The following is a 128,760-nucleotide window of genomic DNA, read 5'->3' as shown; positions in this document are numbered from 1 at the left end:
ACATCACTCATCTCCTGGTTCTCTGGAACCTTCCAGTACCGTGTGGCACAGTGTGCAGACACTGCCTGGCACCGAGTGGGACCGGGGTGAACGTCCGTGCCAGAGACCAGGCTGACCAGCCAAGGGAGCCCACTTCCTCCTGGCGCCCCTTCCGGTGAGGCTGGCCGCGCCCTAGGCTTCTAGCCAACGCAGGGGCTGTTCGCCTCCAGCCCTGGACACAACCCTCCACAGGGACTTGCCCATTTTCTTCCCATCTGCCCGACGGGGTGGGTGTCTGTGCCCGGGGGACACTGCAGAGGAGAGCGCTTCGCCGGTCAGGCCCTGAATGGCTGGTTATGTGAGAAATAAACGGCTCCTGTGGGCGCCAGACCTCGGGGGTCTGTTTGAGGGTCCGCCTGTCTTAATGAACGCGGTACCGGCTGGCAGCCTTGCAGACGGAAGACTGCTTACCCTAGGCATGCTGCTGTTTTCTGTACCACACACAGCCTCCCCGGGGGCAGGAAGCTGGAGAAATTGTTTCCCCCAGCCTTTGTCCCTCCGGACTCGGGTGGGCCTGTGCCTTGCCCTCACGTTAGGGATCCAGATTGCAGTCAAGACGGCTACTCTTTCCATAAGCAGGAAGCACAGGTGTGAGCTGGGACTTTGTCCGGTCTCAGTCAGAGTCGTCAGGGCTTGGGACATGTCACAGCGATCGAGCAGTGGACCCTCTGAGGACTGAACCCAGGGCTGTTAAATCCTGTGCTATGGCCAGTCCCAGGATGCAAACCGACCACCACTGTGGCGTCTACAAAAGAGACCCACACAGCTATCTCCTGCCAGTACTAGGGCAGAACTGTGTTAAAGCGAACCTCACTGTACAGAACCTGTATTCTTGACAACACACACAGTTCTCAAGACCATGAATCAGGTCACACTTAGTCATACCAAGGGGAGAAGTTTAAGGCAACCCTAATATGAACTATGGGAGTCGACAAAGGAGGGCTGTTGACATGGTGAACAGTCCTTTTTATCATAATTCTCCCAGAGCAGGTTTTGCTCTACCAGGGAGGTATGCAAGAACCATGGCTCTAAAGCCCGCGGGGCTGCAGGGAATGGAAAGTGATGGGCCAGTTTGGGAAGGTCTGTTACCCAGTCCAAACTCCACTGCTCACTGCTGGACAGACAATAAATCGAGAGCCGAACTGTTGGCACAGGAATAACGCTGTTATTGGGAGGGCCAGCAGACTGAGAAGGCGGTGGTCTCCCCTCCCAAAGAACCGTCTTCCCCAAGTTAGCATTCAGGCTTGTTTTACACTAAAAGGGGAGGGGGTGTGGCTAGTTGTTGCAAACTTCCTGGTGTCGGAGTCCTTTGTTTTTGCAGCTGTTATGCTCTGTTCTGCAACTTTTTATCCCTATTTGAATGTAAAGTGTTACACCTTTAAAGGTCAGAGCCTTGAGAAGAGGCTACCTTGTCTATTTCAGGCTGCAGGCAACATTCTTAACTGGTAGCAAAAGCAAAGGAATACAAAGGTTACAGTAAAAGAAGCGGCTCCAAGGTGGAGTCCCGTCTTCCCTAGCGCAAGTTTCAGATAACAGGGAGTGTCGGAGACTCCAGTGGGCTGCTGAAGCCTCGCCGCCCCAAATGCGGCAGCTGCGATTCAGGGACAGATATTCCTCGATAGGACGGTGAGGCCGAATGCACTGAGATTCCCGAGTGAGATCTGTGATCTAGACTTCTGTGCAAAATGGGCTCACTTAGAAATGCTGGTGCCCTGTCCTGACCGCGTCCCACTCGCAAGCCAGCAAGTTCGCCTGCTGCTGTTCCAAGGATCCTGGCAGAAGACGCGACACTCCTGGGATGGTGGTCAGCACTGTATTCCTCACAGCCACGGCAGCAGCCAGAGGGGTCAGTTTCCCAAGTCCCGGCTCCCACAGGGAGACACAGAGAGGGCCAGAGGACCGCTGTGGGTGCAGCGGGCTTTCTTGCAGGGTAGCAGCCCTGAGCTTAGGGAGCTGAATCCTGTAGACCGATGGGAAGCATCCCTCCCTCTGCTCTAGAGGGAGATACTGTCTCCATTTCCAAGGCACTTAGCTATACACACACGCCTGGAAAGACAGTGTGGACCAAAGGCAGTCAGAGCCTCTGGTCATAAGATGTGCACACGTATGAGGGGCCCGGGGAGAGTTGTCTCGCGATGAAATCTACCCCTAGTTCTACACCATCGTGGCACCTGGTGAAGTTTACCAATAGAGCACTTGGATTAATCTGATTGAAAGATCTGCACCCAAATTTGTTCAACTTGCCTCGTACAGCATTTAGCTCCAGGTACTGTCAACAGGACTCCAATCAGCTATTAGGCCGCCCTGCAGGGCTGACCCTAGCCACGCCCTGCCCCCCCGGACGCTTGCACCCCGCCGGCGGAGCCAGTCCCATCCACCGCCAGGCCTGTCCTCCAAAGCCTGCCCTCTCCAGCTGGTCCTGTTAGTGGCGGCTCGGGCTCCACACTGACCTCAAGGGGAAAGGCCAGGGCGATGTTATCCTCATTCCTAAGGGCCCTGACCGCTGAGCTGAGGCTGAGTGCAATGCCTGCAGGACCTGGGTGGTGTCTCTGACGTCGCCTAAGACCGGGGAAAATTTCATAGCACCATTCTCATCGCAGGGGTAACAGCCTGCCGTAGATGCATCAAGAATCCGTCAGTTACCCTTCCTGAGTAGCCAAGGATGGCCTCACTCTGGAGGGATCCCGGTCCTCACGCCCAGGCCTCCTCGTCAACTCCTGGTGGTGCACTGAGCACTTGAAGATCTGGGATTTCTTCCTTATTCCTCCCTGCCCGGCAAGCTGGTGGGCGTTAGGGCTCCTGGTTTAGCTGGAATAAATGAGTCTGGTCTCTTCTGATGGAGGCCCTGCCTGAGTGCCGCTGGCCCTGCGTGCGCGCCCTACAGACCCACACCAGCAGCCGAGGACAGCCATTTGGCCCCGGAAGAGTGCAGGCAGCAGCTACAGGAGTGCGTGGGGAAGACAGCCGGTTGTGCAGCAGCTGCAGAGCTGGAGCTGCACCCTGCTGTGCCGATAGAATCAGCCAGGTTAAGGGCAACGGGTAATTAATTAAATCACGTTCAGAGTTGTCTGGCAGGAAATGGCAGCCCCAGAAATCAATACAGTTCAATGCATTTAAAACAGTTTCGGTAGCCACCCTGGGGCCCTTTCCTTTGTGAGAAAGGCTCCAGGGTAGACGACGGATGATAAAGGCCATGAATACCCTTCGCTCTGCCGTTGTCTCCTGGGGTCGAGGTGCTCCCTCCCCAGGGGCCACCGACCACCATGGCTGCTCCTTGACCTCCGTGAATCTGTGGTCCTAGTTCAGCAGCTGTAACTTCAGCCTTTTCCCAATTCTCCCCTAATTCTGCCCAGACCACTCATCTGGAATAATCAGGTACAGGAAACACAAGGGTATTTTTATAAAACCTAGAGACATGGGTTCTGTTCCCGGCTCGTGCCCGGGTGAGCCACTGTATGGGGACTTGACAGGACGAAGCTCAATCAAGAGCCCTCATCCCTATGATCTGGAGCCTGGTCGCTCCCGCAAGGGAACCCAGGCGGTTGAACCAGAATTAAGTCTGAATTTTCTAGGTCTTCTTGCGTGTGGGCTGCCAACCCAGAGGCTGTGTAGCTGTGCTGGCCTGCTTTCTGCTGGGAGGCAGAGAGAAGCATCTTGTGCAGAAAAGCTCAGAGCAAAATCCAAAATTTCCAGATTAGGTCTATTTTTCCCATTATCCTTTTTTATTGGAGTGTAGTTGATTTACAGTGCTGTGTTAGTTTCAAGTGTACAAAGTGATTCAGTTACACGTACATACATATATATATACACATTCTTTTTCAGACTCTTTTCCCTTATATTATTATTACAAAATATTGAGTAGAGTTCCCTGTGCTATACAGTAGGTCCCTGTTGGTTATCTATTTCTATATATAGTAGCGTGTATATGTTAATTCCAAACTCCTAAGTTTGGTAAGTTTGTTTTCTACGTCTGTGGGTCGGTTTCTGTTTTGTAAGTAAGTTCATTTGTATCTTTTTTTAGATTCCGCATATAAGTAATATCATATGATATTTGTCTTTGTCTGGCTTACTTCACTTAGTATGGTAACCTCTAGGTCCATCCATGTTGTCTCAAATGGCATTCTTTTTTATGGCTGAGTAATATTCCATTGTATATGCCTACCACATCTTCTTTATCCATTCATCTATTGATGGACATTTAGGTTGCTTCCGTGTCTTGACTATTGTGAATAGTGCTGCAGTGAACACTGGGGTGCAGGTATCTTTTCGAATTCTGGTTCTCTCCAGATATATGCTGAGGAGTGGGATTGCTGGATCATATGGTAGCTCTACTGTTAGTTATCTTTTTCATCCTTATCATTTTCATTACCCAGGAAGCAGCTGAGGGGAGATGATTCCTTTCTTGAGACAACTGCACTTAGTAATCATGCTTCCTTATCAAAGTGTGTACACCAGGAGGAGGTGATGGGGGTAGAGCCAAAAGGAATTTTAGTCAATTTCTGAGAAGGCTGTTCTCGTGGTCAGCAGTCCCAGGCGCTGGTGGGTGGTAGGAAACAAGGAAGGCCAGCTCAAGAACTTAACTATCAGCACATAGCTGAGTGGATTTTGCAATAAAAATACACCACTGTTAGACTGTAAATGTTCCCAAAACCTGAAAACAATATTCAGTTTACTTTCAAGGGCTATAATCATGTGACATCAGTGAGCTGATCTGCCTGGAACTTAAGCACTGTGACCTGAAAAGTGTCAACACGGGTGGTGCAGCCCGGTGGCCTCACGCGGGGTCGGAAGTGTGACGTGTCTGTCTGCAGGACTGGGGGAGGGGGGATGCCCCAAGCCATTCGGCCACTCTCGCCAGGAGACAAGTGGGGCCACTTTCGGCGGGAATCGCAAGCCTGGCGGCAGGGGTAACCCCCGACTCCGAACCATGGTGGCGCCTGGCCTGCGATGGCAGCTGTGTTACGTTTGGCACAATGACAGTCCAGGCGGTGACGGCGGGAGTGTGAGTGCAGTCTCATTCAGCCCCGGGAGTCCAGGCGGCGTCCTCGGAGAACAGGCCCTTGTCAGAGGCACTTACACGAGCGGTGCAAATAGCATCAGCAACTGCGATGTGCTTCCACCGGCAAGACCCCAAATACGGGAGCCTTTAGTCTGCTGGTATGTGGTTTTTGAAGGAGCTAGAATATTAGCAGCAACCCAAGGATAAGTGAAAACACAGCGAGACCCTGGGTTTCAGCTCAGCCGAACCATCAGTGAACCAGGCCCAGACGTGTTGGAAACCTCTGTGAACCGAGGGCTAGGCTGAACCAGTAGCTTTGCTGTTAAGTGGCCGAGGGCGTGTAAAGCTGCCCCCAAGGTGACAGCTGCCACTGTTTCCTGTAAAGCGGAGAGGCCGAGGGGCCAGGCTAGTTGTGTTCCTGAACAAGCCATTTCCACTTACCAGGTGAGGCTGTGGGCCCTTCCCACCCTGCCACTCGCTGAGACTGAGCCAAGCTGCCCCCAGTGGAAGCAGAGGCTGGCGAGCCCCACGCCCTCCGGGTCAGGCGTTCGGCTTCAACAGAAGCGTCGCCGCAGCAGAGCAGTAAGGCTGGGCAGTAGGGCTGCAGGTCGCTGTCGGGGGTGACAGGTCTAACCCTCAAGGGGGACTCTCGCGGCGAGGGCTGACTCTCTCTGTCTGGGCTCCAATCACCGGAGTCATCAGCCCAGAGACCTGCCGCCGAGGGCCTGCGCCGCTGGGAGTCGAGGTGTGCACGTCAGTCAGGAGGAGCCCCTCGGGCGCTGGGGCACAAGGAAGCAGGTGCGCGGACAGGTTACCTCCGGATGGACGTTCGGACAGGCGCGTAACCACAGCACAGTGAATGAGCCTAAAAGGCCCCCCACGGGGCGCATTGGCGTCCCCTTTCCACTGTGATTCTTGCCTAAACCCCATTAGTGTCATTCACATGCGCGTCCCACCAGGGAACCAGCTAGGAGGGCGACTTGCAAACAGCACAGTCGTAAAACCTCAATTCCCTTCCCCACCCCCCAATATTCAGACCCGTGACTCCACACACACACACACACACCAGGGGCAGGGAGACCTGGGCCTCACCCCTAACTGGCTCTCTGCTGAAAGAGAGAGGCGCAAGTAGGAAGGGCCAGGGAATGCAGAGGGAGAGGGCGGCCCCAACCCACTAAGCAAGGAGCCTTCACTTGTAATTTGGAGCCAGCTCGGGGCTCCACAAAGAGAACCTCCGAAGTCTTGGGTCCAGCACCCTGGAGCACGAGGCCAGGTCCTCGCGACTGACACCGTCTACCTCGGCCTGGGGACCCTGCGCTCAGCAGCCCAGCAACGCTGAATCCAGCCGGGGCCGTGGGGCTCGCTCATTCCAGCTGATGAGGGGCTGACTCGCATAGCAGTGACTTCTTTTTAAGGAGACCATTTTAATCTGGGGCACGAGTTGCCCTATTACTAAGAAAATATCCTTAAATTCTTGCCCAGCTGATGTGCAAGGTCTAGGGCGTCTTCCAGGGCTGTGGGTCTGACTTCAGTCATTTGTCTGTGTCGGTCTGTCTAGTCACTTGGGTCAGCATCGTAAATCCAATTCAGGGCATGAAAGGTCCAGATACTGCCTACCTGACTTTGCTAGGGTTGCCAGAACAAAGCATCCAGGTGCTGCAACTGCAGAAATTTACTCCCAACCCAGGAGACTAGAAGTCCAAGATCAAGGTGTCAGCAGGGTTGGTTCCTTCTCAGTGCTGTGAGAAATACCTGTCCTGGGCCTCTCACCTAACTTCTGGTTGATTCTGGCAATAATTCATATTCTTGGACCTGTGGAAACCTCACCTCGATCTCTGCCTTCATCTTCACGTGGGTTCTCCCTGGGTGACTCTGCTTCCAAATTTCCCCTTTTTCTAAGGACACCAGTCATATTGGATTAGCGGTCTAGTCTATCTGCTCTGCGTGACCTCATCTCAACTGATTACACCTGCTATGACCTTATTCCCAAATAGGGACTGGGGACAAGACTTCCTCATATGGATTTTGGGGGGGCACGGTTCAACCCACAGCAGTGCCTTATCTGTGGTTTCCACGGGAGTTTGTGTGTCTGAGGGAAATCCCCCCCCCCCCCCCCAAAGAACCAAGCTCCCTTACAGCAGCCAGGACTACGGAAAAAGTCCAAGACCTCTGACTGTCACCTCTGCAAAGATCTAAGGTTGGCGTGAAAGTCTGCAGGAAGAGCTAGGCCTCAGACTCCCAGGAGTTGCCATCCTTTCCCAACAAGCACGACGCATCCACAGGTGAACTGGCCAGAGTTTCAGTGCTTCACCTGGTTTCTGCTCACAGGGCATGTGGACCGTCTTCCTGTTCACTGAGTGTAAATGTCCCTCTCCGTTACTGTTGTCTGAAGAGGGCTGGAACCTTGCTCCAGTCCAGGACTGTTCTTTGTACTGGTTATGACGGTGACGTACATCTGAGGCTGGGAACCTGACGGGGGAGAAAGGTGCTCATCCAGCAGGGTGTCAGCAACCACGCAGCCACTGCTGAGACAGCTGCATTTGAACCTCCTGCCTGGTACATGACATGAAACTCCACCCCCAATCCTTCCTCACTAGCAGACAATAAAACAGACGACCACCTATTACCCTGTGGAACACGGAACTTGGTCACCATCTTTGCTACCAAACCCCATGGACTCTTCCTTCAAATCCTGTTGATCAGCCCACAGGAGCCTCGTCTGTCCTCTTCTAGGAAGCCGTGTCTCCGTCAGCATCCCATCCTCGCTGCCAAACTGTCAAGAACTAGAAGAGTGACATTTTACCCTACTTGTGAGGTAACAGGTTAAACTGCCATAGTGTCATGAATTCTGGCAGAAGACACGAGATCCCTGGGTCAGAGGCAGAAGACTTCACCACTCAAAGCGATGTCAAGAGACACAGAGAACCAGCCTCGCCTTGCACTGGCTTCCTGGGCCCTCACTTCCACAGGACAACGTGATCTCTGCATACACAGTGGGCTGCATTATAGGACAGAAGCCCTGAGCTTAGGAATGCAAATCTTAACAGGCAGGAAATATGGCTGCGCTTTTGCTCTGCGGGAGGGCATTATCTCTGTTTGCTAAGGCTGCCTGCTGTACAGACATTCTTGAAAAGATCTTGTAAAGCAAAGGCAGCCAGTCCTCCTGTTTCTCTACAAAATGCAAGGGAGTGATGGAAAAACGTCTCCTAGCAACCTGCGGCCAAATAAATGGACCCCAGAGCTCACGCTACTCGCCGTTACACTTGGATAAGCTGAGTACAGTTTTATTCTTAAATTTAGGTTTTCAAAAAATTTATGGTTTTGGTTTTATTTGTGATTTGAAAAACTCGAATATGAGTTTTGTTGGAAGTAGGAGTTTTACAGACCTAAAGAAATGTATTCTGGTTATACCGGGACTGTATTTAACAGTAACTTTTTCAAAAGGGATTTTGGATACACTGACCTACACACAGCAAAGGCCTGAATTAAGAGCTTTTGGTCCTTTTTCTCCCCACTGTTGTGTTGGAGGTTTCCTCCATCTGAAACGGCAAGACCCACAACAGAACAAATGTATTAAATATTGTTTTTACTTGATTTGATGGTTCATTTTCTTTTTAAACAGAACTCATTTTAAATTTTAAGAAGACTTTTATTTAACACTTTTATCACAATATTTATATGGCAACAATATCTAACAAGCTTCTGAGACACAGGATAAATTTTTGATAGACTTTCCGACTCTGCCAGAAGCAGAACTCAAAATAAACAGTGTAATTTAAAGCAACTGTGAAAGTCATCATAAAAGAAGTGTTGTTAGTATCAAGAAGGTTTCCAACACGAGGTTCAATAGCTATCCTGTTTCACGTAGAGGAAAAATGAAAAGAAGTACTTAAACTAGAAGAAACAGTGGGATACCAAGAGCAGTGCACATTTACCAAAAACTCGAGAAAATGCATTGAGAGATACGTTAAACATTTGCTAAAAAGAAAACTTTAGTTGCTCATGTGTGAAGCCCCATGAATCAATCATTCCACAGAATCAGGAGCAAAAGAACTTACGCCCTTTGCTCCTCAAAAATCAAGTGGTCACATCTATGCCAAAGCTCACAGACTTCGTCTAGTTCTTCATTCTCTTCTCATTTCAAATAGGATTTGCTGTTTTTTCCCTTCTAGATAATAAGTTATTAGCCTGAGGGTCTCTGCTACCTCACTGCGGTGGCCTAGGAGTACATTCCAGGGAATCCCCAAACCTCTGGAAATACACATCAGTCTTGGGGTGTAAGGGCATATGCACATTTTTAGAAGGGTGATGGCCGATATCTTTTATCTTTTATCCAGTTCTCAAAGTGATTTGTGACTCAGTGAACGTGGAGACCCACTGGCCTGTTGTAACAGTTTCTAGAGTAAAATATAAAGAAGATTCACTGGGGTAAGTGAAGAAAATACTAGAATTTCTATTTATATTCATGCTTGCTTAAAATAAGCTTATTACTATATTATATCAGACTGAGAGCAGCGTATTATATATTTATTAATCATAAATATTAATAATACTTACATGATAAAATTTATTCTTATATATTTATAATAGATTGTCAGTGTTCTAAAGATTTTATTAATGGCGTGCAGAATCCAAGAGTCTGGAGAACATTGCTCTAGACTACTAACTATCCAGCTGTGTCGTAAGATCTTGCAGGGCGTCTTTAACTTACATGTGGGAGGACGTGAAGGAACAGTACATTCCCGAAGACTAAAACGTTTTTATCCACTTCAATTTTCCGACATGTATCTGGGGAAGAAAGCAGCTCACCGTGATTGAACAGCCCTGGATGCCGCCTCCTGGGCCATCATCGTTTCCAAAGGCACAGAATTCTGTGAGCCTTGTCACTGTATCTTTCCCAAAGGCTTCAGCTTTACCTTTTTATTCCGGGCGTGTAATACGACGGACTGTCCAACTTCTGTAAGAGCATTTTGTTTTGCTTTAATTTTCCCTGAGATGACCCCATAGCTCTTCCCTCAGTACAGATGGGTTTGGCAACCTCTCAGACTAAACAAACATCTTAGCTGATACTTTATAAGATTTGGGCATGATGCAAAGTCATTTTCTGCCAAGTGATCTTCTTCCCGATCTGTAAGGTTTAGTTGCAATTTAATATTTTTTTTGTTATATACATTTGTTTGCTTTAGATTTTAGATTCCGGGGTATCCGTGATAGCACACAGAATTGGTCTTTCTCTGCCTGACTTATTTCACTAAGCCTGATACCCTCCAGATCCATCCACATTGTTGCAAATGGCAGAATGTTTTAACGTTAAATACTTAAAAAAATTGAAAGGCAGCACAACCTTATCGAAAATCTTCTACCAAAATATCTGAGCTTAAGTCGTAGATCTGCAAATTAAATTTTGTCCTGATTTCGATGCCTGTGTTTAAATCTTAGATATTAACATTTTCCTGAAACTAAGTTTATTACGATGAAAAAGAATTTGCACTGACAGTAAAAGAAGCCTAGCGTTTAGAATATCACATTTTTTCCCCTTTAGCTTAGTTTTAAAAATTTGAAAGCTATGCGTTTATGAAACCTATGCTAGTTTGGTTTTGCAGGCACTGAATACAGGAAGAACAGTTTTAGAGGTAAAAGTGTGTGGATTGTGGGAGTTGGTCGAAACAGATGCAGGTGTGACAGGTCAAGGGCAAGGCTGCTTCAGGAGAAATATAGGTGGCAATAAAGTGTAAAATGTTGCAGGTGGCTTAAAGTACGAACACCAAGTGAGTACACGTCACCAACACCATAAAAGAAGCATTTAAAGGGAGCCACACTTCTGCAGTCTGGAAGCAAACAGGCAAAGAGCAAAAGGAAACTGAAGGCAACCAGGACTGCAAAGGGCTAATCCCTTCCAGAAGTTCTCGCCTCTCACGGTGGGAGGGATTCTTCCCCTTCTCCCAAGAGAACACAGATTTCCCAGGATCTGAGGAAGAATTCCAGCAGAGAATGTAGGTCGCAACACTGTAAACTCTGGTTTACATTTACCTCAGGTGTTCTCTGCTGAGTAAAGCAAGCTTTTAGCCTCTGTTTGGACAAGGGGATCGCACTTTCCTATCGTCTCTGCAGCAACCTGAGGTTTGGTTTTGCAGGACGTGTTACGTCCTCCTTTACAGGCTTTGCAACCCCTCTGGCCCAAGCCCCTCCGGACCGCCCTCCCCCCCCCCCCCCCGCCCGTGTGTCACGTGGGTCGCACCGCATCCTTCACCCTGCAAACCGGCCTTCGCTTAACTTGTTCCCACGCGCCCGGTTCCGGGGGGAAACGCACCCAAGGCCACCAGCAGGCACGACAGCTCTGGACGTTCTGTGGTTCGGGGAAGGGCCGTGTCCTGTAGAGTCCCTTCCACTGAGGAATGACGACGTATCCGGGTAAAGCCCACCATTCACAGCCACGAGGACCCACCGGCCCATTCGCACTGGGACGTTAGGGGGGGACGTGGGCTTCCCAGCCTCAGGCAGCCTTACGGTCGCTGGGGCTTCGCAGGTAGCTCGCGGGTGAGGGCGGGTCTGCCCCCAGCCCCTCCCGCTTCACCCCTCCTTCCCTCGCTGCCCCCCCCCCCACCCCCCCCCGGCCCCGGCCAAGCAGCCTGCTCTGCGCCTCACCGTAGCCGCCCCGGAGGGACCGCAACGCCAGGGAGGAGGGATTTGGAGGACAGGCCAGTGAAACGCTGGACAACCTTCCCACCCAAGAAGGCATGGACACAGCAGCACCTGAAGAGCGGCTCCTGGCGTCCTTAGGAGGAACACGTGTCTTGAGACCCACATTATATGTATTTTAGGACAGTTCACTCGGCAGTAAGATTCAGAACCCTTGGCTCCTGCCGGAGACCCTGTGTCCATCCTTTTCTGCATCCTCAACTCCACGCCAGCCTCAAGCCCCCGTCCGGGTCCCTCGCTTTCCTTGTGAACATACCCTCGGGCTCCGTCCCTGCCTACCCTCAGCGGTCTGGCCATGAACACGTCTCCCTCACCTCCACCCTCCAAAGTGGATCAGACAGAGATGGAAAAGGGATTCCTTAAAGTTTTTAGCGCCCAAGTTGCAGATTTTGAGCGCATTCCATCATGGAAATGTTGTATGTCCATCTTGCTTAAGGGCTCTGAGGTATCCCATAGTTAACGAGCCTTTGCAGGCTGGCCTGGGGAATCTATCACAGATGGCTTAATGTTTTCGAGAAAATACATTTTGGGTAACTTTTTATTTGGATAAAATATCAAACTTATGGAAAGGTTGCAGGAATAGTACAAGGAATTCCCATGGAGCTTTTACTCAGATTGTTCACATTTTCCTCCATTGGTTCTATGTCTGTGTGTGTGTGTATGTTTACACACACACACACACACACACACACAGAAAATATTTTTTGAATTCTAATTAATTTACAACTTTTGGAACATAAATTATTAGCAAATTTGGGTCTGCTTAAATAGGTGATAAATAAGACACATTATTTTATGCTTTTTAATTTCCCTTAATTCCTAATATCTTCCCTGTGATAAGGGCTCATTTCCAGAAAGAAAAATGTATTTAAGTCTTTACTTTCCTTTTAAATATTCTTATTAACTTCATATAATTGTGAGACTATAACTATATTTTCCCAAGGCCTGTGATACTCTCCAATAATAGGATTGGTATTTAATGAGCCCTATTCAGTACCTCGAGACACTGCAGCATCACTGAGTAAATAATAATTATTGTGATATGTATAGTAATACGCCAGGGATGCTAGAGGCCAGCCAGTAATGGCCTTTGTTCCTGAGGTCACCATGGCCTGGCCTGGGGACTAGTGGAGATAACTGTTAAAAATTCCAGCTGACTTACTCCTCAGATCCCCAAATAAGAGTTCAGTGTATCTATAGCTCTGCTAATACTGATTTAAACACTGTAATGTTCATCTTTCTCTTGCTTTGAAGTTGCGTTCTTTTTAAAATCAGATCCTTATCTCCAACCAAACTCTGCATGTTACTTAGTTCACCAGAGATCTTAGACTAACATTATTAAAAGTTCACGTTCCAGAAAAATGTTTTGAAATTTCTACAGTGAAATCACAGCATAATTTTCTTCATCAATATTCACACCCTCTTTAAAAATATCATTGAATTAATTTCGCTAGAACAAAAAATTCACAGATGTGTACTTAAGACAAAGAGTCCTGATGGTTCCAAGGACATATATACACACCAAAGTGTTCAACACAAATACTTAAAACATAAGCTGTCAGCAAAAAGAACAAGTCTTATTTCCCACTCCTGAACTTAGATTTTCCTAATGGAACTTTACATGGCTCAGCCTGGCAATGGAGGGTGTCTGCTGAAACAGGTCCAAATTACTGCTGTGTGTGTAAATGTTTTACTTCTGTACGTTATGATTCATTCCCTGAATGCTGCCTTTACTCCATGTTGCTTCTGGGTAAAGTAAATTAGAATAATATTATTGCATTTTAATGTAGGCTGTAACCCTCTTTTATCCTGAAGATTATGACACAAAAATGAATTAATAGAAATGAAATTGCTCTTATGAATTAAAATAGCCTTTCCCATATATAGACTTTTTAAAATGTCAAAAAAGGAAATATTTATTGTTAGGACACATTATGTTGTGGAGAATATTTTTATAAAATCATCTTTGATATTTACAGAAGAACTACTTTAGATTCATATTGCATCTAACCCATAATGGCTTATTTTCTCTAAAAAAAGAAAAAGAAAAAAGCGCAACAGAAGAAAGCCTCAATCTATTTTGTTATGTATGCTAACAGTTAAGTGAGGAAATGTAACAAAATGCAGACTTGAAAGGTTCAAAGAGCTTAGGGTATCCAAGACTATGGTTTCTATTCAAAAAGCGTTTTTAAGGCAACCAACACTATGAGAAGGGCTTTGATAACCAGGGTGTTTGGCCAGGGCAGAAGGCAGGCGACTCCAGCAGGTTGAACAGGTCACTACAATCACCCGATATATGAACAAGGCGCTGAGTTCTGAGTACAGGTTATAAGCTATTCTTACATATCAGAAATATTCCCCCAAAGTCACTTTTTGAGGCGTCTTTCTTTCCTTCTTTCTTTCTTTCTCCTCTCTCTCTTTCTTTCTCTCTTTCTTTTTCACTGAAGAGTTGAATATTGAGGTGAATACATTTCTGTCATGTTAAGTGGAAGGAAAAGCAGATGGTGACTTAGCTCCCGAAATGTTACTACTGCTCCGCAGCTTGCTGCCATCCCAGGGTGCTCTCAGGAGGTCCACACACGCTCCAAGGACTCAGACCCAAAGACGAACAACTGGGTGTGTATTTGGCTAATCTATTCCCGATGCTTTGCCTAAAAAATTGGCATTGGCTTCCTCAACATCTTTCTTCTGGAACCATGGCTTTGAAGTTGTTCCTTGTTGATAAGCTTCCAGAAAATGACAGATTCCAGGAATGTCACTAGGAAAGTTTGGTGGGAGTTCCTCCCTTGATCGAGGTGTAAACACAAAACCAGGACAGTCTTTGAGTAATCTGGAAATATTGAAACGCAAATATTAATCATAAAACTGAAGACTGACGTAACTGTCTAGTCAAGAAAAGGCGGCATAACTAAAGGAACCTTCCTGAGAATATTAATAAACCAGCCATCTTCAGTGTCACTGACAGGAAAAATCCTAATGATGTTTATAAGCATCTTCACAGAAGAACGGCAAGGAATCAATGCACGATAACAGAAAGCCCTACCAAATAATGTAGTTCACTCATATTAGGAAAAATAACTATAAAATAGTCTTGTACAGGTATCATCTATAATCTGTAGAACAGTGCAATTCACAGCAGTGGGGAAAAAAACCCAAAACAATGCAAAAGTCTAATAATAGCAAAAAATACATGAAAATAATGTTACAGAACTGGAAGAGTTGAAAGAGATAAGACATTGTCAATTCATTCATTTTCTAAATATTACTGAGAAGTAAGCTTGGGCAAGAACTTGTGAAAGAAAATTCTATATAAGATACATATCTATATATAAAATGTGAGAGTAACTTTGGGATCTCTCAATAGAATTTTTATGAATTCTAGGTTAGTAGGACTAAAGTGAGATTTAGTTGTATATATCGACACTCTACTTACTGTCTGATATTTGCAATATATTTTCTTCTTAAATTCTTAAGAATTAAATTTCATCTTAAATTCAGATGTTCTACAGGCTTTTATTATTTGCTGCATTTGTCCATGATGATAAACTCATTGGAAACTAATTGTGATTAAGTTACTGGCTCCTCTTCCCACTTGCTTCCCTAGCTTTCTGTCAAATGCAAACTTAATAAGCAGCTCTCTGATCTGTTATTCAGGCCGTGGATGGAAACAGGCTCTAAACCAGCTTCTGCAGAAAATCTCTCACTGTATCTTCCCTTCCACGCCCCAGTCTGCAATGAAAAGAGTGACAACGCTGCACGAGACTTCAGGACCCTGACGCCCCACCGTGTGCTGAGGAAACCGCTGGACACAGATGCAGGTCTCGAGGATCACATCCCTCAAGTAGAATACGTGGGAGTGTTCAATCAACTAATTTTTATCAGTGCACCAATAAATATGTAGCCTGCAAAATCATAAGACTAATGAAATGATGTTTTACTCATGGATTTGTAAATATTTTGAGTACCTTTTACTTTTAAGGCATAGTATTTGGTAATATATAATGAAAAATTACAGAATTCCACACAATTGAAAGTATAAGCTTCAAAGTCTGGTAGATGTAGGTTTGAATAACAGCAAAGATGTCAGATTTCTAGCCTTTCAAATGGGGATTAAAATAAAACATGTCTCTTAAGACAGTTGTGAAGATTAAATAAACTGAACAAGATTAATTAAGCATCAATTAGATATCACATAACAACCGTCATATTGGTAACAATCAGTCTGATAATATCAGTCACTGGGAAATAGAAACCTTCAGACACCGTGGATTCTATTGGTATATATTACCAATATGTACCAACAGATTGGTGAAACCAATCTGGACAGCTAACTGATGCTTAGTAAAGCCGAAACTGGGTATAGCCCACGATCTGGGAATACCATTCGTAGGTATATTATCTAGACACGTATGTGTAAGAATATTTATCAAATCACGTTGTGTAATAATGAAAAACTGGCAATCCTCTAATTACCCATGGATAGAAGACAGACTGGCTTATTTATACTCTAGAATACATATTATGTCACATGCACATATGGGGACATGCTAGATTTATCTCGTACCAGCTTGTGAGAAACAGCTGTTAAACACTCTGGAATTCTGCAAGCCAGTTAAACCATCGGTAGCCTGAAACCTGCCATGGTGATAGTATTCACACCTTAAAAACTGGTAAATGCCAGAAGTCAGGGAGTATCCACTTCACTCCGCAGGCTGGTTTACCAGCACACCACTGCATTAGGAATACTGTAAATAAATGACCTAGATTTATATTTCATCAAGAAAAAAAATCTCAAAAACATAGTATTGAGTGGATTCAAGGCAAGTTGTAAAAGGGTATGAGTGGAATCTATTTTTCTCTGGTTTTATTCTTCTATCTGGAGCATTCAGAAGTGGCTTTAAAGCAAATCATTTGAATGTATGAAGAGCCTTGCTCCAGATCACACATCTGGTAAGCCCTGTGCTGTAGGACATGTCTTCTGCCTACAAATCCCATGCTTTTTAAAGAGACTTACAGATTTTTTGTTCATTAGATCGTCTTTTTAAAAAGACCCAAATTTGTAAGAAAAACAGGTTGAAAAATAAAACCATTTAGAAGCAAGCTTGAGTAAGAGCCAAGAATAGTAGCCACAGCCCCAGGGCAAATGCTCACACGTGGAGGGAGGTTTTCTTTATCCCTCGTGACCGGACACGGTTTCCTGCCAGTGGCTGCATCAACTCTTCCTAATTCGGTCATCGTCCCATAAGCCCTTATTCTCCTTGTTCCCTGGTGGAATTCAAGTCCTGCTTCTGTGTCCCTGCAGGAGTTCCTGGTCGACTTTCCCGCCCGCACGGGGCACCTGCCAGTTTTGTCTTTAATGATCCTGCATCACTTCACGCAACCCTCCCTTTAATCCACTGACCCCAAACTCAAACGGTATTGAACCTAGTGTTTGTGCGTTCTCTGCACTTCAGTACAAACAAACAAAAATGCGGGAAACTGTCCCCTAGAAGAAAACTCCTCATGACATTTAAGAGAAAGGAATGTCTAATTGCCATTACATTCTAAATTACTGATCAGAATTTGGAAGTGGAAGTTTGAAGGAAATGGATATTTTTGGTGGTGGGTATGCAGCCTGTGTCCTAAAGTTACATGTGCTTCATAAATATATCAAGGAAGTTAACGCTTCCTAATATTATTTTATTGGGAAACGCCATCCCTGAATTCAATGTACTATCAATAAAGCTCTGCAAAGAAGTAATTACCTTTCATATTTGTATAACTTCTCCTAGAATCGCCGCTTGTCCTGAACTTAAGAAACACAGGACGAGCTAAGCTGAGCACCCGAGGGTGTGTCCGGGGCGGGTGAGGAATGTGTCTGTGGAGACGCGGCCTCTGACTTAAGGTCTGATCGTGAGAAGGAGGAAGGCAGGGGATGACCCGGGAGAGAAACGCAAAGCGAGCAGCCTCCGTTCAGGAATCGGTTTGGCGAGTGCGATGCGTAAAAACGAGGCCGGGTTGCAGGAGTATCCGTGGAGTAAGGAGGGCGTGGAAGAAACCGCGGTGGTAGGGTCTGGCGGGACTCTGGTCAGGGGAACACGTGAGTCCGTGGTGGCACGTTTAATTTTGTTCTGGCTTGTGAGGCGGGGGGCCGGATCTGGCCTGTGCTTCACGAAGAGAACATCGATACCACGTGGAGGGGAGCCTGGGTGAGGAGCCCTGCGTGCAGCGGCACGGGGTGGGGGGTGTGAGGAGCCCTGCGTGCAGCGGCACGGGGGGGGGGGGGGGGTGAGGAGCGCCGCGTGCAGCGCACTCATGTGCAGCGGGGGCGGGGCACACACGCGGAAGGAGGGGGCACGCCCAGGGTGCTGGTCCCAGGAACCAGGTGCAAGGCGGCCCTCTACCACCCAGTCAGGAGACGGACGGAGCTTGGCCGGTGGGAAGTGGGTGTCTTCGGGGTGGGGGGGGGGCCGGGAATCAGCTGTTCTAATAGGATCACGTTGGCTGTAAGGGGCCAATTAATCACCCGAGCAGAAATACAGGTCAGAACGTACGAGTCTAATTCAGTGGAGAATCATGGGTCGGGCTGGAGATCAAAGTTCCCATGAGGCTAACGAGCAGTTTCAAAAAAAAAGTTAAAGTGAGGATGATACAAGTTATGGCTTTTCTTTTCCTTTAAGATGATCTAAGCAAGAACAAGTTATGAAGAATGAAACAAACCAATAGACAAAAATGACGCCTGCGGGGCTTCCCTGGTGGCGCAGTGGTTGAGAATCCGCCTGCCGATGCAGGGGACACGGGTTCGAGCCCTGGTCTGGGAAGATCCCACATGCCGCGGAGCAACTGGGCCCGTGAGCCACAACTACTGAGCCTGCGCGTCTGGAGCCTCTGCTCCGCAACAAGAGAGGCCGCGATGGCGAGAGGCCCGCGCGCCGCGATGAAGAGTGGCCCCCGCTCGCCGCAACTGGAGAAAGCCCTCGCACAGAAAAGAAGACCCAACACAGCCAAGAATAAAAATAATAAATAAATAATAAATTTAAAAAATTAAAAAAAAAAAAAAATGACGCCTGCGTATGAATGAAAAGAGTAGACTTCAGGCACCAAACGGGATGCATACCTGTACGTGGTAGGGCTGACGTTGATTTTCCGGGGGACACTGCAGGACTCGAACTTGTTAGCCAAGGTGACATTGTTTCCAAAAAGGCAGTAACGGGGCATCTTAACTCCGACAACTCCGGCAAAAACCGACCCAGAATGCAGTCCGATGCGCATCTGAAAGCAAGAGTAACGCAACGTTGCGGTCATGGGTAAACACTCCCGCTGGCCAGCGCCGGCCGCGCGCCTGTCGAAATCACTGGGCCCCTTGCTCTCCCCTCACGCCCTCCTTCCTCCAGGCCTGCGGCCGATTCCCCTCTGCTCCTCACCGCCACGTAAAAGCCACTAGGCCGCATCAGTCCCGCCTCTTAACGCTGCTCACACAGAACATGCTTTATCTCAACCGTCTTCCGCACCTGAATCGAAGCCCCCCACGAACGGACCACAGTCACCATGGTGACCAGAGCGCCTGTGGACTGTTGACGTGCACCTGCTCTGTCCATCGGTGAGAGAGACCTGACTTCCGGAGCCCAGAAGTTGTTTCCCAGCACGGTCAGAGGGGGCCAAGAAGCCGGTGCTCAGGATGCAGAGGGCGGGCTTTTAGGTGTTCTGCTTTAAAAGGACTTCATGCCAAACACTACCTCACTACTCAAATGACCAAGTGCAGAAAGAGAATGGTAATATTTAAGCAGAAAACGACGGAGGAAGCGGAAAGCTGGCATTGCTGACGCCTGCGTCACAGTGACTACACCCACTTCAGTCCAAACCATCTGGACCCGAGGAAAGCCAGAGTCCTGCCGCATCAGGATATGCTGAGCTAAACGATGAGGCATCCTGAACGTTATCAATGGTCTGGAGCGCAGTTAAGACAATGTTTTAAAGTGGGATCTTCTGGAAGCTCCAAAGACTGGCTGATCTTAGAGGAGGTACAGATTTTAAATTACTGCTGCAACAAAGCAAGTTAAAGGGGGGGTGTTTTACGTGACAGTCAGATGCCATGCACGTTACTTTCAGTTCTCTGTTTAGCTGACCATTTAAAACAAGTTTTATTAGATGTGCGTGTTGTAAACAGAGGCCGAGTACTCAGTGACTTAGATGTACTTTAGAATCCAGAAGACTCCAGATCTCCCTAGTTTTACAGCTAATTTCAGGTCTCTTCTAGAAACTTCTGAGAATCATTGGCTTATAACATGTCAAATCATGAATTCTGCAAAGTTTTCAAACAAAAGCCCTACATCATGAATCAGGAAATTTGTATTAGAAACCAAAATTGTGCTAATAGCTGGTACTCTGACCTACAATATTATATTAGTTTCAGGCGTACAACACAGTTATTCAATATTTTATAGATTACACTCCCCGCAGAGTTGTCATAAAATAACTGTACTTGCTGTGCGGTCCATTACATCCTCGTAACGTATTTATTTCACACCCAGTTGTCTGTACATCTAACCCTCACTCCCAAGTTCCCCTCCCTCCACCCCCTTCCCTCTGGGACCGCTGGTTTCTTCTCTGCATCTGGTAGTCTGACTTTCTCTAAATCTCCAAATTTCCCTTGTACTCTTTCCTCACCTAAAGAATGCAGGGTTGGATTATTTTTAAAGTTCCTTCTTCATCCAAGTTTTACTTTAAGCAGAAAAACATAAATGTCTATTACATCTGGCTTTTTCTTCCTTAGGAGAATATGGTTCTATATGTAAACACTATGACAATGAACAATGTAAACACATAAAATAAGGTGACAAAAGGCTATCTTCTGCTTATAAATATCAGGCAGGATTTTAGAAGTTTTTACTGTCTTTGGGCACTCTTCTGGTTAAATCAGTTTCTCTCTTTGTACCTAGTCATTCTAGCTTTTAATACAAGTTTATCATGGCGTTTTACTGTTTCTATTGCATAATTAACACGGAAATGCGTCCTCCTCGTAAACATCCAAACAACGCAGACAAAGCCAGTGTCTCTTTGCTTCCTCCCCCGCCCCCCAACTCCCCTCCCCCAGCCCTGAATCTCACTCTCAACCCCAAAGCTTCCTTATTGGGGAACTTTTCAAATTTACAAGCACGAAAATGGTCCCAAGTTTAACAGGCCCATCGCGCCCCCAGTGGGAACCTGCGGGGGTCTCCCCTTTGGGGCCACGTTTGATGTAGCCCCTCTGCACACGGGTTCTGGGGCGGGGAGGGAGGCTCCCAGAGCCTGTGTCCGAGTTCACTCTGCACCTCCCGACTCAGCCTGGCCCTGGTCTGCATCACGAGATCGTGTCCACCCACTGTCTTCCAAGCCTCAGTGGGTGGACGTCGGTGAGGAGGTCGGTAGGAATAAGTGTGTAGATGGTTTGTACATGTGACACGTTGGAGAAAACATAGAGTTTGAAAAGAAAAAAAGGAAATATTTCCTATTCTTTCTCTGTGATTCCATGCCGTGGGGCAGGAGGGTAAGAAACACATGACTCCAAATCCGCATCCGTGAGAGACTCGACTACTCTTGTTCAGCAGTGAATTGTGGATGCCTTTTCATAATGTTGTTATAAAGATTTTAAATAAGATGATGTTTAAGTCACAATCTGCTCCCTGTGATACACATTAGTGCTTCTCTGTCTACTAAGACTACTCTGCACTTCTGTGTCTGTGATATTTCATGAGTAGCCCCTAAGGCTGTCAGATATTTCCTAGGACTGTAGGTCAATACAAAGAAAAAGGTAGTTTCACATCTGACTTTACAGGTCAGTAAAGCTAAACTATTATCACCCAGGTATTTATCTTTGAAACTAGCTATAAATAATTCTTGCAATTGCAAAACTCTAAAAGTGTATTTCTAGAAATATCAAAAATCATACCACTAACCCCCCTGCCCCAAACATACACATCTTAATTACAAAATCCATTTATGTGGAGATCACTGGTTTTATTATTAACCTGGATATTTTAAGCATTTACTTTGATGCTATGAGTTTCCTCACCAAAAACAGACAAAACAACTACAAAAAAAAACCCCCCAAAACACATAATTCTCTTCTAAAACATTATAGAAATTAAGCATCTGGAAAAGTCAGATACTGTGAAGGTTTTAAAGCACAGTTGAAAATTAATTCGCGCTCTTCCTGTTGAAACCTGGGGTCTCAGTCTTCTCCCCTGTGGGCAGGCTTAGGGTTGCTGTGACCAGTAGGACAAAATGGACGTGTCACGGCGTATCTCCTCAGGCCAGGGCATAAAGGCCATGCAGTGGATGCAGACCTGTTCACCGGGACGTGGCCCCGATGTAAGAAGCGGGACGGCCCTGAGGCTGCCCCGCCGGAGCACGACAGGTGAGCACCTGGGCTGACAGTCCCAGCTGGGCCCCGCCCTCCGCCAGCCCCAGCCATGCAACCAGGCAGGGGAGTGACGCGGCATCTTGGAATCGGTGCTCTGGTTCAAGTGGTGTAATCCCAGCTACCCTACACGCCCTCAGCCGCTGAGGATTCCCAGCTGAGGTGCCAGATACTGTGAGAAATGACAAGGCATTCCTGCTTCGCCTCATCCAAATTCCGATGCACAGAATCAGTGCAAAATCAAAGCTCTGTGGTTTTACGCCACTAATTTTAGGGAAGTGTGTCACACATCAGTACATAACTGGGAAGACAGTTGACTTAGAAGATAGTTGTGAAGGCTTACACACACGGCTTCTATTAACAGTGGAGAGAGCCCTGGCTAAGCTTCCAATTTTTTTCCTCCTTCTCTATATATTTTATATCATGCCACATAGGATTCCATATTACTTCAAAGGCTCATTTCTGAAGGTCATCAACTGAGGACTGTTCTATAAAAATTAAATGGCAGATTCACTTCAAGTGGGACAAATAAGGATATTCCACTCATGTTTTATCTATTAAATCAATGCTTATGAGCATGTTAATTTTATTTTCTCATCTGCTATTAGACATTATTATTCTGGGATCTGGCTCATCTAGAAATTTTGGCATTTTATGTGTCCTGGAAAATATTGGTGGATTAGTAGCCCACTTCATGCTCGTGTAATTCCTCCCCTGCGGGGCTCAAAAAACTAAACATTCCGTTTTCCAAAGTCCCTTGAAGGTTCTAGATGTACTTAGGTGTGGTGAATCAGAAGCCCTTGCATGAGCTCTGGAAACCTGCCTTTCTGCCTGCACTCCCCTTGTGAGCACGGCTGGGGAAGCCTTTGTGTTCCCTCTCCCCTGCTCAGCAGGGAGCCCAGTTGCCAGCCGTTCATTTTGGACGAGTCGTGATGCAGTATCTCCATGTTGCTGATGCAATTACAGTAGCTGCAACGTTCTTCCGCAGCCAGCAGTGGACACAGCTGCTTTCCGAGCGCAGTGGTCCCCTGCCTGGCTGTGGCTGTGTGGTTCTGGAACCAGCTTCCAGGTCACGGAGGAAGCCATGGTTCTGAGGTGCGGGTTTGGGAACGATTTTTTCAAAGCTCAAGCCACGGATGGCGTCTTTGGTCTCTAAGTGATCTGTAAGCCACTTAACACCGCGTAGTCAAGCAAGCTGGAGATTTGCTCTCTGCCACTAAACCCTGAGGGATGCCTCATTCTGTTGGGAGCTAACTAATCAGCATTTACTGTCCTGACATCTCCTGGCCAGTACGTGATCCGCCTCACCTTGATGGGCTCTCCGTGGGGAGACACCACTTCATCAGAGAGCTCCATCATCTTCAGGGCCATCAGTGCGATCCGAACAGCGTGCGTGTCACTCTCTTTGTGCAAGCCCCCGGCCACACAGTATGCATCGCCGATGGTCTCCACCTACGCACAACGGATTTTCCACGTTACAAACGGAAGCTGAGGAAGCAGCACAGTGCATATCATAGAGCAGAAATTCAGAATCACGCAGCAGACACCTCGGCGCTCAGGGCCAATGGAACATCAGAGCAAATCACAGACCCTTGGAAAAGGCTTTCCTTTCCAGGAAACGCACAAGGTGAGCGGCAGTGCCGTGCTGTGAACACGGTGTCGGGAGGGGCTTCTACTCCCAGGATCGCCACCGACTCACCTCCTTCTTTCCCCACCACGTAAAAGGGCTTTGTAGAAGCAAATGACGTACTTTGGGTTTATACTAAACTGTTTAAGATACTGGGTGGTTTTATACCCTCTCAGCATAAAATACAGCGTTCTGAACAAAGTCACTACTGAATCAAGGCCCTATGAATTTAATAAGGATGTGCCAGGTTAAAACTGTCATTTTAGCTTTTCAAAAGGACATTTGGGGTTGTCATAGCAACGCTAAACTGTCCACATGAATATTAATCACAAAGTGTAGAAACCAAGACGTCAAGCCCAGAGGCAGAGACAGTGGTGACTGGAAAGCTATTGGAAATCAGGCTCTTCTGTAAACTTCATGTATATTATTATCATTGTCATGATTGCTGTTGCTACGAGTAATTTTTATCTGTCTGTGATCCTGAGTACAGAAAGCTAATGGTCACTTTAAATCGACAAATAAGCCACCAATTTGTAATAGGTACATTTTTCTCCTCTAAATATTACTTGTGACTTATCAGATCATATCACTGTTCTGATCTAGAGCTTCCAATCTAGGGGGACGGAGACGAGAGAGGAGAAGAGAAGGGGGACAAACTTCAGTGACTCCCTATTTCATGCAGAATAAATGCCGGGGCCCTTAACGTGCCCCCCAAGTTCTTGCCCTGCCTTTCCGCTGCCCCCGATCTATCTCCGAATTCCCCCTCTTGCTCACTGTGTTCCAAGCCAGCGGCCACCTGTTTCCCCTCAGACATACCAAACACTTGCTACTCCTCGGTCTGGAACAGTCTTCCTGCAGGTGGCCACCTGGCGTGTCCCTGGTCTCCTCGGGCCCTGCTGACACCCACGTGGCGAGGAAGGCCGATCCCGCCCACGGCCCCGTACCTGCTCCATTTCCTACCAGGAGAGCTCACCAACGGGGGCGCTGTGGAGTTACGCCTGTGTGTGCTGGCTTTTCTCCCAGTGGGACGCAAGCTCTCGGAGTCTGTCTCGTCAACTCCCCCATCACTGGGGCCCAGGCTGCTCACCAAGGACACAGCCCGGCGGCCGGGCGTCCCGAGAGCCTCTCCTCAGCACCACAGGCAGAGAAGCGCTCAGGCTAACGGCTAACCTGTCACAGGGCTCAGGAAGTGTCACTATGCAGGAGAAGGGCACCCTCGCCCCTACTGGGTGTTGGGTGCTGTCCTCTGCGCTGCTGCAGCCCCTGCGGAGGTGAGAGTGGTATCGCGTCCCCAGTGTCACAGGGACTGTACCCCCTCCCACGCTGGCCCACGCTGGAAGACCAGTAAGGATGTGCTGAAACAACAGACAAATACTCCCTCCGATAAGCAGAAAACGGCCAAGAGATTGAAAGACAGAAAGGAGATGTAACTGAATGAAGTCCTGGTCCAGTCGGGTCCTGGAGTGAACAAGCCTGACTGTTCCTTGGAAGCCACCACGGGCACAGGTCAGCCCCCGATTAACACCCTCTGTATCTTAAGGTTATTCCGAGGTGAGGACCCTCCCCCGTTTAGTCACAGCATCTCCAGGTGCTTCCACGCAGAGCCGGCATGGAGAGCAGGTGAAACGGGGATGCAGGCTCTCCGGCTGGGGCTGCAGCTGGGCCCCCGGGGGTCTCTGCGCCCGCACCCTCATCGTGGGCAGCAAGATTCTGAACGCTCGGGAGGAACGGCCCGTACTTTAAAGTTGCAACAGGGCGAGCCGTGCAGCAGCGGGCGGCTTCTGCGAGCGGTCACTGCAGTTTGCAGAAGACAGGGAGACCTCCTCCCAGTTGCGAGAGGAGATATTCTCAAGACCTAAACTGTCTACAAATAAATACAGTGAATTCCACAAGAGGCCATCAGGCTTAACCTAAGTGAAGCCAATTATTTTATCTGTAATTATACATGGACCTCTTTTTTCCTAAGGGAATCATAGCTCTGTCTGGAATTTCCTGTTAGAAATTTTTTAGAAGGAAAGTTTTACTTCGAGCATCTAGATTGGAACAAAGGAGGGGCTTACAGAGTCCCATAAATAATTTTTGTTTCCTCTTTAATCATTTGTTTATTTTCATGTTGCATTAAGCTCTGAAATGCCAGATTTTTACGTGGCAAATTAAAAGATGATTCAAGCCGCATAAATGAGAAGCATGCTTTATTCCTTATGCCAGCATTTAGGACAATGTAAAATACTTTAAGTCAGCAAGAAAATATGTTTTACTTCTAAAGAAATAAGCTGAACACAAAATGTCTTCCTTGGTTCTCTTATTAACAAAAGTTACATTTAAAAAATAGTTTAGTATGTTTCAGGGACCATCTCTGCGCCTCCTCAGAGCCTAGAATGGTGGTGCCTGCAGGCCCCTCAGTAAATCCTGCTGGCTGACGAATGACGGATTATTTTTTTACCGTAATCTTTGTAACAGTCGTGTTCATGAAGATTACGGGACATGATGCATGTGATTCATGCATATAAACTCTGTGGGTGGGTATTATATTCTCTGTTTCAGAAACGAGAAAGGTTATTTAACTTTCTCTGCTCACAAAGGCAATAAGGCAGAAAAGGAGACTTGAAGACAGGCCTCCCTCTGCCCTTGGCCTGGGTACAGTAACCCCGTAAGCCGCTGACTTGGGTTTCTGCGCCCTGGCTGTGAAAAGGACCCCGTTACCCTGTACTGAACGAATCCGTTCGCAGACAATTCGTGCAGTCCTCGTGCTTCTTTCCTTCTGCAGAGAGAGAGGATTCGTCCTCCCTGTGCTAGGCTGACCTTGAAACGTCTCACCCTGACGGTGCATCTCGGGTCTCACCGTCGAGGCTCAGGCTCACTGTCTTTTCAACTTCCCCTTTCTGAGGGTCCGACGGCCCGCCCCTCGCTCTGTCCCCCCTGCGCTCTGTGCCTGTTCTTTGGGGCAAGCTCGTCCTTGCTGGAACGCGCGGATTCGGAGCCGTTTCGCGCCGGAGGACGCGCGCACGGCCGAGCACGCTGCCTACTCCGGGGCTGGGGCTGGGTCCCCCGGCCCCGCCCCGCCCCGCCCCGCCCGGCCCCGCCCCGCCGCGCCCCGCCCCGCCCGGCCCCGCCCCGCCGCGCCCCGCCCCGCCCGGCCCCGCCCGGCCCCTACCTTGTAGACGTCCAGCTCCCCGCACTGCCGGTCGAAGCGGGTGTAGAGCGCGTTGAGCATGGTGATGACCTGCAGCGGCGAGCAGCGGGCGCAGATGGCCGTGAAGCCCACGATGTCCGAGAAGAGCATGGTGACGTCGCCGAACCGCTTGGCCTGCACGGCCCGGCCCTGCCACAGCTGCTGCGCCACCTCGCAGGGGAAGATGGAGCACAGGAGGTCCACCGTCTTCCGCTTCTCCTCCTCCAGGGCCTGGTGGGCCTGCTCCAGCGTGGCCTTGAGCTTGCCCAGCCGCTTCTTCAGGCCGTCCTGCGCCCTGGCCTGCTCTCCGATCAGGACCACGTCGCGCAGCGCGTTGTGGATGGGGATGTCCGAGAGGTAGAGCCCGCGGCCCGTGAAGTCCTCCAGCCTGTCCACGCAGGGCGAGCCCAGGAACAGGACGGCGCTGGACTCCACCATGTAGATCATCTGGCCTTTGAGGTCCATCACCTGCGTAGAGAGGGGCGCCAGCCGCTGTGGCTTACTCAAGTTCCCAACACCTTTTTGAGACAAAAGGTGAGGAGGTGGGTACAGTGGTAATCCCTTTGGTGTTTGTGTTTTGGCTTTTTTGTGTGTGTGGCTGTACCGTGAGGCTCGCAGGATCTCAGTGCCCCGACCAGGGATAGAACCTGCGCCCCCTGCAGTGGAAGCGTGGAGTCCTAACCCCTGGACCGCCAGGGAAGTCCCTCCTTTTATTTTTAGACTTGATGTTTTTCTACTTGTCAACAAAAACAATATGCTTTCTTATCGTTGCAATTTACTATGAATTCTAAAATGCATGCAGACATTTGGAGACTATACTGGAGTACAGGCTACACAGAAATCATGATTTTCAATCAACAGAGCCCAAAATTCTTGCCTCAAGGCTTTCTCACTATGTGGCACGCTGAGGCTTCTGCTACTACATTCTGTGGACAGCGGCAGAAAGGATGGCACAAGGAGCCCTGAGCGAGGGGGGCTTCATGTGTTTGTCCTGGATGACAGGGTTACTTGTGTGAATGAGACAAACGTGTACATGTGTGTTCACAGCAGCAAAGCGGAAGAAGGCAGCCCAGGTGTCCTTCAATAGTGAACGGTTAAACGGAAAACCACACGATGGGATACGACACGGCCTTTGAAAAAAGTGAAATAGACAGGTATCTAATGACATGGCAGGAGGCCCACAGATATCGTTTAGTGATTTAAAAAAAAGTTGTAAGTAGTATATTTTGTTTTAAACAAAAATGTGTATAATTAATGTTTTTGATTTTGCAATGAACATCTTTAAGTATTACCTATTTTTTAAACACTTAGCTATACTACTTTTATGATAAAAAGTAATAAAGCTGTTTTCATTTGGGGGGAGAGACAGCATGTCTGCTGGTTTACGTGTGTCCAGAAGTTATATGCGTCATAAGCCTTTCTTTGAGCTCACTTGTACTATCAGCGGTGATTTCCCAAACATTTTTCTAAATCATTACCATGGTTCTCTATTATGAGATGAGAGCAGAACATTTTCCCCCACATTCTCTAACCGTTAATCAAACAAGTTATTGATTTTTTTCCATGTGTATTAAATATTGAAAAAATCCATTTAGTTGCCTCCTGTAAGAAACAAGTTTTTGTTTCTTTGTTGTAGAATTCCTCTTATCATTCCAAATTAAGTCAGCTATTTCATGATGACTGAAACCATACTTTTACATCAATATTTTTCTAATTCAGTTATAAAATACTCCATAAAGATTGTAAAAGGTAGACTGCATTCAGCAAATATCTGTGCAGTGACGGCTTAAGTAAGCAAGCAAATGAATGCAGAAGGAATCTTGTCTTAAATTTATTCCACCCTTCAAAGTATTTTAGAATTGTCTTGAACAGAAATGCTGTATTAAAACGTCTCAAGTAATGCGTATATTTTAACCTTTTTTAATGCTAGTCTTTAAGTGTGAAACAATGGATTGCATATTCACAAGAGTGTAACGTTCTTCTTACCCTGGAAGCTTTCTTCACGGCGTTGTCCCACCTCCTCACGCGGACCACAAACTGCATGTTCAGCATGGTCATGATTCCGCTGAACGTCTGGCTGGTTTTGGGGGTGAGAATCTCGAAGTACTCGTCGAAATGAGGCCTCCCTTGCACGTCTCTCCGGCTCATCAGCCTCCTGACGCCGTCGCCCAGCTGCAGGATGGTCATGTCTCTGTCCAGCATGAAATGGAACGGGAAGGTCTTGCAGAAGAGCGAGGCGGGGATCACCAGCGAGGACGGGGGCTTCCCGGGGGGTGGGGACGGTCGGGGGGTCTTGACGTGGACGGAGTAGAGCAGGCAGGGCTGGTCCATGAACTCGCTGCAGTGCTGGTGCAAGCAGGGGGGCGTCGAGGACACCTCCACTTCGGTCTCGTACAAGATGCGAGCAGCTGCCTTAACGATGCCGGGGAGAATCAGGGAAGTGATCCTCTTGGGGAAGAAGTAGTAAACATTTAAGAAATCGGGATCTTTGTCCAGGCATAGGATGGACGCGTCCTCAAACCTGCCCTTCTTTTCTGCTTCCTGGCAGTGGCTGCTTTGTCTCAGAAGGGTGCTGAAGCTATTTAAAAAGTCTTTCAGGGTTCCTCCGACCACACCTAGGATGTATTCATCTTCTTCATAGCATATTTTAAAAAGCTCCTCACCGAGAGATTCTCTGATGATCTCCACTGGGACTCCTGAAAGCACATAATACATTTTCTGCCGTATCAAATGCGCCATCTTAGCTGAGGTGTGCTGTGACTATTTTTAATATTGTTCTGTCTGACGAGTTAGTTTGCTTTATATCTGCTAATAAGGTTTCCAACCAAAATTAACTACCCGTGTTTAAATTATCTACATAAATTAGTTTCTAAAATTTGGATAACTCCTAATATGAATCCCAAGTCAGTTAATTACGAAAGAATGATCAACTGAGTATAATATATGACTTTGTATCTCCCTGAAACTTAACTATAAAAGAGCAATTGGAATCACAGGATCAAGTCCATTTCAGAAAAAGCTCTCCCACCTTGTTAACCACGGAAACAGTGGTACGTGTTGGTGAAGGGGTCCCGGCCCCCTTGGAGTATAAGCATCAGATACAGGAATTAATTTAAATCACTGGTGATGAAACTCAATTTTGTCATTTTTCCTTAGAGATGATATGAAGTAATTTTTTTCCGAGTAAAATAGCATTCTTGTTTGATGTTACCTGACTGAATAGGTGTTTGGAATATATTATCTACTTTCCACAGCTTCTCCCTCTAATGTCCTTTGTTCTTTACACTCTGTGTACCACATTCTTCTCATCTGTGACTTAGGGAACCCCAGTGCCCTGTCCACAGCACTGCTGTGGCAGGGTTGGCGGGCACGTTAGGATCGCGCCTGACCCAGAGGAGGGGCTCAGTACAAGTCAGCCATCGTCATCGTCATCATCATCAAGTTCTTCATATCTTGTACTTTGAGAAACATCTAACCTGTTGGTCCGTGTACTCAAACTTTGAAAAGGACAGTATGACAAAGTCACTCATCTGCTTGTTTCCTCCAAACTAGGTATTAATATGAGAGCACTGCTCACCTTTCTTCCCATGATTGCTTCCAACCTTTACAAAAATTACTTCTTTTACTTTGCTGAGTAGAATTTTTCATGCATAAATGAGGAGCACTTAAAGTTCAAGACCAAAGCATGTGAATGCCTATGAGTCAGCCTCCCACGCAGCTTTATCTACTTCTCAGCAAATAAACATTGTAAGAAGAGGAAATACTTGAGGTCAAACAAAGACATATTGTACGAAAAAGACTTATTCTTTGTGTTAACACAAAACATGATATTTAACATTTCACGCTGGAAGCTACCAACCAATAAATATGAATATTTTAAAGAAAATACTAGTTCTCCAGGTAAATATTTTCTAGGAATAGAAAATCTTTGTTTACAGGTAAAACATTAGTTCTACAAGTATAATTATTTCCTAATTGCATATACTTAATTCTATTACCTGCTGCAATCGCTTGGTCTGCCATTATTTTTTCAAAGTCTTCTCTTTCCAAAGATTTCCTGAAATTATTTCAATATCTTAAATTATAAACTGACAAGTGAATGCTAAAATTTCAGATTATAACATACAGAAATGATGACGGAAAATAATTTAAATTACCTTTTCTGTAGAGGCAAATCTTGACTGTCAAGTTTACAGGAAAGGAGCAGTGACATGTACAAACCCAAAACAATGTTGGAAAACCCCCGAATATACCTGATTTAGAGTGTTTCATCATTTCATATAAAGTATATTTACCTTTGAAGCTAACTTCACATTGGCTAATAGTATAGAGGCTGTACTGGCAGAAAACCAGTGGTATGAAATGGCCAGGAAAAGATGATGATAAATCAGCATGGGGTTTTCTGATAACCCAACCAAGAAGAAAACTCTCTGTGCTGAGGTATTTCACTTTTAAGTAAGTTCTTAATTATTTTCTAAAGCAAATACATAGTACATCCTGCTTTTGAGTTTTTGGTTCTATATATTTAACTCTCAGACATCATCACATTAAACTTTTATCCTTGATTTTACATAAAAATTAGTAACTAAAGAAATCTATTCCTTACTCAATTTCTGCACTGCTTTATGTAGCACAAAAGTTGATAATATAATAGCATACATTTTGACTGATAGAAGGTTTTTGTAATTTCAGCTGGACAACTCGTTGATTCATGTTTGCCTAATTGATGATTTCTGATAGTGATGACTGATTATGACCAAATTTGCCAAACTACTGAAGTGTATTAAAAGACACCCAAGTTCTACTTGTGGTTCGGCTTGCCATTAGACAAGCCAAGAGGAAATAGGCATGAATTTAAAATGTTAAACAGATTTCAGTACAGCATGATACATGTAGAGAAGTTTCAAAAGGAAACAATTTTGAGAAGGAAAATTGCTCTGTTGGCTACTTGATCGCATAAAGGTATACTGCTTATAATTATTTAAAATACTAGGTTACTAGAAATATATATTTCTATATGTTCTTATCTAAATAATTTGAATTACATCTGGTTTGAATCTAGAGACCCCCCAACCCTTTGTTACATATTATGTTACGTTTTCAGTCTTTAGATTTGCTCCTTCCTCTCCCTTAAGCAGCTTCTGTTTTTTTTTTTGTAAAGAATGAGGGGAAAGCTGCTCAGAGACCTCTTCTGCTAACTCCCAGCAAAGCTTAGCTCATCCAAACAACACAGAGTGCGATTCAGAATAAGCTCCCTGGGACTTCCCTGGTGGCACAGTGGTTAAGAATCCGCCTGCCAATGCAGGGCACGCGGGTTCGAGCCCTGGTCCGGGAAGATCCCACATGCCACGGAGCAACTAAGCCCGTGCGCCACAACTACTGAGCCTGCGCCCTAGAGCCCGCGAGCCACAACTACTGAGCCCGCGTGCCACAGCTACTGAAGCCGGTGCACCTTGAGCCCGTGCTCCGCAACAAGAGAAGCCACTGCAATGAGAAGCCCGCGCACCGCAACGAAGAGCAGCCCCCGCTCGCCGCAACTAGAGAAAGTCCAAGCGCAGAAACGAAGACCCAACGCAGCCAAAAATAAATAAATAAATAAATTTATTTTAAAAAAACCCAAAAAACAAAATAAGCTCCCTCTCTTTACCCTCAAAAAAATTAAAAAACGAGAAGGTGTAAGCCTGCATGGACACCAGCAAATGTGCATATGTTGTACACAGAGACACACATACCAGCCACAAGTTCACACATGATGCTGTGATGTGATCAGAAGGTCCTAGAAAAAGAAACAAACCAAAAGCTCTCTGTGCAACCAACCCAAAGAGGTACCATAACGGCTGTACTAAAACTCATTCACTTAACAAAGGTGGCGGACGGGGCAGTTAAGGTACCCTCAGCAGGCAGCAAACTGACTGCAGTAGAAACAGCAGCTGACCTGCCAGAAAGATGGGGAGGAAGGCCCAGTGTCCCAAAGAACTAAAGAAAGAAAGCAGAGAGAAGCCATTTAGCATATCAGCAGGCAGTCTCAGAAGAAAAAAGGTCCTTCATCCTATTTCAACAGCGGAATAGTGATTAGGAAAATTTAAAAGTGTGATCAACTCTTTAAGAAGTCAGGGAAGTGGTAAAAGATTTTTTTAAATTTCCAAATAAAATAATTTTTTTAAGTTTTGAGAATTTTTTTTTAAAGAGATACATCTCTGGGAACACATCCTAATTGAATATCTGCATCTAGCTGAGGCACATTTCAGGACACAAGGCCCTGAGAATAAATTCTTAGTAAACTGTCTGCCAAAGCCCTAGGCAGACAGACACAGTAGCACAGCTACAGGACTTGTTGGCTATCTTATCAGCCTGACTGAGAATTAAGGTCAGAGGCGTTCTGGAATGCTTTCCATATCACTCTGTAAACACAGCTTCTGTCAGACACACAGATTCACACTCTCTCTTTTGGACCTGTCTCTGACCCCTTCTTGGCTTTGCCTGCTGCCTGCAGTCTGGGACCAGTTAGTCAGCAAGGGAAATTCAGCCCAGATAATCCGCAGAGCAGATTATCCACTCCTGAGCAGCAGACAGATGAATGAACTTATCAAATATTCCCGACAATGATACTGGATTGCAAAACTTCCAAGTTCAGTTCTGAAAATTTGAACTCAAGTGTTTATTGTATTATTTGCACATGAAATAATCCTTTGATTTCAGGAAAACCAAAACAAGGCCAAATCAAGTTATCCACTGGCAGTAAATGAGCTGAGATGTATTTTTAAAATGAACTCTAAAAGTCAGGTTGTTTTTTTTTTTAAAAAATTACCTTATATATGAAACCGCTACAGAAAGCTTTCTTAAAGAAAATTTCAAAGACAGAGTAGAAGAACAAAGTATAAACGGAAGTGGTATTCGCACACCAGTATAGCCGAACCAGTTAGGAAAATGCCGAAACACCTCCCTGAGGACTGCCCCAGCTGCCCCAGACCCCTGAGTGGCCCTCCTCTGGCTCCTGTATCCTTTCCCGTCCTCCTGATGCAGGAGCTGAAAGCTTAGCCTGTGGTCGAGGCTATGGGGGAGGGCCAGGCAGGCCCCAGCCTCTCGGCTGTGTTCTTCAGGCAAGGACTCTGCTCTGACCCATGCCTTACCTCTGTAAAACATTTCAGAAGCTATCCCTTGCTAGGAAAGAACAGGCCTTCTGGGAGCTTATTAAAAGCAACAGCACAGGGCAACATGGTTAAAATCATGGGCTCTGGAAAACCCAGGCTTGAAACTCAGTTCTGCCTTTGCCTAAACAGCTATACGAGCCCAGATATTTTACAGGAACCTGAGCTTAGTGATATATAAAATGTGAAAAATGAATACACTTGCTTTCATATGAGTGGTAGCTAAAACGTTTAGCCCAGTTCCCGGCATACCAAGATGATTCAGAACACACGCATACGTCACTCAGTGTTGGCTATTAGTAGCTGTGTCAGCGACTGCAACAGGAGATTCATGCAACTAAAGTGATTCAACTTACCTGCTTTCCTTTATTTTGTGTTTTGCCAGTGTTCTCTGAAGGGCAAGGTTCAGCCGCTCAAACTGAAAATTGAAGGAAAAGTTTTAAACATTCCCTTAAACAATCATATTCTTGAAGATACATACTTTACAGAAAATTGGGGCTGAAAGCTCCTTATGAAGAAGCAGAAGCAGTTACTTTAATAAGTGTAGTGAATTGACACTGTGGAAAAGGGGATAGATTCTCTATGGGCTTTTCACTCTTGGGCAGAAGCAAAGCGCTCAGACTCACTCGAGTCTGGATGTGGGCTTTGCCCTCGGTGGGCGGCTCACTGACGGCCACTGAGCTGGAATCAAACGGGAGGCCTGGCTTGGTGAAGTCAATCAAGCCTTCGGGGAGGAGTCGCGGGCACCCCTTCCTCGGGGGCCGGAAACCCCTTGGGTGTGTGGCCAGGACTTCAGTCTCAGGGGCGTTCAAGCCAAGAGACTCCCACTCCTTCCACAGCCCCACAGCCACCCCAGTGACCGCCACCCTCCCCACAAAGCCACATCTCTGTCTCATGTACGGTTTACGTGTCCTGCTCTAGAAAACTCCCGAGTGCGTCTCTCCCCTTTCTTTTATCCCTTAAATCCAATCTGTCACCAAGGTCAGTTGATCACTGATCGAAACAAATCTCGGATTTCCCCGAACTTGCACTCATTTCCTTTCTTTGAACGAATAATCTTCACCAAATACTTGCAGTGTTCTTCTCTTCTATTGATTTCTGAGTATCTCATGAACCTTCCTAGATTGCAAAATAGTTGTACATAAGCCCGCATAGTTTTAAACACTGGTTTCAATACTATTAATCTCTCTTAACAGCTTGTTGATAAGTGGACGTAAAGCACTGGTAATTTCTTTGCATTCCGTAAAAAAATCATACGTATCTATGTGTGTATAGCCACCAGTTCTGTGTGTAGTTTACCCAGAGGACAGTGGAGAATTCTCTGGCTATATCCCAAGTTGTGAAATTCCTTTTTCCTTGAGAACTATTTATATTTCTCTTGGAATTTCCACTGGTCAAGTGAGACAGTAAAGTTAAGCAAAATAGACCAAGCTTCTGTTTTAATGAAACGAGTTATGAAAATAAATTTTGGTGTTTTTAAAAAATTTATTTATTTATTTTTGGCTGCGTTGGGTCTTCGTTGCTGCGCTGCGCGCGGGCTTTCTCTAGTTGCGGCGAGCGGGGGCTGCTCTTCGTTGCGGTGCGCGGGCTTCTCGTTGCGGTAGCTTCTCTTGTTGCGGAGCACGGGCTCTAGGCACGCAGGCTCAGTAGTTGTGACACGCGGGCTCCGTAGTTGTGGCTCACGGGCTCTAGAGTGCAGGCTCAGTAGTTGTGACACGCGGGCTCAGTAGTTGTGGCTCACGGGCTCTAGAGCGCAGGCTCAGTAGTTGTGGCGCACGGGCTTAGTTGCTCCGCGGAATGTGGGATCTTCCCAGGCCAGGGCTCGAACCCGTGTGCCCTGCATTGGCACGCGGATTCTTAACCACTGCGCCACCAGGGAAGCCCCAAAACTTTTGGTTTTTAAAGAGCATATAGAGCTTAGAAAAGAAATGTGAAATTTCTTTAAAGGAAATGCAAGTGCTGAAAAGAAATAAAGGAGAACTTAGATTTACCACGTAGAACCATTTTTCTGACGGTTCCGGTAAGGAGAGAGAGCACACATCTGCCTCAGGAGGAAAGAAGGGCTGGAACAGTGGGCAGATTCCGACCAAGGGCCGGATGCCTGGCGGGTGGGGAACGGGTTTAGGAAGAGAAATGGGGGCCTGTTCCTCAGAGTCCTTGAATCGGGGAAGGAGGAAGGGAACATTAAACCCAAGACCGTAAACGAGGCAGATCAGCCGGGGGTGCTCAAGAATCTTCAGTTTCTCAAGGGCCTTTTTTTCCCTCTCATATATTGCTTTTTATGTCCATAAGCTATAGTTTTTTCAGTGAAATCCTTAAAGTCTGTGGATTTTTAATTTTCAGTAGCTCTTTCCAAATTAATTTCATAAAAGTTTGTAGCAGTTGGCACTCTTATCAGTTGTATATGAGACTGCCAGTTTCAGCTCAACCCCATCCATCTTTCCGTAAAACCTATTCATACGGGAAGAGGCATCAGCAGTGTAATGAGGGTCACTGCCTCTGCACGAGCCTGTCTTTCAAGCATTTGCTACCTGACATTTGCTTCTCATTTTCTGTCTTCTCCACTAGAATAGAGACTCCAAAAGGGCAGGGAATACCTGTTTTGCTCACTACTGCATGTCCAGCACCTAGATAGTACCTGGCCACAGGAGATGCTCGCTACACAGTGATGGGATGAATGAATGAATGAATGAATGACCATCACCCCCGCGCCCCATCAGCTGTTCAGTCTTGAAGGCTTGGTCTATAACATTTCTATCAGTGAGGAGATATAAGCCAGTACAGAGGTGTTACTCTTTCCGCTTGTTCAAAAATGGATTTAGATTGTTTCCAATTTAAAATAATTTGATTACATTTGTTTATATATGAACTGCTGCTCTGACCAGGAACTTTGGATGAGCAATGAGAAAAGAGAATCCATCCAGTTCTGGCACCAAAGACTTTTTCCTTCCTCGCCCCGAGCGCTACTTGAGACACCACCCTTCTCTCTCCTCTTGACCTTTCGGTTAAAACACCAGGTACGTGGTTTTATCCTTGCCAGTCTCTATTCTTCCTGGTCTTTCATTTCCTTCCCACTGCCACCAGGAACTTCTTTTTCTAGTCCTTTCCTCCTAGCATATATGCTGCCATTGTAAGAAAGGAGAAATGGTCCCTCTCTCATTGCTGGGGTTTGTGGAACAGGTGTCTTCCTGACTTTCCATGTTGAATCAGAACTTAGGACCTGCTGTACAGCACAGGGAACTCTACTCAATGCTCCGTAATGACCTATACGGGAAAAGAATCTGAAGAAGAATGGATACATGCATATGGATGACTGAATCACTATGCTGTCACCTGAAACTAACACAACATTGTAAATCAACTGTACTTCAATAAAATTAAAAAAAAAAAAAAAAGAATTTGTTTTTCTAAAGAAGAAAGTTCCAAAGTCCTAGCCAAGCTGTAGTAGCATAAGCTGGTGATATTGCGGCTTACCAGGCTTTTCTGTCTACTTTCATCACCCACCATTGCACCTCTGGAAAATTGTTATAAATTCAGAACAAGACAAAACAAAACCAACAAGCTTTTCAGACAAAACATGCATTGGTAAAGGCTGCTGGTGCATAGTTCTACAGTACAACCTGAGCCTAGACCCTGAGATGACGCAGTTCACAAGAAATCCACGAGAAGGACTCAACTTTCCTGAGACCCCAGGCCTCATGACACGGAATCAATCACTGCAGGACAGCCCTAGAGGATACTCATATATTAATACTTCAGGTACAACTGCTGTTTGATGCAATATTGTTGGGAACACTCTGAATGGAATTTCATTGGTCTGGTTTATGGATATGTTGCTATTTCAGTTGATTTTTAACTTTTCTACAGTTTTTTTTTTTTTTTTAAGGCCTGGAGGCTATATTAAGAAAGTTTATTTTTATGTTAGAGCAATGAAAAGTCATTGAAAGGTTTTAAGTATGGCAGGAGCTGGGATGGAGTGTTTTCTACAGTTTTTAATGATTTTCTAGACCAAGGATATTTCCCGCATAAGGAGGCTGTAAAACTGCTTCTCTTTTTGCTTCTTGCAACCCAATATTTTGCAGCACATTTAGAGACTTCAGGAGTCCCCTCAGACCCTCTTAATCTCACAAGGTCTTGGATTTGGGATGATATCCTTTATATAAGCATATCTGACTCAATTGAGTCAATTCAGGAAGTGGGTTCTGATTTGCTACAACTGTGGCTAATACCATATCATAATTTCTTTAAAGACATTCTGCCTGAGGAGCTTACAGGATTACTGGGGAGAATATTCAAGAAAAATCAGCTAACAATGTAACAGAAAGAGCAACAGATTACGAGTGAGGTGCAGAGAAAATTCCCTCTCCTCAGTTATCTTTTACTTAAAGCAAGTGGCCTTTTATGTGTCAATTTCTTCAAACTAATGAAAAGTTTGCATCAGATAAGCAAAAAGACTTCTGTAACCTACGATTCCACAACTCTGGAAAGCCATCTCCCACTCTAAATCTACTAAGGATATACTTGTTCCCCCATAAAACATAATTGGGGAGTTAAATCTGATTATCGAAAGCAAGAACTAGAGTGCCATCAAATACTATTTGGAGTCTCTTCCTTTGGGTTACTGATAGAACTGAAATTGAACAGTAGGCTAAGCATTAAATCTGTCGACTTAAAAAGAATCGATTAAAAAGAAAAGTCCTAGTTAATCAAAGACACGTAGATGTTCGGACAGGGGATGAAGTAATCTAGGTTGTTTACTACACGGCCCTGGGACGTTCCCTGTTTTAATGAAAATGGCCTCAGTTGTGGGAAAAGGGTCCTGGTCCTTGATGCCAAGGGTCACCTCCTGCCTCTTGGAAGGCCTACATCCTCACCTTCCCTGCTACATGACAGCGCAGTCAAACCTTGATGATTATTCCTGTGAGCTCACGAACAAACAACACAGATCCTTCTAAGTAAAGAAAAGGAAAACAGGAACATATATGTTTGATGTTCAGAATGTTTTTAAAAGAGGTTCCAACATGTGCATGACTTCTACTGTAGGAACTCAAAATTTATCAAACAGAATAATGAAGCCACCATGGTAATGACAAGACCCAGGGAAAGCATGGAAGGTCTCCAGCCGTCCGTCCTCACCATCTGTCCATCCCTGTGCATCTTTCCTCTGTCTGGAAATGAGAGTACCAACCGCTTCCCAGACTGTAATGCCAACCCCCCGCCTGCGAAGGGCTACGTCCCTCACGCCAGCCAAAGCCGGCTGCGAGTGACGAGCAGGGCGAGAATAATGAAATATTTCCATCTCAGAGGCCGCGAACCAAAGTGCCACTGTGTTTCTTTATATTTGACGTTAAGTTCCCTCAACTTCCTGCTAATTCTGATTTACCCATCCTTCAAGCTTCAGTTCAAGTCTCTTCTTTGTCACTCGAGTCCAGATTGTTGACAGCAGTAATTGCTCTATCCTTCCAAAGCTGTGTGACTTTGGTCAAGTCACTTAGCCTCTCTAGTCCTTCTCGGGAGTGAAACAAGTTTATCTCTGACGTCCCTTCCACTCCTAAAAGTCACCAGTCTGTGGTTCTTCAGTGCTTCACACAGGCACAGGGCTGGTGTGGAGTCAATTAAAAATCACCCGTGGATGACGAGAGCTGGACCTTGATCACATCAATCCCCAGTCTCCCAGTCGATGCGAATTTATATAAAACTGTGAACACTGACAGAGGGACGAAGACACTCCATGAAGGCTTTCAGCAGCTCTTCTCTTTTTTTTTTTTTTTTAAATGAAAGCTTCTTTATTTATTTATTTAATTTACTTTTGGCTGCGTTGGGTCTTCGTTTCTGTGCGACGGCTTTCTGTAGTTGCGGCGAGCGGGGGCCACTCTTCATCGCGGTGCGCGGGCCTCTCACCGTCGCGGCCTCTCTTGTCGCGGAGCACAGGCTCCAGACGCGCAGGCTCGGTAGTTGTGGCTCACGGGCCCGGTTGCTCCGCGGCATGTGCGATCTTCCCAGACCAGGCCTCGAACCCGTGTCGCCTGCACCGGCAGGCAGACTCTCAACCACTGCGCCGCCAGGGAAGCCCCCAGTAGCTCTTCTCTTTGACCCCCACGGGGCAAGGAACCCTCCACATGCCCCATCCATTCCAAAGACACTTCACCTGGTCTATGCTCTGTCCCCAGAGTTCTTTTTCTCCCCTTCCCCCCCCCCATCTTGTTGAGAAATAATTGACATACATCACTGTCTAAGTTTACAGGGCACGGCATGACGGCTCGATTTACATAGAGTGTGAAATTATTACCACAATAGGTTCAGCTAACATCCACCTTCTCAGTAAATACAGTAAAAAGAACAGAAAGAAAGAAGAAAACCAAAGTCTCCTTGTGCCGAGAGCTCCCAGGATTTGCCTAACGGCTTTCCTACACATCAGCCAGCAGTGCCAGGTGCAGTGGCCGCGCTGCACGCCACCCCCGAGCACTCATTCATCTTCTAACTGCCGGTCTCTACTTTCTACGAGTTGCTGTCGTTGTTCTTAAGGTTCCACATATAAGGGAGACCTGACAGCATCGGTCTTTCCAGGATTCCCTTAAGGGCTGCACTCCACACCTCAGAACGGCATCAGGCGGCGCAGGCCAGCCCACAGAGCTACATCGAGACGTGTCTGAGCTGAGGGCGGGTGGGGGTCACGGGCAGGCCCGGCGCGAGTGGAGACTTCAGACTCTGAGCCAGCAGGGTGAGGCGGTCTTCCCACCTCAGCAAGCTGCCAGGGAACAGTGACGCTCTTAGGAAAACCCAGCAGGGAATAAGTTATCCTTCAAGGAATTTAGCTCTAAAAATACAGCGAACGAATCCATAAAAAATAGCTTGGCATCCGTAAGTAGAAAACGGGTCCTGTGGGTGGCGAGAGCCGTGGATTGTTCCACCTGATGCCTGTGCAGGCCCTAGGGAGCAGGGGCCGTGAGCGTTTCCATTTTCAGGTGCGGGTGCCGGGGCCAGAGGGCGAAGCAGCGGCTCAGAGTCATGAAGCTTGTCAGAGCGCAGGATGCTCTGGAAAGGCATGCAACATTTTAAACATGTTCAATTAAACACAATTTAAGAAAACGGCTGCTTTAAAAAACATGTTTGCAGGAAACCGTCTACATCGACTGTAGCCTTGAAAGTGAGAAAGCAAGTGTTCACATTTTCCTTAGGAAAACATCCTTTTGCCGTTTTCAAATTATCAGTACAATCTCGAAAGGCCAGGCACTCACCTCCGGGAAGATCAGTTTGCAAATACTCTCTGCCAAAGTGTGCAGGTAGACGCGGGTGCGGCTGCTCTTCCTCTGCGGAGGCCCTGCGGGCGGCTTCTCCCCGGGGTCGCGGGGACAGACGCCCTGCCGGCCGGGCGGAGCTGCGGGCCCGCCCCCCGCCGCCTCGCCCGCGGGCTCTTTGGGGGCCGGGCCCGGGGCCAGCAGCGAGAAGGGGCAGTCCCCCGTGATCTGCAGGTCCTTCAGCTTCGCGCAAAACATGGTGCCCACCTCCTGGCGGCTGTTCTTACGGGGCCAGGGACACTGATGGCTGGAGCGTCCAGGGGCAGCAGAAGGTCAGGACAGAAAGAGGAGCGACTCTGGACTCCTAGGGAAACAGAGAAAGGCAGGTGTGCAAAAGCAAAGACCGTACAGTGCTATGTCATTTTCAAGTAAAGAAAAAACTCTGCTGCAAATGTCAATTCATGGATGGAACATCTGGTAAAGATCTTTATTTCATACGCATGCATCCTAGTATACTAGTACTTCCTTTTAGTATTTTAATATTTTTCAAACGGAATGCAATTTTCTCCAAAATGTCTTTAGCACAAACTACTGATTCTCATTTTTATAGCCCATGTGGTCCTGTGTGATTCGACAGGAGTGAAACACTACGGTTTTACGGCAGAGGCTGAGTCTCCATCTATGTCATGTCACTGCTGGTACGGCTACATTCTCATTGTGCTGCCTTTTCTGAAAAATCAGAGTAGCATGTCTAATGTCTCCTAAACATGCCTAAAGAAAAAAATGTATATAATGAGGCCCAAGTATATGTGATTAGATCTGAAACACTGACTTTTACATGAAAAAAATTACATGAAAAACATTAATTGAAATGATTACTGGCAAAGAAGATACTTGTCTCCATAAATAGTAAAATAACTTAAAAATATCACCAGAATTGGGCTTCCCTGGTGGCGCAGTGGTTGAGAATCTGCCTGCCAATGCAGGGGACACGGGTTCGAGCCCTGGTCTGGGAAGATCCCACGTGCCGTGGAGCAACTGGGCCCGTGAGCCACAACGACTGAGCCTGCGCGTCTGGAGCCTCTGCTCCGCAACAAGAGAGGCCGCGACGGCGAGAGGCCCGCGCACCGCGATGAAGAGTGGCCCCCACTTGCCGCAACTAGAGAAAGCCCTCGCACAGAAACGAAGAGCCAACACAGCCAAAAATAAATAAATAAATAAAGGAATTCCTTTAAAAAAAATATATATATATATATATCACCAAAATGAAACACACATAATATTTTGTCAAAGAACTCCTGATTCCTAAGACCATGCCATTGGATTTGCAAGGGTCTCAGGATCCGAATCCACACAACACCGGGGTAAACCAAGAAAGCCTCTCTTCCTAGGGGTCCCTGAAGTCACACGCACGGCCCTTCTGGCCGACTTTCCCTCTTACTTTTGTTTTTGTTGATGTTCTTACTGAGTCTCCACACAATTCACAACCCACGTCTCATTAGTTACTTTTCAGTGGAACCGTGTGGTTGTAAATTCAGCTTATCAACGGTACAAAGACCTTGGGCTTCCCTGGTGGTGCAGTGGTTGAGAATCCGCCTGCCAATGCAGGGGACACGGGTTCAAGCCCTGGTCCAGGAAGATCTCACATGCCGCGGAGCAGCTAAGCCCGTGCGCCACAACTACTGAGCCTGCGAACCTCAACTACTGAGCTCGCATGCCACAACTACTGAGCCTGCACGCCTACAGCCCGTGCTCTGCAACAAGAGAAGCCACCGCAATGAGAAGCCCGCACACCGCAACAAAGAGTAGCCCCCGCTCGCCGCAACTAGAGAAAGCCCGTGAGCAGCAACGAAGACCCGACGCAGCCAAAAATAAAAATAAAGACAATAAATTTATTAAAAACAAAAACAAACAAAAAAATACAATGATCTTGATTAACTTGGGTCCACCGACTATTTCCATACTTGGAAAATCAAAAAGCACAAAAAGAGAGTGAAAAAGAACCCATGGTTACTTAACCCCTACTCAGTGCCTGGTACAGGGCTGGGAACTCTGTATTTACACTGAAGCCGCACAGCAGACATCGGGAGTAGGTATTATTAGCTCCAGTGGGCCAGAGGCTCAAAGTTTAGGTCATTCCACTGGAAATGCTAGAAAGCGCCAGAACTAGGGTTCAAATGTAGGTCCATCTGACTCCACAGCCAGTGCCTTTCGATGAACCCAAACTCATATTTTACCAAGTGAGACTAGCTTCTAAATAATCAGGCTTAGTTTATACAGTAGGATTAGTTTATCTTAAAGATATGGTTTTTAAGTTTACATTAGAAAGCAAACAAGAGCATAATTCTTCTCCTGCTCACTGGCTGGTGGTTCTTGAATCATCCGGGGTAAAATCTTATGTCATGTGTATGTATAGCTGATTCACTTTGTGTAGAGCAGAAACTAGCACACCACTGTGAAGCAATTATACTCCAATAAAGATGTTAAAAAAAAAAAAATCTTCTGTTTCAGTCTTTGGAACTGGAGTTCGATTACTTTTCTGTCTTTTCTGTGCCCCTCAGTGCTCTCGGTATGTTCCTAATATATATAAGCATCAGCTTGTAATTTGTCACAGATACGTTACTAACAAGCTTATAACAATGGACAATTCACCTCCTAAACTGGGACAAATAAGGAAGCTAAATTCACATCTGACAGCCCCTGGGGTGTCGCTGGGTTATCAGGTTTGAGGAAGATGATGGATGCTGAGTGGCCAGAAAAAGCTGCCGGGACTCTCTGTTTCTTTTTCTTTTTCCTTTTTTTAAAAATTTTTATGTTATATTGGACTATAGTTGATTTACAATGTTGCGTTAGTTTCAGCAAAGTGACTCAGTTATACACATGTATATCTATTCTTTCAGATTATTTCCCCTTATAGGTTGTTACAAAATACTGAGTAGAGTTCTCTGTGCTATACAGTAGATCCTTGTTGGTTATCTATATAGTAGTGTGTGTATGTTAATCCCAAACTCCTAATTTATCCCTGCCCCCCGCCTTTCCCCTTGGTAACCATAAGTTTGTTCTCTAAGTCTGTGAGTCTGTTTCTGTTTTGTAAATAAGTTCATTTGTATCATTTTTTAAGATTCCCCATGTAAGTGACTCTCTGTTTCTTAAAGTCAAACCCCACATCTGTGATCACACATCACTTACTAATCTTCAGAAGGTTCAGAGGAAGATCCTCCGCATTCAGGAGCAGAAACCTTACTCTGCGGGCAGAGAAGAGGGCACTGCCTCTGTCCGCGGGCTGCTGAGTGGCCCAAAGGTAACCTGGTGATGCGGGAACGGTTACTTGGATTCTGAAAAACCTGCAGATCTAGGGCTCTCAAGCAGGCTCCGTTTAAGAGTCAATTCTACAAGTGTCTGTTTCTCAGTCTTTGATGTATCTCAACATCACTGTTACTGTTTACTAATTCCTGTCCTCACACACACTGTAGATCAGGGTCAAACCTTCCTGTAAAGGGCCATAGGTCACTTCAGCTCTGCAGTCAGTGGCTCCACTCCACCATCGCTGGCGGGAAAGCAGCCACAGCAGATACACAGAGGGCCGGGCATGGACGTGTTCCCATAAAAACAGGCTGCACTGGGCCCACAGGCCATAGTGTGCTGACTGCTATTTGCAAAAAGCTGAGCAAATTAACTGAAGCACTTTAATCCAAATATAGCTTTGACTATAGGGTCAGATTACTTCATCACATCTTCTCCCCATCCCGCCCCTAAAATAGAGAACCTCTGTGGATCCAGTTCTGTACAATTTGAAGATAATAAAGGAGAGTATAGTAGATAATATTAAATAAATATTCATTCATAAAAATTATAATACCATTATTTAAATGAATTTTTAGGAAGAACCGTATTAATTGAATGCCATGGTTTCAGTTATGTAAACATATAACACAATAACTAGAAAAGAGGGCACTCAAAAAAAAAAGAAGGCCACAAAAAATACAAGATTATATGTTGGAGCTGATGCAGGTCTGGAATTTCTTCCTAAAATAAGTTATTCTGGTACCTATTATAATTTTAGTATTGGACCTAGGAATTTAACATAATGTAGTTTATGAAAATTCTTCCATTATGCTTAATCTTCTCATTTAAATTGGATTTCAACCCCTGTCCCCAAACCCGATATTTTACCCTCATCTTCTCTTCAACCTCGCTAGAGCAGGATACAACTGACCAGTCAACGTTCCTGGAAATTCTTTCTTCTCCGAGATGGCACAATGCTCTAATTTCCAGCCAATGTGCCTAACATGGTTTTTTTTATTAAAGTAAAAACAGCGACAGGAAACAAGCTGTGCATACTTCAACATCAGTTAAGTGTTGAGTCTCATTAAATCACATATGTATCAACAAACTAATTAGCATCCTTGGTCTGTTCAGCTGATGAGATTACACTGTGAACAGACGCACCCAGTGCTGCTACCTTGGAAACCCGCGTTTGCCTTGCGTTTGCCAGGAAGACAGACCACGTTCTTCAACAGAACGAATGATGATTTTTACGTGTAACGTCAGCAGCAACTTCAGGAACGGTTGGGTCAGTCCCTGAATCCAGTACAGAGCTGGGTGAAGAGATGGTAGTGACGGGGGAAGGAAAAAACAAGTGAATCAAAGTGATAAATGTGGTGACAAGGCCTTGGCGAGCAGTGGGAGAGAGATTGTCAGGAGCTCGGAGAGGTATTTGCCATCCCCAGGGTTGATGATTAAACGGCCTCCAGATCCACTGACTGCTCTCTCCCTTTACTGGTAAGTGATTAACTCCGCTATGGTCAGAATAAAGACCCATGTATTGGCCTCATATTAATAACCAGGAGGCAGAAGGAGTGGCTCTATGTGTGTGTATAACTGATTCACTGTGCTGTGCACCTGAAACTAACACAGCATGGTAAAGCAACTAGACTCCAATAAAAATTTAGAAAAGTAACGAGGATGCCTTCCCGTGCAGGTAATGGGATTCTCCATCATGAACCTCTAGCAGAGAATGAAGCACAAAACCCTTGTTTCCACATGTAAAAAAAAAAAAAAACCTGAAGAAAGCACCCTATGCATACTCTCTCACACGGAAAGCCTGTTTTCCAACAGCAGGTCATATGCCAGACTTAGCACCCAGCCATGCCGAAACCTGTGATTCAAGAAATATAAGTGTTTTAAGATTGAATTCCAAAGTCCAGATTTTGAAGAGTAGCTGAAAGAAGAGAGAACTTCAAAACAAACTGCCTCGGTAAGGATAAAGTGTGCCAACCCCGGCCCAAGCTGTAGCAACCATTTTCATAAATAAACGTCAAGAAGACAGCTTCACGTTCAGAAAATCGAACGTTTTCATTCCTCAAAAGCTGAAAAATTATTAGATAAAAATCCAAAAATCAGGCCTTTAAAATGTGTTTCTTTTCACCTGGCAGTAAGCAATATTTATAGAACTTTCCCGTGCGATAGACCAGGACAGCAGGACAAAGTAGTAGAAAAGCTGGTGAGAACTTCCAAGTCTGTGCAGTGCTGGGCGGAGGGAGGGCCAGCGAAGGCCCCTGCTCCCAGCTCCTCAGTCCCCTCTGCTTCCCCTTCTGGTCACGGCCCCTGGGCTGCGCTCACCGCCTCAGACGAGATTGATTCCTGTGCCTACAAGGCCCTGGCTTTGCTCCCACCGCGTCACCCAAACCTCCTTGCTAAATTCAACCATGAGCTCCTGAAACTTAAAGCTCTGCACACACCTGACTTCCCCCTGCCGCTGGCATTTTGCTTTTCATAACCTCCACTCCCATGGATTCTTCGATGCACTGGATTGCTTCCTGCTTCATTCCTTCATTCCTTCATTTGTTCACTTTCATTCTGTTCAACAAGCGTTTATGGATGGCCTGTGTGGGACCTTCTTCCAGACGCAAGGGCAGAGCCACACGCAAAAGTCCTCACAGACACATGGAGCTTACAATCCAGCAGAAAAACTATTTCTTTTTTTTTTTTTTTTGTAACTCCTAATTTATCCCTCCCCCACCCCTCTTCTCCTTTGGTAATCCAAGTCTGTTCTCTATGTCTGTGAGTCTGTATCTGCTTTGTAAATAAGTTCATTTGTACCATATTTTCGATTCCACATATTAGCAATATCACATGGCATTTGTCTTTCTCTGACTTACTTCACTCAGTATGATAATCTCTAGGTCCATCCATGTTGCTGCAAATGGCATCATTCCATTCTTTTTTATGGCTGAGCAGTATTCCATTGCATATTCGTACCACATCTTCTTTATCCATTCCTCTGTCGATGGATAATTAGGTTGCTTCCATGACCTGGTTACCGTAAAGAGTGCTGCTGCGATCACTGGGGTGCATGTGTCTTTTTGATTTACGGTTTTCTCCGGATAGATGCCCAGGAGTGGGATTGCTGGGTCATAACAGCAACTCTAGTTTTAAAGGCACCTCCATACCGGTCTCCACAGTGGCTGCGCCGATTTACACCCCCACCAGCAGCGCAGGAGGGCTTCCTTTAGGAAAACTCCTCCTGACACGACAGTTCCCAGTGTGATGTGTGCTATTCAAGGACAGGCACGCTGCGATCCAGGAGGGACACGAGGGATCCAAACCCAGTCCCAGCAGGAGGAGACAGCGAGCTGAACAGTGGCCGCGAGCCAGGTGAAGCGAGCCCCAGAGAGAACAGCACGCTTGGAGGCCAGGGCGGACCCAGCCACGTTCCGGGAGCGGAACCAATCCCGGCCCGGGTGGGGCGGGGGGGCAAGCGGCCGCGGAGCCCCCGGGGAGGCCAGGGCGCTCCAGACGCGAGCGTGTGATCCGCGCTGCGTAAGCCACCGCCCTCTTCCGAGGGCAAGCAGCCGAGTGACTAAGAGGTGAGGCCGGGATCGTATTCTTAAAAGATTATCTGAGATGCAGGCTGAGGGCTGGGTCAGAGTTGGACAGGCGGCCGATCTGGGTGGGATTACGGAGACACCCTGAGGATAAAAAGTGGATCAACCCCTGCGGCGTTTCAGAGAGAGAACCCACAGGCTGTGTCTCCTGGGGGGACGTGGCGATGAAGGAAAGGCAGCCCACAGGCCCCGGACTCACCTTCTCAATACCCCAGCCCCGCCGAGGGGAGACCAGGGTCCAGGGACGGCCACCAAAACGGTCCGCAGTTCACTTCCCAGGATTTGGCCATTAGGCCATCACTAAGTCCAGATGTGCGGTTTTCAGTATTGCATAACCCCTCGTGGGAGCTGGATGCTTCAACTCTCCTACTGAAACCCCCTTTAGGGAAGCAATTCTTCCCTCTTCAAAAGCCCAGACGTGGGCAAGCTGACCGCCCTTCAGATTCCAGGCCAGGGACCCACCCTCCCAGAGCAAGGCGTCTCTAGCTCTCTGCAAGAGTGGAGGGTGCGTTTCTTAAATATTTTTGTTCCTAAGAGCCAGTACTGGTCACCCTCCCCAAAGCTAAGAGGTCACCTCTAAAGGCCACGGCGACCTCAGCTCTGGGGGCCAACATACCAGCAATCCCCTGCTGGAAACAGCTGCCTCACTAAAGCTACGCTACGGCACGTAACTTACGTTTAACACACTACATTCTTCCTTTCTTGAAAATAAGGCGGCTGCAATCCGCACCTTTCTTAGTGCATTCAGCAGGCAGTTCGGTGACAAGCTGGAAGTAAGAGCGAAGTTTAGTGCACTCTAGAGTAGGGAGGTTTTTAACTCTAAGAATGATCATTTTTTGATTCTCAATTGTTACAGCAAAATGTCTACGGGATGCTTTATAACTAATTAAAGAGGAAAACCTTTGGGACTATAAATCCTAAATATCTGTGCTTTTGACGATCACCACTGAAATCTGAATGCGTACAGTTACTATCTCTTCAAATTAAATATCATTCCCACTTATGGCAGGTCATGAGGAAATCAGATAAACCTTTCGATAGTTTGTTCCTCAAACACATGAAATAATCTCCAGCTAGTCCTCTAATCCCCATCTTAGTTACACTGCTCAAACAGTTCCTTACAAAGACACAGTCATTTCAAAACACATTTACAGGGGCTTCCCTGGTGGCGCAGTGGTTGAGAATCCGCCTGCCAATGCAGGGGACACGGGTTCGAGCCCTGGTCCGGGAAGATCCCACATGCCGCGGAGCAACTAAGCCCGTGAGCCACAACTACTGAGCCTGCGCTCTAGAGCAACAAGAGAAGCCACCGCAATGAGAAGCCCACGCACGGCAATGAAAAGTAGCCCCCTCTCTCCGCAACTAGAGAAAGCCCGTGCATAGCAACAAAGACCCAATGCAGCCAAAAATTAATTAATTAATTAAATTAAATTAAAAAAAAAAAACATTTACAGAAAATATAGCGATTATTATGAAAAGGGTTCAGACGAGTAAAGCCTTTTTACTCTATAAAAAGCCATTTTGTTTTCATCTATTTGCAGATAAACACTGTGTATTTCTGTATTGTGGTTTGGCTCATACTAATAAATAGGGGAATAATGTCGGCGTAAAGTAGCGGTCACATTTGAAGACGCCCACCCACCCCTGCAGGTCCCCTCAGCTCAGTCTGAACACGCGCCCTGTCTTGGAAGAACCTGTTACAGAGTTTCCTTTATTGGTTCCTTGTCTCTACAGCTCAGCAGGCTCTGTGCTTTCTTATAATACAGTCCCTTCCAATCAAGCTACCTTTTTTCCCTTAAATCAGTCCTATAATTACTGTAGTGCGGTTTTCATCAGAATTCAGCTTGTCTTTTTAACTAAGCTTGTATATTTGTTAGGATTGGTATAGCTTTTGTTAGTGTCCATAAGCGCTGACTGATTTCACCCCAACATATTTTCTTCCCATAAATCCTTTTATTTTTAGTGCGTAGTTTTGCAACACACAGTTTTTTAGGAACAGCTACGTTGTATAAGAAGTGCTTGTATTCTCAACAACGTTTGATTTAAATTTACAAGTAAGGTGGGAATTCGCTGGTGGTCCAGGGGTTAGAACTTGGCACTTTCACTGCCCAGGGCCCAGGTTCAATCCCCGGTTGAGTTTACAGCACAGCCCAGCGCACTAAGATGCTATTTGGTTTCATCTTATGTAATTCTATTAGCTAATAAGTTGCATGCCAAATTTCTTTAATAAAATATTAGAATAAACATTGAAGAACGATGCTAGATTTTAAATCTTTTTCCACTCATTAAACCAAACTCATTTATATCAATCAAGCAAATATTATGTCATTGGAGTGCATACTATTCTCAATAAATACACATTATTCCTAATGTGGAAATTTTTAAACAAAATAAACTCATAACAAGCAAGGTAAAACAGAAATTCCACGGTATCTGATTTTCTTTTCCTAGAACACTAGATTGACAAATGATTAGTATTTGTTATACAAAATATTTTTTCTCCTATCACTACTTTGATAAGTTACCTGTTCTCAAAATTGATTCAGTGTTAACCCTTTTATCTACTTACCTTCTCAAAGCTGACTTACTTTGTAGAAAGGTTTAGGTGATGAGGAGGGAGAGGTGAGACACTTATTGGAATGTTAATTTTAAGATATTTGTGAAATCAAGGTACCTCACCCAGCGACTGACTAAAACAGGGTTTGTGACAAGAATATCGTACCTTCTGGGATTGACTGTCATATCTGTGGAGCATCTGATCTAACATTCTGAACAACGAGGGGGCATTAAGGTGGCTTCTCCTTGATGGGAAGGAAGGGTGACCTTATGAGCACAGAGTTCACTCTATGGTGGAAGAAAGTCAAACCATCTGGGCTCTAACCTGTCATATTTGGAAGGAAGATTATGGAAGAAGACACAACAATGACTCTGGATTCTTCTAATCCAGCCCTTGGAACTTTTCCCAAGATCCTTGAGAAGAAAGACCACAAACTAACAGAGTCATAAAAACTTAAGATCTGTGAGCATTGCTGGAGACAGAACCTTCCCAGCCTCACCAAGAACAAATCAATCAAGACGCGTACGCCTGGCCACACAGGCACCAACAAAGAGAAAACCAAGGAGACCCGAAGAAATGCACGGCAATGGAGGCGCGGGCGGTGAGCCAACGGGAGGGTCAGACGAAGCTGAACCAGCCCTGAGCAGGGCACTGGGCACTCACGGGGTCGGCCCGTGGGTCAGGTCCAGCCTACTGCCCGGTTCCGTCCAGCCTTTGTGCTAAGAATGGCCTTCACATTACGTAATGGAGGCAAGCCAAAAGAATGTCTCATGATAAACGAGCACGAAATGAAATTCAAATTGCAGTGTCCACAAATACAGCTTCATTGGAACACGGCCATGTTGTGCCATAATAAGAAACATATAGGTGGTCTCTGCCCACTCTCGCCCTTTTCTGTTTCCTGGCACCCAGCTCCCCAAACCCTTGGAATCTCCAGAGTGACAGTGCTTTTTACGCAAATGAGGTAGCTGGTGGCTGGAGGCCCCGGGGCAGCCTAGGACGGGGCCTCCTTGCCAGGGAAGCCAACCTGAGATTAGAAGGTTGGAACTTTGCATCCCTCCCAGATCTCTCGGGGGCGGGTGGGGGGGCTGGAGGTTGACTTAATCACTAATGGGCAATGAGTTAGTCAATCATGCCTACATAACGAAGCCTCCACAGAAAACCCCAAGCGCAGGGGCGAGCTCTGGGCTGGGGAACACGTGGAGGTGTAGAAAGGTGATGCACCCAGAGCTCATGGAAGCTCCGGGTCCTTCCCCACACCTGCCCTGTGCGTCTCTTCCATCTGGCCGCTCTTGAATTGTATCCGTTTATAATCAACGGGTAATATAGTAAGCAAGCTGTTTCCTGAATTCTGGGAGCTCCTCTAGCATAATATGGAACCCAGGGGTGGGTCGTGGGAAGCTTCCATTTAGAGCTGGTTGTGGCATGAATTTGTGATTAGGCTCTGAAGTTGGGGCGGCCTTGTGGGGCTGAGCCCTTAATCTATGGGATACGGTCTCAGAACTGAATGAAACTGTAGGACACCCAGCTGGTGTCGGGAATTTCTTGGGGAGGAAACACACACAGTTGGTGTCGGAAGTGAAGTACTGACGAAAGAAGGAAAACAGGGCTTTTCAATGTTTACAAGCTCATCCATTTACCTGTGGCCCAAGGCTGCTGCTTTGGAACAACAGTGGCAGAGCTGAGTAATTGCGACAGAGACCCCAAGGCCAGCAAAGCCTAAAATATTTACTGTCTGGTCCTTTATAGATTCAGTTCGCTGACCTTATAAGACATCATATACATTATCTCATCGAATCTTCACAACCATCTGATGGGGAGCGTGTGTGTATATGTTACACAAGAAGAATCTAAAACGTAGATTAAGGAACTTGTCCTTGGTCGTTGCTAGTGGGTGGCAGAAACAGGAGGTGAACCCAGGCCCATCTGGTTATAAAGCCAATGCTCTGGGGTGACTTTGAAAAATGGGGGACTTTTATATACCATAGTGATTATTACTCAAACTCTTCTGGCAGTACATACAGTCGGGGAAAACAAAGGTTAAATTTATCTGCTAAAATGGAAGGTCAGACTTTTGGGCCTGGGACCGAGGGAATGAAGACATCCCAGAAACGCAGGTGGGAGGGGCCCTCTTGGGACCCCCGTGAACTCTAAGGAGACCCCGTTGCGCAAAATTTCACTTTGAGCCTCTTTGGTTTTAGGAATCAAAGTAGAATCAGAAGACAACTAGAGGGGCTTCCCTGGTGGTGCAGTGGTTAAGAATCTGCCTGACAATGCAGGGGACACGGGTTCGAGCCCTGGTCCAGGAAGATCCCACATGCCGCGGAGCAACTAAGCCCGTGCGCCACAACTACTCAGCCTGCGCTCTAGAGCCCGCGAGCCACAACTACTGAGCCTGCGCTTAGAGCCCTCGAGCCACAACTACTGAGCCCGCGCGCCTAGAGCCCGCGCTCCACAACGAGAGAAGCCACCGCAATGAGAAGCCCGTGCACCGCAATGAAGACCCAACACAGCCAAAAATAAATTTATTAAAAAAATAAAAGACAACTAGAAAGGCTGTGGTTGTCTCTGACACACTTAAAGCATCTTTATTGTAAAGGAGAGGAATAAATTATGGGAAAGTATATTTTTCTGAGAAATTTTCTTTTAAAATCCCAGGGAAAAGGCTAATAAAGGTGAGAAAAAAAAAAAGAGCTGGATTAGAGTAATGTTGACACAGAAGAGAGTTAGATTTTTGAGTTAGATCTTCCCTCTTCTGTGATTCACCCAAGGTTCCCGTCCTGGAGACCCCGGGCGGGGCGAGAGAGGTTTCTCTGGCAGCTCCGGGGGAGTGGGGTACACAGGCCACTGACTGGTTAGAGGCTGCCGGGCAGTCACGGGCCTTCTAGAGTTTTCCGTTCAGCTCTTTCTGATTCTTGAGACAGAAAATGGTCTTCTGTCACTGACACTGAGACACGGGCCTTGAAGCTTATGCTGGAACCAGGCCAGCCAAAGAAATGCAGCAAATTCCAACAGAAATTCACTTCTTTCTGAGTTTCTACATTAGGATCAGTTCAGAAGAAATCATTACCAGAAATGACACCTGGCTTCTGAACACGGATTTGCAGGTGTGTGTCTGGACACCCCAAGGGGCATGTTGAGAGAGCAAGTTCTTTCCCATTAAACCCCAAACCACAACTACATTGTTTTAAGGTCTTCTCATCTCTGACCAACTGAAAACAGGGAGGGTCTGAAGGAACTTTCCTGTTCACAGCGAACACAAACAATGTGTCTCCTGCGTTTCAGTATCTTTTACGCAAAAGTCAACATAAGGACACAGGCACTTACATGACACAAGTTCAGAACTTGAGGAGACCTTAGAGGCTGTTTACTGCAGTCCTTCCCACTCGCAGGTGGCGGAACAGAAATCCAGATTCTCGTGACTTGGCCCAAACCCCAAAGCTCCTGAGGGACAGAGGTCGCTCAGAAGCTGAGGCCATGTGATCACTCCACACACTCTGGTCACCTCCTCAACTGAAAGGCAGAGAAGCCCCCTCCGTCTGTGGAGGCCCCGCAATGGCTGTGATGCTTTGAGAAAACTTCCCCGCTCCGTCCTCTGAGTTCAAGTCCCACACCTGTTGATCTGAGAGTTACCACACATGCTCCTTTTTAGTCCAGTCGGAGGGTCGCCCTTCCTCTTCACCTCGCACCAGCATCAGTACACGCTGCGAAACTGGCTTGGCTGTCCACAGTTTCTAAAACATTTCCCCAGGCTCTTTTTCACGATTTTCTCATCACCTTTTGCACTTTCTCAAGAAGCTATCTTTAGTCCTTTTTTAATTCTCTAAACATATTTTCTAAATAGCCTGACTTACTCATTACCCTGTCTTTGCCACTTAATTGAAAGTTAAGTATGTTTCCAGCCTTAATCTAACTAGCCAATGTAGATCACAATTTATCTAACTTTAGGCTCCTAGTAAGTTAATTTTATGCTGAAATTAAAAGACAGGACTACCGGCTTGGAGTCATCTGGTATAAACATGGATGGGATACAGATATATTAAGTCCTTATTATACGGTTCACTCAGTCTTTTCCCTTTATTTTCCCTGGATCCTTCTGTACGTGCAGCACAAATACACATATGTAAGCAACACACAACTGGAGAAGAAATCATTTTCAAGAAGTTTTCCTATGTATTTTCCTTTTCTATCTTATTATTTTGTATGAACCGTCCTATTTGTTTTTACTATTTTTGTCCAGTTATTTTCCTTTTCTTTTTTATCACTTTCATTATTTTATTATTTAATGTTTACCTGTTTTGGAAAGGAAGAATCTCACTACACATAGAAATGCATGAAGTTCACTAAGCTCATCTGAAAATGACAAGAGACTGGACGTGAAGTCATGAGCAAAAGGGCATGCCATGGAGGAAGTACAGCGAGGTGAACGGGGCGGGGGGAATGCAGGAAGTTGTGGGAAAGGCAGGAAAGGGTGGTGCTAGAGATACTACAAAATTAAAGTTGGCATCAGCGGCAAATGAGTAGGTCTGAGGAGCGGGATGACTCAGGTTCTGTCTGGAAGGATGTTGGGCCATTAGTAGAAAGAGGCCCCAGAAGCCAGTTTGACAAAGGGATGGTCAGCTGTGTTTTGTACACGTGGATCTTGAATTCTTAGCAGTACATCTGGGTAGAGATGCATCTGAAAATTGAAGTCTTTAATTAAGGAGCGTAAAACAGATTAGAGATATGAATCTGTGGTCCTCTAGATAGAGGAAGCCATTTAAATCAGGACTTTAAGTCAAACCGTTCAATGTCAAAGGGCCGCAAAAGAGAGAGAAGATGGCCAAATGGATGACTCTGGGAAATATTCATACTTAAGAATTGAAGAAGGATGTTATGACTCAGATGGAGAAGCAGAGATCAGAAAAGTATGCTGAGAATGAAAAAGAAGAGGACACATGTTCAAACAGAGGGGTTTGTTGGGAGACCGAAGAGGGTCAGGGGGTGTGGTGGTCAGCCAGGCCTGCTGTAACTCAGCACCACAAACTGGGTAACTGGGTGCCCGCGACAACATTAACACATCTTCTCAGGTTCTTCAGGCTGGAAGTCAATGGCAGGGTGTTAGCATGGACGCGTTTTGGTGAAAGCTGGCTTTGTGGCTTGCAGATGCCTACCTTGTCACATAGGGGGGGCAAGAGAGAAGAGAGAGAGAGACACAGAGAGAGAGAGAGAGAGAGACGCGATAGTTCTCAGGTATCTCTTCTTAAAAGGGCACTTAATCCCATCATGAGGTCCTGTAACAGGGAAGAACACATCTGACTCCGCGTTGGAGCTGCTTCTTTTACTTTAACCTTTGTGTTCTGTTGCTTTTTGCTACAAGTTAATCACTATAATCAAGTTGCCTATAAGCTTAAATTATCCATAATGGCCCATCTCTGGGAACCCGGCCTCCCAGGTCATGAGCATTAAGCTAAAATAACTTTGTTCCGCTCACAAGGAACACCCTGACCAGGCCCACCTGAGAACGGCTGCAGGAAGGAAGAAATTCGTACATCCCCTCCGGAGTCTGGGCGGAACCGGAAATATCTGCAACAACTTATTACCTTTTTCATTGTGCTTTACCTCCTCACCTCCCTCTCCCTGTTCTATAAAAGAAACTAGCATCCAAACCTGGTTAAGATGCTTCTTCGGGACCCTAGTCCACCATCTTCTGGGTCTGCCGGCTTTCCGAATAAAGTCCCTATCGCCTGCGTCAACACCGCGTCTTTCGACGTATTGTCCGGTTGTGTGGCAAGCGGAGCGAGCTTGGACTCGGCAACACTCCCACCCTCACCTAAACCTAATGCTAGCCACTAAACATCTCGTTATGCTCAATAATGTTAGTCATGAGACAAAAACCCATTAGAATGTCTAAAATTTAGAAGTCTGACAATGCCGAGACTTGATGCTGATGCGGAATGACGGGAATCTTTCGTAAACCGCTGGTGGGAAAGTAAAGAGGAGCAAACCACTTTGGAAAGCAGTTTGGTGGTTTCTTAAAAGGTTGAACACACCCTATCATACCACCCAGCCATTCCATTTCTAGGTACTTGCTCATGAGAAAGGTAAATACATATACAAACAAAGACTTGAACACAGACATTCATGAAGCAGGTTTACTTGTAACAATCAAAAACTGGAAACAATTGAAATGTCTTTGATCACGTGAATGAATGAAAAAGATGTTGTATAGCCATATGTGCAAAGGACTATTATCCAGCAGAAACATGCAACAAAGAAGATAAATCTCAAAATCATTACCTGAGCGAGGGGACCGCACATACAAGAGTCCACACTGTAATAGTACTTTGTATAAAATCGAGACACTGCAAGCAAACCCAGAATTACAGACAGCAGATCAGCGATTGCCTGGAGATAGAGGGGTGCTGATTGGAAAAGGACACAAGAAATTGTTTAGGGGTGACGGAAACGACTTCTATCTTGATTGTGGTGATGGGTTCACGGGTGTATACACCTGTCAAATCTTATCCAACTGTATATTTTTTTGTATTTGAGGTTTATTGTAAGTGTCATACCTTAGCCAGGTCATCAAAAAAAAAAAAAAAACCCAACTCAGTGGAGGACTAAAAGAACCTAAATGAACTAAATTCCAAAATAAATAAATAAGAAGCTGTGGAAGAGATGAGACCTGGGGTATTTTCATCCCAGATTAAGTGGTGGAAGGTGGCAGAATCTCCCACAGGCTGGGGTCAAGAGTGGCTAGTTAAATGTCTATCAGACTTTTAGCTGCTGGAGGAGAGATTAGAACACCAAGGACCCCAAAGCTAAGATGGGCTGGTCCTCCACACTCGCAGCCTAATATGTGTATGTGGTACATGACACACACACCTGATAGATGACACGAGAAGAGGAAGAAAAAAGTGACCCACGGTCAAGAGAAAACAGTCAACAGAAAGAGACCAAGAAATGGCCCCGATGTTGTTACCAGACAGGAACTTTAAAATACCCGTGATAAATATATTAAAGAATCCAGTGGCCTAGTTGAATAGCAGGCATAAATAGGGAGTTTCCATTAAGAAACAGAACATAAAGAAAAAGAAACAATCGGAAATGCAAAAAATGAAAAATCACAGCAAGGGAAATAAAGAATTCCATTTAACATCAGAGGGAAGGATCAGTGAACATGAAGTCAGGTTAACAGAAATAACCCCAACAAAAACACAAAGAGAATAAAGAGTGATAAAATAGAAAAGCATCTGAAATCTGTAGAACAATATCTAAAGGTCTAACATACATGTATCTAGAGTCCAGGGAAAAAAAGAGAGGAAATGGAAGCAGAAAAATATTTGAACAAATAATGTCTGGGAATATTCCATATTTGATGATAGCATCAAACACAGATCCAAGAAGTTCATTAAACCCCACACATGATAAATACAAAGAAAACTACATCTAGGCATAATGTTATCAAACCTCTGAAATTCAAAGATAAAAAGAAAAATTTTAAAAAACATCCAGAGGTGAAAAAAAGAAGTATAATAAAGAGGGAGTAAATGATTTTTACTTACGTTTCACCAAAACAATAGAGAATAGCAGATAATGCCAAAAAATGTATGGGCTGAAAGAAGAAAAAAACCCTCTTTACCTTAAATTATAAATCCAACAAAATATTCTTCAAGAGTGAATATGAAAAAAAAGAAGTTTCCTAAACATTACAGTCATAACTTTGGTGGAGAATTTAAAGATACTTTAATTTAACTGACTTTCTATCATTTGTATTAAATGTATTAATTTTTTTCTGGTTTTATGTGTTTTATTTGGAAGTTCATAGATCATCAAAACCTAACTCTAAAGCTCATAATGCTATAGAGTCTAATCTGACTATGTTAAAAACAAATGCTACTGATTATATGCAAAATCATATACAAACCAACAGAAAAATTTATATGTAAGCCATTAAGGTGGTAAAGCATAGTTTTTTTTTTAACTAATTAATTAATTTGTATTTATTTATTTTTGCTGCATTGGGTCTTCATTGCTGCACGCTGGCTTTCTCTAGTTGCGGCGAGCGGGGGCTACTCTTCGTTGTGGTGCGTGGGCTTCTCATTGCAGTGGCTTCTCTTGTTGCGGAGCATGGGCTCTAGGCGCGTGGGCTTCAGTAGTTGTGGCTCGTGGGCTCTAGAGCGCAGGCTCAGTAGTTGTGGCTTGCGGGCTCTAGAGTTCAGGCTCAGCATCTGTGGCACACGGGCTTAGTTGCTCCGCGGCATGTGGGGTCTTCCTGGACCAGGGCTTGAACCTGTGTCCCCTGCACTGGCAGGCAGATTCTTAACCACTGAGCCACCAGGGAAGTCCTAAAGCATAGTTTTTAGAGGATGGACCCTGCCTGGCTAAAAAGACTGGTTCCACCACTAATTCAATGTATGACATTTAGGCAAATTATTTTTCTACTCTTGACTTTGTTTCCTCATCTTAAATTAAATGATAAGGGTAGAACATTCTCAAGGGTTTCAAGAAAGGTAATTGCGTTTTAACAATGCTTGGAATATAGTATGTACTTAATGAATGTTGACTATTATGACCTGAAATTAGGTTTACATTATTCTAGCCCCTTGATACTACTTTGTTCAAGGCTTGGTTAACAAAGCAGTAGTTGTCAAAGGGTTCCAAGTTCTGCACACCCTGGGGTGCCCTGAGAGCCTCTCCTAGAAGGTGCAAGGTCAGAACTGCTTTCATAACAGCACTCGGATACCATGTGTCCTTTCCATTCTCATTCTCTTGCAAGTACACAGTGGAGCTTTCTGGAAGTTACATGACATCTACAAGGTCATCATTATGTAGCTCATGAAATGTATGCCCCTGTAGACTTTTCTACCGTAGTAGGTTTAGGGTATGAATGTGTATATTCAGGTATTAACTCCGTTTGTTCTCCGAACTTCTATTGTGTTCTTTCTACCTTTCATTCGCTATACTTGCTCTGATCTCTGTAACCTCATTATTGTCCAATAAATCATTATTTTGAAATTCCCAAGTTCTTCTTACATCTACATGTAAACACAAGAAGTAACTACACTTTGGGGTTTTGTTTTGCAATGATATTAAATTACATTAACTTTTCTAAATTTAAACTTTCATTTTAACAGTTATTATTTTAGAATTCAATAATACTTATTCTAATGTAAAGAAAAATTTATTTATACTTTTCTTCTACTTAAAGACAGATTTTTTGCTTGAAAAGAGGGAACTGGAAAACTTCCTCAACCCACAGCTGCACCATGTACATCTGCCATGGTAGCCTGACAGCTTCCCAGGCTACTGATGAGGTCAGTGGTGATGTTAATTAATGTGATTATTTTGATACTGTATAATATAAAATGTAAAGTTTGTCAACATTTGGAAGATCTACAGAACAAGGGGAACCAGTATTTTCCAGTGACCATGATGTTCCAAATTCACGCAGGAATAAAGGCTCCATTCACAGAACAATGGATTTTAATCTTTTCAGATCCCTTTCATAAAGGCAAGTAACCTTTATGAAATGATCACCTCTCAAATTTTGAATTTTTTATACCAAAAGAATATCTACAGTTGTCTTAAAACATATTAAACCCCTCCTCCCTTTTCAACTATGCATCAGTGTAAGGCTGGGTTTTTTCATACTTCCACTAGAGCAACCTGAATTAAATATAGAAAATATAGAAAGCAACCTGCGTTAAATATAGAAAACATATTCCTTTTCACTTCAAACGATTGTATATTGACTGTGGGTTCTTTTACCAAATGCATAGTTACTGCTCACAGATGTTAAACTTTAAGTTTCAATCTCACTAACCGTGGACACACCACCGCTTTACCTTCACATCACACTACTCTCCATCCGGCAACGCACACTTCTCTCCAGTGCCGGACAAGACCATAGCTTTCTCCTTTAAAGCTCATATTCTGCTCTGGACTCCATCACAGATGCTTTCTTTAAGACCTTTCTTTATAATTATTCTACCTATGTAAAATCTTTAATCTTTCTGTCTACCTGAATTCCTGAATTTACCCATCCATCCAACCATTCGCTTATTCATTTGTTCATACATCCTGCAAATTATTTATTAAGCACCTATTCCTACATTCTAAGGGATGAGGTTTCAGGAATTAAAAGCAAAAACAAACAAATACAAAGAAGCCAACATGAAACCCTAAAGGAGGGTCTCATGTAGGGGTTGGTGGGTGAACAGGATAAAAGCACACAAATTCAGTGAAGTGTGAACTATCATGACATGTTGTGATGGGGACACAGAAAATCTGCATCGAACGCTGACACGGTACATTGCTAAGTGCTTCCTCAAATGAATGACTCTTAAGCTGAGTCCTGTTGAATGAGTAAGAAATAACAAGGCATAACAAACAAGAGGAGGTATTCCAAGGAGCAGAAAAGTATGCGCAAAAGAGAAAGACAGAACAAGAAAGCGTTTGGTGACAAACTGCAGCTGGGACAATGTGGCTGTGACACAGTATTCTAGTAGGAGGGTGACCGAGACACGGGAGCAGAGTTAGAGGTGACGTGCGGCCGTCAGATCACCCAGGGGGAGCTGTAAGCACTGCACCGCTTCTACACCACTGCACACGGCGTGTGACACGCACACACGGCACCACTTCTTCTCGGCACTCAAGCAGTGACCGACGCTTATTTGTCAAAGACAGCTAATGCAGACAACTACAGCCCAACACCATTTCACTGCGTGTAAAACAGACTGACGGCACACAGCTCCCAGCACCCACTGTGCACCGAAACACAGCCAATATTACGACAAGAATAACTCAACAGATTTTACTCCAGTTGGATTTGGACAGATGATCAAGGCTGGTGAGCAAAAATGTTCTAACCACCCCCAGTTAAGACGTTTCTTCATCAGCGACGAAGAAGACTAACAGGGAAGAAAACGTGTGAGCACACAGCTCTTCCCAGGACTTCCCCGGGCCTCCTCCTTGCTGCTTAAGCGCCCTGGTGCCCAAGGCACCCGACTCACCTGCCTTTCTTAAGCCCCACCTGCAACATCTACCACTTTCCTTTTTCTCTTGACTTTGAAAGTCTATATTCAAGAAACCATGGTCTTGATTGAAGGCAGAAGGCAACATAATAACAGTGACTTCTGCTCTTGGACAAACAAGCTTGTGCTGCTTTTTCTGGGTCAAACAGTTCCCCGTGGCCTCCAGAGATACACTCCACAGGACCGCATAATCCAAATGAGCGGGCCACAGGGCAGGACCGATGCGAGAGAAACTTATGTGGGCTGTGGCCTCACGATACCTGTGATACACAACCTTCTTGCTCCTGGCCAAGCCAGCAGGTGAGCTGCAGGTGACAACTCGGCTTCAGTCAGGACAAACTCTTACAGCTTCGGAGGGAGTGGGGAACGAGGAGAAGCTTAGGACAGCCTGCTACGCAACAGGCTGTGTCAGGAAACACCACAGCTCTCTCACACACCGCCAGGAACAGTTTTCAGCATGAGGTGACACAACAAGAGCTTAAGAACATTACTCTAAGCCGTCCCCACAGAAAAGATCCACAAATAGAGGCTGCGGCATATTGTTACTTGGAGCAGAGACAAACAAAGAAGAATGTTAGTCATTAGTCATTAGTGACTGCAAATACTTTAATACATTGAAAAATGAAATTTTACCCAGAGTTTTCACTGGGAGGATTGCCTGTTGCTAATCACATTTGGAAACGTACCGTGTTGATCCAGCGTAAGAATCTCTTGCCTCAAATCTTGACCCATCAAGTCTCGACTCTGTGACTGTGTTTATCCAAGTATCTTCCACGTTACATTTGTAACCCTCTAAATTCTGAATTAACCTATATTGATTCAGTTTTATATTCACCAATACACAACTTAGAAGTTCCTATTATACTAGTGAAACGTTGAAATTCTTTGTCCTGTGTTTAATTAAGTTAATCATATGAGCCATGTATCATTTAACTACTTGTAATAGAGGATATCTGAAGCTGCAGAATGAATGAGAAGCAGCTGGCAATTTCAGTGCATTCATATACAATTAGACTAGTAACATAATCAAACTGCTCTAATAAAAATATGCATTATTGAAGTTCTAGGGTTTGTCAACCTCATGGATGGAAACACCTGATGCAATGTGAGGAGTCAAACAATTTCCCTAAGTCTAGAGTTGCATCTAAAACTCTGAAGGGTTGGAATTGACTATGAAGGTCTAATTAAAAGCAATGCATGTGCCACACACCCTTTCCCCAAAACTCTAAACAACAAAATGGTTCCACATAACCTAACAAAGAAAGGTTCAGTGGACATCCTGGTCTAGTTGTAACCTAACCCCTTTTAACCTTAACTCTTTTGATCGGTATTTTCCAGCACTCACTGCTCTGAGACGCCCATTTCACATCACACACTCTGACCGAACGCTCGTGATCCCTGGAGCACTTTTATTACGTGTCTGTGAACAGAATGGGGGCTAAACTGAAATGGCATCTCCTCCCACTGGGGAGAAGAGTCAATTCAGCAAGTGATTACAGCGGAGGGTAAGACGGAGAAAGACAAGTACCGTATGACGTCGCTTAGAGTGGAATCTAGAAAAGTGACATAAATGAGCTTGTCTACAAAACAGAAACAGACGCACAGACACAGAGAGCAAACTTATGGCTACCAAAGGGGAAGGGGGGGAGGGATAAAAAGGAGTTTGGGATTCACAGATACACACTACTGTATATAAAATAGATAATCCACAAGGACCACTGTATAGCATGGGGAACTCTACTCAATATCTTTTAATAACCTGTAACGGAAAAGAATCTGAAAAAGAATATATATACATATGCATATATATATATAACTGAATCACTTTGCTGGACACCTGAAACCAACATGACACTGTAAACCAACTCTACTTCAGTAAAAACATTACAGCCGAGGAGAAATAATAGCACAGGGGATGTGCAGGGAGGTGCAAGGAAACAACAAGGCCCTCGATTCAGACCTGGAAGAGCAGGGAGAGCTTCTGGGAAGCAGAGCCTAGTCTGAGATGTAAAGGCTGAGTAGGTACGGGACCTCAAAGACCCAGCAAGGGGCCAGGGAATCCAGAAGAGGAGGGGAGGCCGCAGTGTTTCCCACAAAGGGATGCTACAGGGGGTGGGGTGAGAAGAAGTGGCGTTGCCGGTTCTCCATCCACAGGTTCGTCTCACACACACTCACACATACACTGACCTCACACTCACACTCTCACACACACACACACACACACCTTCACACACTCACCTCCACACACATCACACACACCCTCGCACCCTCACCTTCACACACACACACTCACACCCTCACCTTCACACACACACCCTCATACACTCACACTCACACACTCTCACACACCCCTCACCCTCACACACACACTCACACCCTCACAGTTACTCTCACACACACTCACTCTCACAGTCACTCTCACACACTCACACCCTCACACACACTCACACGCACTGACAACCTCACACACACACTCACACCCTCACACACTCACCTTCACACACACACACCCTCACACACTCACACTCACAACTCTCACACACACCTTCATACCTACTCACACACACGCTCACACACACTCACACCCCACTCTTCCCACCACTCTTTAAATCCCACAGGTCCTGCAAAGTCCGGCATCCTCATCCTGTTGTAGAATCTCTGCTCAGCACCAGACCTTCCCTAGAAAGCCTCCTTCAGCATTTCCCTCCTGTGGGACTCTGGCTTTTCAAGTTCTTGAGAAGTTTCTAAAACTGCGGCACAAATATTAAGCTCCTGGTAAAGTGCTGAAATGTGTAATTCCAAGGCTGTTCCTGGGTGGTTATCTCCACACGCAGACTTTAAGCCCCTTCAGGCAGGAATGTCATGAACTTTGTATCTTCCTCAGTAACACGCATAACCCACAATACACTTCATCCTGAGAGGTACAAAAAGCGACTAACCTCTGAAAAGTGTGTCATAAAACATAACGTAAGCTGAAGCTTTCAAAAACTCCAAATTCAAAAAAAACTCTTTTAATTCTTGTTATTATTGCCAGGCACAGTGGTGCTAAGAGCGTTTATCAGCTATAGGAGGAGTGCACTGACTGCTGGGGGTGAAGAAATCCAAATGAAGGTGACTCACTGGGCAGCATAACTACCCGATTCTGGTTTGGTGTCACCTCAGTTCCTCGAGAAAATGTCATCATACTGGCAAAAGCGAGACAGAAATCAAGTAACAAATTTAAGGCCCAAGCCATAGTATGATGTTCAATATTCTAGATGAGTTTAAATCCATTAATTTGGAAAAATTTCATCACAAAGTACTGAAAGCACGTGCGGATGTGATAAGGGAACAGTTACAATCATCTTTTAAAATGTTATGTGAAGGGAGGGTTGACAGGGAGCAAAGAAGCCAGCCATGGTCTCAATTTTCAAAACAAAGAAGGTGGATTCCAACTTTAGCCTTGAGAGCTTGACACTGATTCCAGGCACGACTCCCACGAGATTCTTAACATTATCATCTGTAAGTGCCCAAAATGTGAAGTGTTGTTACCTACCAGCTAGGGAGAGCTCAAAGGAACCCATCATTACAAAGGAACCCAGGGCTATTTCTTTTTGTTTTTACAGGGTTGCTTCATAGCTATTCTGCAGAAAGTGGAAATGCAGTCCAGCAAGGAACCTGACTGAGTCTGTCACAGAATGCATCCGCCCCGCCCACATGAAGGAATGTAAACGCTGAGGAAGGAGAGTCACTTGACTATAACGCTGCCCAAATGGCCTTATAAAGACCACTAATTCATGGGCTCCTGCAAAGCAAGGGAAGGCGTCTAGGACCAAACGTCCTGCCTGTTCTCCACTCTGCACAGTTATTGGATGAAGATATTAACTGCATCCTGACCACATCTGCTCATGCCTCTAAATGGGGAAGAACAGCTAATCTGTATCATGGAATCAGCATCCAAAAATATCCTGACCTTCTGGAACAACAGGCTAATGAAAGGTAAAGGTTACATTTAATTGCAATAAGTATTTTTCAAAGTCCCAAATCTAGTAGCCAAATGTACAAATTGAGGAAAAGAAGTATACTTGCAGAGAAGTATGCAAAAAGATGCTTAATTAAACAGTGCAGTATGGATGCCAAAAATATAGAAGGGGAGAGGACAAATTTGACTTTAGGATGATTTACCATGTGGTACCCAGAGGAGATAGCCAGACAAGTCCAATGATGTTAGTCCGTTCCTGTTTGCTCAGCTCTCAGGACCACACTTTCAGAAAAACAGGAATTCATCCAAAGGAGAAATTCCTTGATGATAATGGGATTCTTGACCTATGCCAATTAAGGACAAGTTGAAGGAAATGAATATTACCATAGAGATCATAGACATATTATATCTCTGTTATGTAGACAAGCTTTCTGTATAAGTACTCTAAGAGGTAAAAATTGGGATATGAAGATTATAGAGGCAAACAGTACAGTTCACTGTAAGGAAAGAGTTCTTACGCTCAGAGCAGGTCAAATAAAGGAATGCCTCCCGCTTTCAAGATGAATCTCGATCAATAGCTCGCCTAAATTGATCTTAATATTCTCCTTGAATTTGGAAATAAGATCATCTGCTAAAAGTGAAAAAATAAAGATAATTTGGACTGGAAAACCTGGAGAACCCTGGAACATGTCTTATGGGGAAATTGACAGGAATTATCCAAGAAAGAATAGAATAACTTCCGAGCACCGTTAACCGTCCCTGAAGCTGAAGGTGGAGTGAATCGGGTGCTGGCAGGGCTAGTGGCAGGCGATTAAGGGATGCAGCAGAGCCGACGTGGTTGTCCAACGTCAGTGCGCGGAGCAAAGAGGAAAACGGAGAAAATCGGGACCGGCCCAGGAGCAGTCGCAGGACAGGAGGGGGTGCGCGGTGCCGGGTGAGGGGCTTCCTGGAAGGGCAGGAGGTGGGGTCAGAAAGGGCACACGGAAGGCTCGGCTTTTTCAGCTGCGCAGCCTTGCGTGATGGGAAGGCCCGGAGGGCAGGGGCCGGACACCAGTGGATTCCCAAAGTGAGGCAGCGCAGGCTGAGGTCCTGTGGACCCAGCGTGCAGGAGCTGAATGAAGTCCTGAGCAAGCTGGGCAGCCCTGCGTGATGGGAAGGCCCGGAGGGCGGGGGCCGGAGCCGAATGAAGTCCTGAGCGATGACAGCTGATCAAAGTGGAGGAAGCAAATCCCCTGTGAGCGTAGATTCCCAAGGGAAGTGGAATACTCAGGAAGTCAACGAGCACCGGTCACAGGGAGAGGGTAACACCCGTGAAGGGTGTAAACTTAGAAAGACCAAGGGTAGCTGGGCGATGGTGAAAGAATTAACAGTTCGAAGCAGCTCTGAACAGCCTGCAGGCCCCATGGGAGAAAAGCACAGGCATGCGTGTAGGACCAAGACCACAACAGTCCATGTAGGGTCCTTGCAAAACAGATACTAATCCTGAGATGGTGTCGAACAGAATACCTGCAGCACCAAGGCACCAAAAAACTTAAATCAATAATTAGGAAGACACCCACTATGTGCCAGGTACCGGGAATCCAAGGATGAATATCCTGAGGGAGATCTGAGTTAGGTAGCAATCCAGACATCTGAACAGGTGTTTCTTTTTCAACTGAAGTACGTTGATTTACAATGCTGTGTTAGCGTCAGGTGTACAGCAAAGTGATTCAGATATATATATATATATACACACACACACATATATATATACCTTTTCAGATTCTTTTCCCTTATAGGTTATTACAAGATATTCCCTGTGCTATAAAGTAGGTCCTTGATGATGATCTGCTTTATATACAGCAGTGTGTATCTGCTAATCCCAAACTCCTAATTTATCCCTCCCCGCCCCTTTCCCCTTGGTAACCATGAGTTTGTTTTCTATGTCTGTGAGTCTGTTTCTGTTTTGTAAATAAGTTCATTTGTATCTTTTTTTTTCCAATTCCACATGCAAGTGATACCGTATGATATTTGTCTTTCTCTGGCTTCCCTGTCTGAACAGGTATTTTTATTTTTATTTTGAATTAATTTATTTTTTTGGCCGCACTGCGCGGCATTAGCATCTTGGTTCCCTGACCAGGGATCAAACCCATGCCCCTTGCATTGGGAGCGTGGAATCTTAACCACTGGACCACCAGGGAAGTCCCTAAAAAGGTATTTTTAATGTAAGGCAGCAGAGTGAAAGGGGACACATAGTTATGTCAGACCTGGAAAAAACCGAGGATTAAGAAGCTTTCCTGGGGGCGCCCAGACCCCTTTCCTGGGGTGTTCACTCCCAAAGCCACTGTCTTCTGTTGGCTTTTTGCTAATTCCTACTGTGGTGAGAAGGAAGAAGTGGTACCCGAGTGAATTAACTTGAGTTGCCTTTGATTTTCTGAAAGGGAGAGTTTATTTTAATAAAAAGATTATTAACGGCCAGAAAGGATTCCAGGCAAGCAACTACACGCAGTTGATAATCACATTTTTGTGGCTGGACCTGGGGGAGGGGCGATCATGGCCCAAAGCCCCTCAGGGTTCATAAGGTACTCACTCTCCTACTGCTGCTGGGCGGGAACTGGCCTAAAGCTCCTCACTCCGGGCAAATAATTCTGTTCATACCCTGTAAGCCTGAAGGCTGCAGGAAGAACAAGCCTGCGGGAACTGGCCTAAAGCTCCTCACTCCGGGCAAATAATTCTGTTCATACCCTGTAAGCCTGAAGGCTGCAGGAAGAACAAGCCTGTGGGCCTGCACTCAGGGGAGAGAGAAATAGATGAACTAGGTCAGACGCTTCCAAACTGTTTGAGAGGAACAAAAGAAGCAAATGTGAGTCAGGATAGCCAAAAAATCACTCCAATGCCAAATGAGTCAACTAATCTAGGGGTGGCTAAATTGGTTCATCTAAAGACCTAAAACTTGCCAAAAGATTTTCTTGTATCAAGATGGAGAGCCCCAACCAAAACTGCTGCACAGGCACCTAACGAATATTTACTGAAAACATCTAGATGGCCTAGAGACTAAAAACCAGTGAAATTATTGATATTTTAGAAAGAAAAGCAACTGTTTCTACAAATATGCAGAAAAGTAGTAAACTGTAATGTTTAAGAAGAGTTGCTTGGGTAAATATTTATAATTAAGTGGTATAAAATTCAATGATACAAAAGTTATATATCCTAGCAAATAAAAGGAAAGCTAAGCAACTTCCTGGAAAATCTAACATTCATAATGGAAATAACAATTTGAATGATCACTTACTTCTTTAGTCTTTAGTCCAATATTAATTTTAAAAGTTTTTTTAAAATAATGCCTTAACACAAGATCATTTTATAAGCCATAGTTACATGAGATTTGAGGACCAAACCTTGTGAAGCTACGTCTCCTTCTACATTCTCAAGAACGACAAAAAAGTATCTTGGACATGTTATTTTATACCTGGATACCTAGTAGCGGGGACTTAAAGGGGCTTTTTATATTCATACACTATGAAACACCACACCAAGCATAAGTACTTTCTATTTGTGTTGGGTCTCAAAGAGAGAAAAATAAAATTCTTATTTTCTCTGTCATACATTAGAAAAAAGATCCTACAGCACAAGAAAAAACAGAATATCCATCTATTCATTACAAATTTCTATTAAATAAACTTCAGCTACTTAAGTTTCCTCGCTGATACATTTAAAAACATACAAGTGGGTCTGTTTTATATGAGATGTTTAATTACTGTACCAATAATTATTCTAGAATTTTTCCTACTACTTTATGTCTACAGGCTTTATGTAAAGAGCCTACTGTTTTGACATGAAAAGTACAGCTTATTTATTTTAACTGCATGCCTCTTATTTTTCTGTTGGGTCATAGATCCCTTTAGATATCTGAGGACTCTGGATTGTCTCCCTAAAAATGCAGAGACTCAAACGTTTAAATACAATTTCAGGATCCCCGGAAGCAATCCACAGACCGAGCTGTGTAATAACTGAACAGAGAGCACAGACTACACGGGCAAACTCCACCAAAAGCATAACACTGTTAACATGGCTTTTTGACAAATTAAGATTTGCTTCGAAATTTTAGACATCATATTTGTTAATTGCTGTTATTATTGATTTTTGTCACTCTTCATAATATAGTACCTGAAATGACAACTCCCAAAGAAAACAAAAAAACACAGCCGTTTTAGGAAAAGCAACAGATTAGTCCCACACTAGGAACCAAGGTATAAAAATCTACATCCATCACTGAAGGCTCTAGCGCTTATCCACGTGTCGTCAGAGGGTCAGCGATGTTCCTCCCAAGAGCAGTTCTAGTTGCGAGGTAAGCATTTGATGAAATCACTATCACAGGACTGACCCTGGTATGTTATAAATCAAGCTCTAATTTAAAACTGTATATACGACCTGTTCTACTTAAAATTCCAGGGGGTTTCAGTGTGATGGAAACCAAGACGCCCCAGTCACAATTAAGCGACACCTTCAACCTTCTGGCTTACTTCAGAAGATACACACTGTTCACCAAGTGCAAAATGAAGGCGCGACCCTGGGAAACGAGGGAGCTAAGGAAAGACGCACGGAATGCATAACCCGAAATCACATGACCACTTGCAGCGGAGGGCCCACACAAGTGCCGCCGCGAGGCTGCTCGGCCCACCCAGGACAGGCTGAGGGCACCGGCCCGACGCCCACCGCTCCCCAGGGCGCCGCGGTCACAGTGGGCATCGGATCCCCAAGCAGTAATTAACACGCGCGCGCACACACACACAGACGCACAGGCACGCGCGCGCGCGCACACGAACACACGCACAGGCACACGCGCGCGCGCACACGAACACGCACAGGCACGCGCGCGCGCACACAAGCGCGCGCACACGAACACACGCACGCGCACACACGCACGCGCAAACATGCACAGACGCGCGCGCGCGCGCACAAACACACGCACAGGCACACACGCACGCGCGCACACGCACACTCCCCGGCGGAGCCCGGCGGCCCCCCTGGAAGTTCGCGGCGGCCCCGCTGAGCGATCCCGGGGTCGCAGCCGCCCGGCCCCCAGGAGCGCGAACCGCTCAACGCGCAGCGCGGCCGGACGAGGCTGCGGTGACGCCGGCGCGGCCTCGCTCCCCGCGGGCCCTCCGCCCTCGGCCGCCGCGGGGCCCCGGCGCGCGGAGCTGCCCCCGGCGTGGGAACCGGGCCCGGCCCCGGGACCGCAGGAGGGCTTCCTGGGGGGCACGCGAGGGCCCGGACGGGGGGCCGCGGAGAGGGCCGCCCCCGGAGCCCGGGCCGGCGAGGGCGCGCGGCGACCACTTACTCGGGGGCGTCCCGACCTCGGGCTGCGTTTCCGGCTCGCCGGCAGCTCCGGGGCGCGCCTCGCAGATCCGCGCCGCCCGCGCAGGAGGCGAGTGGGCGGCGGGCGGCGGGCGGCAGAGGGGGGCCCGGCGGCGGCACCTGCCGGTCCCTGCACCGCTGTCCCCACCGCCGGCGGCCGCCGCGCTTCTTCCCGGCTGCCGCTCAACAGGCGGGGCGGGCGCGGCGCGCAGCAAACCCGGTTCCCGCGCGGCGCCCACGCTCAGGCAGCCCCGGCCCCGGGCTCCGCTCTCTCTCCCGCTCTCCCTCCCTCTCTCCTCCCCCCGCTCAGCCCCAAGGATCCCTCGCAGCGCCTCTCCCTGCGGTCTTCTCGGAACCCCTCCCCTTCCCTGCACCAAAAGGCTGAGAAAGAAAGCGGCGGCTGGAACGCACCATGGTGAGGTTACGCCGGGCCCCTGTGCGCTCGCGGCGCGCCCTCCCCGCGAGTGTCGGTCGCCTGGGGGCCGGGGGGCTCCCGCGCGGCTCCCTGCTCTCCGCGTGGACTCTAGCAGCCGAAGTGCAGGGAAGCTGCACCGAAACCTGCTCCTGGAAAGCCAGCTCGGGGCTGAGTGTCACCCTCTGCGACCATTCTAGCGCAGGGGGACTGAGTCCTCCAGCCGCCCCGTCGCCTGCCCAGCAGCTCCTGTGTGGAGACGGCGACCAGGGAACAGGGACAAAGGAAGAGAAAGGAGAAGGAGGGAGGGAACGCAAGGAAGATTTGGCCGACTTAAAAAACAATGTTTTCCACTATGCACTGGGCTGGAAAAACCTCAGTTCTCCGTAGTTAGAAACTCCAGCATTTCTGCTGGGAAACTGATGTCTCTGCATGGATGGTTTTCGTGCCCTGGTTCTCAGGTTAAAGCCGATCTGCTCCTTTGCAAATGCAGTTCTATGGCTGCAGAGCATTTACATCTTTCCAGTAAGGTCCTGATTCTGCTTGGCTCGGTACATTTAGTTCTGTTTGTTGGGTGTGCAGTGTGTGTGAGTGTGTGTGTGTGTATTCCAGAACAGAAAAAAAAGTTCTTATATAAATGTTTTGAGTCACCTTTCCGACCTCAAAAAAGCTCATTATGCTGTTTCATTTTGAATTCATAATTAATCATGATTATTATGCGATCTTTCTTCAAACCCAGGAACTCTGAGATACATTGTTCGTGGTTATCTCCAATTCGTATATTTCTCCCTAAACTTACCCACATAATCTCTCCATTTTAGACTCATCTCGCAGCCTTGACAACTATGCTGTCCTCAAGGCAAACATCAGTCAGAATAAACATACATTTAAATAAGAAAAAAGACATTTAAATAAGAAAAAAAGGCATTTAACTAAAATTTGCCTTAGTATCGGGCAACTGGTCTAGAGCTATAAGTGTGCATTTTTTGGCTCTGCCATCTCTGAAACCATCTGTTTCTCTACACCCGATGCATGATAATCTCTTAGGTCAAAAGGGCTTTTGTCTTCAGAGAATTTAAGTCCTAGGAGGAAACAAATAAGTAAGAAGTACCCAGTATCGCATAATTGAAAGAGGATTTCATCGTATTTTAAGAAAGATAAAGCTAATGATTTGAAAGCTCAGAGGAAACGCAGATACCTTCTGACAGGAGACTATTTCATATCAGGACGGCAGTGGAGTCAGGCCTTACAGCACAGATCATATCTGGGAAAAGATAAAATAGAGGAAGTGTTTGTCTTCTGTGTTTTCCCGGCAGAGGCAAACTTGTGAGCAAAGGCTTGGAGGTGGGAAGGCAGGGCCCTGATGTTCATAAAGGGAGTGGCGATCACAAGGGTCGGAAAGGCCATCATTATCAAGTCTGCGTGTAACACACGCTGGAGAGGGTGTGGAGAGAAGGGGACACTCCTCCACTGTTGGTGGGAATATAAACTGGTGCAGCCACTATGAAGAACAGTGTGGAGGTTCCTTGAAAAACTAAAAATATTGATAGAACTCCCATATGATCCAGCAGTTCCACTCCTGAACATGTATCCGGAGTGAACTGTAATTCGAAAAGATACATGCACCCCTATGTTCGCAGCACTATTTATAGTAGCCAAGACGTTGAAGCAACTTAAATGTCCATCAATGGATGAATGGATAATGAAGATGTGGTGCATGTACACAGTGGAATACTACTCAGCCATCAAAAAGAATTAAATAATGGCATTTGCAGCAACAGTGGATGGACCTAGAGATTATCATACTAAGAGTAAGTCAGAAAGAAAAAGACAAATACCATGTGATATCACTTATATATGGAATCTAAAATATGACACAAATGAACTTATCTATGAAAGAGAAACAGACTCACAGACATAGAGAATAGACTAGTGGCTGCCAAGGGGGAGGAGAGTGGGGGAGGGATGAATTGGGAGTTTGGGATTAGCAGATGCAAACTATTATATATAGGATGGATAAACAACAAGGTCCTACTGTACAGCACAGGGAACTATATTCAATATCCTGTGATAAACCATCATGGAAAAGAATATAAAAAAGAATGTATATGTATGTATATAACTGAATCACTTTTCTATATAGCAGAAATTAACACAACATTGTAAACCAACTATACTTCAATAAAATAAATTTAAAAGGGAGTCATTTGCAAAGTACACCAAAAAAAGTATAGGCAGATGAGGTAGAAAGGTAAGTTGAGTCCAGACGGCCTCATTTGCCCGCCTTCTAGTTGTCATGCATTGCAGCTTCATATAAAACCTGTTTTTTTGTTTTTTGTTTTCCTCTACTGTCATTACTCTTGTCAACATACCCTTCATCCTGGATCATGACTTGCTTGACCCATTCATTCTTGCCTTTACCAGCCTCAAATTCTAAGGCACACAGACTCCTTGGTAAAGACTACATTTAACCTCAGTACTTTCTACCAGGACCTACCCAGTTTCACCAAGGGTAGCTCTCAGGTAGAGAGTATCTTGTGCAGGCAATTCCTCAGAGACATAGTGGGTTCAGTTCCAGGCCGCCAAAATAAAGCACATATCACAGTAAAGCGAGTCACACACATTTTTTGTTCCTAGTGCATATAAAAGTTATGTTTACACTACACTGTAGTCTATGAAGTATGCAATAGCATTATGTCTAAAAAACAATGTATCTGCCTTGACTAAAAAAATACTTTGTTGCTAAAAAATCCTAACCATCAATGAGCCTTCAGCGAGTCTTAGTAGTAAGTCAAAGATCACTGATCACAGGTCACCATAACAAAATACAATAATAATGAAAACTTTTGAAATATTGTGAGAATTACCAAAATGTGACACAGAGGCATGAAGTGAGCAAATGCTGTGGGAAAAACGGCACAGATAGACTTGTTCGATGCAGGGTTGTCACAAACCTTCAATCTGTAAGAAAACGCAATAAAGGGAAGCGTACTAAGAAGAGGTCTGCCTGTGGTCCTCCCCCATTCTCTATAGGGTGTGTGGGAAAAGCAACCGACCTGTGGTACAGGAACCACCAAAGCGTGATTGTGAGAGACATTCTCTAATCTGGATGACTGATATGCCCTGAAAAATTACTGAGTTCCTTGATGCTGGGAAGTAATCTTTCCAGCCTAAGTGCTTAGCAAAGAACATGCATCTCAGTAGGGATTCGGTAAAATCATTGAATGGATGAATGAACACCTGAATATTTCATCATCTTTGAGATCTGTTCTGTCTTACAGATGATGTATAGGTTAAAACCTACTTGCCTCCACTTTATTGAGAATAGGAAAGTTGTCATGGCAACTTCATCAAAACGTTAACAAGGACAAGTATTCAGTTTAAAGTGACTTTCCGTAACTTTGTCTCTCAGGCAGAAAAGCTCAAGTTTTTCTTCCCAAGATGCTTTGTTTTTCCTGTATGCACAATTGGCAACAGCACACAAGCATTCAACTGTGTATTCTTTTCACATTTGCAGATGACAATGGCAATCAGAGGTGCGATCTAACTCCTTGCTACTCAGAGTGTGGCCTGTGTATCTGCAGCAACACCATGACCTGTGATCTTGTCAGAAATACAGGCCTCAGGCCTCACCCCAAACCTACCGAATCAGAACTTTTATTTAACGAAATCCTGGGTAACTCGTATGCATATTACAGTTTTGGAAGCACTGGTCTGCAGTCGGCTCATTAAGTATGCCCCACATGGAAATGGGTTTTATGAATCTGTTTAAACCTGGGGATTTTTAGAGCAAGCCTCTTTCTTTTTTTCTGGGATTTTATAACCATATCAGTTCAAATCAACTAATGGGACTAATGGATTCATCTTTTTGGCTTCTTGGTCTAGTTCATAAACAAAAACCACAAGTTCACAAACCAAAGGAATTTAGAGAGAAAAGGGAGAGGGTGGGAGGGAAGAAATGTGAGGAAATTGTGTGCTAGTGTACATGTACTTTTAAAAAATATGTCAGAGGTAGAACTTCTCTTTACTTTTTAGCAAACAAACCATTGACTGTACTGTTTATCACATCAAGGTAACTTGTCAAACTTCATTATCTTTGTTTTTCTCTTTATTATTCTTTTTTCCTCCTTAAGGTCATTTACTTTCAATTTGTTTGAAATGCACCTAATTAGATGTCTTTTGCCCTGGTAACCTGTGCTCAATCATTGGGACCACATTAGCATCCCACGTCTCTTTTGGAATGTGAGGTTTTAATTCAGGAAAGCAGAATGCAGGAGGTCGGAGCCCCTAAATTTCTGGTCCTGATATACACGTTCACGAAGCAACATGGGCTTTAAGAGATTCCAGTGGGGACGGAAATAGAGTTCATTATATTTTCTCAAAACAGATGGTGTTTGTCAGCGTTCAGTAGGGTGGTTGGCAGAATAATGCCCTCACGCCCTCCACCCCGGCCCCAAGATGCCGTGTCCCGATCCCTGAAACCTGTGAATAGCTTATGTTTCGTGGCACATGGCCAGGGGCAGTTAAGTTTGCACACAGAATTAGGATTGTAACCGATGGACCTTGAGGTGGGCAGATTACCCCAGATTACCCGTGTGGGCCCAATCACGGGGTCCTTATAAGTGAAAGATGGAGGCAAGAAAGTCTGGGTCCGAGGCAGAGAGAGTCACAGGGATGCAGTGTAAGCAAGACTTGCCCAGCGATTGCTGGCTTGAGGGTGGAGAGGGGTGGGTAGCCAGGGATGTGCGCAGCCTCTGGACAGGGTGAGGCTGGAAAGCCCTTCTCGCTGAGCCTCCAGAGGACAGGCAGCCACGTGAGCACTTTGCATCTGGTCCAGCGAGACCCGCTTCAGACCTCTGACTCCCAGAAGTGTGAAGCAATACACGTGCGTTGTTTTAAGTAACTAGATTTGGGCAGTTTGTTACAGCAGCGATAGGAAATTAATACCGATTTTGGTCCTGGGAAGTGGGGTGTTGCTCTAAAAAATACCTTAAACTGAAAGTAGCTTTGGAGGGGGCAGGTTGGAAGAATCTGGGGGAGCATGATTTGTTAGGAAGCCTAGGTTGCTTTGAGTGTACTGTTAGTACACGTGTGGCCGTTCACTCTGCTCTCAACGAGTCAGAAGCACGGCAGAGAAAACCCCCATCACCTTAGAGAATCCCTGACAGGTCACAAATGGTCAGCTGGCAGAAGCAGGGATGGTAAAAGCACTGCCAGTGAAGGCACAGCTGGAAATGAACCCGTTATTGGAAAACGGGGGAAAGGAGATACTTATATAGTGGCAGGAACTCAGCAGAATTGTAGTCCGCAGGTATGCGGGAACGAGGAATACTTAGACATTCACCAGAGGCAAGTTCTAAGCAATGTGTTGAAGACACAGGCTGGTTTCCTCTTGCTGCTTATTGTAAAAGGTGAAAGGAGAGAGATAGCTTGAAGGAAGAGATAGGAAGCAAAAAGGAGCCAGGACTTGGTGATTTGGGAAATCCTCAGCTTATCTGGATGTTTAAGCATGCCGTGCTACCCTTTTCTGGGTAAACATAACGTCCTTGTGCTTTGGCGATCCTGAGAGGTTTTGTTAATTCTCATATTTGAAAAATCTGTTAAATATATTGACTCAACAGATCCCCATATTTTAATTTGATGTCCTAGAGTAATAATTATAGTGACTCTTTTGGCCCTGATATCATTACATAACCCTGGTATTCATAAATTGTTTGTGCTTCAAAAGGAGGCCAAGGGGCTTCCCTGGTGACGCAGTGGTTAAGAATCTGCCTGCCAATGCAGGGGACACGGGTTCAAGCCCTGGTCCGGGAAGATCCCACATGCCATGGAGCAACTAAGCCTGTGCACCGCAACTACTGAGCCTGCACTCTAGAGCCCGCAAGCCACAAATACTGAGCCTGTGTCCACAACTACTGAGCCCATGAGCCACAACTACTGAAGCCCGCATGCCACAACTACTGAACCCCATGAGCCACAACTACTGAGCCCGCAAGCCACAACTACTGAAGCCTGCATGCCACAACTACTGAGCCTGCATGCCACAACTACTGAAGCCCGTGAGCCACAACTACTGAGCCCACGTGCCTAAAGCCCTTGCTCCACAACAAGAGAAGCCACCGCAATGAGAAGCCCGCACACCAGGACGAAGATCTAACGCAGCCAAAAATAAATAAACAAAAATTTTTAAAAAAGGAGGCCAAAATGGTATCCTATAGATCTCAATATATTTAATGCTGCTTTTAAAGTGCTTCCCCCATAGGAATAACTTACAACTGCATTGACTAGAGGAAATTGAAAGGAAAGCATAAGGTAGAAACAGTGACGTGAAAAGTTCCGAAGATGAATGGGTTAATGGATACTGCAAAATAAAGATCTGACAAACTAGTTCAAAGGTATTTCTTGAGTGTAACCATGTTTACTCTATCCAGTAAAAGATATTTCACACGAGCAAAACTGACAAGTTTAAAAAAAGCAGTTCAGCCACACAGAGATATGTTTTCTGTAAAGAGAGAAGAAAAAAAAAGAGTCCACAGCTAAGGTTAAGCTCTCATTCTAACTTAGTTTAAAAATACACGTAGTTTTCAATGTTGCTTTTTCTTCCCCTGCATCTTGCTCTTGCAAGACTTCTAGGCTTTCCAAAATTGATCATATGAAGACAGATTCTGTTTTCTGAGTCCTTGACTTTACTCTTTCTTAAATAGAAAAACTAAACTAGCTGCCAACAAAGAAGTTATCTGAGTTATTTATAATAACTCCAAATTGGAAACAACTCAAATATCCAGCAACTAATGACTGGCTGAGCAAATTACGGTACATCCATGCAATGAAATAGAACTCAGCAGAGGAAAAGAAGAAACTACCAACCCACACAGCAACGCAGATGAATCTCAGAAACATTGTGCTGAGGGAAAAAAAACCAGACACAGAAGAGTACCTATGGCATGTTTCCGTTTACATGAAATTCTAGAAAGGGTAAGAGCAATCTGGTAGTGACAGAGGGCAGACCCCGGTTGCCTGGACCCAGGGCGGGGAATTGCTGCTAAAGGAACAGAAGGGACTTTCTTGGTGCTGGGAATGTTCCACAACATGATTGTGGTAGGGGCGCTGAGGGTGGGTGCATTTATCGAAATTCATCGAATTTTACACCTAAAATGGGTATGTTTTATCGTATGTACGTGTATCTCAATAAAGTTGGCTTTAAAACGACAGCTGAAAACAACATCAACAACAAGCAAAGTTATTAAGAGAAGGATGAATGAATTCTTCTCTGGGGTTCTAAAATGTTAATTGTCAGGAAAGAACCATAGTAGTTCGCACTGCAAGATGTAGTTATGTATCAGACCCTGTTCCAAGCACTGCATGTGTTGGGTCACTCCTTTCCTCCAATAATCCTTTGAGGTGAGCACTGTTACTGTATCTGCTTTACATGCAAGAAAATGGAGGTATAGGGAGATTAAGCAATTTCCCCCAAATCGCACAGCTAGCAAGCAGCAAAAGCAGGGCTCAAACTCAGGTGGCCTGGTTCGGAACCCTGGGTATGAATGCCTCTGGTCATTCTGCAAAGAGCTCACTAATTATGCAAAACAAAAAGCCCCGCTCAGGCTGATTAAATCAGATTCTTTGGGTACTGGCAGGTCCCAGGAACCTGCATTTTAACAAGTGTCTGTAGATCATTCTGATATTTGAGGGTCACGATCAGAAACACTAACTATTTCTTGGTCCTAAAGCTGTCTTAGTGAAGAAGTCCCTGGGCGGGGACACATTCCCGACACCGTTATGCAATAGGATTTTCAACATTGGTACTTCAAACTGTTTATATACTCCTTTAAGTTCCTTGTCTGACTTGTTTAAGCTACATGTGAGCAGTGGAGAACATGAGTTTCAATAGCTTTATTTCCTAATGGCAAGGTTAACTAAATCGTAGTAATGCATTTCCATTTATTTATGCATTTATAGAATGAAAGAGAGGGAGAGACTGAGGCAGAGAGAGAGGGAAGGAAGGAAGGAAGGAAGGAAGCGGGGGAAGGAAGATTCCTGAAGCAGGTAGGCAAAGCATTGGAAGTATATTCATAAAGCTGCTTATAAAAGAAAATATTAAGGAAATCACACTCAGGTAACCTTATCCCAATTCTTCAAATGTCATAAAGCTTGACAGGTCCCTGCTTCCCTTCATGGCAAAGCATATTAGAAAATAAGCATCAATTACGTGTATGCCTTTTACAAAGAGCTGAAAATCCCTTAGCACCTGCCATGTCTGGTCAGTGGACTTGGAAGTAACCCCCGAGCTCCTGCAGGTGAAGCTCCCAAACATCTTCCTTGCCAGGATGTGAGTCTCCTATTTCAGGGGGATCCTGCATTAGCTGAATTGAAACAGAGTTAAAAAAAATCACAGCCTTAAAAGAATATCACTTTTAGAAGAATGCATTTAATCCAAATGAGGAGAGTTTTTATATTTGAATACAGATATGGGAAAGTCTATGAGCCCTTAAGTTTTAAGAGAAACATTCCAAAGTCACACGACCTACTGACCTATGGGAAAGAGCCAGCTGTGTAGAAAGACATGTTTGCAACTTTTCAGATACCGGTGAAAGGAATGAAAAGTATACTCTAGTCAATAAAGTGCCCTCTCTCCTTTCAAATATTGTAACACATAAACATTTTTCTGCTTCCAATATAATATTGCATAATTTAAGGCTGCAAAGTACGGTATGAGAACAATAATATGCCTGTCACTGAGCAGTCCCCTGGGAGGAAGGCCTGATAATTTCCACTGTTCACTTGCCCTGGTGATGTGTTGTACTAGTGAGCCGATGAATCTGTGCCAGAAACATCTAACCAAAGGGTGCCACTGTCGCTTTTGTTTTTCCCTTTACTTCCAAAGACAAGACGTTTCTTTTGATCCTTGCTCATAAGTGTTGCAGGTTTGCTTCTCCTTCTGGCACACACGAAGCACGTAGACCTCAAAACTGCCAAGGACACTAAGATGCTCTTAAGGGATCACCTTGCGAATTGTGCAGAGGCAGACTTGTTGAAATCTCACTTTCTGAAAATGACAGTTATGGGTGTTTCTCTTCTACTTATAAAATACTGTGTTTAAACGGTCGACAATATGACCTAGGGGAAGTAGTGTCTTACCAAACTCTTCTTCCTTTCCAGAGCATCTACTTTGGTCTGATTATAAAAGTGATGCAAGTGATAAAAGGGGCTTCCCTTTGCAGCACCTCAGGAGATGTACAGAGAACCACCACCCCCCCCCCCCCCCCAGTACAGAACACCTGGCAGTGCTGGATACAATTTGAGCACGATTTTAGGGCTTAAGCAGGCCGGATGTCCAGAAGGGGTAACAAGCTGCAGCAAGGAATAAAGATAAAAAAAGGCTTCACTGGTAGGAAGCAGAGTAGCTGGAATTCCTCGGCTGTCATCACCTGTAGCTGCTGGACAGAGGACTGGGCCAGTGGAAGCAGATACAAGGGGACAAGACAGAACCAGCGGGGACAGGAAATGATACCACAATAGAAATCCAGCAGGCGTGTTTTGTCTCTTCAGTGTTGACTCAGAATGGGGAGAACACAATCTCTCCCAAGTATTCCTGATCTGAAGCCTGCAGATGCACGGTTTTGGCTCAGAAACGCATAGACATTCCGTGGCTTGAAACTCCGCAGGCAGAACCCTGAGTTTAAAGTGGTCCTGTGTTGGGAGCACCGCAGGAGCCTGGCAGAAGCAAACACAAATTCTCACCAGAAGAAAATAACATTCTCTCAGAATCACTCATTCATTAAAATATTTTTATTGAATACCAATAGCACAGCAGACACTGTTCTAGAAACTGGGGACTTAGTGTGTAAAACAAAGACTTTTGTTGTCATGGTGCTTCCACTATGACGGACAACTAAAAATATGAACAAACAAAACTATAGGACATCGGATGGTGGTATGGGGTGTGAGAAAAATAAAGCAGAGAAGGATGATGGGCCGGGAATGGGAAGGTGGGAGGGGAGGGAGTTAACCGACTCTCTAACCAATAAGTCGTGGATGTTGTTTTAATATCTCAGTCTTATTATGACCCCTGTGTCAGATTGTTTTTCTGCAGGAAAACAGACATCACTTGACCCTTGATGCATTTTAAACAGAGCTGTTGGAAGGCCTTGGCGAGGAGTGTAGGGATCAGAGGAAGATGTCAGTGACGCCAGATGCCTGCTCTTTCTCTCTGCCGTCTAAGCCTCAGTGAAGTCACAGGCCGGTCTCAGCCCCGTTGGTGAAGGGTTCTGGGAACCGTAGTTTCCATGCTCCCTGCTTGTGTTGCGGAAGAGCCCATAGCAAGGGGCCGGGTTGATGCCCAGGTGATGACAGACCATCTGGCATAAGAGCCAAGCTTGAAAACACTATTGCAAGTACTGCACAAGTATGTTTTTGGCCAATTCCCAAATACAATATATTTTTTATAGGATATTAAATTTCCTCATCTAAGTTGTAAATAAAGCCACCAGTTTTGAGTTAATTAAATAGAAGTTTGACCACAGAGAGATGGGATTAGGAAAAGAGCAGGTTGGGGAAGAACACTGTGCGGAGGTGGCTGAGAGGAAAGACAGCTCTGCCAGGGGGCGTCCCCTTATGGGCTGCTGGTAGGTGAAGAAATCTCAAGGCATCAAGGGTGATAGAATCATTAGTTCAGTTGATTACATTTCATATTAATTAATTAAGTTCACACATTTAAACATTTATTCTACCATTTCATGAGACCAACTAATGCCATTTAATACTAATGCTTTAATTAATTAACAAATTAATTCTTATTTCACTTGATTCAATAATATTTTATTAGTTGCCTAGTAACCTAACTGCTGTGAATTTTAAGAAGTGTTATCTAGGTCCATTGTGCAGGTCCCCAAACTCCACGAGGACAGGAGATCCTTTGTTCAGGACCCCTTATGTGTCTCTTGATCTGACTGTTGGAAAACTGCTGTCAGGCAAAAGGAGTCTCCTCCATTCTGCCTTATTGTAACTGACCAAAAATCTATTTCATGCAAGCCATCTAAAGACCAGAATCAAACGGTTCCTGGACCAGCATTTGGATCTGGAGTTCAATTCGAATGGCACTGCTTTAGTTGTTAATTTCCATCACAGGCCTACATAATTGGCTTTCTCAGACTTCATGATTCCTGGGAGAGCTGGGAAAAAAAGAGAACCTCTGTGTGGCTGACAGGGTCTTGGTGCTCCGGCCGGGTGTCAGGCCTGTGCCTCTGAGGTGGGAGAGCCGAGTTCAGGACATTGGTCCACCAGAGACCTCCCGGCTCCATGTAATATAAAATGGCAAAAGCTCTCCCAGAGATCTCCATCTCAACACTAAGACCCAGCTCCACTCAACAACCAGCAAGCTCCAATGCTGGACACCCCATGCCAAACAACTAGAAAGACAGGAACACAACCACACCCATTAGCAGAGAGGCTGCCTGAAATCATAATAAGGTCACAGACACCCCAAAATACACCACCGGACGTGATCCAGCCTACCGGAAAGACAAGATCCAGCCTCATCCACCAGAACACAGGCACTAGTTCCCTCCACCAGGAAACCTACACAACCTACTGAACCAACCTTAGCCACTGTGGGCAGACACCAAAAACAACAGGAACTACGAACCTGCATCCTGAGAAAAGGAGACCCCCAAACACAGTAAGTTAAGCAAAATGAGAAGACAGAGAAACACACAGCACATGAAGGAGCAAGGTAAAAACCTATCAGACTAAACAAATGAAGAGGAAATCGGCAGTCTACCTGAAAAAGAATTCAGAGTAATGATAGTAAAGATGATCTAAAATCTTGGAAATAGAATGGAGAAAATACAAAAAACGTTTAACAAGGACATAGAAAAACTAAAGAGCAAACAAACAATGATGAACAACACAATACATGAAATTAAAAATTCTCTAGAAGGAATCAATAGCAGAATAACTGAGGCAGAAGAACGGATAAGTGACCTGGAAGATAAAATAGTGGAAATAACTACTGAAGAGCAGAATAAAGAAAAAAGAATGAAAAGAATTGAGGACAGTCTCAGAGACCACTGGGACAACATTAAACACACCAACATTCGAATTATACGGGTCCCAGAAGAAGAAGAGAAAAAGAAAGGGACTGAGAAAATATTTGAAGAGATTATAGTTGAAAACTTCCCTAATATGGGAAAGGAAATAGTCAATCAAGTCCAGGAAGCTCAGAGAGTCCCATACAGGATAAATCCAAGGAGAAACACTCCAAGACACATATTAATCAAACTATCAAAAATTAAATACCAACAAAAAATATTAAACGCAGCAAGGGAAAAGCAACAAATAACATACAAGGGAATCCCCATAAGATTAACAGCTGATCTTTCAGCAGAAACTCTGCAAGCCAAAAGGGAGTGGCAGGACATATTTAAAGTGATGAAAAGGAAAAAGCTACAACTAAGATTACTCTACCCAGCAAGGATCTCATTCAGATTCGACAGAGAAATTAAAAACTTTACAAGCAAAAGCTGACAGAATTCAGTACCACCTAATCAGCTTTACAACAAATGCTAAAGGAACTTCTCTAGGCAGGAAACACAAGAGAAGGAAAAGACCTACAATAACAAACCCAAAACAATTAAGAAAATGCTAATAGGAATGTACATATTGATAATCACCTCAAATGTAAATGGATTAAATGCTCCAATCAAAAGACATAGACTGGCTGAATGGATACAAAAACAAGACCCACGTATATGCTGTCTACAAGAGACCCATTTCAGACCTAGGGAAGCATACAGACTGAAAGTGTGGGGATGGAAAAAGATATTCCATGCAAATTGAAATCAAAAGAAAGCTGGAGTAGCAATTCTCACATCAGACAAAATAGACTTTAAAATAAAGACTATTACAAGAGACAAGGAAGGACACTACCTAATGATCAAGGGATCAATCCAAGAAGAAGATAGAACAATTGTAAATATTTATGCACCCAACATAGGAGCACCTCAATACATAAGGCAAATGCTAACAGCCATAAAAGGGGAAATCGACAGTAACACAATTATAGTAGGGGACTTTAACACCCCACTTTCACCAATGGACAGATCATCCAAACTGAAAATAAATAAGGAAACACAAGCTTTAAATGATACATTAACCAAGATGGACTTAATTGATATTTATAGGACATTCCATCCAAAAACAACAGAATACACTTTCTTCTCAAGTGCTTATGGAATATTCTCCAGGATACATCATATCTTGCGTCACAAATCAAGCCTTGGTAAATTTAAGAAAATTGAACTCATATCAGGTATCTCTTCTGACCACAACGCTATGAGATGAGATATCAATTACAGGAAAAAATCTGTAAAACATACAAACACATGGAGGCTAAACAATACACTACTAAATAATCAAGAGATCACTGAAGAAATCAAAGAGGAAATCAAAAAATACCTAGAAACAAATGACAATGAAAACACGACAACCCAAAACCTATGGGATGCAGCAAAAGCAGTTCTAAGAGGCAAGTTTATAGCAATACAATCCTACCTCAAGAAACAAGAAACATCTCAAATAAACAACCTAACCTTACACCTAAAGCAATTAGAGAAAGAAGAGCAAAAAACCCCCAAAGTTAGCAGAAGGAAAGGAATCATAAAGATCAGATCAGAAATAATTGAAAAAGAAATGAAGGAAACAATAGCAAAGATCAATAAAACTAAAAGCTGGTTCTTTGAGAAGATAAACAAAATTGATAAACCATTAGCCAGACTCATCAAGAAAAAAAGGGAGAAGACTCAAATCAATAGAGTTAGAAATGAAAAAGGAGAAGTAACAACTGACACTGACGAAATACAAAGGATCATGAGAGATTACTACAAGCAACTATATGCCAATAAAATGGACAACCTGGAAGAAATGGACAAATTCATAGAAAAGCACAAGCTTCCAAGACTGAACCAGGAAGAAAAAGAAAATATAAACAGACCAATCACAGGCACTGAAATTGAGACTGTGATTAAAAATTTCCCAACAAACAAAAGCCCAGGACCAGATGGCTTCACAGGTGAATTCTATCAAATATTTAGAGAAGAGCTAACACCTATCCTTCTCAAACTCTTCCAGAATATAGCAGAGGGAGAAACACTCCCCAACTCATTCTACAAGGCCACCATCACCCTGATACCAAAACCAGACAAAGATGTCACAAAGAAAGAAAATTACAGGCCAATATCACTGATGAACACAGATGCAAAAATCCTCAACAAAATACTAGCAGACAGAATCCAACAGTGCATTAAAAGGATCATACACCATGATCAGGTGGGGTTTATCCCAGGAATGCAAGGGTTCTTCAATATACGCAAATCAATCAATGTGATAAACCATATTAACAAATTGAAGGAGAAAAACCATATGATCATCTCAATAGATGCAGAAAAAGCTTTTGACAAAATTCAACACCCATTTATGATAAAAACTCTCCAGAAAGTAGGCATAGAGGGAACTTACCTCAACATAATAAAGGCCATATATGACAAACCCACAGCCAACATTGTTCTTCATGGTGAAAAATTGAAACCATTTCCTCTAAGATCAGGAACGAGACAAGGTTGCCCACTCTCACCACTATTATTCAACATAGTTTTGGAAGTGTTAGCCACAGCAATCAGAGAAGAAAAAGAAATACAAGGAATCCAAATCGGAAGAGAAGAAGTAAAACTGTCACTGTTTGCAGATGACATGATACTATACATAGAGAATCCTAAAGATACCACCAGAAAACTACTAGAGCTCATCAATGAATTTGGTAAAGTAGCAGGATACAAAATTAATGCACAGAAATCTCTTGCATTCCTATACACTAATCATGAAAAATCTGAAAGAGAAATTAAGGAAACACTCCCATTTACCATTGCAACAAAAATAATAAAATGCCTAAGAATAAATGTACCTAAGGAGACAAAAGACCTGTTTGCAGAAAACTATAAGACATTGATGAAAGAAATTAAAGATGATACAAACAGATGGAGAGATATACCATGTTCTTGAATTGGAAGAATCAACATTGTGAAAATGACTATACTACCCAAAGCAATCTACAGATTCAATGCAATCCCTATCAAACTACCAATGGCACTTTTCACAGAACTAGAAAAAAAAAATTTCACAATTTGTATAGAAACACAAAAGACCCCAATAAGACAAAGCAATCTTGAGAAAGAAAAATGGAGCTGGAGGAATCAGGCTCCCAGACTTCAGACTATACTACGAAGCTACAGTAATCAAGACACTGGCACAAAAACAGAAATATAGATCAATGGAACAGGATAGAAAGCCCAGAGGTAAACCCACACACATATGGTCACCTTATCTTTGATAAAGGAGGCAAGAATATACAATGGAGAAAAGACAGCCTCTTCAATAAGTGGTGCTGGGAAAAGTGGACAGCTACATGTAAAAGAATGAAATTAGAACACTCCGTAACACCACACACAAAAAATAAACTCAAAATGGATTAAAGACCTAAATGTTAGGCCAGACACTATAAAACTCTTAGAGGAAAACATAGGCAGGACACTCTATGACATAAATCACAGCAAGATCCTTTTTGGCCCACCTCCTAGAGAAATGGAAATAAGAACAAAAATAAACTAATGGGACCTAATGAAACTTAAAAGTTTTTGCACAGCAAAGGAAAACGTAAACAAGAGAAAAAGACAACCCTTAGAATGGGAGAAAATATTTGCAGATGAAGTAACTGACAAAGTATTAATCTCCAAAATATACAAGCAGCTTATGCAGCTCAATATGAAAAAAACAAACAACCCAATCCAAAAATGGGCAGAAGACCTAAATAGACATTTCTCCAGAGAAGATATACAGATTGCCAACAAACACAGGAAAGGATGCTCAACATCACTAATCATTAGAGAAATGCAAATCAAAACTACAATGAGGTATCACCTCACACCAGTCAGAATGGCCATCATCAAAAAATCTACAAACAATAAATGCTGGAGACGGTGTGGAGAAAAGAGGACCCTCTTGCACTGTTGGTGGGAATGTAAATTGATACAGCCACTATGGAGAACAGTATGGAGGTTCCTTAAAAAACTAAAAATAGAATTACCATATGACCCAGCAATCCCACTACTGGGCATATACCCTGAGAAAACCATAATTCAAAAAGAGTCATGTACCAGGCTTCCCTGGTGACGCAGTGGTTGAGAATCTGCCTGCCAATGCAGGGGACACGGGTTCGGGCCCTGGTCTGGGAAGATCCCACATGCTGCGGAGCAACTGGGCCCGTGAGCCACAACTACTGAGCCTGCGCGTCTGGAGCCTGTGCTCCGCAACGGGAGAGACCGCGATAGTGACAGGCCCGCGCACCGTGATGAAGAGTGGCCCCCACTTACCACAACTAGAGAAAGCCCTCACACAGAAACGAAGACCCAACACGGCCATAAATAAATAAATAAATAAATAAATAAATAAATAAATAAAAAAAAGAGTCATGTACCAAAATGTTCATTGCAGCTCTATTTCCAATAGCCAGGACATGGAAGCAACCTAAGTGTCCGTTATCGGATGAATGGATAAAGAAGATGTGGCACGTATATACAATGGAATATTACTCAGCCATAAAAAGAAATGAAGTGAAGTTATTTGTAGTGAGGTGGATGGAGTTAGAGTCTGTCATACAGAGTGAAGTAAGTCAGAAAGAGAAAAACAAATACAGTATGTTAACACATATATATGGACTCTAAGGAAAAAAAAAAAAAAAAGGTCATGAAGAACCTAGTGGTAAGATGGGAATAAAGACACAGACCTACTAGAGAATGGGCTTGGGGATATAGAGAGGGGGAAGGGTAAGCTGTGACAAAATGAGAGAGTGGCATGGACATATATACACTACCAAACGTAAAATAGATAGCTAGTGGGAAACAACCGCATAGCACAGGGAGATCAGCTTGGTGCTTTGTGACCACCTAGAGGGGTGGGATAGGGAGGGTGGGAGGGAGGCAGATGCAAGAGGGAAGAGATATGGGAACATATGTTTATGTATAACTGATTCACTTTGTTATAAAGCAGAATCTAACACACCATTGTAAAGCAATTATACTCCAATAAAGATGTTTAAAAAAAATAAATAAATAAAAAAAATAAAAAGCTACCATGTCTGAAAAAAAAAAAAAAAAAAGGAAAAGTAGTTGGGAAACCGTGAGAGGCATGATGTAATAGAAATGCTCAGAGGATGCTTTAGGAACCCACACATGGTCATGACTCATTTCAGAGAGTTGATGATGTTTGATTCGGGAATTCAGGGTTGTCTCGTCATTTTCTGTGGAAGTGTAAATTATTATTCCAATATTATGGACCAGGAAATTGCAGCTCAGAGAGGTTGAGCAAACTTGTGAAGTCCTGAGATGCCCAGCACGGTGCCTGATACAGAGCACAGCTCCTAGTGCCGATGTTTGTTGAACAAGTGGATGGGTGAGGGGTGATTTGGTGTCCAGAGAAATGGAGATGAAGATATTACTGTATTTACTGGAATTTTCTAAGGTACATATTTTCAAATTTCAGGAAATAAACTGCTTAGTGGTTGGTTCAGGTTCCTTTCTTGACTTGTGATGTATTTTAAAAGAAAAAGAAGTAAAATTCTTACTGTGATAATAACCTACCAGACAATACCAACAGTGAAAACACACACACACACACACACACACACACACACACACACACACACACAGAAATTGCCCAAAGGGCCCCACATAATTGTTAGATAATTATAACAAACTGAATGAAGAGGGCAAGGGAAAAGCTTATAAGAAAATTCACAGCTATATTCATACACTTTAATCATGGTTATATATTATCTTCAATAATTCAACAAATACTATTATGAAAACCCAAGTACTTTACATCTGCTTTTCTCATATGCTTGTAATCTAACTCAGAGACCGAAAGATGTAAGAATCGTCTGAGACTGATGGCTTTTGCATAACAATGATTTTAGCCTAGACACCATGGAAAGTAAAAAGCCAATATCCAGGCAGGCACTTTTAATAAGTTATCAAGTAAAGTCGATTATTTTCGTTATAGCAGAGCAGGAAGAACCTTGTTATGGTCACCTATGTGCTTCCCCTCTTTCCTTCTATAAATAATGAGCATATTCGTTTGGGAGTTAAGACGGGTAAATTAAAGTAACTAGAAATGTGCTATGTTAGAGAATTGTTGCTAGATGAAAAAACATTGTAATAGTGGTAAAGTTGCTATGTCTTAGTTTTCCCTTCAGGACTTTAAAAACTGTCAGCTGAAATATGGAAATAATTTACAATGAAAAATAATTTAACATATTTAGTAATAAACTCTAACGTGTACTTTTGTAAGGAAAAGGAGGAAAACAAGGTAGTTATTGTTTAGTAGGTGAAAATCTTGGCTGTCTTAAGTTCCTCAAAAGCTCGGAGCGGGTGACTGATCCTAGGCTGACAGCATGATTTGTTGTCTAAACTGCAGTCATGTACGAGAATGGAGGGCGTGCGATAAGAATGATGATGGAAGAGCAGACATGGAGGAGAATTTCTCCCGGCGAGCTGTCCCTGACTCCCCTTCCCCATCAGTAGCCCCTCCTGCACGCGCCACTCTCCTGCACACACACGTGTGTCTCAGTAAAGGGGACACACTTTACTGACCGCAGAGCCTCTGCTCACCTCGCTCACAGCCTCTTTTACGCTGCTGGATGCTGCGAATCTGGACTCTTTTCTCAGTTTGTTCTCTCTCCAGTCTTCCCCTGCAGGGGCCTCTTCCCCATCTTTACGAGGTCAGGGTCATGATGTACAGTTAGCCGTATTCTTGCTCCCTGAATGTGCAGCGTGGAGATTTGGGGCTGGGGGTGCCTCGGCTGGAGCAAAGGGAAGGTGGTGGACAGGGGCAGTGGTCTCTGGGGAGCAGGGTTTTCTGTGTTTGAAGCCACAACTGTGGGTCAGTGAAAAGAGAGAGAGAAATTGAGAGCATATTGGACTTTCCCTAATGTTAAGGAAGGAAAGGTATCAAAACGAGTCATTGCTATAGATACCAGAGAAACCATAACAGAGCATGTGAACAGGGGCAGGACGGCATGGTTGTATAAACGCAACAGCAGGCACGACCATGGTGAATCACAGTGCAGTCGGTTAACTGTTAATATATGACCACTGTTTCTAATTTACATATTCTATTTGATTGTGACTTTTACCTCTTGTGGCCTCAATATTAAGGCCGCTCTAATTTGGAACGCTGCAGACTAGTACCCTCCTCAGATACTCATTAATTTCCAATAAATCGTTTGCGCTTTACTTTGAGCTGCTCAGTTACTTTTCCAAAACTTCTAACTTTTCCCTGTGAGCCCTTCTTTACACCTATTTTATGGTTAGCGGCTCGACATACAGCAGTCACACCAATTTGTCCAGGACACCCACTGTTAGCAGATTATAAGCTCTCTAACACCCCGTGTCTTAGCTTCCCCTTCACATGGGGCGAGGGGGGGCCTGCGTCATCTCTGCAGCTCTTCCTGTTACAATCTGTAACCATATAAGCATCGTGGGGAGGTTAGGGTGTGGGATAAAATTCAGAAAACAATCTTCTCTTTCCTTTCTCCCATATGTACTGGAAATATGCTTGCATAAACCAAAAGAAGGAGTCATCTATTAAGTAGAAATTAAAATTCTAAGCTCAAATACCTGTAACTGAACTCTGATTAAAGTTAGGTTGAGAAAAGAGGGTAAAACTTCCAAAACAGACACCTTTAATAGAAGAAAAACACAGTTATTGATGCTAGTTCTTTGAGAACAGGTAAAGAAAGCACTGGATAAACATTGCCTTTTGTTTAGGCTAGAAAATATTTCTATATCTGTGTGCATATAACAAGTTTAATTTATATTTATTCTGTATTTTATGTCAAAAAGCTATTTTATTTTAATTGTATTTTCTAAAACAGGCAAAGAACATTCTTATTTTTTCCAGTATTTTCAAGGGCTTCGAGCTGTACCACTCGACCTTGTCCCACAGGTCCTTTAAGCTATCCTCACTCTTTCGTGCTTTTTTCTTTTTGCCGCTCTAATTGGATGAGTTCCACTGTCCCGCCTTCCAGCTCACTGGCACTTCCTTCTGTTTTATCTAGTGTGCTGTTGAGCCCTCTACTGTGTTTTTCAGTTCAGATATTGTATTCTTCAGCTCTGGGACTTCAGTTTGGTATTTTCTTATATTTTCTACCTCTTTGTTGAAATTCTCACTTTTGTTCATCCACTGTTCTCCTGAACTTGGTGAGAATCTTTATAACCTTTATATTGAGCTCTTTTATTTTTCAGTTGACACACAGCAGTATATGAGTTTCAGGTGCACAACATAATGTTCTGATACGTGTATATATTGTGAGATGTTCCCCACAATAACTCTGGTTGACATCCATCACCACACGGTTGCACAGTTTTTTTCTTGTGATAAGAACTTTTAAATTCCACTCTCTCAGCACCTTTCAAATGTAAAATATAGCATTATTAACTATAGCCACCATGCTGTACATTGTGATTTATTTATTTTATAACTACCAGATGTTTGCTCCTTTTGAACAATTTATCAGGTAAATCACTTATCTCCACTTCAGTTATGTCTTTTTCTGAGGTTTTATTTTGTTCTTTCATCTGGAATATATTCCTCTGTTTCTTCATTTTCCTTGACTCTCTGTGGTGAATATAACTTTTTTAGAAAAGTTTACCTGTTCACTTTTAGTTATAAACCATGTTTGTCATAAGAAGTAAATTTACTCACCTGTTTATTCTCTTAATAGTTTCTTTTGTAGGGCAAAACTTTGTTTTTAAATACATTTTATTTTTAAAAACAGTTTTATATTTATAGAAAAATTCAGAAATTAGTACACAGAGTTCCCACATACCCCACATTCAGTTTCTCCTATTATTAACATCTTACATTAATATCTACATTTGGTATAATTAATAAGCTAATATTAATATATTATTAACTAAATTCCATAGTGTATTCATATTCACTTAGTTTTTACAAGATATCCTATTTTTTTCCCCAGAATCCAATCATTCAGCATCTCCCTTTCCGTACTATACACTTTGGTCTGTAGTTTTCCTTTCTTGTAATGTCTACCTGGTTTTAATATCAGGATAACGTTGGCCTCATAGAATGAGTTAGGAGGTATTCCTTCTGTTTTGATTTTCTGAAAGAATCGTTATCATTTATTCTTTAAATGTTTGGCAGAGTTCACCAGTGAAACCATCTGGGCCTGGTGATTTATTTCCTGGAAGGTTATTCATTTTTTATTCAATTTCTTTGATAGATATAAGTCTGTTCATATTATCTATTTTTCCTTACGTGAATTTTGGTAATTTGTGTCTTTCAAGAAGTTGGTCCATTTCATCTAAGTTATCAAATTTATGGGCCTAGAGTTGTTCAAAATATTCTTTTATCATTCTTTAATGTCCATGAGATCAGCAATGATAGCCCTTCTCTCATTTCTGATATTAGTAATTTGTGTCTTCTCAATTTTTTTTCCCCATCAGACTGGCTGAGAGATTTATCAATTTTATTTATCTTTTTAAATGACCAGGTTTTGGTTTGATTTTCTCTACTTTTCCTACCTTCAAGTTCATTGCAATATGCAATAATTTTTGATATTTCTTTTCTTCTGCTCATCAAAAGCCACTCTAGATCCCTGATAGTTTTCCTTGTGCTGAAGTCAGCTTGGTCTGAGATTTATTCAGCTGCTACAGCTTTCTTTTGATTGGTGTTACCACCGTATATCTTTCTCCATTGCCTTGCTTTTAACATCTGTTTCTTTATATTTAAAGTGGGTTTCTTGTAGACAACATATAATTGGGTCTTTTTTTATCCTCTCATACAATTTCTGTCTCTTAGTTAGTGTGTCTGTACAATTCACATTTAAGGTGTTTATTGATATATTTGGATTAATATCCACCATATCTGTAACTGTTTTCTCTTCATTGCATATATTCGTTGTTTCTTTCTTTTCACATTTCTTACTGGACTTGTCTGTTGGGAGTGGATATCTTCAGCTTTTGTTTGTCTGAGAAAGTTTTTATTTTTCCTTCACTTATGAAGGTTCATTTTGCTGGATATATAATACCAGGTTGGTGGATTTTTTTTCTTTTAATGCATTCAGTATTTTACTCTGCTTTCTTCTTGTACAGTTTCTGATGAGATGTCCCGTGTAACTCTTACCCTTATTCTTCTACAGATAGTGTTGCCTCCCCCTCTCCCTCCAGTTTCTTTGAAAATTTTCTCTTCATCTTTGTGTTTTTGCAACTTGAATATTACATGACAGGGTGTCAGTTTTTTGAAATTTATTCTGCTTGGTGCTCTCCAAACTTCCTGTATCAGTGATTTGGTGTCTGTCACTAATTTTGGAATGTTCTTCACCATTATGACTTCATATATTTCTTCTGCTCTGATCTCTCTTTCTTCTCCTTCTGGCATTCCAATTATACATATACATTTTGAAATTTCCCCACAGTTCTTAAAAGTTCTATTCTTTTTGTTCATTCTTTCTTTGTCTTTACATTTTGGCTTGTAAAGATCGCATTGACCTAATCTTCACATTCCCTGATTCTTTCCTTGGCTGAGTCATATTCTACTAATAAATCAGTCAAAAGCATTCTTCATTTCTGTTACACTCTTTCTGATTTCTATAATTTCCTTTTATTAAAATTTTTTATTGGAGCATAGTTGATTTACAATGTTGTGTTAGATTCAGGTGTACAGCAAAATAAATCAGTTATACATACGTATATATCCACTCTTTTTTAGATTCTTTACCCATATAGGTTATCGCAGAGTATTGAGTAGAGTTCCCTGTGCTCTACAGTAGGTCCTTATTAGTTATCTATTTTATATGTAGTAGTGTGTATGTGTCCATCCCAATCTCCCAGTTTATCCCTCCCCACCCTGTTTCCCCCTTGGTAACCGTAAGTTTGTTTGCTTCATCTGTGACTCTATTTCTGTTTTATAGATAAGTTCATTTGTACCCTGTTTGACTCTTTCTTAGAGTTCCCACTTCTCTTCTTACATTACCTGCCTGTTCTTACGTGTTGTCCCCTCTTCATTAGACACCTAAACGTACTAATTTTAGTTATTTTAAATTCCTGCTCTGGTGATTCCAACATCTGTGTCATATCTGAGTCTGCTTCTGATACTTCATTTGTTTCTTCAGACTTTTTTCTTGACTTTGGCATGCCTTGTAAGTTTTTGGAGAAAGCTGGACGTGTTGTACTGAGTAATAGAAACAAAGGAAAATAGGCATTTAGTGTGAGGATTTATGTTATGAGAAGCATTGGGGTTTTCTTGATGTTTGCTTTAGCTGTAGGTGCCAGAGGCTTCAAATTCCTTGAGCATTCTTGTTTTTATCTCCTCCTGATTCTGGGCTGCATTTTGCAGCAAATTTCAGCTGTCATCCACTCTTGCTATACAAGAGCCCTGTTGGTGTGGTGGTGAAGTGGGGGAGAGGAGAAGTATTCTATAATCTCAGGGTGAAATCTTAGCCGTGTAGTGGGATGGGACTTGCACAAGTGCGTCTCCAGTAGCACAGCTTTTGTTTGCTCCCTTGTGTTACGCAGGAAGGTTGAAGTCAGAGGAATGCCCTTCCTCCAGATAAGATAAGGGTCAGGTGAACCCTTTTCCCTGGAAAAGACACCGGACATGTTTCACAACAACAGCTGGGAGGGCATTTTCCTTGGAACTTCACAGGATTCCTAGATGTGAAATCCACAAAAGCGTGGGGATCCTTTGAAGACCATGGACTTACCCTGGTCCAGTTCAGCTTTTTCTTCTTGAAAAGATGGGAGTGATAACTTCTAAGTTCTTTAGAGCTGTCAGAGCTGAGACTGAAAGTTCTGCTTATGTTATAGTCAAGATAGTCAATATACAATAGAAAAAAACACCATTCTTATTTAATTTGTCCAGATATGTTACTTTTAATTTAAGAAGAAAATGCGTTTGAAAATAGACATATTTTTTAAAAATACATATCTCCATAATATACAAAAGCTGTCTTATTAGAAAAAAATGAACATTTCAAAAGTTATATAATTTCAGTTATTTTTAGTATCCTCTTGGGCTCTCAAAAGTGCTTGGTTTGGACTATAAGTTATATGAGAAGACTCAAGCACCTACAGTTACAAAGCCCTGGAAAAGTGTTTGACTTTAATGCTTTCATTTCATCTACAGAGACTCACTATCTATTATCATTACAAGATCCAAATATTTGATAAATATAAAATCATGTCCTTGGGTTATCAGAAAATGGCATAGTCCTGTCAATAAGTAAATTATGCTTGTCTATCTTGTGTGCAAACTGCAAATATCCCCATCAAGCTGATAAGACCGTGGTTTAACATCTGCTTCTCTAGATGGAGCGAACCAATTTCTTGTTTTTTCTTTTTTTTTTTTGAACCAATTTCTGTGATGAGGAATTTTCTTGATTTGTATTAAATTACTTTTATTCCTAGGTGAGAATAGACGTTAACAATAATAATTTTCTTAGAAGTTATGGAAGAGGAAACATCTGACTTCCTCTGTTTATGACAGAGATTTCCTATGCCCCACATTAGAAAGGCCTGAGGTCCAGAGCGCTTTTCTTTCTCAGAAGAAAATTTTTATCACTGTCAAGTTAGATACCTCAAAAGAACAGCAAAGATGAAAAAGTGGACACTAAGGATTCTTCCCTTAAGTCTTGCTCTTGAAAAAGCCAAGATCGTTTCCCTTTGGGTATTTGAGATGATAGAACAGAGGGTGCAATGAAAAAGGACTAAAACATCTGGTCTGAGCATTCCATGCTGAGATTCAGAAATGGGGAATTTCACAGAAGGAGACACAGGGGAGGAGTTTGGTCAAAGACTTTTTCAGATTGAGTCGGTGATCATTTTATTTATTAAATAAAGTCGAGACCAGATACACATTAACAAAATACAGTGGTGAGCAAAACAGTTTAATACCTTGCCGATTGCTCCAGAGTTAGTGAGATGGGAAGCAACAGCCATACAATTAAAAACAGCCCAAGTGCTATGAAAGAAAAGTGCAGAGAAGTATGAGAAAAGGAGAAGCTGATCTTTGCAGGTGCAGGTGGGAGGTGGAGTCGTGGTCAGAGGGGGTGAAGCTGGAGCTGAGATATGGAGGGTGTGTGGGAACCGAACAGAGTGTCGGGGAAGGAAGCGTGTTTCTGACAGAGGGAACAGTATACGCAAGCGCCCTGAGGACAGGACATGCAGCATGTCGGGAGAACTGAAAGTAGATGAGTGGAGCTGGTGTGGAGGCTGCAAGGAATAAAGAACCGAGACTGGAACGGAGTAAAGAATGGAGACAGAAGACCGAGTGGAGAAATGGTGGCCTCGGCAAGGCACGAGAACAACAGCCTCTGACTCTGATCTGTGGTCCAGGGAGAAGTCAGAGACCACGTTCTGTTGTCCCCACACCCGTTTTGGGCCCTGCTTGTACCCCGTTCTCTTATGCGTCTGTACGTCTCCCCAGAAGGTGTCTCCACCTCCCGGACGTGTTGTGAGCAGCCCCAGCCGCAGCGCCTTGCAGACCCTTCCATGGAGGTTTCTTCTCACCCTCCAGAGATCAGACAGGCCAAGAGTGGTGTTGACACCGTCCTGGATTGCAGCCCCCTCACCTGCTCTCACTTCCTCTCATGTGTGAGGTCTTCCCTTTCGACGCCCAAGACCTGAACACGAGTTGAGCCTGCGTCTTGTCTGTTTTGCTCATATGAGTTTTTAGGACTTAGATGCTTTATTGCAGCATTTTGCTTACCCCTGTCTGCACTACTTGACTACAAGTTCTTTGAGGCCTGAGCTCCCTTGACTGGTCTGAATTTGAGCGTCGAATTTATTCTTCGGAGTAGAGATGCTTTTCCTTGTCTGCCCCACACGGAGAGTGATGTGCCCCGAGCCACACGCTCGTGGTCTAGTGGGGGTGAGGTTCAGACCGGACAGGGCGCCGGTTCACAGAGCCCTTTGGTGCTCAGGCTGCTGTCATTCCTCATCTCCCGCTCAGGGAAACGCTGCCATGCAGATTAAGGGACACCGCTGTATGGAGAATCTTGACTCTTGGATCTACTGTCACTTATTTTTCAAGCAAATCTTGCACATACTTGAGTGCTTTGCTAGAAAGTAAAACTTTGAACGCACTTCAAGACTGATCTTCACATGCAAACTAACTATTGCCTATAGGATGGATAAACAGCAAGGTCCTACCGTAGAGCACAGGCAACTATCGTCAATATCCTGTGATAAACCATCATGGAAAAGAATAGGAAAAGGAATGTGTATCTATATGTATTACTGAATCACTTTGCTGTACAGAAGAAATTAACACAACATTGTCAATCAACTATACTTCAATAAAATTAATGTTTTTAAATTAAAAAAAAAAATTAAAAGCTGATCTTAACAAACCGTGACTTAGAAGTTCTCTGAATGAGACTGAGTAAATCTTCTCTTAACAAACTGAGGGACAATCTTGACATAAAATTGAGAGTCATATCATAGTCATACTATCCCATTTTCTATCTTCAAAACTACTGATCCAAACATTGATATTAAGCCCTTCACAGGCTCTCAGGGCTCCAAGCGCCGTGAGAGTTGCACCCTGCACAGCTCCAGAACCCCAGTCACACGCAGCCTTCAATTGTACGGTTTAACTCAGGGGTGCAGAGTCTCTGTGGCTTCTTCCTAGGGGAGTATGTGATGAGTCAATACCAAGTTACTGATCACTGCTTTACCAACAGTGCATTCCAGATGCTTCTAAGTCCATTCATTAGATTAGTTTTCTGTGGTTTTTTGATGACAATATTATTTGAGAGGAAATCAAATTGTCAGCTATGGTCTACCCATATATATCTGTGAACATATTAAAACTTTTAAATTTTAAATAGTTCTTTGTTTAAATGATTGCTGTGGACTGACATTTTACTAGTTTTATTGTTATCTAGTAAAATCTTAACAGCATGTCATATAATTAATTTAGAAAACCTCAAATCATTGATTTCTGGTTGCAGGAGCAGGAACTCTCATTCTCCCCGACCAGTATGCTTCAATCACAGAGGCTAGACCTCTTAAGCTCTCTGGTGGTCAGCAAGGCCACACAATTATAGCATAAGTCATTTTAATTCTCATGTGAAATATGTGGTTATTCAGGAGAGATTGACAGTGCCATGATCTAGCCCGTGTACTGGGAGCCTTTCTGGGCCAGCAGAATATTTTCTATGGTAGAAACTACAAGGTTATTCAAGGTGTGTAAGCAGTGATTTGTGTAGTCTAAATATATTTTAATGACTATACAGTCACAATTATACCACATGTACAATAAAAAATCAACAAATAGCAACTTAGGCTAGTTTTTTTTTAACATAAAGAGCCTTTTATAATTAGCCATCAAAGACTTATTAACTTGATTCAAAGTGAGTTTTAAGTGTGGACTCTCTGCAAAGAGACATATTATGTGCTGGTACCAAACACACTTCGGAAGCTAATATTTTCAGATGTGTTTTTTTTTTTAATAAATAAGTTTATTTGTTTGTTTATTTATTTATTTATTTTACTTGGCTGCTTTGGGTCTTCATTGCTGCGTGCGGGCTTTCTCTAGTTGCAGCGAGCGGGGACTACTCTTCGTTCTGGTGTGTGGGCTTCTCATTGCGGTGGCTTCTCTTGTTGCGGAGCACGGGCTCTAGGTGCACAGGCTTCAGTAGTTGTGGCACGTGGGCTCAGTAGTTGTGGCTCGCAGGCTCCAGAGTGCAGGCTCAGTAGTCGTGGCGCACGGGCCTAGTTGCTCTGCGGCTTGTGGGATCTTCCCAGACCAGGGCTCGAACCTGTGTCCCTTGCATTGGCAGGCGGATTCTTAACCACTGCACCACCAGGGAAGTCGTTCAGATGTGTTTTTAACGGAGCTGTAGTTTTAAGATCTCACATTGTAGTGCTATAGACAATGAGACATTACTGCATTTTTCCATGGCAGTTGGAAATCGATTTCATGCTGTTTGTTAAGAACTGTGCACTACAGTAAAGCTGCCAAAGGCTCCCAGCCAGGGGTTACAGTGTAATACTCACCAACCAGCTTATGACAAGTATCAGAACTGTAGCTGGCCAGACACTGACTATTAAATGATAACTAAGATGCATCTGTTGAAAATTTGACTTGAAAAGGGGACAGATATAAAGTGTGGTCCAACAGATGGAATGTATAAAACAGAAACAGCTGCTTACTGTCAACCTGTTGACTTGAACAAATCTCCTTTCCTAGTCATTAAAACGCTTTTTTTCAAGGCCATGTACAAAGTTTGAAATAGCTATTTTGTCAACACACATCTGCATGATCTCAAAAGCTACATGGCGTGATTTTACGATACAATTAGTGAAGTTTCACTTGGAAGAGTCCAAAAGAATGTAAAAAGAGGAAAATGCCTTTCAGCAAGAGGCAAAGGATGTGTTCTAGAAGAATAATGATAACTTTCCACATTAGTGCACAATAAATGTCCATTTTATTACTGCTTTACAAACAGTGCTGAAAAGATTAGCTGAGATATGAGAAAATAGTCTGTAGTCATGGAAGTGATAAAACAAAATTTGCACAAGATTTAAAATCAGCTTACTTTTTCCTTCCTAAATTAACAGTTTATTTGAAATGAGTGTAGGAATAATTGCTAAATAAGCATTTAGTGATTAACAATTAGCAAACACTTCATTATTCTTGGATGGTAGTGAAGTGTGACAGAGAGAGTACTGGTAGGACAATAATAATTTATCATTCCATAAGCAGTGTTAATACCTGTAAAAAATAGGTTGTTGCCTATAGCTTTAGTGCTTATAGCATAAATTAAGTTCTGAGGAAGATTTTTTTACGTTCAAAGATAAAATTTATGGACAAGGTACATCTACTTTAGATAAAGTAGGATGAAATACATTTGATTATTGGTATTTATCACCTATGTAGACTGCTGGCCTCAGGGTGGCAAACAGGTAAGTGATTTGAAGGGGCTTCCTGGGGCGTTGTGTTGAGAAAGATTCTGAGGACTGACTGAGAAAGTATATAATGATAGTGATGTTTGGGGTGAGTGTGGTGATTGATGGCCCATATACCTAATATTTATTATCCCTAGAGGTAGTATAGCTTAGAAATTAATCCAAGGACAAAACTAATTCTATTACTTATATATTCCTGAACATATATTCAACATTTAAACTTAAAGACATTTAATTAAATGTGCAGTGAAGGTTTAAGTTCTTTTAATCTCTAAATTGTAGTTGGTACTTTCTGTGGTATATGATGAATTTTATAACGTTTTTGTGTTTGGGGCACCTTTTGGTTGGGAAGATAAAATGAAACAAATGTAGTAAAGCTGAAAGCACAAGCCCCACTCTTGACAAAGTATTTACAATAACACTTGACATACAACCAATAATCCAAAATTTCCCATAAACTGCTGGGATAGAGGGCACTAGACTGATTTTAAATTGGAGTTTACAAGAACAAGACACATAAGCAATGACGATGAAGGTCGGCTCTAATCTTAAATAAGTAAAAACTGTTTGAAAGGGGATCATAATTACTGTCTGAAATTGTAAGGTATAGAAAACAGAGTCACTGGACCGTTGGCAGTGTAAACGCTCTGATTCCTGGCTTCTCATCTCTAGACAAATCTTCTAGAATTAATGTTCTTGTAAGTATGTGGGTGTTCAGAACTTTTGGTTAGTACCGAGAGCTCCATAAAAAGGTCACTGAAATCCAATTGGAAAATTTAACTATTTTGCCACCATTTAAATGTATCTGCCTGAAGGGAAAAATACATATATTAGGGTTAGAGTTAAGGCCACAGGCTAACTCATATGTTAATAATGATAAACACCTTGAAAATGATCAATGTAAAAAACAACAGTCTCACTCCAACAAGTTCTATTTTCCTTAAGTTTCTTTTTGAAAGGAGCTGACCCTTATCTGATAGCTGGTTTTCACAGGAAGAATGAGTCATGTCAAAAATGTTGTCAATTTTGCTTTTATGAGATTTGGCAAAGGGCTTTCTATTTTCTTCATATTTTATGAGATCTCAAAATAGATTTTGGAATTTCCCCTCCTAGGATGAACACTGTAATACCAACTTGTGTTTAAAAGATACTTTCAGTTTTCAAAGAGCTTTCACCCATAGCATGCAGCTTTCCCAGCCCTGACAATCTCCTAAGGGAGGGAGTCAAGGTGTTAGCACCCCTGATTCAGGGTGAAAAAGTTAAGACATGGCTGATTAAGGAGTTTTCCACAGACACATGGTTGCTAGGAGTGAAGGTGGAAATTGAAACCCAAGCTGCCTGACTCATGATTTAATTGTTCTTCTGACCATGTTATGTTGAGGGCGGTGGGAAAACCTGTGATTCTTCCTTGGGAACGATTGCCCTTCCTCTAGGACAGAGTAATAAAAATATGGGGAGGTATGTGCTTAATAAAGGCCGAAGAAAATCTCGGCAGGAAAAATGGTTCTGTTGTGCTGCTTTATCTTTTCATCCTTTCCCCTCTTCTCCTTTCACACATCACCTAGTTGACATCAATCGTTCAGCTCAGTTTGCACCTACATCCTGATAAGTCCCGGACGTAAAACTTTAGCTCAGATTTCCCTTCCTTCATAACTTTAGACCTAAGTATATACTCACCTACTGTATGCCTCTGCTGGAATGGCTTCCAGGAGAGCCAGACTCAAAATTCCCCAGATGGAATTTACCATCTTGTTCCTCAACCTGACCCCGCTCTGTATTTCTATGTTGGGATTGACACCTCTCTTCTTGGAACTAAACAAAACTTGGGGGACTTCCCTGGTGGTCCAGTGGTAAAGAATCCGCCTTCCAATGCAGGGGACGCGGGTTCAATCCCTGGTCGGGGAACTAAGATCGCTCATGCCTCCGGGAAACTAAGCCTGTGCGCCACAACTACTGAGCTCGTGCGCCTCAACTGGAGAGCCCGCGTGCTGCCAAATACTGAGCCTACATGCTGTGGAGCCCAAGCCACAACTAGAAAAGAGAAAACCCACACGCCACAACCAGAGAGAAGCCTGTACCGCAACGAAAAATCCCACATGCAGCAACAAAGACCCAGTGCAGCCAAATAAATAAATATTAAAAAAAACCCCCAAAGCTTGGCTGCATCTTTACATCTTTCCCTGTTAATCCCTCATATACAAGAATTCTCCAACCACTGCTGATTCAATTTTCCAGACACCTCTTAAATTCTATTGTCTTTTTCCTCCTGCCTTTATTCAGGTCTCATAAATTTTCACCTGGATTAAGGTCCACACGTCCTTCAATCTGGCTTCTCCCCAGTCCAGTTTCCACACTGCAATCACCCAGCAAATCTTACCTGGCGCATTTGTGATGAAACTCTCCCTCCTTAAGGAGGCCTGTAGAGCCTACGTGACCTGGCTTCATCCTTGTCACTTTCTGTTTCACCATCTGAGATCATGCAACACTGCAATCAGTGTAAGTCTGAGGCTGTTCCAACTTCTAACCTCGTTCTATTACTTTGTTTACAGCGTTGATGGGTGGTCTCACTCTTCTGCTACCAACTCCAGTTCACAATGCGGAGTCCCTGCCTGCCCTTTGGAAATTACACACCCTTGCCTGGTGGACTTGGCCGCATGACTTACTTTGCCTGGTGAGATGTAAGCAGAAGTGGCACGTGTCACTTTGGGAGGACAGCTCTGTGCTTCAACGCGATGTTTGCCTTCTGCCACAAGACAGGCGATGTCCCGGATGCAGGATGACCTGTCAGCTTGTGTCCTGGAGAAAGAAGGCAGGGAGCACAGCGGAGCTGATACCAAATGGGGTACTTGGCCTCCTTCATCAACAGAAATGGACTAGATGAGCACTGCCATGTGTAAAACAGATAGCTGCTGGGCACCTGCTGTACAGTGCGGGGAGCCCAGCTCTGTGCTCTGTGGTGACCTAGACGGGTGGGATGGGGGGTGGGATGGGGGGTGGGAGGGAGGTCCACGAGGGAGGGGATATGTGTATATGTATAGCTGATTCACTTCACGGAACAGCAGAAACTAACACAACATGGTAAAATAATTATACTCCAATTAAGCAAAAAAAAAGAAAGAAGGAAGGAAATTGACTAGAGGCCAGACAAGAAATTGAGGCAAGGCTTAATTGGGGCCCTGCTGCAGGAGGGGGGAGCGAGGTCAAGCAACAAGGGCCCTGGCTCACTCCCCGAGGCGGGGCGAGCTGCTTCCTTACATGGGGTGAGGGCAGGGGCGCGTGCAGAGGTCGGGCCAGAGGGCTGGCTGAGGTGGTCCGCCCGCCCCTCAGGTGGTGCTGAGTGCAGGGGGCATTTGCAGGACCTGCTTTTGCTCCTGGCTCTTCAGAAGTGGCGGTTGGGTTTTTGGTCTTTTTGTATCTTGTTGTCCATAATTTGCCCCAAGTGCACATGCACACAGTTACTTTTAGTCCCTTATGGTTTCTTTGTGTTTTGTTGCTCCAGGAGAGGTGTGTCCAGGCGCCAGCACCGCAGCAAAGGGTCCCAAGTCCCAGGTCCCAGCCTGTCTCAGAGCTGCAGCCAACCCATGCTGGACACATAAACCCCAGGGACCTGGAGGTCTTTTCTGTTAATTCAGCATGATTTTGCCTCCTTGACTGCTGCATGTGTCTGCAAGAGGCTTCTTCCTTTCGGCTCAGCTAATTCCTCCCATTTACTGTCTCATGGGAAATGTCATTCTCTTCACGTCTACTTCTAAGTCCTCGATTGGGTGCAGCTTTTGTGTTTCCATAGCACTCCGTACTCCCAATAACAATAACACTCACTGCGTTGCAGTTATTTGGTCGTTGTTTGTATCCCCTCCTAGATGGTGGACTCTTTTTTTTTTTCACATCTTTATTGGAGTATAGTTGCTTTACAATGTTGTGTTAGTTTCTGCTGTACAACAAAGTGAATCAGCTCTATGCATGCGTATATCCCCATATCCCCTCCCTTTTGCGTCTCCCTCCCACCCTCCCTATCCCACCCCTCTAGGTGGTCACAAAGCACCGAGCTGATCTCCCTGTGCTCTGCGGCTGCTTCCCACTCGCCTCTTTGTGGGAACAGCTCCTTTCTTGTTCTTCACTTTATTTCTACCTCTTAGTACCTAGTGCATAAGCGTTCCACAATAGCTATGTTGCATGAATGAATGAGAAATAAATAAATGGAGGAAAAGTGGTCAAGAGTAAACCAGTTCTGTGGGTCTATTTCTGTTTTGTATATAAGTTCATTTGTATCATTATGGTTACCAAAGGGAAAGGGGGGAGAGATAAATTAGGAGTTTGGGTTTAACACATACACACTACTAAATATAAAATAGATAACCAACAAGGACCTACTGTGTAGCCAAGGGAACTCTGCTTAATATCTTGTAATAACTTATAAAAGAAAAGAATCTGAAAAAAATAGATATATATGTATGTATAACTGAATCACTTTGCTGTACACCTGAAACTAACACAATATTGTAAATCGACTATACGTCAAAAAAAAACAAAAAACCCAAAACAACAAAAAAGAGTAAACTGGTTCTCACATGCAAATCTTGTGGAAGGTTTTCAGCTTCAGAGCTGCCTGAGCAGCAATGATACTCGGGGATTTTTGCTGCAGTGACAGATGGAACGCTAAAGAAAACCTGTCATCATTGACCTCTCACCTGCACTAGCCTCTCTCTCTGTTCTCACACATTTGCAGAGTACAGAGCTGGGAGGAGAGTTTTATTCGTAGATTGTAGCCTCAGCTACGCTGTTGCCCCATGAATCCCCTGAATGTGCTCGATGTCACAGTTGCAGTCACGCCCCGTGCTGACCCCACGGCCTCGGAGGGCAGTTTATCCTCCATCACAAACGCAAAGGCAGACCTGCAGGGGCTTCGCAAGGAGGCTTGGCAAATCGGTCTTCCTCACCTCGGCTGATGTACACACTTCCTTCTTCATCATGCGTGTTTTTATCCAAGATGTTAGACAGTATAATTTTAGTCTAGAATTGTGATAATTTTAGTTTTACATTAGAATCACTGCATAGCTTGAGGTCCATATTTGTGTTACATGTTGCTGACTCTTTAGTGACATACATCCAGTAGGTTCACAATAAATATTTATTTTCAGTCTATACCCTCATCTGGCTATTGCTTATATTTTTCCTTCACTATCAAATGTCTTGAAAGCATTAACAGAATAATTTACATATGTTCACATTCATTCTCTAATATCTCATTCACATTTTAGCCCATTGCTTTTTTTATCTTTTACCTTTTCATACTCCATTCAAACTGACATTCACACACAGGCACACAGAGACAGATACACACACACACAGAGCCAGGTCACAGTTTTAACCTGAGGTTATGATCATCCCATGACAAAATTCTATTAAGAGAAATTTCCTAGAATCTCTCTCTGCCTTGTGTATATTTTTCTCTTGTCTGCCTAAGCCCTTTATTTTTTTTAATTGAAGTATAGTTGATTTACAATGTAGTGTTAACTTCTGCTGTACAGCAAAGTGATTCAGCCATACATATATATATATGTACATTCTTTTTTATATTTTTTTCTATCATGGTTTATCACAGGATACTGAATATGGTTCCCTGTGCTATAGAGTAAGACCTTGTTGTTTATCTATCCTGTATATAATAGTTTGCATCTGCTAACACCAAACTCCCAGCCCAACCCTTCCCCACCACCTTTGGTAACCATAAGTTTGTTTTCTATGTCTGTTTTCTATGTCTATATGTGGAATCTAAAAAAATGATACAAAGTCATTTGTATCATTTTTTTAGATTCCACATATAAGTGATATCATACGATATTTGTCTTTCTCTGTCGGACTAACTTCACTTAGTATGATAATCTCTAGGTCCATCCATGTTGCTGCAAATGGCATTATTTCATTCTTTTTTATGGCTGAGTAGTATTCCATTGTATATATGTACCACATCTTCTTTGTCCATTCAGAGACACTTAGGCTGTTTGCATGTCTTGGTGCCTAAGCCCTTTAGATTGTGGATTTGTTGGGTGGTCTAGTCGGCTTTGATTCAGTCTTCCTAAGATGATGTCTTGGGTTACCCTTCTGCACCACCCCTTGTACTCCACAAGTGAGAGATGCCCTCTACTATAGTTGACCCAGACTCCCAGATTTTGCACCTGGCCCTGGCTCAACATTGCACGTCCCGATTTCTTAGGAGGGGAAATGGGAGAATCACATGCTCATGGCTCCCCTCCAGGAGCCTTGAGCACCTCTGGAGTCCTGCTGGGATCTCTACTTGACTCCAGGGCTCTCTGATAGTTTAGCTTGAATGTTACAACCTGGAAAACAGGGATTTCTGAAGAAAAGTCATAAAGTGTCAGGACTAGGAAAGATCTCATGCCACACAGACAAATACCTCATCTCATAGATGAAGACTCTGAAAACCAAGGCATGTTTAATGGTTTATTGGTTTACTGGAGCTAATTAGTGGAAAGTGTGCAAGTAGAACCCAGGTCTCCTAAGTTTTTATTGAGTGCTCTATTATTTATATCATCTCATCTTTTCTTTTCTTCCCTTCCTTCCTTCCTTCCTTCCCTCCTCCTTCCTTTCTTTCTATTAACAGTGACTATTTCTCAAATAGCTTCTGATCCTCATTGGACTTACTGCTGTTGACATTTTGTGTGAAGCCTAGCAGGGGACATGTTGCAAAGCCCGGGCTTTCTGCCCACGGGGTCGCTAGTGGAGAATAAGTAAATAAACTGATATCTCAGATGGCCAAGTTGGATGGGAACATAGGAACCAGAGCAGGAGTTTCCTGAGAATTAAAAATAGCTCAAGGTTTTCAGCCTGGTAAAGGGCTGACAGTACAGATGTGCCTGGGATAATGTGGCATTAAGGATTTTTAGGAAAGAAGAGAGGGAAGAGTATGCATTTCGGTTTAAAGATATTGAATTTAGGATGACAGTAATTCATCCAAGTGGAAATATCTGTCAAGCAGTGGAGATTTAAAAAAAAAAAGATGAGAAGAAGAAGAAATGTCCGGGTTGATAAAAGATGTAGACTGGGAGAGGTTCGCTCTTATTTGAAGAAGGAAGCCTTTGCTGTCTTCCTGCAGAAGCTTGGAGGTGGAACTGTGCACAGTGTCTGCAGTATGAGAGCAGCTCCAGCCACAGGGACCCGTGCTCGTCAGCTTCCCATTGCCTACGAGGCCCCCGTCTGCTAAAAATTGACTTTTTGTCCTTAGGATAAGATTAATAATAATCTGAGTTTTGTATTAAATAGTTCTCTATTTACTTCTGCGGGACTTAATATTCTGGTGTGTCTCCGTAACTTCTAAGACAGATTACAAGTAATGTATATGAATGACTTATGTGTTTATTTTATCTGACCTTATCATTATTACATTTTTTTTACCTTTTGACCCCCTTCACCTATTTCTCCCATCCCCATCCCAGCCTCTGGCAGCCCCCAATCTGTCCTCTGTATCTAGGACCCTGGGTTTGTTGTTGTTGTTGTTTGGTTTAAATTCCACATGTAAGAGAGATCTTAACGATATTGGTGTTTTTCTCTCTCTGTCTGGTTTATTTCACCTAGCATAATGCTCTCCGTGTTCATCCGTGTTGTCACAGATGGCAAGCTTTCATTCTTTTTTATGTCTGAATAATATTCCATTATATCTATATACACCTCATCTTCTTCATCCATTTATCCATCAAATGGCACTTAAGTTGTTTCCATATCTTGGATATTGTAAATAGTGTTACAGTGAACATTGGGTGCATAGATCTTTTCAAATTAGTATTTTCATTTTCTTCAGATAAATACCCAGAAGTGGATTTGCTGAATCACATGGAAGTTATATTTGTAATTGTTTGAGGATCCTCCGTACTGTTTTCCACAGTTGCTGCACCAATTTACGTTCCCACCAACAGTGCATGAGGGTTCGCTTTCCTCCGCATCCTGGCCAACACCTGTTATTTTTTGTCTTTTTGACAAGAGCCATTCTAACAGGTGTGAGGTTATATCTCATTGTGGTTTTGAGTTGCTTTTCTCTGATGACTGATGATGTTGAGCATCTTTTCATGTACCTGTTGGCCATCTGTATGTTGGTCTCTGGAAAAAGGTCTATTCATATCTCCTGCTCATTTTAAAATCAAATTGTTTTTTGGCTATTGAGTTGTATGGGTTCTTTATATTTCTTCTCCATTCAGTAGGTTGCCGTTTCATTTTTTGGATTGTTTCCTTTGCTGTGCAGAAGCTTTTTAGTTTGATGTCGCCCCACTCGTTTATTTTTGCTCTTATTGCTTTTGCTTTTGCTATCAGATTAAAAGAATTATTTCAAGACCTATGTCAAGCAGCTTATCACCTATGTTTTCTTCTGGGAGTTTTATGGTTTCAGGGCTTATATTCAAGTCTTTAATCTATTTTGAGTTAATTTTTGTATATAGCATAAGATAGTGGTCGAGTTTCATACTTCTGCATGTGGCTGTCCAGTTTTCCCAATAACGTTTATTGAAGAGACTGTCCTTTCTCCATTGTATATTCTTGGCTCCTTTGTCGTAAATTAATTGACCGCATATGAGTGGGTTTATTTCTGGGATCTCTTTCTGTTCCATTGATCTTTGTGTCTTTTTTTATGCCAATAACATACTATGTTAGTTACTAGATATTTGGATATTTGGGGTTTTTTTTTGTTGTTTCATACAAATTTTACAATTATTTATTCTTTTTCCATTAAAAATGCCATTGGAATTTTGATAAGGATTGTATTGAATCTGTAGACTGCTTTGGGTAGTATGGACATTTTAACAATGTTAATTCTTCCAACCCATGAGCATGAAATATCTTTCCATTTATTTGTGTCTTCTTCAATTTCTTTTATTAATATCTTTTAGTTTTCAATATAAATGTATTTCACCTCCTTGGTTAAAATTATTCGTAGGTATTTTGGTTTGATTTTTGGATGTAAGTGTAAAGAGGATTGTTTTCTTTTTTTCTCTGATACTTTGTTTTCAATGATGTTAACAGTGGACTTGTCACTTATGACAGTTGGGTTGTACCCCGCAGGCCTGCAAGTGCAGCTTTGAGACCAATGAGAGAGTCCAGAGTCAGCGGCAGAAACATCAGTGGTTTATTGGACAGGGGATCTTACACATATGAAGCAAGGTCCTGGAGCGACACCCCCCAGTGTGCTGTGGACGGGCTGGCAGGACAGGACATGACAGCAGTCTTTGCTACTGGGGGGGAGGGAGGTTACCAGTTATAAGGGAAATTGACATCAGGTTGGCTCATGGGTTTCCAGGGAAACCGGCAGAGGGAAATGTCCCTCATAGCCCTCACGCTAAGGACCAACACAGGCAGATGTTTTCCCTTTGACAGACTATCACAGTGGATCAATAACTGGCTGGGAGGAAGGGCTGGGGGAGCACACAGGCAGTTAGTGATCGGGGTCTATGATTAAGAGGGAGGGTCGGGCATGTGAGTGGGTGTGGATCAGGCAGGGCCGGGCCGGGCAGGGGATGCACACAGAACAAGAGAGCAGCCCTCGTGAGTGGCCTGGCCATGCCGTGGCCTCTGTGATGTGGAGGTACCTGCTCTCTACACCTGCTTTATTAAGAGTTTTTATCATCAATGGATGCTCAATTGTGTTAAATGCTTTTTCTGCATCTCTTGTGATGATCGTATGATTTTTACACTCTGTTTTGTTAATGTGGTGCATCACATGGGCTACTTTGCAGATGTCAACCCACCCCAGCATCTCTGGGATGAATCCCACTTGACCATGGTGCACGACCTCTCTGTCCTATGGAAGATGGCCGGCACCAGTTTCTGTTGCAACAAAGCACCTTGTCTGACACACAGGGTGACTTCCTGTTATTTCCGGGAGCCTAGACAGGTATGGTTTCTGCCAGTAGCACTGGGGGTGGCAAGGATGGAGGAGGGGATATATTTAAAGATGAAGAGGTCTTTGAAGATCTTAAGGGGGTCAGACTCAATGGTCTGTGGAAGGTTAGATGTTACATTGTAGGGGTCAGGGAATGAGTAGCTGGTGAATTAAAGGAGGCCATAATACAGACGAGTTTGAGAAATCTGAAATTATTATTGTCTTCAAATTTGGTTATGGAGAGGGTGTGCATGTATGAGTGGTGGGGTTCAAACATCACTGTGAGAAAATCAAACACGGCAGAGTTGGGGTAGATCAACCAAACACGTAACAAAGTGTGTTGGTGGGAGTGGGGTGACCGAAGGTGGAGAGAGAAGCATTATAGCCACTGAAACAAATAGAATAAGTTACACACATTAAATTTTAATGTGATGGGTTTTTACTATCATCTTCCTCATTTGTACCAATACCACAACTGAGATAAATTACATTACACCAGGAAAAAAAATCAACTAATTGCTCCCATTAACCTATTTTTGATGTAACCCAAACATCAACGAAAGCAGGATAATTATTGTTTAAGAGGGTAATTTTTACCAGTTCTTCCAGATACCTAAATTGTGAAACATTTTTGACATCTGAAAACCCCCTGTCTGGGATTAGGGAAATATGCCCATCTAGTGTATGAAAATCAGTACTTAATGCAGTGATTAGGTTTCTTGACGTTTTAGCAGACCTCATTTATTTTTCCATCAGAAATCATATTTTGGTCACATATAGCATTCGAGGCAATATGATTACATATAGAATAGCTTTAATCTTCTTCCTTTGCTGTTACCACAGATAAATCAGCCATATTGTGTGTGGGATCTTGAGCAAACTTCAGTTTTCAACAAATCTGTGAAACATTGCTGTTAGCAATTCCATGAAGAGCCTTGCTCGCTTTTATGTTTCAAATATAGTTTGAATTAATTTGAAGTAAGAACACTCTAAAGTCCAAGGAATATAAAAAATTAAGTTATCAAATGCAGAGTCTACAAGAAAGCAAACCCTAAAAGGGGACATTAATTCTTTCAGCTAATTTCTGGACAAGAAAGGTTAACATGCGTGGACGTAGACACAGAGCGGATTCCATGGCTTCGGGGAGCCCTGGTCTGTCTGCCAGGCTCACCATTCTGTCCTCAGCACACGTGAAATTCTCAATAAATATCGGTGAGTAAGTGAATAAATAAAAAATGAATGGGTGGATGGTAGCTTTAGAAAATAGCTTCATTATATGACTTATATGTAATTAGTATCTATAATTTCTTTTTTTAATGTATTTTTTTATTTTTTAAGATTTATTTTATTTATTTATTTTTGGCTGCGTTGGGTCTTCGTTGCTGCACGTGGGCTTTCTCTAGTTGCGGCGAGCGGGGGCTACTCTTTGTTGCAGTGCGCGGGCTTCTCACTGCGGTAGCTTCTCTTGTTGCGGAGCACAGGCTCTAGGCGCGCGGGCTTCAGTAGTTGTGGCACGTGGGGTCAGTAGTTGAGGTGCACAGGCTTAGTTGCTCCACAGCATGTGGGATGTTCTCGGACAAGGGCTTGAACCCGTGTCCCCTGCATTGGCTGGTGGATTCTTAACCACTGCACCACCAGGGAAGCCCCCTTTTCTATAATTTCAACTCATTATACAAAAATTCCAGGGATGGAATAAGTATGATCTCTTTATCTCTACAAAACTGTGAAATTTGTTTACCAAACAGACTAACATTAAGAATCTCTGCATCTAGCATGGAATGCTAATCTTTGGGCATTAGTGTGTGTGTGTGTGTATATATATATATATATATATATATATATATATATATATAGTATCATACACACATAATTGTAAATATATTTGAAGCTAAAAAAACTTGCGTAAGGGTCTTGTAGGCTCTTAATGAAATTAGCCATGCTTTTTTTTTTAGAATAAGAAAGGCTTATCTTAGAATAAGCCTAATTTTTATAATAGCAACTTGTTTTTGTACATGACAATTACCATTTAATGACCCAGGACACTATACCTAAAGGAATGTGTGACTTTGAAGATTTTGAGACTGAACACGTTTCTTTACATCCTTTAAAATCTTTTATTTTCTGAGAACTGAATATTTTTAAAATTGTGCTATCATTTGACCAAACTAAGTCAAGAGATATAGTGGAGAAAAATGGAGGAAAAGGAAAAAGTGCCATTTTGTGTGGTTCTAAACTGGTGGAACAGCCATGATTTAACACTATCTTAAGAAATATAGAAACTTGTCTTTTTCAAAATATGTTTCATCATGATGAAATTTCCATGCACCACATGTCCTAAGATGGGAGATATTATCTCTAGTCCAGAAAGAAAATGTCAGAATGTCAGAAGGATTAATTGACCTGATATCAGTTGCAGAATTAGTAGAGAAACAAATCAGGGGCTAATACTCAGAGTCCTACTAAATAAATGTTCGTTATATGCACCTTGTTTTCTTCTTTTATGCTGTGTAGGCTCCTAGCACTTTCCAGCAATGGGGGTGAGGATTCTCCTAAATTTGACACGAATACAATCGTAACAGTATCATTAAGTGACTGTTGTATTCAGGTCATCATATTAAGTGCAGAAAGACATTAACTATGTTTCCCCTGGTTTCCCCCAACACCAATAGAGAGTGGATATTTTTGTTACTAGTAAAAGGGTCGTCTATTTCCCAGACACATGGCAGATCTTCAGAGTATAGTGATCACATAAAAAATAAAATGACCCCAAACAATAGCTTATGAGTGTGCTATTTCATAAGTGTTGGAAGTTACAGGATTGAGCAATAAAATATTTTAATTCCAAGTCAGAGGAGTTCTTCAAAAGATTTCATGGGTTACACTTTTCCTTACGTCATAATATCTTCCGTATCTTTCCAATTCTTCCTTCTTCAGACATTTATTCCTCCTACAGTGTGTAGGAAGAGGCAAGGTTTATCCAGTAAATCTTTCTAGGGCCGGGTGTTCATTTTTATGTCCTCTGTTAAACAAAAAAATGCCACTTACATCAATTGCATTCAAGAATATTCCTGACTGAAATAAGGGTTAGGTTTTGCTCTTATGATCCTATCTAAATGAGAAAAATTTATTTTCTGTGGGAAAGGAGAGGAACTACAGTTCTAGCAAGTATCTAATGCCTGAGGAGACCTTAAAGTCAATTAAATATAAAAACAAAGGAAGAAAGAAAAGTCTATAAGGACTGGTCCCCATGTCTACTCAACCTTGAGTAAGAATGTTAGATGCCTGTTTTAGATACACAGAACGAAGAAAAAGATTCCATTTTCCCGCTGGTCAGCACAGACTACTCTAAATGATTGAATGTGAAGCTCCTACGTGATTCATTTTTCAGTCCTTTGAGCTTAGCCTTCATCAAGTGTTAGACCACTGAATACAGTCTTCCCTCGGTGTACACAGGGAATTGACTCCAGGACCCCCATCAAACACCCAAATCCATGGACGCTCAAGTCCCTCCTATAAAACAGTGTAGTATTTGCATGTGACCTACACACAACCTCCGTACACTTTAAATCATCTCTAATTACCTGTAATACCAAACACAATGTAACTGCTACGTAAATAGTTGCCAGGTGCAAGGTAAATTCAAGTTTTGCCTTTTGGAACTTTCTGGAATTTTTTTTCCCCAAATATTTCTGATCCGCGGTTGGTTGAATCTGACGACAAGGAATCCGTGGATAAGGAGGGCTGAATATACGTCCTGGGAGTTCCAAAGTCCTTGGTATTTTCCAACATCATTCACCAATATGCCCAACCCTCTGTTTGGACAACTGGTAACGCTGAAGACCATCGTTGACTAAAACGCATTTCTTTAGGACACCTATGTCCTCTGGTTTGTGAAAGATGATGTGTGTGTGTGTGTGTGTGTGTGTGTGTGTGTGTGTGTGTGTCGCGAAGGACAGAAGGGAAAGTTCTTTGCTGAAATCAGTGTGGGCAGCACTGAATTAGACAAAGTTAAAGCATTTATTTAACACTTAATGTTCAAACCATGAATGCATTAGTCGCATTTCTAAATCATATGTAATCACTAACGCCGCTACCCCGACCTTCCGTCCCTACCACTGTGGCCATCACGTAAATTCTTGGCGGGGCTGTAGTGCCCCACTGACCCCCGGCCTAGAAAACGTGGGCACAGAGCAGCCAGCTGCTGGCCCAGTGTCGTGTGGAGCAGCTCTGCAGCCCCTGGGCCCCCCTTTGCCCCGTGACGGGAGACTTTCTTCATATGTCCTGGTTTCTGCTTTTCTGTCAAATGAACAAATCTGAAATAATCTGTCCCTATAGTCACGTCCACCCCCTCACACAGGGTGAAACTGGCTTACTCTTCAGCCCCCAGCTATTTAATTTCTATCAAAAGCATCACAGATTTTTTTTTTTTTACTTTGTTCTCTCCTGATTTAGAAAACAATTATTTCTCAAATCTGTATATTTTCTCTCTAAAGCCTACAAAAAAAGCAACATGACATTTGACCCTCTCAAATCTACCCTGGAAAAATGACCATTTCAAAGGTTTGTCTCTGGCCCATTTTCTAGCATTCTATTACTTATTGGTTACTCGAGAAGGGAAAGGTATATTTTTCTAGATCATTTGATATTATCTCCCTCATGTTTTTTTGCGAAGATCTCTCCATGACTGGAAAGTTTTGCTCAAAAGCAATGAAAGAAAAAAAAGGAAATTCAGTAATAAGAATACAAGTCAATCGTAGGTTGAAATTCCTAATTACTTTCTCACCTAAAAAGGAAATGATGTAATGTTGGCCTTTCATCAGGTTAACTGGCAAAATGACAGAATTAACCATGGTAAGGGTATTGTTAACATTACAATTTGTTTGGAATTAGGCTGTGGGAAAGAGGAGTTTCTACAGAAAGTTAAGCCAAGTTAAACAGAGAAGGGAAAAAAATACTGTTATTCCCTTTACTCCAAGTCTGGGTTAAAGGGTTGATTATGTGGGAAGATGCCAAAGGGTCAGATATTCAAAACCCATGGAATCTGGCTTCTTGACGAATAACTAAATATAACTTATGGCTTCAAGTTCTTTTTTCCTATTTTGTTCTATTAATTTGGAAATTCTGATATAGATAATTATCAAAACACAAAGAAGTTTTTTCTTTCTTACAAATGGTTTAGATATTTACAAAGTAAAAAAAGTTAATATTAGAAGATATTTTTGCAAACATTTATATGGTTTTTATAGACAACATATTTTTCAGATAAAACGTAAAGATATCCATTACACAAAGAGCCCCTAATGCATTTTTTTTAAGATTCTTTTTTTGACATGGACCATTTTTAAAGTCTTTACTGAATTTGTTACAATATTGCTTCTGTTTTATGTTTTGGTTTTTTTGGCCTGGAGGCATGTAGGATCTTAGCTCCCCCACCAGGCGTTGAACTCTCACCCCCTGCATTGGAAGGCGAAGTCCTAACCACTGGACCACCAGGGAAGTCCCCTAATGCATTTTTATACTTGCACGATATCATGGTTTCATTGAATCTTTAGAGACGATTCACAAATAAAATAAAATATGTAATATGTTCTCTATTTGAAATATGAAATTACATTAATTTGATAGTCTTGTGTAGTAGGAAATTGACTTAAAATGGAACCACTTAATATGAAATGATTGAAACCAAACTGTGGGAACGATTGCTCCATCTACGTCGAGGGTCAGTTTGATGATATGCATGTATGTTGTTATTAATGGAAGCTTACACTGTAAAATAACTCCTCTGTGGTCAGACATGTGCTATGTTGCCTTATTTTAGCACAACTTTGGTCCAGTATTTACACTGTTCCATATTGCAACATCAATATAGATATCATTGGATTGTTGGTATAGTAGATCGCTCAGATGTACTGATTATTTTATTGAAAAAAGTCTTGATTCTTTGCCAAGAGTTGTAGTGCTGTTATTTTTGGTTAAGCTTTGTGTTCTTTGGGTTGTGATTTTTAGACTTGAAAGAAATCTCCTAAACTCTCTTGAAACATAAAACAATTTTTTCTTTTCCTTTTCCTCTTTCCAACCCAATGCCTTACAGCTGCCCTGATTTAAATCTGTTTTGGATTAATTGTTCCTTTGACCAAGAGCAAATAAATTTTCCCCACGGACCATTCAGCCTACTTTAGGAAGTTCAGGATGTTTCTGGAAAGGATTGGATATGTTTTCTTTCCTTGCTAAGCATGGGTGTTTGTCATTTGTTCTCCATGAGTTAGGAAACAGAAATATCAGTGAGTGTGGAGCTGCGACTAGATCCTAGGTCAACAATTTAATGCGAATGAACAGGCCAGGCACTTTCGTACTAAAAATCTTCCTTCAGTATGTTTAATTTTGGCTTCACATGTCAGTGCTCTGGAAAAGGTGCAAAAAGCTCTGACTTTTTATAATATGTATTAGCCTCAAATACATATAATGCAGTTTCAGGTTGAACTCATTGACTCTGGTATAAAGATGTTTTTAGATGAAATTAATAACTTCAGTTAAGAGAAATGGAAGAAACAAAATTTTAGTTAGGTGGAGAGAAGAAAAGTAATGTGGTGAATTCTATAGTTAACTGTCTGGAATCTGTTTTTCTCTTATCAAGTAGAAAAGTACCAAAGGTGGGACTGTTTTCATTCTGCAAGGAGAACGCTGCTTCTTCTAGCAGGTGTGAAACTCATAAGAGAATCTGACTGACAATCTCCTTTTTGTGTGTTGATTTTGTACAATTCATTTATATACACTTCATACATAGGGTTTAAAAGATAATTGACTTCAAATTTTATCATTTTTGTAAAGGTAGAAAGAAATAATAATCCTCAGTCAGTATAGGAATTTAAGCCTCAGAAGGCAAAGTGTACTTTGAATGATAGTCAAAGAAAATTAAATTAGTCTATATGGTTTGCATTCTTACTTCGTTCTTGTGAAAAATATAATTTCTTTAGAAGGAAGTGTAAACAACTTCTTGCTACCTGAGTAATATCTATTCCTCATTAAAATCTTTGCCAAGAAAGAGTTAAAAAACATTAACTTTAACCAAAAAACTTTATGACAACACAGAGTAGGTGTTATATTGAGGCAGGTGACAGTGCTAAAACAGGATATTCCTTAAATGGAAAATTTTAGACAAACATGAAGCTGTTATCTTGTCCTTCTTGAATACACAGAAGCAGGTAAAGGAAACTATTCACTTAGTAGCTTTGACCTTGCAGTCTCTGAATCTCATTTCTGACCATACACACCGATCCTCTTCCAAAGTCAGTGCCAGATGGAACTACCATACAGCTGCCCCTTGAACACACCGGGGATTAGGGGCTCTGACCCCTCACAGGTGCAAATGTGCAAACTTCTATGTCTGCCTCAAAAGCAAAGGAATTGATAAAGGACTCGCCCCAGGACAAGAAGCCGAAATGGTCTGGATAGAATCAGGACTCAAACCCTAGTTCTTTTGATTCCACATACTGTGATCTCTCATCAGACGCAAACTCCCCCCCACCCACCACTTTGTTAATCTAAAGATCTGTTTTATTGAAAAAATCCACATATAAGTGGGCTCCTGCAGTTCAAGCCCATGCTGCTCAAGGGTGAACTGGAGTTTAATTTTTCGATGCATTGTTGTTGTAAATACCTTGACTTGTTAAGCAAAGGTATCAGTGACAATGTGCAATTTAAAGTTAACCGACCTCGTCAGTTCTTCTTCTGACGGATGGGTCTCTAGGACTCGCCTATTGGTGGAAAGCCTCGAGTCCCTCAGAAACAGTCATGGCCCATGTCCTTCAGGTTTGCTTCTAAGGTGAAGGTTCCATAGCTTCGGGTGGAGAAAACTTTAGTATCCTAGCGGAGTAAGAAGGACAAAGCACGGGGAGATCAGCTCGGTGCTTTGTGACCACCTAGAGGGGTGGGATAGGGAGGGTGGGAGGGAGACGCAGGAGGGAGGGGATATGGGGATATATGTATATGTATAGCTGATTCACTTTGTTATACAGCAGAAACTAACACAACATTGTAAAGAAATTATACCCCAATAAAGATATTAAAAAAAAAAAAAAGGACTAAGCAAATTCCTAGCAGAACGTAGCAGTTAGAACCCAACCCTTTACGTCCTCTGACATATACCTTTAATTTTCAGTAACCACACTGAACCATTAGGACGCCCTAAGCATGTCTTTTGGGCATGTTGCGCCTGCTGGGAGGAACCACAGGTCTCTGGAAAGGCGTAAGCTTCTCCACAGTGGGTGAAGAGAGAAGAGAAGAAAAGGAAAAGGAAAATTGGCTGTGAGGAAGAACAATACACTGGGGCAGGAGTAGAAAAAGAGAAGCAGAGCTCAGGAGATGTGCAAGGGAAAAGGGAAGGGTACTCAGGAGAAAGGGAAGGAAAACGAAAGAAGAGAATGCATAGAAGAAGAAAGGAAAGGAGAAAAGGAAAGGAAAGAAAGAAGAAGGATAAAGAGGCAGTGGTTAGCTGTCTGTGGGCCGAAGCTGTGCTCTCTCCCCCGGGGGCCGGTCCTCTCCTGCGATGACACGGCCGCTCACTGGTCCTCTGGGTGTCTGTGCCTGGGCTGGCTCCCCAGGGCCCTCCTGTCCTGGGCCCCGAGGCCTGGACGCCTACCTCGCAGGCAGGTTTCAGGCTGAACAGATAAGCTGTAGCGCTGCTGAAACACTGTGCTCCGTGGCCAGGAACCTTGCTGGACCGAGAAGGAAACCTCTCGTACGGCCAAGGAGAGCGCGAGCTGAGGCCTGAGCCCTCCCGTCTGCCCTCTCACATCGGGTGTCCCTTTCCGGAAAAAAGGAGAGGCGAAGGCAATTGCAAACGAGCGGCAAAGGTATCTCATTTTTACTGTGGTTTGTGTAATATTCATAATCATCTTAAAAAGATTTAACAGTAAAGAACTAAAAACACACTTATGGATATCCATAATCTATACTTCTATGCTGTAGGCATTGCAGTGTCCATAAAAGGTCTTTCCAAATTTAGGAAAACACATTAGATCCAAAACTCATCATCGGCAAGTTGCCTTTATTCTTGTGTGAAGAACTTGGCCTTGATCAGTCTGAGAAAACAAAATAAACAGAATATTTTCAAATTCTGGCATAAGAACATAACAGTTGTCATGTATCTACGATCCGGAATTTTGGCACTGGCGAGCAAAAAAATGACATTCTCTTCTAGTCTGATTTACTGATAAGCATTAACAAAAGTTTCTCACAGTAATTAGTTTTGCGAGGAAAAAAAATTTTTTTTTTCAGATTGTAACTTTTTTTAAAAATTAATTAATTAATTAATTAATTAATTAATGGCTGTGTTGGTTCTTTGTTTCTGTGCGAGGGCTTTCTCTAGTTGCGGCGAGCGGGGGCCCGTCTTCATCGCGGTGTGCGGGCCTCTCTCTGTCGCGGCCTCTCTTGTTGCGGAGCACAGGCTCCAGACGCGCAGGCTCAGTAGTTGTGGCTCACGGGCCTAGTTGCTCCGCGGCATGTGGGATCTTCCCAGACCAGGGCTCGAACCCGTGTCCCCTGCATCGGCAGGCAGATTCTCAACCACTGCGCCACCAGGGAAGCCCGGAAAAAATTATTTTAATGACATTACATTATAGTCATTACATGGGGCCTTTTTTAAATTAATAAATCTTAAGCAAAGAATATGTGGAAAAGTAAACAACATGTACATTTTTAAGGAATCTGAACTAAAAAAAATATATATGTGTATATATATATATATATATAAAAAACGGAATCACTTTGCTGTACACCTGAAACTAACACAACGTTGCAAATCAACTATACGTCAATAAGAAAATAAAATTAAATAACGTTGAAAAAAAGAAAAAAGGTAACGGCTCATATGCGTGGCAGCTGTTGACTTTGGTCTGTGCCCGTGTTCAAGCTCCAGCGAGACATTGCCGACCACCCACGTGAGCAGAGCTGTCCGAATTTCACGGACAACTCATATTAAGATGAATTTTGTTTGTGTCTCCTAAACTATATGGTGTTTACCAAGACTTACAAATCTTCCAAAAATCATTTCCCTTCAAATCCTTTTACTGACAGGTGCACGGACTTACAGGTTCACTGGCCTGGAAGCTCTCTGAACTCCGTCCTTCCGAGTTTTTATGGAGGCTTTGTCAGCTAGCTATGACAGATTAGATCATTGGCTGGTGGTGCCCTCCCCCTCCGGGCCCTCTCTCCTCCCCGGAGGCCACGGTGTGGGACTGAAATTCCCAGTCCTCGAAACACAAGGGGGGCTCTCTTAGCCACCAGTCCTCACACTTAGGTACCTAAGGTCGGTCCAAAACCCATCTCATCAACAAATAAAAGACAACTTTGTTGCTCTTATCACTTAGGAAATCCCAAAGGTCTTGTGACAAAATACTAAATATACATTTCCTCTTATAAGTCACAATATCACAAATATATAACCCGGAAGCAATGGGAGAGAATGGACCATGTACCAGTGTATATACTAAATACCAATGTAACAATGTAACAAGTACTGATGTAGCATATATATAAAACAGCTGCTGAGGTCATTTGATGCTATTGCACTGAAAGAACTGATGAAAGAAAGTAAACAGGTAATGCAAATAACTATGGATATTTAAGGATGAGGATAAAGTTTCATGGCGAGGAAGCTTTGACTGTTTCAGGCTCCCAAAACCGAGAGCAGGACACATGCTCTATAATTCATGAAAACAGAAATCTGATCATCTGTCTGCCTGATTGAAAGAAATGTCATTTAATGCATTTGTCTTCCTTGTTCTTTTGGGGTGTTTCAAAGCCTTATCTCAAGGACCATATATGCAGCTTGCTTTTAGTTAATTTACTGATTAAAGGAAGGAAAGCTCAAAGCGTGTGCCCCCAAATTTGGCAACTCATTTCACATTACACAGATTAGACTCTGCCCTGCTCTGCACCAATGCTGTTATCCACACGGCTACTTCCTTGCTGGAAGAAAAATCGGCTATGCTCTTCTCTCTTTGTATCATGAAGTAAAATGCACTTTAAAAAATAAACGGGAGCAAATTTTAACAAAAACATTACCAGTCACTTATTACTAATTACTTATTAATTACTATATTGTCTATCGACATATAATTATTAAAAGGGCTGGAATGGAAAACGATCTTATGTAAGGACGAAAATGTAGGAATAGGTAAGGTTATCAAAGGGTCAAAAAAACCCAAAAAATCCTCAAACAGGAAAAGTAGTGAATTGCAATTGGGAATTACTGGACTTGCCTCAATTGTTAGTAACCAGGCAACCTAGCGACAAGCTGGTCCAGATTTCTGGGCTGCCCGTGTATGATATTCCAAGGCCACCATTTGGGAGCCTTAGAAGAAGACACATTTCTCCTGAGAGAGAACTTTTTTCCTGTGTTCTTATTGTGCATATTCACTCTTGTGAGGTGTTTATCTCACAACAGGTATTTCTGTGCCTTTCCCTTACCCTGCTGGGCAAACCCTTCTGACTTGCGCTCCCACTATCTCCATCGCTTGGTAAATCTGATTACGGTGCTCTCTTCAGGGGCTTCCTGATTTGATAGAGAAACTGGCCTTTCCCTGAAGGAGTTCTGACTCCAGTCAGCAAGAAAGTAATGAGTCATTTCATAAGAAACGGCAGGAATCATTGAGACGGTAAAACAAAGTGCATGATTCACATCACTGCTGCCAATAAATTCACACAAGCTAACTTAGAGTTTGATAACAACCATGATTTGCTCACCCTCAAGTCAAGTGTGACAGCTACAGGACACCCTGAAGTCACCTGAACAGCATTTGTACATGGAATTTCTACTAAAAATTATCTGGTGAACAGCACACTCTATTTCTTATAACCTACATAATTCCATCATAATGTATGTTCTTTTTTTTATTGTGGCCAAAAGACACGTAACATAAAACACATTCTTGCAACAGTTTTGTAATGTGTGTTCTTAATGCTGCTCCTAGGAATCCAGCAGGATTGTGAAACGCCTTTTCTGGATCAGCAGAGATGAATGCATTCAATACAGCTCTAGCACGACATTATTTGCTGAAGTTTAATACTTTGAGAAAAGCAAATTCATATACAGAGCTGCTATTTTTTTCCCCCCCCCCCCCAAACTGGCCACATCTTTAGAATTGCCTGGGGAAGAATTTGTTAAGGGTAGACTCTTCCCTGGAGACTTTGATTCAGTGGTTCTGGATTACAGAGAGGGATCTGGATTTTTAACAAGGGCCCCAGCTGACTGCTTAGGTCAGGCTGATTGGGAAACACAGAAGCAAAAAAATGTGTATTTCTCTTTATGAGAATACCTCATTCTCCATCTGTGCTGGAAAGCATGTCGTGAATACTGTCTTCTTTCACGCATTACCGAGTAACAGGAGTTTTCTTCACTCTTGTAAAGTCGGGACACTTATGGGCTCTGACAGGCTTTGCTGCCACCTGGATCCTGCCTCAGTCCTTGTGACACTTGGCACTCACAATGAGAGCTGTCATTACGAGTGACATCTCTTAGGGCCCTGGTAGGCCTAACACATTTACCAGCCCCTTGTGAAAAACCCAAAAGGGCAAGTTCCTGAAACAAAGCTTTAGAAAAATTGTCCACCACAAAGAGGTTCCAGAAATAAATAACCAAAGGTAAATATTCATCCTGAATGTTTTATTTGGAATGCAGACTAAAATTTTGGATATTGAGTGTGTCTGTTTCTTTCTATATAAATAAAAATTACTTTTCTATTTATAAACTTTTGACTTGTTCCTTTCAGTGTTATGCTTAGTAACATTTGCCAGTGATAAACATCTAGCTTTTAAACAGAAAAGATGTTTATGCAAGCATAACTTTGATATTAAATTATAAAAAGGGAGAATTGAAGCTATTAGAAGCCTGTTAGCTGAGTTAAAACAAAAAAAGAAAAAGCAAGTTTACAAAATATGTACAATTTAATCACATTATTTTATAATAAAAGTACACATACAAAGACCTATATGATAGAGAAAAATAAAGACTGGAAGGGAATACACCAAAGTATTAGTGATAGTTTTCGGATTCTGAAATTATGGGTAATTTTAGTCTTCTCTCCTTTTTATTTTGTATTTTAAATGTTTTTAACAAGATGCATTGTATTTATAATAATTTTTTTTTATTTTGTTGAAAAAAATCACTTGCTTTTCCTGAAACATTACTGAGAATAATATTTTGGCAAACTTACTTTTCAATTCCTCCTTTAAAATTGACCTTGGAAATTTTGTCTGATTTTTGTACATCAACCGTAGCAGTAAATTTATACACCAAAAATCCAAAAAATAGCTGCAGAAAGTTCAGAGTGAAAGGTGTGTTTGATAAGATGACATTAATAACATACTGTCAATTCTATATTCATATATCTTCCAACTCATTTGGAAATTTTTAGCTCCAGATGAATACGATTCAATCTTTGATGTGAAAAGAAAATGGGAGCAGTGTTTTGAAGAAATAATTTAACAAAAGCATTAAGGAAAAGGTTATGCATATAATCACCTCATATATAAGTGATTTTTTTAAAAAAATCCGAAGCTATTTACTTTCAAAGTACAAGTGCTATTTTTTGACATGGTCGTCTACAGAAAACATGTGGTTGGATGCAAGGAGCTGGGTTCTAGAGCAGGAATTTCCACCAAAGGAGTGGGGTGATCATAGATAGTATGGATTTCCTCAAAGGTTAAATGTGAATATAATTATGCTCCCTTTAAACACCTTATAGAGGTTGGATAAAGTGAAATATGGAGAGATTACTTTGAAGTGTTAAAAACACACTCCGAAAACCATACATGGTCCAGCCAAATTGATGTAAGATGGTCCAGATTTACTCTCCCACCAGAAATGACCAATACACAGAAGAGAATATATGAAATACCGGCAATCAGAGGCTGAGATCAGGCAGCCCAGGGAGTGATTTCTGGAAGAAGGAGAGGGTCCTGTGGTCTCCCCGGGCTGGGCAGACAGGCGGGCATCTGGGGATGCCTTGGAAGGAGTGAGAATTACAGAGGCTGGAGGCGTCTCCTTCTCGTTTTCGGCTGAGTACTCGTCAGGTCATGCACTTGAGGGCTTTACTGGATACGGGGAATAACCACTTCTGACCCTCAGAGCTCCCAAATTGCTGAGAAGAGCTTGTGTTCTCAGCTGCCAGAGCAGAGAGGTTTTTTCATCCACAGGGTATGTTTCTTAGGAGAGGATTGCCTCAATACTAAGATAAATTAGCCTTAGACTATAGGCTACTCTAGGCCCACCTAAGAAAACTGAAAGTTTAAAATTGTTTTGGAGGACCTTATCTGCACTGCAGAACACATCTGCAGAATACTGATAGACATACAAAAATATCTAGCACAGAAAATAGTATCAATAATAATTTTTGGCACCAAAAAAGTGAGAGACATACAAAGTAACAGAAAAATAATATCCATAGCTAAGACAAAAATCTATCAACAAAAATAAACTGGCAAATGCCCAGATGATGGAATTAGTAGATGTAAACTTATAATTCTATTTCATATATTCAGGAAGGTAGAGGAAACATGTTGAAGAGCAACCAAAAACATTTTTAAAACCCACAAAAAAACACCCATATAAAACTTCTAGAGAGGAAAAAACAATATGAGAGATGAAAATACACTTAGTCTAAACTATATTTAATTGGAGTCCCCAGAGGAAAAGAGATAGGTGGGGAGCAGAAATAAGGACAGATCATTTTCCAAATTTAATGAAAACTATAAAAATGCAGATCTAAGAAGTTCAAAGTACGAAGTATAAGAAACATGAAAAAAGCTATCTCAAGGAACATCATAATTAAATGGCTTAAAACAGTGATTAAAAGAAAAACTTAAAAGCCTTCAGCGAAAAAAGAAAATTAGGTACAGAGGAGCAAAGAATGGCAGAACTTTCCGTTGGAAACCATGTAAGTCAGAAAAAGTAGCACAAAGTCATTAAAGCTCTTAAAGGGAAAAAAGAAAAAAAACAAACAAACAAACCAAAAACAAAACCCAAACTGTCAAACTAGAATTCGATATCCAGCAGAAGTATCTTTAGGAAATGAATGTCCCAAAACTGACTTTTCCGGATATATAAAAGTTGAACAAATTTGTCACCAGTAGACATGAGCTATAATAAATTAAAATGTTAAAAGAAGTCCTTCAGGCAAAAGGAAAATGATATCAGATGGAATCTTGATCTACACAATGGAATAAAGAGCAGAGGAAATGGTACATATGTGGATGAAAATCAAATATTTTTTCTAGTTCTAAATCTCTTTAAAATATAATTGACTGTTTAAAGCAAAAATAATAGTTACGCATCATTGGGAGCTTTATAACACATGTAGAAATAAAATGTGTGACAATATTAGCCCAAGTTGGGAGGAGAGACAGAAGTATTTTGTTACAAGACTGTACTCTAAGTGAAGTGTTAGGTCCTTACTTCAAGGTAGACTGTGAGAAGGATGTATAACATAGACCAGAGTTTGACAGACCTCTTCTGTAAAGGACCACACAGCACATCTCGCAGGCTTTCTGACCAGCATCTGCGGCAAGGGCTCACCTCTGCCGTTGCAGCAAAGATGACACTAAGTTGTGACTGTGCTCCACCAAAACTTTACTCACAAAGACGGAGAATTAGGCCTGTGTGCTATAGTTTGCTGACCCCTGATACAGGCACTCAAGTGCCTACTTAAAAAAAAAATGAGTTAAGAAGTTTGTTGGTTACAAGTCAATATGTAAGAGTCAATTGCATTACTACATAGTAGCAATGATAATCATTCATTAAAATTAAATTAAAAAAACAGCAGTACTATTTACAGTAGCCTCCAAAATATAAATTATTTAGGAATAACTTTAAGAAAAAGTGTAGAAGAGTGAAACACGAAAACTAAAAAAGTATGGCTGAAGAAAATTAAAGGTCTAAACTAATGGAGAGATATACTGTGTACATGAGCCAGAAGAATCAATATTGTTAAGATGTCCATTTTCCCCAAATTTATCTGTAGGTTCATCATGAATCCCAATTGAAATTATAGCAGGGTTTTTAATAGAAATTTATAATCTGACTCTAAAATTTATACAAATATGTAATGTACCTAGAATGTATGAAACAGCTTTTAAATAAAGAGCAAATTATTGGATATAAACTGTGTGATTTCAAGGTTTATAAGCATACAGGGATCAAAACAGTGTCATGTTGGTGCAAGAACAGATAAGCAGGTCAGTGGAACAGAAGAGAGGACAAGAAATAGATCTAAGTAAGTTTGTTTGTATCATTTTTTTAGATTCCACATATAAGCACTACCGCATGGTATTTGTCTTCCTGTCTGACTTACTTCACTTAGTATGATAATCTCTAGGTCCATCCATGTTGCTGCAAATGGCATTATTTCATTCTTTTTCATGGCTGAGTAATATTCCACTGTGCATATGTACCACATCTTCTTTATCCATTCATCTGTCAGTGGACACTTAAGTTGCTTCCATGTCTTGACTTTTGTAAATAGAGCTGCAATGAACTTGGGGGTTATGTATATTTTCAAACTATGAACTTATGGTTACCAAAGGGGAAGAGGGGGAGGGATAAATTAGCAGTTTGGTATTAAAATATACACACCACTATATATAAAATAGATAACCAACAAGGACTTACTGTATATCACAGGGAAATAGACTCAATATCTTGTAATAACCTATAATGGAAGAGAATGTTAACAAGAATATATATATATTTATATATAACTGAATCACTTTGCTGTACACCTGAAACTAACACAGCATTGTAAATCAACTATATCTCAATAAAATTTTTTAAAAAAGAAATAGACCTCCATGTAAGAGTTTAAAACTATAACATTTCTAGAATACTACATGAGGAAAAATACATGGGCCTTGGTTTAACAATAATCTCTTTAAAAACACACAAAAGGCACAAAATATACAAGAAAAAAATAAGATTCTCAAAGTTGTTAGTAAATGCAAATTAAAATCACATTGATTAGACCACTGCATGTAAAATACAATGTCTAAAATTAGGAAGACTTACCATACCAAGTACTGGTGAGGGTGTGGAATAATTAGAACTGTCATAAATTACTGGTGGTAACACAGAATGGTATGATTACTTTCACACATAATTTAGACATTTCATAAAAAGTAAACTATCACTCAACTCCTAGAAATGAAGCCCATGTTCTCACAAAGACTTTTATGTCTTTGTTTGGAATAGCCCCCAAATAGAACCAACTCAAATATCCATCAAGTAGCGAACAGGAAAACGAATTGTAGCTTATCCACAGAATGGAATACTACTGTGCAATATTCCCATGCAAAGATATGAACTATCATTACATATTTTGTGATCTACATAACCAAAAAGCCAAGTATCAATATATAAACTGGTTTATACTTACAAGGGCTAGGTGAAATACTTACATTTTATAAATGAAGAACTGAAAATAAATTTTGAAAACGACTTGCTTTAAATAATAAAGCTATTATAAAGCAAATCTGAGATTTGAAGCCCCACCAACAAGGCTGAATCCACATTATCCTATTCACTATGCTGTCTCCTAATTATGTCTGCATTTCCTTTGCTCCTGTTAGAGTTCCTGCCAGGCAACCAGAGAGACTAAGTCCCTTTATTATGTGAGTTTCTTAATGACTATTAGAGGTCATTAGCGTGACTACTTTTTCAATTTTGGTAAGCTCGAACAAGTTGTAAACTTTGAGAATCGTTTTCAATATACGTGTGTAGACTGAGAGAGAGAGTTGCAGACAGATACGCAAGGACCTAAAGTAACTGAAACAAGCTTGAAAAACAGTTGTCGAAAAAAAAAATAATGAGGGCTACACGTCGTTCGACATTTGTCCAGATGCGTAGATTGTACAACAGCAAAAGTGACCCTGATGTCAACTAGGGAGTTTGGGTGATGTTGATGTGTCCATGTAGATGCATCCGTTATAACAAATGTGCCGTCTGGTGGGGATGTTGATGGTGGGGGAGGGGTAGGTGGGAAATCTCTGTACTTTACTCAGTTTTGCTGGGAATCTAAAAGGGCTCTAAAAATTAAAGTCTTAAAAAAATGCACATGTACACACCAACACATACATATCTTTACCAGCATAGTTTAGTGGTCTTAGCAGATAAGTGGAATTTCCATAGTTATGTTTATAGCTCTTAAAATAAGCAATTTGGAACCCTCAGAGAAATTATAGAATTAAATTTTATGAAATAAACTCCTATCATAATCATTACTATAATTCATAAAACCCATGTTTTCTTTTTTATAAGGGATGTGGGGTATATACATAGTGAGACTACGATAATAGAGATAATGACAACTCAGAAAA

General features: G+C 43.1%; 2 protein-coding genes across 2 annotated transcripts; one reads left to right on the top strand and one right to left on the bottom strand.

Annotated features, from left to right (window-relative positions):
* Positions 1-13,753: 13,753 nt before the first annotated feature.
* Positions 13,754-71,127, bottom strand: GUCY1A1 (guanylate cyclase 1 soluble subunit alpha 1). Its single transcript, XM_068542371.1, has 9 exons — positions 71,044-71,127; positions 41,301-41,664; positions 34,419-34,480; positions 30,913-30,971; positions 28,901-29,610; positions 26,897-27,382; positions 23,424-23,567; positions 18,834-18,988; positions 13,754-14,567 (listed from the first exon to the last, which is right to left on the bottom strand). Exons 2-9 carry the CDS (start codon positions 41,556-41,558, stop codon positions 14,366-14,368), a joined length of 2,076 nt encoding a protein of 691 aa, XP_068398472.1. The 5' UTR covers positions 41,559-41,664; positions 71,044-71,127; the 3' UTR covers positions 13,754-14,365.
* LOC137764450 (homeobox protein unc-4 homolog) lies at positions 70,637-71,862 on the top strand. Its single transcript, XM_068543641.1, has 2 exons — positions 70,637-71,475; positions 71,673-71,862. Exons 1-2 carry the CDS (start codon positions 70,637-70,639, stop codon positions 71,860-71,862), a joined length of 1,029 nt encoding a protein of 342 aa, XP_068399742.1.
* The last annotated feature ends 56,898 nt before the right edge of the window (positions 71,863-128,760 follow it).

This window comes from Eschrichtius robustus, chromosome 4 (assembly GCF_028021215.1).
Source record: "Eschrichtius robustus isolate mEscRob2 chromosome 4, mEscRob2.pri, whole genome shotgun sequence".
NCBI lineage: Eukaryota > Metazoa > Chordata > Mammalia > Artiodactyla > Eschrichtiidae > Eschrichtius > Eschrichtius robustus.
This window is presented reverse-complemented; position numbering and strand designations above follow the sequence as displayed.

Bases quoted from the DNA above. Each gene is read 5' to 3' on its own strand.
- GUCY1A1 (XM_068542371.1), bottom strand. From the start codon at position 41,558: ATGTTTTGCGCGAAGCTGAAGGACCTGCAGATCACGGGGGACTGCCCC. The intron at 30,972-34,418 runs GTAAGTTGAATC...AAATAATTTCAG, and splicing joins CACAAAATAAAGGAAAGCAG to GAAATCTTTGGAAAGAGAAG. The intron at 14,568-18,833 runs GTATGCATCCCG...CAATATTTCCAG, and splicing joins GTCAGCCCTACCACGTACAG to ATTACTCAAAGACTGTCCTG.
- LOC137764450 (XM_068543641.1), top strand. From the start codon at position 70,637: ATGCACAGACGCGCGCGCGCGCGCACAAACACACGCACAGGCACACAC. The intron at 71,476-71,672 runs GTGAGGTTACGC...CGACCATTCTAG, and splicing joins GGCGGCTGGAACGCACCATG to CGCAGGGGGACTGAGTCCTC.